Source organism: Phragmites australis, chromosome 23 (assembly GCF_958298935.1).
Source record: "Phragmites australis chromosome 23, lpPhrAust1.1, whole genome shotgun sequence".
Lineage (NCBI taxonomy): Eukaryota > Viridiplantae > Streptophyta > Magnoliopsida > Poales > Poaceae > Phragmites > Phragmites australis.
Window position 1 is genome coordinate 19287188 of NC_084943.1, and position 144179 is coordinate 19431366.

At 42.2% G+C, this 144179-nt stretch overlaps 8 protein-coding genes and 1 long non-coding RNA gene across 11 annotated transcripts; 6 read left to right on the forward strand and 3 right to left on the reverse strand.

The window, feature by feature from the left end:
• Positions 1 to 14253: 14253 nt before the first annotated feature.
• On the reverse strand, positions 14254 to 15585 carry LOC133906040 (uncharacterized). Its single transcript, XM_062347833.1, has one exon. The coding sequence runs from the start codon at positions 15583 to 15585 to the stop codon at positions 14254 to 14256; it is 1332 nt and encodes a 443-aa protein (XP_062203817.1).
• A 10862-nt stretch (positions 15586 to 26447) lies between these two features.
• LOC133906752 (probable polygalacturonase) lies at positions 26448 to 31292 on the forward strand. Its single transcript, XM_062348741.1, has 6 exons — positions 26448 to 26627; positions 26985 to 27299; positions 29343 to 29463; positions 29541 to 29715; positions 29829 to 29899; positions 30271 to 31292. Exons 1-6 carry the CDS (start codon positions 26616 to 26618, stop codon positions 30939 to 30941), a joined length of 1365 nt encoding a protein of 454 aa, XP_062204725.1. The 5' UTR covers positions 26448 to 26615; the 3' UTR covers positions 30942 to 31292.
• A 13536-nt stretch (positions 31293 to 44828) lies between these two features.
• LOC133906384 (major pollen allergen Aln g 1-like) lies at positions 44829 to 45953 on the forward strand. Its single transcript, XM_062348268.1, has 2 exons — positions 44829 to 45116; positions 45400 to 45953. Exons 1-2 carry the CDS (start codon positions 44933 to 44935, stop codon positions 45699 to 45701), a joined length of 486 nt encoding a protein of 161 aa, XP_062204252.1. The 5' UTR covers positions 44829 to 44932; the 3' UTR covers positions 45702 to 45953.
• Positions 45954 to 47165: 1212 nt separating this feature from the next.
• LOC133906725 (cellulose synthase-like protein D4) lies at positions 47166 to 51447 on the reverse strand. The gene is made up of 3 exons (XM_062348703.1): positions 50180 to 51447; positions 49270 to 50095; positions 47166 to 49197 (listed from the first exon to the last, which is right to left on the reverse strand). The coding sequence occupies exons 1-3, from the start codon at positions 51163 to 51165 to the stop codon at positions 47389 to 47391; spliced, it is 3621 nt and encodes a 1206-aa protein (XP_062204687.1). The 5' UTR covers positions 51166 to 51447; the 3' UTR covers positions 47166 to 47388.
• A 12710-nt stretch (positions 51448 to 64157) lies between these two features.
• Positions 64158 to 65387, forward strand: LOC133905771 (uncharacterized). The gene is made up of 3 exons (XR_009907690.1): positions 64158 to 64530; positions 64615 to 65018; positions 65119 to 65387. It is a non-coding gene; the product is annotated as an uncharacterized LOC133905771 (long non-coding RNA).
• A 2361-nt stretch (positions 65388 to 67748) lies between these two features.
• LOC133905770 (uncharacterized) lies at positions 67749 to 69390 on the forward strand. Its single transcript, XM_062347532.1, has 3 exons — positions 67749 to 68020; positions 68104 to 69050; positions 69131 to 69390. The coding sequence occupies exons 1-2, from the start codon at positions 67886 to 67888 to the stop codon at positions 68584 to 68586; spliced, it is 618 nt and encodes a 205-aa protein (XP_062203516.1). The 5' UTR covers positions 67749 to 67885; the 3' UTR covers positions 68587 to 69050; positions 69131 to 69390.
• A 34908-nt stretch (positions 69391 to 104298) lies between these two features.
• Positions 104299 to 110527, forward strand: LOC133906181 (protein DEHYDRATION-INDUCED 19 homolog 2-like). The gene is made up of 4 exons (XM_062347987.1): positions 104299 to 104633; positions 104745 to 104902; positions 109538 to 109800; positions 110099 to 110527. Exons 1-4 carry the CDS (start codon positions 104573 to 104575, stop codon positions 110199 to 110201), a joined length of 585 nt encoding a protein of 194 aa, XP_062203971.1. The 5' UTR covers positions 104299 to 104572; the 3' UTR covers positions 110202 to 110527.
• Positions 110528 to 114730: 4203 nt separating this feature from the next.
• LOC133906501 (uncharacterized) lies at positions 114731 to 117527 on the reverse strand. The gene is made up of 4 exons (XM_062348424.1): positions 117191 to 117527; positions 115880 to 115907; positions 115723 to 115772; positions 114731 to 115466 (listed from the first exon to the last, which is right to left on the reverse strand). Exons 1-4 carry the CDS (start codon positions 117280 to 117282, stop codon positions 115214 to 115216), a joined length of 423 nt encoding a protein of 140 aa, XP_062204408.1. The 5' UTR covers positions 117283 to 117527; the 3' UTR covers positions 114731 to 115213.
• An 18719-nt stretch (positions 117528 to 136246) lies between these two features.
• On the forward strand, positions 136247 to 140942 carry LOC133906729 (calmodulin-binding protein 60 C-like). Of its 3 annotated transcripts, none has more exons than XM_062348706.1 (10): positions 136247 to 136564; positions 136876 to 136948; positions 137575 to 137627; positions 137722 to 138197; positions 138299 to 138459; positions 138543 to 138737; positions 139219 to 139369; positions 139441 to 139592; positions 140086 to 140287; positions 140374 to 140942. In XM_062348706.1, exons 1-10 carry the CDS (start codon positions 136437 to 136439, stop codon positions 140700 to 140702), a joined length of 1920 nt encoding a protein of 639 aa, XP_062204690.1. In that variant the 5' UTR covers positions 136247 to 136436; the 3' UTR covers positions 140703 to 140942. The 3 variants fall into 3 exon arrangements, with proteins under 3 accessions (XP_062204690.1, XP_062204691.1, XP_062204692.1); XM_062348707.1 differs by having other exon boundaries at positions 136248 to 136564; positions 139450 to 139592; XM_062348708.1 differs by lacking the exon at positions 137575 to 137627 and having other exon boundaries at positions 136501 to 136564.
• Positions 140943 to 144179: the final 3237 nt, after the last annotated feature.

Below are 144179 nucleotides of genomic sequence, written 5' to 3' on the forward strand. Positions count from 1 at the left end.
TTTTGTGACCAACCAGTGACTGAGGCCCAAGCTACCCACATGCACACGTTGTCGTCACATTTTTTCGCGCATGTGCGGTCTGTTGGATTCAAAGCCGTGACATCCTTCCTCGCGTGTACATTCCTTACCATCTCACCTATCTCTCATTGCTGATAGCACTACGAGATATTTTCCTTTTGATCCTTCCGCTGAAAGTTTGTCATGATTATTTTGGCACCTAAATTACTCTAAATAAAAAAGTTATCAACTACAAAGCTATAGATTTCATCGAAAGCTATAATTTTTATATAAAGTTTATCTAAATCCGACACCGTATGAAAAAGTTATGAATTTTAGAAAATCAGTTGTCATGAACTATCAGTGCTAGTTCGTGATACAAACCGGCACTAAGAAGTCACTATTAGTGCCGGTTTGTGGCAGGAACCGTGCCGGTTGTGGTACGAACTGGTATTGATAGTGACTTTTTAGTGCCGGTTCTTAGCGTCTCAGCCATTGTTCGTGTGCGAGAGTTAACAACCGGTACTGATACGACTTCAGTGTCGGTTTTTGCACAACCGATATTGATAAGATGTTATTTATAACATATTCTGTAGTAGTGACAATACTTTTAATGTACATACAGTGTGGAAGGCCTGTGAGGAAGGCGAGCACAAATTCTAACAGCGGACAAGCTGGCTGTCTGAAATTGGCCTTGTAACCTGACGTGCCGACCACTTATGCAATCAAGAGCAAGAGATGGCAAATCGCATGTGCCTATGCTGCATTTTTGCGAAGGAAGTGGTCTGGGACCTTGTACATGACTGGGCGCAACGGACAAGCCTCCTCCCTAGACCAGGATTTCAATGGTGGAAGACTATGGCCCCGATCATGGAAAAGCAGTGTCGAATCACGGCGGCAGTCATCATGTACACGGCGTGCGTGGAACGTTTAGAATGAGCGTGTCGAGGATTAATAAAAACGACAATGCAATATTATAAGATCGAAAAGAGAGACACACGATACATATATGTGTAGGCCTTGAGGATAATAGCTTTACGTTATGTATTGTTGTTTGGAGACTTGTATTAACTCGAGAAGTAGATTATAATGTAAGGTGTCTAGATCTAAATCATAAACTATTCGGTGAGTTCTTCGAGCTAGTTTTGAGGGCTTAATCTCCACTAGATGTGCAGGATTTGATTGAGTTGAGTTGCGAGAATTGACCCCTACCTTGGTTTATATAGTCAGGTGAAGAGGAGTCGTGCCATATATACTAAAAGTCCTGAGCATAACAGATCCGTACGTGGAGATTTTATTTCTAGAAGATAATCTAATTCATGGCACACTACCCAAAAAAAAGTATCACGGTTCTTGAGATTATGCTGCCAATTTGTATACTTATCACTGCCGGTTCTAGTTATGAACCGACAGTGATACTCAATTCAGAAAATAAATAAAATTTAAGAAGTTAGATAATAATTTAATCAAGTTTTATATTACTAATCTGTATAATTAGAGCTTTATATCACACTAATCTATAGTTAGTCACTAAATCCATCACTGTACACCAAAATCAAATTTGAAACACATGGACAGTCATATGCAAAAAACCCTAAACGATCGACGAGGTCTACCTGCGACCGTCGGCCATGACGACGAAGAAGTAGTCGCTGTTATCCTCCTCCTCTTCCTCCTCGTCGCCATCGTTGTCCTCGCCAGCCTCCTCTTCCCCCTCTTCCTCTTCATCTGAGCTCAGTCGGGGCTTCTTTGCCTTCGGCTCGTCAAGGAAGAAGTCCTACACGTCATCCTCGGAGGGGACTCCGCCGAGTTGGTGGAGTCCGAGGTCTCCGCCTCGTTTGATGACCTAGCCGGTGGGGCCTCTGCCTCATCACCGGATGATGGCGCGGGCGTGAGAGGTGTGACCGGAGAAGGTGGCAGCGGAGACGACAGTGGAGTGGTCGGAGAGGGTGAGAGTGGGAGAAAGAGAGATCGAGTGTTGAATTTAAAGGAGCAGGCGCAGATGCAGAAAGTTGTACGGATTTTGAGTATCACTGCCGATTTGTAAATACAATTAACAGTGATAGTTATTATCACTGTTGTTTATTAAAATGACATCTTTTGATGAACTACTATTACTACCGGTTCGTATCACGAATTGACCGTGATAATTACTATCGGTTTTTGATGGCTTAGCTTTTTATGTACGTCTAGAGATTACGAAACGGTAGTAAAAGACTGACAGTAATGACTCTTTCTATAGTAGTGACAATTTAATTAACTTACCAAAGAATCATATGACATATGTAGAGAATACATATAATGCTTAAATTTATAACATATTTCTAGTAGTATCAGTATACATTACTTGTCAGAGCGCAACCGAAGAATTTTCCAAAATCAGTCGCTCACGCCACCAGAAGTATTCATTAGAATAAAAACAGACATCAGGCAACACGGGATAGCGAGCGGGCAGGCCACTACAGTTCTTCTAGTTTTCTATGTAATCAAACCTATGTAAACCCGGCTAATTCTCTTCTTAAATGAAAGAGCAATGCTCATGTTTATCGTTAAAAAAGTATATTTTTTTATATAATAGAATATAAATCATATCTCAGTCTCTACATCCTAAGATGTATACAGTCGATAAATTTCAGTTTAGCCGCACATAGGAACACACGAGTCTACATTATTATATTGGAGACTTCGGTCTCCCACGTTTATCTACTCAAGCCTCACCCAGTGACAACGACGTAGGTAAGTGATGAGTATATGCGAAATCTATCTCTTCATGCTGTTGTTTTCCTATGGCTTCGTCAGGGTTAATAGAAAAAATGGCGTTGAGTAGTTGAATATTCTAGCTAGATATGTTCAACCAGAGTGCGCGTTAAGGGTTGATATGATTGCCGATTTCTTCAGCCCAAAGGGAGCAAAGGCTTGCTGCTGCTGTATCTTCCTCGTCCCTTCCTCGCAGCAGGACAGCATTGACTGTCAGTCTGCAAAGAACGCTGGAGCTGATAAAAAGTCTCGCTCCATCGACGGCATGCACTCACGCGCACAGAGAAGCTGATATCAACCGACGAGAAATAGATGTGGTTTCACTTCACCAACTCCGGTTATTACTGTATTTTAGATGTAGCATTCAGCTAGCTAGTACGTTGGAAGCAACTTTTAGAATCTGTAGCAGCAAAGTACGACCTTGCAAAGGTTTCATCGATTTTTTAAACTTCAAATAACCAACCAAGGCGACCCTAAATTCTCTATGTTCCAAACCGGGTCGAAAGCTTTAAAATAAACCGCAAGCGAAGTCAAATATGTACTGAATGTCGCAGGCTCGATTATATATCAAAGCACCTGATAACTGTGGTGGAGACCCTGGATTACAGTACGGATGACGATAGTAGAGACAGACATGGATAACGCGCGCGGATAATTCTTCCACGCGAAGGATTAGAAGCCCATAGTTTACCTTGAGTCAGTGAGGAGGATACATAGGAACCAGGTAGGAGAGTTTATCCGCCTCTCTTGTTCTTCTCCTCTCACTTCTATTATCCCACTTTCTTTTCTTCTTCCTCTCTCGTTCACGACAAAAAAAATTGTTAAGGGATCAGGGAAGTTTCCATTAGCTGCAAAGCAGTAGAGAGAGCTGGAACCCCTGGATTCGCCCCTGTCTGAGATCCACATCTTCTATGCTTCGTGGAGCCCTCGAACGAAACCCGAGTTCTCTTGAAGCGCTAGCTAGCCGTTTGGTTAAGTGATCACTCAATCTCACCTGGCCTGGTCTGATTGTAGCAAACATGTCTTTAGAGAGATTGTAGCGGTTATTTTAGAGTATATATATGATTTTGATGATTAGTGATAATATAATTAATGAGACTAATATATTTATCAAGTATATGCTTTAGTATATCTTATAGATATAATACATAAAAAAGTTACCACAACCGGGATAAAAATTAATTGAATTAGAGAAATACTAGGAAAAATGATTATACCAGATGGCCTGGTGCTCTGTTTGTTATACACATCAGAGTGTTCTTGATTCAGAAGAAGCTTTTCAGAAATAACACACCGGATGGTCCGGTGTTGGAGTGGTATGAACACCGGAGTGTTTTACAGGAGGAGTGTAGTTTTCGAAAGAAGAAGGATGAACTTACCGGATAATCCGGTGCTCGGGAAAATATACACACTGGAATGTTTTGTCACATAAGAGGAGAGAAAGCTAAACACTACACCGGATGGTCCGGTGTTAGGTTCTGAGCGCACATCGGAGTATTTTCTAGGACTTGTGCATTTATCAAAAGATGAGCTTATATACATTGGATGGTTCAGTGCTCAGAAGAGTGCATACCGGAGGCTTCACCGGAGCATTTTTTTCATAAGGTTTTCAGACGTATGAGAAGTTATGCACATGGATGTTCCGGTGATTACAGAGTTATTCACACTGGACAAATGAACAATGAGAAGTGGCTCGGTCATTCTCAATTATACACACTGGATGGTTCAATGATAGAATTGAAGGTTATACTGAATATCCAGTGTTCATAATGAGTTTGAGTGGGTTTTAATAGCTAGTTTCTACTGCTGTACACACAGAATGGTTCGGTATTTGTACTGTTATTGACGCCGGATCATCCGATGTTCACAGTCTTTTGTGACTGTTGGAGCAATGGTTAGGGCGAGGGTTTGAGGCTATAAATACCTCCACTCGGTCATTTCAGTGTGCTGGAGTCCAGGGAAGCTCGTATACACTTGAGAAGACATTCGAGCCACCAAAGTGCTAAAAGTGATCATTCAAGGCATTTAAGCACAATATTAGGGAGTGATGAATGCTAATAGGTCTAGAGCGAGTTGTTGCTAGGTGTTGCTGCTTAGAGAGAGGATCAAGGAGTGATTCTAACTTGTATCGAGAGATACACCGACGCCTTGGAGTCAATGAGTCGTTTGCACCGTGAGCCTTGGTGGCTCATGCTTGTTGACCCTCTGAATAAGTGTGGAGTGACAACAAGACGCTTGTACGGGGACGCGGAGACCCTTGTTTTGGTTTCTCAAGCTCCTAAGTGAAGACGACGGTAAGTGACGAGAAGAGAGTTTTGTGGTGATATATTGCCTTGGTGGCTCAACCTACTTGAGGCCTAAGTGGCTCAAGGACCATGACTGGGTACAGTTAGGGAGCTATAGCCTAGGTGGCTTCTCCAACGTGGACTAGGGGTGACGTTTTTGCTATCGATACCACGAAATAAAATCCCTTGTGTCAAGGTTGTTCTCTCTACCATCTTTACGTTTTCGCATTTACATACTTGCAATCTATTCTTGCATGTTTACCTTCATAGAGTAGTTTGTTGGGAGTTTCTATAGGTTGCAGACATTTTGAACGGTCGAGTAAACACACTAGATGAACCTAGAGCACATCTAGATAGAAATCGATATAGGTTTATTTTATGAAGTTTTTGGAGCTGAGGAGTTTTAAGTGTCATAATTTACCCCACTCTTAGGATGTCATCGATCCCTACAATTGATATCAGAGCCGGGGCTCACACCTTTCACAAGGATACGTCAATTCAAGTGGTATTTGAGCTATTGTTTCAATTGGATCGGTTAGGCTTCATCACCTAGTGAGTTGTGACATCCGAGGTAGAGATGGATATCAGTAGTGCTCCACACTCAGACGGCACTTATTTCCTCTGTTGGAAAATGTTTAGATGTTTGCAGAGTCACCGAGGAGGGGATGAAGCAATATCCCACAAACAAGGAGAGGCAATTCGATGTGATGGCGAAGAGTATACTTTTATCATCTCTATGTGTTGATGCATTTAATCGAGTATATTCTCTCACCAATGCTCATGATATTTAGACTAACCTCGTTAAAATATATGAAGGCACAAAAAACATACGCAATGAAAAATATCATGTATTAGTCACTAAGTTCAATAGTATCAAACAACTTGCCCATAAAAATGCTAATGATATGTACTCATATTTGAATATTCTTGTCAATGAGATAAATAGACTAGGTTTGATCTCAATGAGAGACAATCAAGTGGTGAGAAGAATACTTCAAACTATACTTTCAAAGTACAAGTTGATAGTCTCCATCATCTACGACAATAACGAAATTAACAAAATGACTCCAAGTCAAGTTCATGTAAATATCACCAAGATGACTATGAACACGGAGATTGAAGTTCCCTCCCCATTGGGCACTAAGAACCTTGCCCTCCAAGTAAGAAAGCTACTTGCCCACACATGAAAGAGAATATGAGAAGGCAAGAGCAAGAGTCAAACTCAAGCGAAAATGATGGTGATGATGATGAAGAGAGCAATGAAAAAGATGAGTAAATCACCACAAGTGATGAAGAAATAGATCCCATGATCACCAAACTCATCTCAAGATTGGATAAGGACCTCAAGAGGATCAACAGCAAGATTCTTTATCCAATCTTCATGAAAGACTTAGTCAACATAATTGATCATATCAAGAAGGAGAAGAAGACCGAGAACAAGAGGGAGACAAGGGGAAGAGACAAATTATTTGTAAGTATATGAAGATGGGTGAATAAAGATGAAGATTCAAGCTCAAGTGATGAGAGCTTCACAATCCACTCCTCCAAGAGAAGCTCTTCCTTAAGGTCGTCATCACATAATTGCATTATGATTAAAGGTATAGAAAATAATGTAAGTGATGATTTATCCGATGAGGACTCACTCTCTCTCGAGAAGAACTTCTTGAATCAATCACTGAGCAACAAATGGCCGTAAAGAAATAAGCTAAAAAACTTAAGAAATTCAATACACTTAATGACATTCATGCTTCTTTTATTTCCAATTATAAACAATTATTAAGCAAATTCGAATTACTAAACAAGGAGAATGAAGAGCTGAAGACGAAATCTGAATGCATTGAATTTCAACCTAAGGCTCCTCTAAAGCAATCTATCTCTCTTTGATTTTAATCCTAAAGTAGATACTTTCACTTCTTATGATGATTTGATTGATCTGTCTAGCTCACCTTTTTGCAATGAGATATATATTGAGAATGTTGTTATAGAATCATGTAATGATCTCATTGAAAAAGAGAATGATGAGCTCAAGTAAGAGGTGGAGAATCTTAAGAAGGACTTAGCAATATTAAAAGGCAAGAATCATATCCAACCTCATCAATATTACCATGACAACATGATGAACAAACTTACGGAGGGATCCACCGTGACATATTTCAAGTATCAACAAGAAGATCACTAGTCCTTCCAATGCAAACAAGTCAGGAATGAGATCAAGGAGGAGGAGAAGAAGACGAAAAACTTCTCAAATAAAACTTTCAACTTCTACTCCAAACCCAACTACAAGATCAAGACCAAAAGCTATCACTACAAGCTTAAGAAAAAGGACAATAGCAAAGTGGTTGCACACATGGTTGGAAGAAAAGATCGAGGATAGAACCAACCCATTTGGGTGGCTAAGGAAGTCATCACCAATATAAAGTGGTCCCAATCGGTTTGGGTTCCAAAAAAGACTTGAAGTCCATGGGATGACTCGGGGGATTTAGAGACTTGACTTACAAAATAAAGTGAAGTTTCGAGTGAAGAAGTCAAATGTACAAGATTGGGCGCGTTGATAAAATCCTTGATCATCATATACCCAAAATCCCCCTTCCAAAGGTAAAATATGTAATGATAGCTAGAATTTTTGTTTCTGCACTTTGTTTTGCATCTAGTACCTTTACCTTGTTTAGGATTGCATATACATATTTCAATTCCTTGCAATATCTAATATAGGTTTTCATATGGTAGATTGCTTGTGTTTCTCTCTAACCCATGGACAATTTATATGGTTGATTAGTTGTAGGTTATTTACATGACATATTTCTAGAATTGATATAATTTATGTGTCATGAGTTCAATCTATAGGAAATTAACAAGTGCATATCTCTTACAAGTATTCTACATTTGTATGCACACATTTAGGGAGAGAATATCCTATGGGTTGTGATTTTGAGACTAACATGTGTTTCAAGTGGTATCTTTTATATTCTTATGGACTAATCTACAAATCCCCAGAGGTATGCAATAATTATTCGTCAATTGGTATTATTGTCAATTCATTTGATCATTTAAGATACCTTCATACATAATATGGGTTAAACTTCCTATCTCTTCATATTGTCTAGTTGTGCATATGTTTCACTCTCATCATATGTATGCACACATATAGGGGAAATCTAAACTATATTATGTGATTTTCTTGAATTGTGTTCTATGTATTTTCATTTCAAATGATGTCCACATTGCTCATTTCAATTCCTTCCCTATAGTTGGTATGCATACCCTCGATTAGTATCATTTACCCTAAAGTTGGTATCATTTATCCTTCAACTGATATCATTTATTCTTCAATTGGTATCAATCATTTCAATTGAATTTCTACAAGTAATACCATCTTATTAGATCATGGTTCATAAAGATCTCTTCCGTGTGCTCTAAATTTTTTCCTTGAGTTCAACATGTGTTTATAGCCTTTTTGAGATTGTTGACAAATGGGGAGAATTTTGATGACCAAAGCAAGCTCAAGTTGCATGATGCAAGATTATTAAATATTGTTGACAAAGGGAGAGCATGCTGCAAGAAGCGAGCATGAAAAGATTACAAGTGATATCAGGACAAGAAGCACACAAAGAAGAGACTTCTTACATATGTAGATCAAGGGAGATAGTGACGATAAAGAAATGAGGAGAATTGTCTCAATGACAATCACAATAAAAGGGGAAGTGAAGGTAAGAACAAGGTATGATAAAGATGAGATTTTCCCCTTACAATTGATCTATCTTCAGTTGTCTATCTTCAGCTGATATCAACGGTTGATTTTCAATTGGTATTATTGATGTTCTTAAAATTGGTACCATTAGTTGCTCTTACCATGCATCTAAGCGAAGTGGTAAAGCCTTGTGCACTTTATAATTATTGCCATTTATTACTTGTGCACTCTATATTTGGTATCATTTATGTTTTGCTACTTGTTTTGGTTGGGTTGTCATCAATCACCAAAAATGAAGAGATTGTAGCAAACATGCCCTTTGGGAGATTATAGTGGTCATTTTAGGGCATGTATATAATTTTGGTGATTAATGATAACATAGTCAATATGACTAACATGTTTGTTAAGTATATGCTTTAGTAGATCTCATGGATGCAATACATGAAGAAGCCATTGCAGCCGAGACAAAGATTGATTAAATTGGAGAAGTACTAGGAAAAATGATTATGCCGGATGGTCTGTTGCTCTGTTTGTTGTACACACCGGAGTGTTCTTGGCTCAGAAGAAGCTTTTCAGAAACAACACACCGGATGGTCCGGTGTTAGAGTGATATGAACACCATAGTGTTTTACAGGAGGAGAGCAGTTTTTGGAAGAAGAAGGATGAACTCACTGGATGGTCCGATGCTCAAAAAAATATACACACTGGAGTATTTTGTCATAGAAGAGGAGAGAAAGCTGAACACTATACCGGATGGTCTTATGTTGGGTTCTGAGTGCACACCAGAGTATTTTCTAGGACTTGTGAATTTCTCAGAAGATGAATTTATACACACCAGATGGTCTGGTGCTCAGAAGAGTACACACCGGAGGTTTCACCAGAGCATTTTTCTATAAGGTTTTCAGAGGTGTGAGAAGTTGTACACACCGGGTGTTCCGGTGATCAGAGGGTTATTCACACATGACAAATGAACAGTGAGAAATGGCTCGGTCAGGCTCAAGTATACACATCGGATGGTTCAGTGATGGAATTGAAGGTTACACTGGAATATTCAGTGTTCACAATGAGTTTGAGTGGGGTTCCAACATCTAGTTTCTACTGTTGTACACAACGGATGGTCCGGTGTTTGTACTATTGTTGATGCCGAATCATTCAGTGTTCATAGACTTCTATGACCGTTAGAGCAACAGCTAGTGCGCAGGTTTGAGGCTATAAATACATCTCACTCGGCTATTTCAGTGTGCTGGAGTCCTGGGAAGCTCTAAAAGTGCTAAAAGTGATCATCTAAGGTATTTAGCACAAGATTAGGGAATGATTAGTGCTAATAGCCTAGAGAGAGGTTTTGCTAGGTGTTACTGTGTAGAGAGAGGATTGAGGAGTGATCCTACCTTGTATCGAGAGGTACGCCAGTGCCTAGAGTTTTGGTGATTTGCCGGCACCGTGAGCCTTGGTGGTTCATACTTATTGACCCTCCGACTTAGTATGGAGCGACGGTAAGACCCTTGTATGGGAACACGGAGACCCTTGCCTTGGTAGCTCAAGCTTCAAAGTGAAGACGACGGCAAGTGACAAGAAGAGAGGTTTGCAGTGAGACCTTACCTTGGTGGTTTGGTGGCTCAACTTACTTGAGGTCTAAATAGCTCAAGGGCTGTTACCGGATGCTGTCAGGTAGCTATAACCTAGATGGCTGCTTCAACCTGGAATAGGGGTGATGTTTATACCACCGACACCACGAGATAAAAATTCATTGTACCGAGTTTGCTCTCTCTACTATTTTTACCTTTTCAGCATTTACATACTTACAATATATTCTTGTATGTTTATCTTTATAGAGTGGTTTATTAGGATTGACTATATATTGCGAACCTTTTGAATAGTAGAGTAGACATACTAGATGAATTTAGAGCACATTTATATAGAAATCGATATAGGTTTATCTTGTGATGGTTTTAAAACTGAATAGTTTTAAGTGTACTAATTCAACTTCTTTTAAAAAGTCACCGATCCCTACACTAGCTTCTTATGCAAACGTGACGCCATCTCCTCTTGAACGCACATAGCAATCGAACGCATGGCAGCTAGGGTTAAGGGCTGGGAAAAAGTTCCCGGGGTGTCAAGTCATGGAGTTGGAGTGCCTCTCCGCTGAGGGAGTCAGGGGAGACGTACGCCTTCATCCATTAGTGGTTCAACGACGACGATGACGATTGAGCCTGTGACCCGCTGGATGGAGTGAGAGAGTTTGATCCTCTCCTAAGAACATCTCTAAGAGACTTTTTAAAACTCGCCTCCTATATCCTCGTATAGAGAACCATATCTAAAAGATTCCCTCCCTAAATTTAATGGTTCTCAACAGACTCTATATCTTGCGCCAACACACTAATGAGCTGACATTTGCTTTTGCACCTAGCTTGCTACCAGTGCAAGACAACCCATTGGCCCATGTGCTGCCCTCCAAAATCCACAGCACCTCCCAACTCCATCACCAGTGAAGACAGCAGCTCGTCCTAAGCTCGATGCCAATGGTGACGAACCTACCAGCGATGGAGATCAATTCTCTGATCCCAAAAATTCAATCTTTTTCACCCAAGAAAGCTCCACGAGCTCGAATTAAGCACCACGATAATCGAAGGAAAGCAAAATTCACACCACAGCCCACCTCCCGGTTCCTAGAATCAATTGAGACACCAAATCCATTATTCCAATCAAACAAAACATAGGCTTCGGCACAAAACTTCCAAACTCCAACCGGCAAGAATGGCGTAGAACCACCTTTGGCTCGGCTCAACCACCAAACCATCCAAAAGCGAACTTCGACACCTCATGGTCTGCCACGCCATGTCGCTTGACCCCACGGGCTTCTTCTTCTCGCTCCATCGCCTCTTGCTTGAGTCCATGGATGCCGCCACCGTGCCGGAGACCACACGCGACGCCACCTTGGGGATGGGGAACCCGCTCGAAGACTAAGTGTTCGGCCCTCCGTTCGGCTCGAGGCCGTCAACCCCTCCCGCCGGCGCTGAAGAATGTGATGGAGAAGGATGAGGGGTGGGCCCAGGGTAGTCGGGTATTTTTAGGAGCGAGGGGGTGCTCTCCACTTTTAGGTAGCGAGAGAGACGATTTTGGGTGGATAAATATTGGAGGTGAAACTGGTAGATGTTTGAGCTAAGATTTAAAGTGAATTTTTCTAAATTTAATTACTAGAAATGAGATTAAAAAGCTCTTGAAAATGTTCTAACCAGCTAGGTTCAATATAATCATTAGGATCGATAGGTATGATGCGCCTTATTTAATCAACTTAATCGGTGGACATGCACGCAGGTAGTTTCTCCCAAGTCCGTATAGTAGCATGTCAGCACCGAAAGCCCGAAATAGACGATTCTGGGCTTGTGCACGATAGGACAACCAAACTACGAACCTAGTCCACAGCACAAGTTAACTTAGTTCTTCTTCTTCTCTCGGCCCGACGTACTTTCTTGCCATGACAAACGAGATGGTAATTCTCAGGCATTTCAAAACAGCAAAACTCTAGGGCGACGAAAATTGACCGTGGGATCATGATCCAACCGTCCAGAAGCTATCTTCAAGCTCTCGACGCTGGCTTGCTCACTCCTCTCCCGCCCACCTACGGCTGTCTCCGGTGGTAGAGACGCCCCTAGATTTACACCCGTCACCTCCATCGCACTAATATATCCGTTTTAGAGCTTCTTGTCCCGGTCCACAGTTTGTCCATCGTCTTGTCCGTGGCCGGTGACATCCTCGCCAACCTCCCTCTAATGTCGCAAGGCACAAATCCTTATCAAAAAACTCGTCGGTGGAAGTTATGAACCCTAACCTCTTCTTGCTGATGGAATTTGAACGCCGTCTGAAATCTCGCACAATTTTAAACATTTGAAGAATAGGAAACATGGACAAATAGAGCCCGTACTCCCGTTTTGGTCCACCAATCAACCCGGATGAGATGCTGCGATGAAGCAAGCGACAAACAACGTGGCCTTTGCTGTTCCCGGCTCCTGCAAACATGACAATATATGGCTCATGCTAACGGGTCACAGAAGGCGGTGGAGAAGACTAGCGCTAGTCGACCGGAGCGCGGATCTCCAACCAGATTAGACGTCACGAAATCAGACTGATATCACAAAAAAAGAAGTTTGTTTTGCAACTGTTCAACATTTCCCAAAAACAAGATCACACGACGACACAGACAGAAAAAATGGAGGATAACATAAAAGTACCAAACTTAGACAACAATCATGTTTACAGTGGAGAATCCTTAAACTACAATATTTAGAGTGGCGAATCAAATGTTTGCAGTGCTAAACCACGAAATGAACGTATATTATCTGGCCATTTTGAAGTGCACGGTCAGCCCACCCAAACGGGAAGCTTCAAAACCATCTAAGCTAAGGCCTATTATGTCCCAGTTTAGCCTTATAAAAGACGTGAAAAATTAATGAATAAATAGACAAACCAATTAATTAATGTGATCTTATTTCTTTTTTTAGCTGAAACTAGCAACTGCACACGTGTTTTAGATATTTGGAATCAATGATAATGAATAGAAGATAAATATTATACGTCTAGATATAGAAGGTAAATAATGAGATATTGAATGTATTTTTAGTATGTATGAAAGATAAATATTGAACGTCTAGATATGAAAAGCAAATTAATGCGAGATTAAATATATTTTTTAAAGGAAGAACAGAAAGAATCTTTATACAGTGGATATTTAATTAACTCGGTTGAACGGTAGAGATCTTTTAATTCTATCTGCATTTTATTGGAAGTATAAATAAGGGCCATTTTTGCTCTTGAACAAACTGGACTTCCATTCAAGCTGTAACAAGGCGATGGTGCTGTCTCCACAGAAAAATAAAGTGAAGAGGGAATGTATGGGAGAGTCTACTTGCCAATGACTTAAAATATAGCCAACGTGGTCTTCTACTTCCTCCCATCAGCAACATTATGTTCCAACGTGGTCTTCTACTTCCTCCCATCAGCAACATTATGTTGTGCTTCTTCCTCTACCTGTCCTACTTTTTTCTCCGTGGAGCTCGCCCCCACCTTGTCCTTCTCCTTTCGTCTCTAGCAATGCTTCTGCCACCGAACCCGTGGCTACCACTCGCGGCCTCGCTAACCCAGTGGAGTCAAGCCGTCGCTTTGCCTCCCTTGCCTGCACCGGCCAGCATCCTCTTGCCGCCCGTAGTTCTGGTGATGCCCACCACCTCGCCACACCACCATGTGACACCCACCATTTGGTAGAACTGCCAACCCCAATCCACCGGTGACGTGTACATTTTATTGAATTTGGTATACTTATCAATAGGAAATGCGAAAAGTAAATTTACCCCTTTTTTTTTTCGTAAATGCACCATAAACAATGATGTGGTTGCGAATGATATAACAATTGCAATAAACTGGACTCACCAAACCTCCTCCAATCGTCAGTTCGTCGCCATTGATCAATTAATTTCGGTCGAGTAAGTTTATCTGGCCCATTGCTCCTATCATAACGTGCTCGATCCATATTCAGGATGACGATGGCACAGACACAGCCGGCCACGCGCGCCGTTCATGCAACGTGATCGCCGGCCTTGTGCCGCTGGCGCTCCTCGTCCAGGCGTCCAGCATGTCCGTGACGAGCTCGTTGAGCCTCTCGGCTGCGCGGGCGCGATCCCGCCTCTTCCTCGCGTCCTCGATGGTGTTATCATCCATCTGCCTCAGCCGGCGCAGTAGCACCTCTAGCGCCGGGCCGGTCCTCTCGGCGTCCTCGAGCGCCTCCCGCATCGCCCTCCATGTCTCCCCGCCGTAGAACCTCTTGAGGAACTCCCGGCACTCGCGGCTAGGGAAGAGCTCCTCCAGGGAAGCCATGTGGACGTAGGAGCCGTCTTTTAGCAGCTCCACCATGCGCGCCATCGTGGCCACCATCTTCGAGTAGCCGGTCTCGAACTCCCACGCCTGCCGGAACCGCATGACCTCGTCGTCTCGACGCGACCCTGGAGCACGTGCCGCAACCTCGGCACTGGAACCTTCGCCGTTGGTGGCACGGCGGCAAGGCTTCCTGGGCTTGTACCGTGGGATATCGTCGTCGTCTTGGATCCGGGCAATGGACCCAATGCCGGAACCTTCGCCGACCCAGTGTGCGTGGCGGCGGTTGTAGTCGACGGCACAGAGCTTCCTGTCCATCCTGTACGGCGGGACGTCGTAATTGTCATGGCCCCGCGACGCGCCCCCGCCGCCCGAGCATTGGCCGACGCGGTGGGCGTGCCGGCGGGGCTTCTTGGACCTTTGCAGCGGGACGTCGTCATCTTCATGGCCCCGCGCCGCGGCCCTGCAGTCGGTGGAGCCTTCATCGATGCGGAGTGCACGCAACTCAAGGGCCTTGCGGAACTGAGGGTCCTCGTTCGCGTCCCCGCCGGCGCCGGCCGCTGCGCGGTTGCCGCTTTCCCTCTTGCGCAGCAACTTATAGCCTTGTGCATCGTCGGCACCGGCCGCCACGTCCACGTTCCGCTCCGCCTTTGGCACCGGCCGGCACCGGCTCTCCCTTTTCCTCTTGCGGCTGCTTCGCCGTGGCCTCGTCGCAGCAAGATCTTCCTTTGGCACCTCGGCACCGGGGAGGAAGGTGCGGAACTCCGCGAGGAGGTCCGGGTGCCCTCCTAGGAGCTCGCTCGCGCGGTCCACCACGTACCGGGCGTCGACGCCGCCGTCTCCGAGTCCCGTGACGACGGCGAAGAACTCGTCACGGACGCCCGGATTCGACTCAAAGCTGGCTACGATATTGTCCAGGAAGGCGACGGCCTCCGTGATCTCCTTCACCGGGTACGTCGTCGTCATCTCGGCCGGCGGCGGTGGATGCGCCATGGCAGCCTCGGCAGAGCACGCTGATCCTTCCAAGAACGGCATAAAATACCAATCGAAACTTGCGATGTGATTATGGCAGGCGAATACCAGAGAATCAACACCAATACCAGAGAATCAACACCAATCGTTCGTCGTCTTAATCTATCCCCTTGCACGAACGTACTCCGGAGCAGAACATCAGAAAAATGAGACGTAGATCTCCATTTATAAAATGCTACGTACCTAAAAGGCTTAGGTTTAACATCGTGCTTGCACAAGCAGTAAGCATGCATCTTGTCGGACTCGGCCTGGACTCTGCTTAGGCCGTCGCGAAGAATCTTGTTCGGCCTACGCCACAAGAGTCCAACTAACATACTACGTAAACACAGAAAACTCAACAAATAAATGAAGGAATACTGCAGTTAAGTTACGCAAAAATAAACCCTCTTTTTCTTTCAGATCACGCAACGGCCTGCTCGCCTGAGGTTTTTTTGGCGGTCTATGTGACACCCCGAGTGCTTTTTAGGGTGTCACAAGTCACCACATGATTTTTCTTAGCCTTCCAATTTGATATGTACAGTTCAGATTAAATTTAGCTTTATACAAGCCAAAAAATTAACCATGTGTTATTGAGGACTCTAACAAAAAATGGGTGTAAATACAGTATAAACTAACTATCTCACAATAAACTAACCGTAATTGTAGTTTGATCATAATTTGTTCTGTTGGATGCCGTAATAACACTCGGGTTTTTTTTTCTAATCTAAAAGTTCAGGTGCCGAGGGCTCTAAAAACATAATAACATTTGTTACCTCAAACACTCAACACAGATCTCCATCCAGACCTGGTGGACAGAAAATTCTCATGCTAGGAGGCAAAGAACACCTCAGCGTTGTTCTAGCAAACACGTTTTTTCCAAGTATAAGTGGACGCTCACACACACCACAATCACAGCCAAACACACCTGCGTATCTAAACTAGATTTTAGGTCTAACTTACCACTAAATGCACCTACGTTCATGTATTATATTTCTTTTCATATTTAATCCAGAGGAAATATGAGTACCGTACTGAGTCTAGATTCGAGTTGGACAGATAGGTTCCACCACAAATACTCTAACAGTTGTGCTATACCCAACTATCATCGGCACGGGTTTCTTGGCGGCTTTGTGCGGCGTGTCAGTGTCAGCCTCAACCTCGTGCTTGCACTACCCGGTGGCAGGGAAAACTTTTTAACCTAAAAATCGGTCGTTAACCTGGTTTACCAGATCTACCATAGATCATAATAAAAAAACTTATCGATAGTATTTTGTTTATCGGTGACCTCCGATAAATTTTATTTACCGGTAATATTTCCATTGGCCGTCAGCAACGGCAACCACGTTTGGTTTCGACGCCTTTGGCCGACCGGCGTCGGCTCTCATCCCTTTCCCTAGTGCGGTTGCTGCGTGACTGCGTCATGGCCTCATCACGACATCATCCTCGTCTGGCACCCCGACACCGCAAACGAAGGCGCGAAACCTAGCGAGGAGGTCCGGGTGGCCCTCAAGGAGCTCGTTGGCATAGGACAGAGCAAGCATCGCCGTAGCCCTATCTAAGTCCCGTGACGAGGGCGAAAAACTTGTTGCGGACATTCTTAATTGACTTTATAGGATCGAGAATGGTGACTCGAGGGAGTTGAATAGACGTCTTAACAAATTTCTTTTGAAACAAATGGGTTTTTTCTATTTTATCACCCAACGCACCTCACAAGATAATCATAACAAGGCGCAACAAAAATGTAGCAAAAATTTGACAAAAAAGGCGCACTCAAAAGACACCGAAAGATCCAACGTGAAGAGGTAATTCAATGCTGAAACACTATTTATTGCTGAAAACATTGTTCACCGGAACTTTCGGTGGAATTCGGAATATCTGGGTTCCGGGAGTTCCGGATGAACTTCTGGGTCGGGGTTCTTTGTCATGAAGTGACACTTCAATCCAGAAGTTCCGGGTTTGTATCGGAAGTTCCGGGTTGGACAGAACAGCGTATCAAAATTCAAAATTCACACTTGCAAATCCAAGAAAAGGTGGGTCTCACGGTTAGAATCGAACACTAAGTTTGATAGTAAACCAATTTATGACTCATTCCCACACAAATCTTGAAACTTGAGAATAATCACCCAAAGATCAAAAGATGAACACCGGGTGAAGACAGTCTCCAAGAGAGGCAAGAGAATTCAATACCCAATTGTGTACGTTTTGTATGCGAATTTTATGCCTCTAACAATAAGAAGCTCAACTCCAACAAGATAAAAACTTTCAGCTCAAGCACGAAAATGAAAATCGCAACCGGGAATGAAAAACTTGCAAAAATGCAAGGGAACCAACCAAGAGAAACTAGAAGGAGGGAAATTCAAAGCGCATGCAAAAACTTTAATTTCATTTCTTGCAGAGGTTAGTTCTATTTTAGACGGATTACATAGTTTTTCCATATAAAAGCTTACATCTAATACATAGACTAAGTACTATTCTCCCTTTCCTCTAAAACCCTAGCACAAGGCTCTCATATGTGTGGTACAAGAGGCTCAAGTGGTGTTTCCAAAGGCTTAACTAGCTCTCGCCCTCTATTTATAGCCTAGGTTTTTTGACCTCTAAGTTTTCTAGTTTGTTCCCAAAATACCCTCTATTACAGTACACTCATACCTAGTATTAAGAGTATTTTGGTCTATTTCTCCTCTATCCATCGAACGATCGTAACACCTTCATGACTTAGCTTCGTTTCAACAAGCTTCGCGATGATATCACATGTACTTTCATACTTCCCACGATTTTGAGGCTAAACCACAAAACCCCTTTCATGTTTCTCAAGGTATGACTTGCTGTCACTTGCTTGACCTCAAGCAAGCATCCTGATATCGACACGTGTATTCTATCTTGCAATCTTGATCGCCGATAAGTCTCTCCTGCTTCTGATCCCTTAGGTCGCCTTATCACTTGCACCAATATCTCATTCACTTGACTTTCTCAATACACCATCTTCATCCATCTTCCATGTTTTGCTTGACCTCCACGTATACATCTAGGATCAACCTTAACTCTACTTGACCTTCTTGATCCTTCGACACTAAGCATCCCACTTGGCCCCGATCATCCCGCCATATGCTGTCAAGTTAAATCCATCACCTGCACACCATGAGACAAGTAAACATATATCTTCAACTCCAACTCCAGTTAGACCATAATCAAAATGCTCAATTGAAACCTCAAATCAATTCAAAGCACTTCCCAAAAAGTTTCAATGCATAAAAGAAATTGAAAGCTAAAAACACTATTCATCAGAGCTGAAAATATTTTTCATATGGAAGTTCTGTATTGAACACCTATGGATCCTTCTCTATCTCAGCTTTCGCATCAATCTGGAAGTTCCGGATTAAACCCAGAAGTTTCAGATTCTGGTTCACCCAGAAGTTCCATATTGGAACCAGAAGTTCCAGATTCTGATTGGACCGAATGTTTCAAATTCTGGACTGAACTTCCAGATTCTAGACAAAACCGAATTTCAAGTGATCCAAGCTCAAGCAATATTTCAAAACACGACAAACCAAATCAACAACCTTGTTAATCGCTCATCACACATAAATCAAAATATATTTCAACTTAATTTCTCACACTCAAAACTATCTTTGGTCTTATTTATGAAGGCAACATCGACTTAATGTTATCTTTGATCTTCTTTAGGAAGGCAATGATCTCGGTGGTCTCCCTCACCGAGTGCGTCACCCCAGCCGCCGCTTGCGCCATCGGCAAAGCATATTGCAGCGGTCTTGCCGAGAAGTGCAGAAAATGCTAATCAAAATCCGTGACGTGATGCGCAGGATCCCACTACACTACTATAGCCCCTTCACAAACTCAACTCGATCGCACGATGAACCAAGGCGGTTGGTGGTTGTTCAATTGACAATTGGCTTCTTCATGCAGCAGAATAGCAGGAACGATGCTGTGGTGGCCTGGTGAGAGAAAGACGAACCGTAGAGCTCCGTTTAAAATGCTCTGGAAACACTAGGGTTTTGCATCGATCGAGCGCTAATCATCCGGTGGAAGCGTCACAGGTGGGTGGGTGGGGGATTCGTATCCTCTGACTTTTTTGAAGCAATATCGGAGAATGAACAGTGCCATGACATTAGTCCTCCTGAACCGTTAGATCGGGAACGGGTGTACCAGATTGTCTACTACAGTAGCTCCATGAACAGTAGAATCACTACAGTAAATAGTGGTAGGGTATTGTTCACACAGACTCATATTATTGTACATTCCGGTGACTTTGCTTCACAACATTAGAGGATACGAATCCGGTGGGGGGGGGGGCTCGCAACTAATGGAGCCCTCTAGCCTCCTCTAACATTTGTTACTGTAGATGAGCCCCTTACATGGATGCATCCAGCACAATCTCCAGGTGCAGATTAACATTGGCCTAGACTCTCCGTCTATCGGACAAGACCTAAGCCGAGTAGCCGACACAACTCTGTCGTCGACTAGCGAAACAAACCTATACTCTAATCGATTACTTCTTCCTGCCTCTTCTAATTCTTGCTAGATCAGACTATGGCACCAGAGTGAGCCTAACATACATAGATGGGAGTGGAACAAACCCAAAGATAATGAGAGTTTATTTGTTTGTGTTCGTATTAATAAATAAGTATAATCTATAAATTAAGTTCGACTCTGAGCATGCTAACATCTCCTGTTATCATGCTTAGACATGGTCTCCACCGTGTATCTGCCCTCGAGGGCAATGTCTACTAGTTTCCGTGGAACCATTGATCTCTCGTTAAGATCCGTGTAGTGGGAGAGATGACCAATATTAAGCATGGGGGACAAAAGTTCCAAGTGTAAAGTGGATGATGGATGTGGTAAGTGTATACATGTCCCTGAGGCTCCTATCTCTTGGCTCCTTTCTCTGGTTGCCGCCACCTCAAATACGAGCCTGATGAAAGGATAGTAGCGTTATAAGAGAGGAGCGAATTAGAACATTTAGAATTATTTCGGCTCTAAAGACAACATAAGATAAATCTATATCAAATTATCTAGTATATCTACTCTAACTATCAAAGTATTTACAACCTATGTAAGAAGTTAAATTGCAAAAATATAAATACGAAAATATAAATAAGGTAGAGATAACAAACTCGGTATAAGGATTTTTCCCGTGGTATCAATGGCATGAAAAGGATATGCTCACAGTCGTCACCCGATCACAGCTCTTGAGGCATCAAGTCACAAAGACAAGGTCTCCACCCGGATGAGCCACCAAGGCCACCAAGGCAAAGTCTCACCACTAGCCTCTCTTTCGGTTTCTTGCCACCGTGATCACTTCAAAGCTTGATCCACCAAGTCAAGGGTCTCGCGTCCCCACATAATCGCCTTGCCGTCGCTCCACACTAAGTCGAAGGGTCAATAAGCTTGCCGATGAGTCACCAAGACTCTAAGGTGCCGACGTACCACTTGGTATAAGGTTGGATCACTCCTTGATCCACTCTCTTGGCAACAATCACCTAGCAATACTCTCTCTAGGCCTATAAGCACTAATCACTTACTAATATTGTACTTAATTGCCTTAGATAATCACTTTAAGAACTTTGGTAGCTTGAATATCTTCTCAGGTGTACATAAACTTCTCTTGACTCCAGCACCTTGAAATGACCAAGTGGAGGATATTTATAGCCTCAAATCCGCGTACTAGTTGTTAACCCAACAGCTCAGAAAAGTTGTTAACACTGGATGATCCGGTGAGAATAATAGTATTAACACCGGATCATCCGGTGAGTACACTCTCACAAACTAGCTGTTGGAACCCCACTCAAGCCTATGTGAACACCGGACACAACAATATATACTTCATCTCCATTATCAGACTATCTGGTGAGTTATCATAAGTCATCCGAGTCTTTCCTTTTTCTCTGTGTAAATTGCTCTGGTGTAAGCATCCGGTGCACATTAGTTCATCATCAAACTATCCGGTGAGTTGACTTCAGTCATCCGAGCCAATGCAACCCTCTCTGAAAATAATGATCTGATGTGCACACCCTTTATCATCGGACCATCTGATACGTTGATCTTTGTTCTTCCTCTTTGCACTGTTTATTGTCCGGTGTGTACAACATATTGATCACCGGAACATCCGATGTTTTGATCTTCAACTTCAATGGCTGCAACATTCTCTGGACAAAATGCTCCGGTGTGTATCTTCTCTGATCACTAGACCTTTAGGTGAGATCTTCAGACCTCTCTCCCCTTTGTCAAATATGATCCGGTGAGTTCAACACACAGAGCACCGGACCATCCGGTGAGGCAAATCTTCTTGAGACTTCTCTAATTCAGTCTAACTTTGTCTCGGCTGCGATGACTTCTTCATGTATTGCATCCATAAGACCTACTAACATATATTCTTGACAAATATGTTACTCCCATTGACTATGTTGTCAGTAATCACGAAAATCACAATCATAGTCTAATAGGGTCATTTTTGCTACACTTGACCTTGTTCTCATTAGTGCCATGAGCGGCTGAGCTGCGATTACACTTGTGGCACTGCATTTCCCCTTCATGATCCATAAAAGGGCAAAATTTGCACAATAGAACAACTAGGTTCTAAAGCATGATGGATGGCGGGCGCCGTAGAAGGCTTGGGCCTGTGCTCATGTACCTTGTGACAACTCGGACCGATTGCTTTTTGTAGTGGTCACTTCCATTACCATTAGGAGTGGCGAGAAATTATCCTTTTTGGTACTCCTCTTGGGCTCGAGGGCCAAGGCCAAAGGACCATGCGTCGTTGCTCTTTGCGATTTCAGGAGTCAAGCAGTGCTCTCTTTAGGAGGCCATGGCCCAAAGGCCATGGACCGCTGACATGGCCTCCTTCCATCATGTCTCAAGAGATCACATCACTCAATTCATATAGCTTTAGAGTGTTACTCGAGGAGTAAACCTTCAGTCTGGTATCCTTGATTCTATAGTTTGGAAGTATTTTGGCCAAGACACCTACTCTGCTAGGTCCGTATACGCCATGATGTTCAAGGGATCTATTCGCACAAAATTCACTCAGCTAATCTGGAAGGTGTGGGCACCGTCAAAGTGTAAATTCTTTGCCTGGCTAGCCATCCAGAACAAGCTCTAGACCGCGGATTGCCTTGCACACATAGAATGGCCTTGCAACCCTATTTGCACCCTATGCAAGCACTCTCATGAGATTTACCTCCACTTGGTTGTGGAATGCTCCTTTACCAAGAGGGTTTGGCGAAATCTTGGCATGAAGCTGAGGCAGCCGGCCATCCATCGTGAAGCGTGGCCACATATCTTCTTGGTTATTAGCTAGTGGACTTTCATAACACACTGCATTCCTTCATCACGGAAAGCCTTGAAGTCACTTACAATGCTAGTATCTTGGAAAGAAAGAAATTGGCGCACCTTCAAGAATAAGGAGAAGCCAGCTACCGAGGTCTTGAACATTATCTTCGACGAGGCTGACATTTAGGGGTTTGTGGAGGTACAACATTTAGGATGCTTTCTCTCACGAGAATAGTCCTTTTTCTTTGAGTTTTCCTCTGCCTTATGGCCTCACCTTTTTGGGCCGCAGAGGTTGCCCCTGTCTTCTCCCTACACTTTTAGCCCGTCGGCTTCTTCATCTTTTTAATACAAATTGGCAGCTCTCGTTACGTTAAGAAAAACATGATAGATCTCATTTGTGACCATTATAATTTGTCATGGTCGTTTTCCACAATCCACACACACGTCCATTTCCATTTGACTGTGACTCTTCGTAGTAAACGTACCGCAGCAACTAATTTGGGCCCTTGCATCTGAAAATGTATGGCTCAGATCGATCGCGTGCAGATGCTTATCGTGCAATTGTAATGCCAACCGGACTAAGAAATATTTGGGCCCGTCTGAGAAATATAATGGTGTCCTACTGGCTTCTTCAACGGAACGTGGTAGGTCAACCGGCCGCTCGTCACCACCCTTGCAGTGACGTAGCACAATGATTGAGCTAGCTAATTCTAATTATGCACTAACCTTTGTAGACAAGACACAGCACATGGTATTATTTCTAAGACTGATCAACATGCTGTGTACTCCCACATATATATGAAGCATACTCTGGGAATATGTACTCTACATATATCTTATAATATATAGAGGATCTTATGTGATAAATAATAGGTATATAGAGTATGTAAGTATATAAAATTATTCAAGTGGTACCTATATTTTTTAGATGGTTTGCACTTTTTATATATATTACATTTTATGTATAAATATAAAGGTATTATTAAAATCTATTAAAATTGATGGATTTTTTTTCATTTTTTTTATGTATTTCACATTAGAGTATCTTAGAATGAGTATAGTGATAAATGAGTATATCCAGTTGATTTATATGGTATATCATAATAGGGAGTATGTACTCTCGAAAGTACAGACTAATTTTCATATATATATATATATATATATATATATATATATATATATATATATATATATATATACACACACACACGAGTTTGTACTCTCATAGTACATACTTTTAGCTTGATCTATAGTTTATCTCATTATAACTAAAATATATACTACTTTGTAAGATGTATATACTTCTTTATAAATGATAAATGAAATATATATTTTTTCTGAGATGTATATATTTCTTTTTAAGATGAACATACTCATTTTTGAACACTTATTAGAGGAAGAGTATATACACCATCTCTCTGGAGTACAGAAATGCTATATGTGTGTATATATATAAACACCCATCACGTTAAATATATATAACTTCGATTTAACACTAGCACATTAAATAGAGATTTTCCATTTTTTGGTTTCCGAACGAGTGTTGTTTTTCAGTTTTATAATAGATATCTTATGATTGTTAATTTTCCTATTTTATAATGTGTGATTTTCTATTTTGTATTAAGAACTTTACTGTTGTTAAGTTTCCTATTTTATAATGTGTGATTACCAGTTTTGTAGAAGAGATTTTCCGATTGTGGTTTGATTCGATGAGATTGTGTTGGCCAATGTGTTAAATACTTATTTAAGCCGGAACCCATTAGAGTGTGTGTGTGTCTATATAAAAGAATTGCTGCACAATTTCATACCCAAGGATCCAGTTTGTGTCTCACATGCATGTTCCAACTCACCTAATAATGAAGGGCACCTTGAGAATGATCCGGCGTGTGATCATTTGGTAAACCATAGTTAGCATGCGAAAATCAATGAGCATTGGTTCACATGCCAAGATACACATTTATAAAGTTTCCTGAGTTGTTCGTTCTATTGGCCTTCGTTTTAAGAGCTCCATTGCCTCCTCACATTCCGTTGGTTTGGCGCATTCTCCAAAACTGTCATAGTTATATTTTTCACTACTAATTTATCATACAATATATTTTCGCAATTACAAATCCAGAGGCACTGTTCATGCGTTAAAAATCGAAATGTTATATTGTTGTAAAAAGTTACAAGGATATATTTAATCTTGAATCACGTAGACACTTCATGAAAAAGTAGGCTTATGGGTTTATCCATTCTCTTTGCCCCGATTCCATTTTGTTTCCCAAATTTGATTATAATTACTGATTTCCTCTCCTTGAAGATTATAAATTGCCAATCTTCAAGGTAAATCGGTCAGACCCCTAACACTGAGTGAATATAAGAGTTGGGAAAACATCATAATGAAAAAAAAAACAATATGATTCTTGAATTCATCTTCATTGAGTTATATTATCACCATTCTCTTTTATTATTATTTAAAACATCGACATGGTCTCCAATAAGTACATTTGACCATTACTTTTGATAACTATCTTTTAGTAAAAGTTGATAAAAATTAAATGATATCAAAATATTTTTCATGACAAATCCATTACTATCATTTTAATATACCAAATCCTTATAGTTTTGTATATATTAATGATTAAAAATTTTAAAGTTTAATTATACAAATTTTAAGATGACATCTAGTTGAGATCAGAGATAGTAGTTGAAGTTATTTTGACCCAGATTCAACCTATGCTAGTGGTAGCACTTCAGCGCCCACAAGTTCCACTAGCCTTGGTCTAATTGTGTCTATGCCATCGGAACTCATAAAGATAGAAGGTAGTGCCTCTTTCTCTTGACCAATATTGGGTGGCGTAGACACGAACGGCCCGCTAAAAAGGGACACAATACTCCCCATTTCAAAATATAGGACACGATTTAACTTGGCATAATATTCAAAACTGAACTTTAACTGTTTATTTATCTTATTGTATAGTGATGATAACAACAAAATCATACTCACAAGAATGTACATTAAAATACGAATCCATCAGTACCCTATTTGTATCACAAGTCCGCATATCTAGATTAATTATTATTCAAAAATTACAAAGTTTAAATGTTAAAATACGTGTGCACCTTCACCATAACGAAGTTGAAGGTGGTCGCAGCCGGGGAAGAACCGCATCGTTTATAGAAGAACAGAGACAACAACTTCCACATGTAAACACTGCGCCTTTTTTTCCTGTTTCCATTTACATTTTATATACCATTTTCCCCCTCCAATAGACCAATTTTCTCCATTTATTTATTTGTTTATGGATAGAAGACTAAATAAATACAAGCAAGCTGCTCCATAAGAAACAAAGCAAAACTAAACATGTGTTTAGAGCGCGCATGTGTGTACATATATCGTGTGTGAGTATGTTACATATTGTGTGCATCCTATAAATATTAAAAAAGTAAATTCTATAAGATTTTATTAAAAAGATTCACGTGAAATCTCATCTATATTATATATTTTGAAATCTCATCATTAAAAAAATATAAATATATATCATAATAGAGGAGAAAAAGAATATGGACTCATGGTAGTACCTAGTCGAATTTGCTTCCCTTCTCTCTTTCTCCTGCGCCACCTCCTGTATCTTCCAGTCAGAATTACTCGTCACCTGCGCGTGTTCGGAGCTTAGTCTTCTCCGATTCTCCCGCCCTGATTCGCCGCTCCGCTCTCCCCCCTTCCGCCGCAAAGGGGGGAACTCATGCCGAGGCTAGTAAGTATGTCTGATCACCACCTTGGTTGAATCCTCCGTGGGTTTCCTCCACGGAGGAGCCACTTTTCTTGCTCGCCGCGGTGTCCTGCCAAATGGGTTTCCTCGGGTTGTTGTTTGGTGCTGTGCGGAGCTGGGGGCTGCCCGGTTCTTGATTTGCTCTGCTTCGCCTCACCCCAAATCGAGATCTTACTGTAGAGGGCGTCTTCCCTTGAGATCTTGCGATTAAGTGCTCTGTTCTTGCGTCTTTGCTTCTCTGATTGATCCGGGAGTGTGGAGCTTTCGTGCTGGACTCATGGGAGTAGCGTTAGTGCTGAGCACTGAGTGATTGCTGTGCTTTTGCTGCTGTGGTGGTTGCAGGTGGCTCTGGCATTGGCATTGGCGGTGGCGGTGGCGGTCCTCGGCCTCGCCGGGGCGGAGGCGGAGCCACGGTGCGGGCGGCGCGCGCCGCCGCGGCCGCACAGCGTGACGATCACCGAGTTCGGGGCCGTCGGCGACGGCGTCACCCTGAACACGGTGCCCTTCCAGAACGCCGTCTTCTACCTGCGGTCCTTCGCCGACAAGGGCGGCGCAGAGCTGTACGTGCCCAAGGGGCGGTGGCTCACCGGAAGCTTCAGCCTGACCAGCCATCTCACCCTCTTCCTGGAGAGGGACGCTGTCATCGTCGGCACCCAGGTTGCCCACCGCATTGTTGTCCAAATTCCTTTTTTCGTTTGATTTTTTTTTTTGAAACCAAGCTTTTTTCGTCTGATCAGCATGGGCATTTTGCAATGCTATTGGTTGGATGGATTGGGCTCCTATTTCATAGATTAGAATGAGTCAACTTCTATTTCCGTTTCACATCAGCAGGTTTTTATCATCTTGGTTTGACCATCAATTCACCTACTTGATGGAGAATTGGATATGCAGGCTGAATAGATGGGGTATTGTTGCATGAATGCTGGTTTACCTATCGCTTTCGGTTGCATTTGTATTGAGGAGTTGTTAGTGACTCGGCATAGTTTAGTGGCCAGCTCATGTGTTTGTTTGGATATGGTTGGTGGATGATGTCCAATTGGAGTGATTTTAACATGTTTCTAGCCTTCTAGGTAAGTGCCGTATGATGTGGTTTTACCTGGAAAACATTTTACTTGAGAGCATGCTTTTTTAGTCGTCGCCTAGGCGTCCGGGCAAGCTCAAGCTTTGGGCGTCGCCGTGGCCTTGCCATCCATGTGTATGGCGTCCGCCTTGCGAGCTGTGGCATCGCCTAGGCGTGATAAGGCGTCGGTTTGGCGCCCAACGACTTGAGGCGGACGCCATTCGACAAAAAGAAACTAGCGGGACAAACAGGCGCGCGGGGGAAAACACAGGTGCGTTCGCACGCGGGGAAATATGGATTAAGGAGGGAAATAGAGGGAAGGGGGGAAACAAAGAGCGGATGGCTACAGGCAGCACCTGAAACCGGCGGCGGCGGCACCTGACTCCGTTATGCCCTACGGCGCTCGGCGGATCTGTTCCCTCCCTGCTCTACTCGGTGGCACCCAGCGGATCCGCTTCCTCCCTGCTCTACTTGGCGGTGGCCGGCGGGTCCCCCTCCATCCCTGCTTTTCTCGACGATGCTCGGTGGGATCCCCTCCCTCCCTGCTCTGCTCGGTTGCATCCGACAAAATCCCCTCCCTCGTTGCTCTACTCGGCGGGCCCCTGCGAGTTGCCTTCCCTCCCTAGCCCTTGCTCTGCTCTGCGGTTACCTCCCTCCCTGCTCTGCTCGGCGGCAGGATCACCTGTCTCCTCCTGTTCAGCTCTTCTCGGTAGCGGCTAAACAAGAGAGGAGGTAGGTAGTAGTGTATATACTAGCTCTTCTGCTCTCTTGCTGTTTACATATGGATGAGCATAACATTGAACAGTTGCACTACGAAGAAGTAGTACTATACTAGGATATTAGCTCTTCTGCTCTCCTGGATCACATATGAACGAGCATAGAACAACATGATTGAAATATATAACTATATAAGCAAGTCTCGAACCAGAGAGGAGAGGTTAGATCATTAGCAGCAACAAGTTAAGTACATGTGCTATACTGCTACTAAAATCTAGAGTCAATGTAGGTTAGGATGTGTATATGGTGTCACCTCTCCACGCGCCTAGGCGGTTGGAAAGGGGTGGGTCACCGCGCCTCGCCTTAAAAACCATGATTGAGAGTAAGATGTTTTACTCTTGCACATATTCAGGAAGTACTACGTAATTCCTATTCTTTGGGGACTTTGCTCGTGCATTAAGCACTGGAGTAGTAATATGTGACTTTCCAGTTATTCCTTTTGTCTTTTGTAATAGACATGAGTATTGGATGGTGACACGTAGCTATCGAGATGAGGGTAGTAACTAAGGAAAGACAAATCACATTTACATTGTTTTGAAGTCAAGCTGCTTTCTGTAATCTTACCTCAATTGGTTGTAGTTCTACTAGGCTGATTGGGATTGTTTGTCTGTAATATATAGTAGTTTCTTTATGCATGGTGAGACATGTTTGGTTTGTACGTTGCATTCTCACGAAGTTTACAATATTGGGTATGAGAGATAGTACCCTGTGATCTTAACAGGCGATGCAAGTAGCTAGATAGTTAAACATGAACACATCTTTATATGTACTTCATTTCTTCCTTTTAGTTATGCGAAATGATCCCCTACTTATCGTAAATGAAATATCTAAATGAACTATACACATTTGCATTTTTACTACAGGAGGTATCACAATGGCCAATTGTGGAACCTTTGCCATCGTATGGCCGAGGAATGGACCTTCCTGGTTCGAGGCATCGCAGCTTAATAAATGGGCAGAATCTAACTGATGTTGTAATTACTGGTAATACTATCTTCTGAGACACATCCGAGTTTTATTTGGTTGTTTTTTTTTGCATACTTAAAATGCACCTGTTCCAGGAAACAATGGGATCATAGATGGCCAGGGTTCGACATGGTGGAACTGGTTTCGCTCAAATAAGTTGAACTATAGCCGCCCTCATCTTATTGAGTTTGTGGATTCTGCAGAAATTATGATTTCAAACTTGACATTCTTAAATTCCCCTGCATGGAGTATACATCCGGTGTATTGCAGGTACACTAACATCTTTTGTGAAGATATAATTTGCTCTGTTCTGTTCTGCTTAATGTTTGAGACACGGATTGCCAGATTATTTACAGACATGTTTTTGTTGTTTTTTCCACCAGCAATGTAATGGTCCATAATATCACAATACAGACTTCATTGGATGCTCCATTGAATCATGGAATTGTTCCAGGTACTGCTGCATTTGATCGTCATCTATTCCTTACTTGGTGAAATCCATGTATCTTATATCATCTGTTAGTTTTTGGTTGGATGCGTATCCTAGTTTTCATGTAGTTAAAGATTATGTAGAAATTAAGACATGTTTTACTAGCCAGTTTCAGTTGTGATTATGTGTATTTGGATATGCTTGGGAAGCTAGTAAAATCACCGATTTGTCTGGAAGGAAGATTGATGCTATCCTTGATGGAGGCAGCAAGAGAAATCTCTTGTGATTATTGCTTATATGCTCTATTTTTTACACTTTACTCATTACCTAGCGTGATTTGCTGCAGAACCATGGCTTAAATTTTTTGACTCATTTCTGCATTGTTCTTGCTGTAGATTCATGCTCAAATGTGTGCATTGAAGACAGCAGGATTACTGTCAGCCATGATGCCATCTCATTGAAAAGTGGGTGGGACAACTATGGCATTACTTTTGGAAGGCCAACATCCGACATTCACATTAGAAGAATGGATCTGCAATCTTCAATGGGAGCTGCTCTTGCATTTGGGAGTGAGATGTCTGGCGGGATCTCGGATGTGCATGTCGATCACCTCCGTATCCATGGTTCCTCCAAAGGCATCTTCTTCAAGACCACACAAGGCCGCGGAGGTTATATAAGGGATGCGGTAATCTCAGATGTCCAAATGCAAGATGTTAATGTTGCCATTGCGTTCACCGGTGATTGGCCAAGCCACCCAGATGGCCATTTTGATCCAACTGCACTCCCAGTGATTAGTCGAATCACCCTGAAGAACATGGTTGGAACAAACATCTTTGTCGCTGGTGTTTTGTCAGGAATTACTGGCGATCCATTCACCAATATCTGCCTCTCCAAGATCAATTTCTCCTTACCTGATTCGGCCAATTCCACCTCTTGGTCTTGCTCCAACATTTCTGGATACTCCGAGTTGGTCTTTCCTGAGCCTTGTTTAGACCTCCATAATCCATTCTCGAATTCTTCCATCTGCTTCTCCCTCCCTAGCTACCATGCCCTTGCTGTAGCGTAAATGCAGAGAGTACAGAGTGTTAATCCTTTCCTTGTTTCACTCCTTGTACAATTCAGAGAATCTAGCTTTTTCCTCCCCAAAATCTTTCAAGATAGGCGCGATGTCAATAAATCGTTCACTTTCCTACAGTCAGCTTTGAGGCTCAAGATACAATCTGCATCGCGTTCTTGATGAGCAAGCCTGAGGGGTTATCGACAGCGAGTTGTTTGCTTCCTTGTACAGTTAAAATTTCTTCATTCAATCTGTAAGAAAAATTTTGTGGTAGGGGGTTGAGTCCAGAGAGTTGCTTCGTACAATTGTCAATTTGGTGATAAAATAAACACATCATGATTAAGTCACCCTGCACATCCATCTTATCATCTTGTGGGCATCCATCCAATACTGCAACATCACATGTTATCCTGGAATTCACAGGCTGGCCAGCCTCTGTAGGCCATGGCAGCTCCTTGCTGCCAATAAATTGGTGCCAATGGAGTTGTTGAACTGATGTTGATGGCCTCCATTGTGTCCTCCTGGAGGCTTTATTAGCTTCGCTTTGTCGTCATGCAGCGAGCCGATGAGATGGCTTAGTTCCTGGGTTGCCATTTATGCAAACTTCCGCTGCATCGGCTATCTTGTAGCCAACCACAAGATGAACAAAGCCATGGAGGGAGCTGGCACTGATGGTTAGTTGGTGATGATGGTGTTTCTTGTACTCATCTGGCTTCAGTTGAGCAGCATGGCATGTGCAGCCTGCTGTGCTTGTCAATGACTGCACACTGACTGCAGAGTAATCTCCTGATGCCAAAATGCCATTAAAAAACTCTGTACTGCAGTAAGTCTTGAAACACTTCAATACTACTGAAGCTACACTGTTTTCATCTATGTCTCATCAGTTCCTGAGAGGTAATCAGGATACAGAATGTCGTGTGAAAAGAAAGAATGCCATTGGATTCTAGTTGGTCAAGAACTGAACATATTAATGGTTAGAGAATTAGTCATCAGCAGAAGTAACTGATTGATCTATTAAGATGATGTACATTATCACAGACGATACCAGAGACATGATGTTTGTTAATGAGGTTCAGTTGAAGCCTACATCTTCGAAGCATGACTACGGACGCTCCTCCTCAACTAGCAATATCAGCAAGACAACACCAGAGATACGATGTTTGTTAATGAGGTTAAGTTGAAATCTACATCTTCGGAGCATGACTACAGACGCTCCTCCTCAACTAGCAATACCGGCAAGCTTCCTGGGGTTCTCGGTAGACTCGCTGCCCCCTGCGAATCTGTCGCTATGTCGTTATAGTTACAAACAGCAACCCTCATCTCATATTTATAAAGAGATCCGGTTACAACAATCCTATTAGGATTCAATTAGAGCTCTACTAGAATTTTGCCATATACCGCTAATACAACACCTAGTCCTATACGTAACCAACTCTGTACAATTATTCAATACATATCCAACAAACTCCAGCTTGGCGAATAATTTGCCACCTTGAAGTCGTCATGCGCAAACCTTCATGTACACCGGACTTGAGTTGTCGCCTTTGCCACTTAACAAGAGCTGTCCGATGAGTTTTACTCAGACTCAGGCATTCCAGAGACACTGCTATCCTGCAATTTCAGACTCCATGACTCCACCTTCAATAGAGCACCTTTCTCTTCTATCAACAGAGTCTCTTCTAGCGAAATCAAATTCCTCTTTAACTTTGACATATGCCTAACTCCCCAAAGCACACAACTCCATCATAGATCTTGATTTTGATAGTACCTTACTGCAATAGCATGGTAGCCTGCGTCATCACATAAGTAGATACAATCATAATCACTAGACTTCATGAAGAAAAAAATGCTCCTTATTGGGCGTCACATGAACAATCCAATTGAATTCGACATCCACGCTTCCAATTGACTGCTTCTTGATACTGAGAACTTCACTGTTGCTTTTCGAATCACACATAGAAATTGTTACACTAGCATTGCTCCACCGCCTGACTATTTAGGTTATGATTTTCCGACATCTAACACCATAGCCTTCTGCAGTCCCAGACCAACTAGATTACTGGAGTTACAAGTAGAGAACATCTCTACTTCTTTCCAATTCAACCCTTGATGCATTTTCATCCCCATCGATCCACACTTCAGAAATCCTATGGCCACAATTTGAATCTATCCGTGACCTTGTTGATTTGAAAGCATGCAAGCCCTCTCCAATGCAAACCTGCATCCTGAGCTCGCGCCACTTGTTGCCACGCCACATAGAATAACAACCACTAGCCCTCACGCTCTTATGTCATTGTTGCAAGTCTCTTCATCTGCCATCCGCAGTATGACTGGCATGTGGCCGCCAGCCTGTCCACCCTACACCATGGTATGTTCACCCTCCAAGTGACACTACTACAGAACCGGCCATATATATTGGTCCATCACTACCGGTACCTAATAGACTGGTAGTGATGGGGCATCACTGTTGGTTCAAAAGCCGCACGGGAAGAATCAGCCAATATAGCTTATGAACCGACAGTGATGAAGAGCATCACTGTCGGCTGAAGACTTGAGCCAGCAGTGATTCTTCGCTGCCGGGTGAGGGCACCGACCGAAAGTGATACCTGAACTATTACTACCAGTTCTAGCCATAAACCAGCAGTGATAGTTCATCAAGTATCATTACCGGCTCGTGTGACAAGCCGACAGTGATAATGGATGACAATATATCTTAAAAAATTCATAACTTTTTCATACGAAGTCGGATGGGGAAAATATTTTTTGCTTTTTTTAACCACAAACATGTCGGTCGCGAAAATCACTACCGGTTGAAGCCTTCAGCTAGTAGTAATAACCCCTTGCACTCAAGCAAGGTCAACTTTATATGTACTCTTGGGTGTGGCACTTGGGATTGAGTTTGGACATCTTTAACTTCATCATTATCAAGAAGATTATTGGAGTCACTATGAGTTTGATCTTGACCTTTGTCTTGATCTTGAGTTGATGTATGTGGCTCTACTTGAGTTGAGGAACTAGGTTTATCCTGACCAATACTGGACTCTAGTTGATCTTGTGGTTCTTGAGGTTTTATCTCACCAATTGTCATCTTCTTAATTGCTTCACTTAAATTTTTTTTTACCACCTAACACATTAGGATCAATTTGCTCCACTTGGGAGTCGTTAGATTCATCAAATGTCACGTCACGTACGATTTTAACATAACCGGTGGTTTTGTTGAAAACATGGTATGCATAGACTTTTGATCCATATCCAAGCAAAACTCCTTCATCAACCTTAGATGTAAATTTAGAATTTTTGGCCTTCTTATTATTAATGAAGCACTTACTATAAAAAACTCTGAAGTATGACACATTTGGTTTGTTACCGGTTAGAAGCTCGTAAGCGATCTTCTTCAAGATTTTGTGAAGATACAACCGGTTTATAGCATGGCATGCGATATTGACGATCTTCACCCAAAATTGATCTGATATCTTGTACTCATCAAGCTTTGTCCTTCAGAGTCTCATTTTTCCTCTCGACAACCTCATTTTGTTGAGGAGAGTAGGATGCCGAGAACTCATATTTGATCCCTTCTTTATCAAAAAAGTCTTTGATTTGAGTGTTCTTGAATTCGGTTTTGTTGTCATTTCTCACTTTCTTGATCTTCATATCAAACTTATTTTGGGCTCTTCTTGCAAATTTCTTGATGATAGCTTGAACTTTATTTTTATCATACAAAAAGAATACTCAAGTGAAACGAGAATAATCATCAACAATAACTAAACCATATTTGTTATCGCCAATGCTTATACATGTAATTGGTCTAAATAGATCCATGTGTAGAAGCTCCAATGGTCTTGAAGTCGTTATCATGTTCTTGACGTGATGTGGAGCTCCAACTTGCTTTCCCGCTTGACATATACTACAAATCCTATCTTTCTCAAAAGAAACATTCATAAGTCCTAGGATGTGCTTTAGATAAATTCTTCATTTCAACATTCGATGAAGACAAACTTTATATGAAAATTATAGCTCTTGACGAGATCTACAACTTTCTAGTTGATCATTTTTTATTTGACGCCTTATAGATGCATAAATAAATGTCTAAAACTGATACAGAGTGAGCCACATACTTGACTACAAACTTTTAGCTTAGATCTAGTGTAAAACTAGTATGAATCATTGAAAAAACCACACACAAGGTCACAAAGTTGAAAACTACAAATTCATATATTTTTATCGCAAGTTTGGTAACTCGGATTTATGAAACGTCTGTACAATACTAACTTCCAGATGTAGCACTATATCTCCAAAAATCATCAGGCAAATTGGAGAATGTTAGTTTTTGCCTAAAAACTTCAAAGGTCCTGTCAAGGATCTTCCGAGTCTTTTTTGAGGGTAAGGAAGGTACAAGTCTAAAGATGTGTATTTTATTGGATGCGGCTCGTCATTAGCTTCGAAAGTCGAGGTCGAACGTCAAAATCAGACTTTGTATGCAAAAGTTATGATTGTTTTACTGAACATTGTACGGATTGGACACAAACTTTTTCATACAGAGTCGAATGGAGACTAACTTTATATTAATATTATAGAACTCGATGAGATGTACAACTTTGTAGTTGATAACTTTTTCATTTAGGATCATTTTGATGTGCAAATAGCCATTCAAACGTTCGATGAGAAGATGTCAAAAAGATTGATTTTGCTATTGTACTCAAGAACGAATGAGAGGTGAGATGGGTAACATCTTGAGTTTTAAAACATGTTAATTAATTGTAAATTTTACTCTCAATTAAAACTTTTTATGGTTAATTAGGCTAACTAAAATCAAGAAAATATATATATATATATGAATGTATATATATATACTAGTATGTATATATTTATATATATTAAATGTATTAAATTGACTAAGTATTTCAAAATGCACTAAAGTTGTTTCCAAAATAATCCCTGCATTAAATTGGTTTATATGTGTTGATTTATGGTTCTTTGTATGGAGATTTAAATTGAATGTCTCTCAATTTCAAATCTATTCTTAGTTTCTATTCAGCCCAAATCCAAATTGAATTCGAATCCTCCCTAAAGAATAAAGATCCAAATCCAAATCACAATTCAAATATGTTTAATTGAATTGATATTAATCCAAAGTCAAATCTAAATTCAAATAGCTCAATTTAAATTTAAACCTAATTCCTTTTTCTCTCTTCCCGGACCGAACATCTTTCCCTTTTCTCTCGCGCGGCCCATGGCAACCGGCCTGGCTTTCCTTTCCTTCCCTCCCTCCTTGGCCGCGACCGCGCCGCTCAGCCCACTCGGCCTGCTCGCCCGCGCACATGCCCACACAAGGATGGTCGTCCATGCGTCGCACATCGGTCGGCCACCCGCCCAGTCTCCTTCTCCTCCTTCCTCCAGCGCGACACCACGCCGGCCACTGTTTTCCCCTTCGGGAAAATATCCCCACCCAGCCTCCACGCCCTCGCTCTCTCCCTTCTCTCTCCACCCATGCTCGTGCGCCCATGCCTCTGCACCGCGCGACTTTCGTGCCCACGCATGCACATGGTTAGCGCAGAGTGCCCGTACCGCGGAAAAACGGTGGGCGCCGTCCCGCCACCTCGCTGCTACACTGCCCGTCGATGTTCGCCCGACGTCATGCGTGCACCACCTCTTTGTGCGCTCCCTCCCCTCTATAAATAGGGCCCTCGGTCTCTCTCTCTCTCTCTCTCTCTCTCTCTCTCTCTCTCACCATGCCACCTCACCGTCGTCGCTATTCACGTCACCGCACCTCTGTCGTCACCAATCCGCCGTTCACGTGCTACCCAGGAGCTCAAGGTGGATGCCACCATCCCTGTGTCACTCTCCATCAGCTAGAAGCCCGACGGGAGCCCGCCCACGCTCGTAGCCGAGCCACCTCCGCCTTCACCTCTCCATCGCATCGTCAGCCACCGGCTAGCTTCTCGCCGGCCTTGAGCTCGGTAAGTATCCCCATCCCCTCGCTTATCCTGTTAGCTACTGTGTAGCAATCCCCGTGCCTTCTTTTCGCATAGTCGCATGCGGCTGTGAGTTTTCCCCGCCGCCGCCAAAATTCCTCGCCGTCAGTGACCCTTAGCCCTCTCCTGAGCTTACCTTCACATCGTGTTAGTCACGTGGACCTAGCCATAGGATTGCAGGCATCCCAGAGCATTCTAGGGTGGGGGAGGTGCTGCCCCAGATTTCTTGCACCTCCGCCGCCAACTCCGGCCGCTATCCAGCGCTGTCCCGGTCTCGCCCCATCGTCGATGAACCCCCACCCGTGTTGTGTAGAAGCCTGGCGACCACTCCTCTTAGAGAACCCCCGGCCAGAGCATGGATTCGGTGAGTTCGCCGGCGTGGCTCCACCATGATTCCTCATCGCCAGTCGATCCTTTTCACCGCTCAGCCGCGTCGCGCGTCGTGCATCGCGTGCCCTCACGCCCATTCGTGTGTGCGTGTGGCCGGGCCACCATCCGTATATCGCTTGGCCTGGCCAAGCAGGCCGTGGCCCAGGCCTAGTAGTGGCTGGCCTGCTAGGCCAGCCCAGCCGCCCGCTAGCCGCACCCCAATGGGCTAGCCTAGCTCCGTAGCCCGCTAGGCACCAGCCCAAACCCGAGCAGGTCTGCATTGTATATCCCAGCACTGTGTAGCCCAAGCTCAACCCAGCCCAATCCAGGTCCATCTCAGCCTAGCTGGTACTTCTCATGTAGGTCCCACCGAGTCAATGTTCATGTGGGAACAGACTACTGTTCAGTGGGTCCCACCCGTGGGCCCCACTCATGAATACTACAATTTCATAATTTCTCGACTTAATTTAGATTAAATCTTTCAGGAGTCATAACTTCTCCGCTCTGGCTCCAATTCAGGCAATTCTTTCACCAAACTTCATCTAAATTTGAAATCTATCTATCAATCACAATGTGATATCTATTTGGGCTCGTTTTGCTTTCCATTTGATGTTATTTAATTCTTCCCTAGTATAGCCCGTTAATGATCATAGTCACAATTGCAGAATCGCTAGAATTCTGTGAGTGCTGCGCGGGAAGTGTCAAGAGCGACGAAGATCCTGACTACAACCAAGACTTTGAAGAAAACTTCAGAGAAAAAAAGTCCTATCTCCTTGATCATATTGAACCTATGTTTTCAACTAATCTACATGATCAACTAAAACTAGAATTATATCACATGTGCTATGTATTACGCTTTTACAAACTGCTTGTAGTAGTTAATCCTATTAAATACTTGTCATGCCATAAAGGTTATCATCCGAAGTACATATCACTATACCCATTGTTATCTATATTAATGACAGATGACGTCTTGATATCTAGCATGCTTAGGATTGAATACGTCTCCTCGGAGACATCGCCTTTTAAACACCTCTCCTCGGAGTAAGAATTATTGTTGTCAATTTTAAACTCATATACCATGGATCCTTGATGGTTATGAATTCCATGATGGTTGTGAAATCCTTGATGTCATGTGGGATATGGTGGGAGGTGTGTAAAAATAGGTGAAAACTGTTTGGCAGGGGCAGATGGAGTAGTACTCTGGATGAGGATGCTCCTGAGGGCTTGGGTCACCTATGTGGTGTTCATGGCCAGGAGATACGTACCTTGGCTTCTTAAGGACTGAGTCTTGCGCTGTCATGCTTAGCCACCCCCATACAACCATACGTCCTAAAAGGGCATGACTTGATTTTTCTTCATTGGGCTAAGTTGAGTATCATACTAGGAGGCTGAGAACAGTGAGCAGTCAAATGACTATGTGGCCCTCTATTTGAACCTGTAGAGATTGGCAAATGCTTAAAAAGGGAACCTGACGTTTAGTACAGGACTACTAGTACTTTGGGGTAAATCTCATAGAAAAGCTCGGCAGGAAAGGTGAATGGAGTGTCTCGGTATGATTCTCTCCTCAGCTTGCAACGGTTGGAGGCTGAGCATATTGCATGGATAAAGCTATATAACATATATAGAGTGTAAACCTATTCGAATAGGCGTGTCTGTGGTCATGGACATGCGAAGTTATGGTCACGCTTGAATAGACTCTAGGTGCGTGTGCCTTGATGAATGAGTGTGTGGACTAGATGTCCGTGTGATGAGATTCCTGACTCGATCCGCTAGAAGCTGTGTGGTACTAGAGGTACACCAGATGTGATAATAGGGACTGCGGAGTGAGGTGTAGCCCTTCACAAGACTGAAAACCCCAAATATAACTTGTTATCTAGTTTTGAACTACTTAAATTGTTTTAAAGCCAATCATATATGATATAATTGAATATCTGCATAAACTGCTTTACACTTAAAACTAAACAGTAAAGCCTCATTATTCAATTACTCATTTATGCATCTATCAACATCTTGAAGTAGTATAGGGCTTACTGAGTACCTTCTATACTCACTCTTGATGTCATTCATATGAGGAAGTTGATGCCGACTTCACCGGAGGTAAAGGCGGGGATAAAGAGTAGTCTTAGAAGTCACGTTCGCAACCTAAGCTGCTTGTGACTTGTGCTTTTGCTTTCTGCTGTGTTTTGTTGGCCTCTCGGCTAGGTTTGTAATATACAATATGGGTTGTAACCTTTTTGTACTCTGAACCTTAGTAATTATGTATGAAGTTTGTCTGTGATACTACAATAGTTGTATTATGTGTATTAGTTACTTGATCTAGGGACTGATACGGGTGGCACAGGAGATTCCGGGTTGAGGTCTTACAAGATGGTTAGAGAGGTCACGTGCGCGGAGCTTCTGATCGAGGTCATGAGTTCGAGTCCTGGAACTCGCGTGAAAAAATAGCAAGTAAGCAGTGATCATTACTCGAGCTTTTAGTTGAGGGTGGGTGAGCAGTAGTCGATCGGGTGCCTCTGGTAAAAAAAATTGCTTTCTTTGACCCCAAACATATTGAATCGGGGACAAAAATCATTGCTGCCTGAAGCCTTTAGCCGGCAGTGATAACTACTTTCGCTGCCGGATGAAGGCTTCAGCCGCCAGTGATAACCCCTTCCATTGTTAGCTGAAGGCTTTAGCCGACATTGATAACCCCTTCATTGCCGGTCCCAGAGTCGGCAGTGATAGTCGAGGACTATCATTGCTCGTTGCCCAGTGCTGGCTCCAAAACCGGAAGTGAAGGGAGTTTTGGAGCCGACAGTGTTAAGGGTTTCTGCAGTAGTGTGAACTGCCCATTAGTCTTTCTTGGACTGTTTGCCATGTGTTCACAAACTATCTGGTCACCACTGTCGAACTCTTATCAATCTTCATACGCATCACAACCAAACACCATCGAGAACCCATGCTCATTACTGAGCATCGCAACATCAGCCTAAGGTCTAGCCAACCGATCGAGTACCTCTCCTCCTTCGCCTGTTGCAAAAAATATCAACGTCTGTGACCTCCTGTCACGCTCCAGCACATACGCACCTCGAGTTTACGACCTCCTATCTTACTCCAATACATATGCACCTCATGCACATCCGCATGACAGACCTTGCCACTATATGCCAGTTCATTCGTTGTCGGACCGAAACCTCGATCTTATCTATTGAATACCAGACTATTCACGCTCACCACAAATTGTCTGCCCGGTCCATCACTGCACCCGCGTGTTGTCATCAAATAACTGAACCCGCATGTCATCATAGAATAACCTTGCTGAACCCTGGACCGTGAGACCATCCGCGGTACACTTCCCTATCCTGACCAACTCTCCAGAAGTTGACAGGACTACCACAACGTCCGACACCATGATCTCCACATCCTCCTCAGCCAGCCTATGCCGCATCACCACACCATCCTGTTTTGACCCCCGACCGATGCCAGACCGAGCCGCCTCCTGGAGTCCGACGTACGCCACCACGCCCGAAATTCATCAAATTCTCTGCTAACGTATTGAACAAGAGCCGCGCACGTCCTTGAGTCCCGATCAGACTCCACTCACGCGCGTCCACTTTCCTGATCGCCGGCGCCAGTGCACGCATGGAACCTAGTCTGACTCCAGCGTACGCACCCAACAAGTGTATAGGTCCGACTCCCTGCCGTATGTATCTCCTCCCAGCACGAGCATGCATGCAGAACGCATTTAGCAACATGAACTCCCTTCCGTGACCCAAGGCCAAGCGCACCAGAAAAACCAATCGCGTACGCAATCGACCTGTACCGCACCAGCCGATCAGCACATGCCATTCACCGCTCGGCGCCACACGCGTGGAGTCCGTCAGCTCGCCTCATGCTGCCCTCGAGCGAGCTCCCTGTCCCTCATCGTCGCCCCCAACCAGACTGACGGGACAACCACGCCTCTGAACAGCCCCATGAATCACGACAGCCCAAACTGCCCCAATGACCATCTCACATCGCGTCCGCCACTCCTTAACGACTTCTGCTTCGCCCACAACGATGACCGGCTAGCAATCCTAGCCGCCGCCGATGCTCTCACCGATCCACCACGACCGTATGCGCACGATACCGGCCACCTCCATGCTTCACTTGCGTCGTGTCCGCCCGCACAACTCATACATTACACGATATTTTATAGATGTATAACTCTCACGTCTTCATGCAATCTTTCACACATCGTCGTTAGATTCAATCTGTGAATCTAAACTATGATTCTAATACCACTAATTAGAAAATTAGTCATCAGTTGAAACAATTGATTGATCTATTAAGATTATGCACATGATCACAGACAATACCAGGTGCACGATGTTTGTTAACGAGGTTTAGTCGAAGCCTACATCCCTAGGGCATGACTATGGATGCTCATCTCTAACTAGCAACATCGGTCGCTTTTCGATGTTTCCGGTAGACTCACTGCCCCCTGAACCTGTCGCTATGTCATCATAATTATAAACAACAACTCTTATGTAATGCAATAAATCATATTTATGAGAAGGTCTAATTACAATAATCCTATTAGGATTTAACTAGTATCATACCAGAATTTTGCTATATACCACTAATACAACACCTAGTTCTATATATAATCAATCCAATATAATTATTAGACATATACCATTATTCGACACATATCTCACACTAATCATGTCATGTGATGCAACGAATCATTGTACAAGATGCATCCAAAAGATGTTCAGAATTTCATATGGCTCTCCAGGCAGTCAAAGAAAGGAGTGGATTACCTAATGGATCATGGAACGCAGCTGCTGCAGATTCTGTTACTGGCAACTGCTGATTTCAGTGTTTTTTAACGACCGAGTAAAACTACTGCTGCTCAATTTTTTTGGCTCCCATTCTGAATCAGGAAAATTTAAAATTAGGTTCAATCAACCAAAAGTAATAATGATTTTGTGGGGTGACCTTATAATGATGCGTCCGACCAACTTGATGACAAATATGGGACCAATAGGACGTCCGGCAGCAGGACATGGATTCTCTGCATCAATAACTATTAATGCAGAGGATTACTGTTTGTACAGTAATATGAGTCTGCTGCTACAGTTTTGATTCTACTGTATCGTGAATCTGTACCATAGCATCAGGTACTGTAGCGTACTGTAGCAGTTGATCTAATTCATCCACCTCCAAATCAACGGCTGTGAAGTGTTCCTAATACTCCACTATAGCTCTATGTGGCAACTGCAGAGAATCCGTGTCCCCGGCAGCACCTACTTTACTCTGTTGTGAGCCGTTATATAAGAATGGACGGACGAGATTTATTGATAGAAATCGGTATTGTCCTGTAGCGCCCTCACGTTTTTATTGTGCGCCCTGACTTCACTCTTAGAAGTCATGGATCCGGATCCCTCCAAGATATTGGTGACGCATAAATGCTCTGCTAAGATATTTCAATCGCTGCCAATATGTTATGTGCAGAAATGGACTATCAAAATCCTGTGTTGGCTCTTTTATTTTTCTTGGAAAAATGGAAACCAAAACTAAAAGGAAATGGAAGAAAAAAATGCGCCTCACCGGTTGGGCAAAATTTTAAGTGAGTACTGGTTGGATTCTCTTGCAACACTGTTCCTCTTTTTTTTTTTCTCAATTCATTCATTTTATTTATTTATTTTTGCCGTTGAAAGAATGATTTCTTTTTTTAACCATCTATAGTCTTTACAAGTTTTTTTAAGATACAAAAACGATGTATATTATCCACACATTTCACACTTACATCATACACACATGTGTTCACGTTTATACATATGCTAAAAAGAAATTGAGAGGTGTGAGCTCTCTAATACGTAGAAATATGCAATACTACTGAACACGTAATCTTGTATACTATCAAGAGAATAAATTCTCGTGAGACACGAGCCGGAACAGTTGGGGCGAGCAACATCCCACCCAACCACCCAACCACCAGCTACGCACGGTTGTCATCCATAGCCTCTACAAGTGGCAATTGTTTCGTGTGTGACAAAAATAAAAATCGGCCCAGTCATCTGAGCCCAAGATGGGCCTGGTGTAGCCTATCAAATAAAGATATTTTCCGGACCAGTTAACATGTAAGATTGGCCCAAGTAGGACGTTTGAGTGCGTTAGCACAGGTTTTTTCCTCTTTCTATTTTGTTAGTGTATTTTCTTCTTATTTACTCATTTTCTTTCAAGTAATTTTCTTATTTGACTATAATTAGTTCATTGAATTTCTTGTTTACAAAATATATTCAGTTTTCAGTTTTGTTGTTTCTTTCATTTTTTCAGTTGTTCTCCAATGGACTAGTAGAACAACATAAATAGTCTACAATATTGTATGTGACATTGCAAATGGAACATGAGATATATACTAGTGGAACAAAATTAAAATACTAGTGGAACAACATTAATATACTAGTGGAACATTGCAAATGAAATAGTAGAACATCATCTGTTATAATGAGACACCACAATTTAACACATGGAACCGAAACCTAAATAGGTGGAACAATGCCCGTGAGCTAGAAGAACAAATGTATTTGATTTTTTTGGGAGGAATATATTTTATTTTTGGAATTAAGAAAAGTTTATTTCGTTTTCAAAAGAAAAGAAAAGTACATCTAGAAGATAGGAAGGAGGCGCCCAGCCAACTGGGCCAAATCTCAAAATGATAGTGGGTCGTGGGGTGTAGGTTAATTGGTTTCGGCCCGCGTAGTGGAGAGGCCCCCCCTTTTTTTTTTTTTCTTATCTGTCTCAGCCGTTTTGATCTACACCTCTATTCCTCATTGTTTTTCATGCCGGTCTGACACGTGGTCCCATGCCCACGGCCTAGCTGAAATTCAGCCTGCTCTGACATATGGGCCGATGCAGTATCTACTTGGAGTTCTATTTGTTCAGTATTTACCTATTAGGGTTTGTTTGGTTGAATCGGAAATAGTCGGGATTGTGATCCAAACCACATTTGAAATCTCACCCCATGAGTAATTTCACGGCCAAACCCAATCCGATATTTGGATGGGACGTGGGTATATAGATCTCTCTCTAGAAGGTACTCACACGACTCAAGAGTATCCGATTTTAAGTCTGGGTGAGCAGTCTCTGAACTTGAGGCTCTATCGGTTGATCTATTGCTCAAATTTTAACAAAAATCAATTAAACTATGCATCAAAAGCCGAATGAAATTTGTTGACAGATACTAATATATTTTCAATGATACTCGTATGCTTAGCCTTATCGAATCCAAAGTACGATCACGACCCGGACGGACACTGTACATGCAAGCAGTACTATTGTTCCTTGTCAACCCTTCTAGATCGTGCCCAGCTTCTGAATTTTTGCCACGGTCGTTGGCACCTGAAAACTCCGGATTTTCAATGTGCAGCCCATGTGATCTCGGAAGTCCAATCTTGTGCCCCAGATTTCCAAATGGGACAACACAAACGGAGTGACACGAACGTCGGAGCAGCTCAGCTCAGGTCAGTTCAGCAGAAATCCCCACGTGCCTGCTCGCCACATCATCTATAAGTAGCCTTTCGATTGCTCTCACTTGAGACGCGCGCGCACACACACTTCTGATCAGTCAGCAGGCTCCGGTCAGTGAGAGCTTGTGTGTAACGAGCTAGTGACTGACTGACTGCCAAGATGGTCGCCGGCAGCTTTACCGAGGAGTGCGCGGTGGCAGTGTCGGCAGAGCTGCTCTGGAAGGTGGCCTTCGCCAGCACCAAGGCCGTCTTCCTGCCCAAGGCCTGCGCTGGCTTCATCGATTCCGTCGACATCGAGGGCGGCGGCGGGCCCGGCAGCATCACCACCATGAAGCTTAACCCAGGTAGGCGTGGACACTTTGCGATTGTTGTGCTGTGAACTAGAATCTAGTTCACTTAATTGTAGGAGTTTTATCTTACATTAGTGTTAAAATTCGACTTAAATTTGGATGTGTAATTTTGTAAAAAAAAATTAAATATATAAAATATAACTCGAAATGCGATACGGATATTGAAATAGGCTTTCGACCATATTTAAGAAGATAGAAAAATATTACTCTCAAAATTAAAAGACTATGCAACGATGATTTTTTTTTTTTGCTGAAATTAACCGGAACGTCGGTGCAGCCGTGGGTGAGGCGAAGGTGCTCAAGACCCGGCTGCTGGCGAAAGACGGCGCGGCGCGCACGCTGCGAACGGAGGTGCTGGAGGGCGGCAAGGTGAGCGCACAGCTCAAGTCGCAGGTGGCGGAGGTGCGGGTGGAGCCCGCTGGCGAGGACGCCTGCGTGGCCAAGTTCACGATCGAGTACGAGCGGCTGGACGGCGCGCCGCTGTCGCCGGAGGACCAGGCGACGGTCGCGCAGGGCTACCTCGGCATCGTCAAGAAGGTGGAGGCGTACCTCCTCGCGCACCCGGAGGAGTTCGTCTGATCGAGCCCGATCGACGCGCCGCAAGAGAATTGCCGTCAGTGGTTACAAGAAATCCGTATTGCTCTTGTGATCATGGTGCCATGCGTGTTTGGTGTGTAATAATAATAGTAATAATCAGAGGAGTTGATCCTTTGTGTGAGTTTGTGAGAAGAGTTTATGCTGTATGCTTGTGCTGTATGATCTTGTACAAGTGTTCAGTCCTCACGAGGGCATCTTGCTTCATTAATAAAGATCCATAATGTGTGGTCTGCAGATTAATGTGTGACAGTATGAGAAGACTGCTAAATTCCGATGTCATGTCCGATTTGTTAGCTGAATATCACAATCTGATCAATTCTGTTGGCTACATCTTGGTCCAATCTACTGCTCCCAGTATTGAAATTTCACACATGTTATTGACATTTCAGACCGGTTTCAGGTCGTTGTCATCTTTGAATCATTACCACTGAACCTGAAACATTCAGGATTGTCAGAAGTCACAACTAGCAAGCTTCCAATATATGAGTAACAATATTATGACGTCACATAGTCACAATATTCAGTATTTTTACAAACAGCACAATACCAAAACAAGTCTTACAATCTTGATACAGCAGCTCATAAGCTACTTAAGAATGCATCGTCACATCTAATTACTTATCGGACTCATATCAGTCTCTGGATCAGTAGCTGATACTCACATATTTTCAATAGAAGTAGATATCACGGGCATACATCGATTAAAGTGCGATATTAGAGTACAACACAGAGTGAGTATATAAGGTACTCAGCAAGTCCTACCTCAAGAAGATACATTAAGTGTATAAATATAGATCGAGGATAAAGTTGTAGAGTCTTTAGGTTTTGCAGAAAGCTAGTTTTTTTATGCAAGGTTCAATTTACAAAGACTATATATCTTGAAATATTTTTGTGAGAACACATAAGTTGAGTTTATCGGAAGCGCCGCGAGAGAATTGCCGTAAGTGGTTACAAGAAATCCGTATTGCTCTTGTGATCATGGTGCCATGCGTGTTTGGTGTGTAATAATAATAATAATAATCAGAGGGGTTGATCCTTTGTGTGAGTTTGTGAGAAGAGTTTATGTTGTATACACGTGCTGTATGATCTTGCACATGTGTTCAGTCCTCACGAGGGCATCTTGCTTCATGAATAAAGATTCATAATGTGTGGTATGCAGATTAATGTGTGACGGTGTCAGAAGACTGCAGGTCAATGGCAACTCTGCTAAATTCCGATGTCATGTCCGATTTGTTAGCTGAATATCACAATCTGATCAATTCTGCTGGCTACATCTTGGTCCAATCTACTGCTCCCAGTATTGAAATTTCACACATGGTATTGACATTTCAGACTGGTTTCAGGTCGTTGTCATCTTTGAATCATTACCACTGAACCTGAAACATTCAGGATTGTTAGAAGTCACAACTAGCAAGCTTCCAAGATATGAGTAACAGTATTATGATGTAGTCATAAAAAACTGTATATTATGACGAGTATACAGTTTTTTACAAACAGCACAATACCAAAACAAGTCTTACGATCTTGATACAGCAGCTCATAAGCTACTTTAGAATGCATCGTCACATCTAATTACTAGTACTAACAAGCTACAACACCCCATGAAGCAAGCACTCCTTCATGTGGCCTTCTCTCACTCAGAGTTCGGACATTGCACTTGCTACTGGTACTACGGGAAGCTGAAGCCGCCGCCGATGCGCTCCCTGGCGCCGGCGGGCGGGCTGATGTAGACCCAGAGCAGCGACACGGTCATGGAGATGAGCCCCGACCAGACGAACACGATGGTCGGCACGCGGCCGCGGCGCCCCAGGAGCCCCTTGGCGAACGGGTAGAGGTGGCAGAGCACCCAGAGGCTGAAGAAGGCGCCGCCCAGCAGCTTGCTCCACTGCGGGAACTCGCTGTACAGCGTGCGCGCCGACGCCACCGCCAGCGCCACCGCGTTCACCATCATGATCGTCACGGGCGGCACCATCAGGAAGCTCCACCGCACCTCGTACAGCTCGGCGAACGCATCCTCGTCGCTGTCGTTGTCGCCGGTGCCCGGCTTGGACGTCAGCGTGAAGGAGATGTCCACGCCGGCGACCACCTTCAGCAGGCCCTGCAGCACCGCCGCTGGGTGTGCGCTCGTGCCGCCGATCACCCAGAACTGCTCGTTGCGCCACCACTCGTGCAGCGTGATCCCGGACCACTTGATCTCCAGCAGCGCCAGCAGGCAGAGCGTGATGGTGATGATGAGCAGGAACGCCAGGAAGGTGACGTTGAGTGACTGAACGATGAACTTGCCGGAGAAGAGGGAGACGGCCGGGAGCACGCAGTAGACGAGCAGGAAGACCGAGGTGAACGGGTACATGCCGACGTTGAAGTAGGCGACGCGCTGGAGGAGCTTCATTCGCCGGGACGCGAACAAGGCGTTGTTGCGGGAGAAGAAGATCTCCACGGAGCCCGTCGCCCACCGGAGCACCTGGTGAAGCCTGTCGGTGAGATTGATGGGCGCCGTGCCGCGGAACGCGTCGCGCCGCGTCACGCAGTACACGGACCGCCACCCGCGGTTGTGCATCCGGTACCCGGTCACCACGTCCTCCGTCACCGACCCGTAGATCCACCCGATGCGCTGCCCCCACTCCGTCTTGTCCTCGTAGAAGCACGAGATCACGCTGATGGCCTCGGCGACGGTGGCCGCGTCTAGCGGCTCGCGGGGCACTGCCAGCGCGCCGGCAGGGCGACCCTGGTGCGCGCCCGGCGTGTCCTGCAGGAGCCGCCCCTGGTACTCGGCCACCGGGATCGACGCCACGAACGTCGCCGAGCTGCCGAACCGCCGAGGGAGCAGCGCCGACGACTCGATGTCGTCGAGCTGCTGGAAGCCGTCATCCTCGATCGGTGGCAGCATCATCTCCTTGTCGTTGTTGTTCTCCCTGTCCGTCTTCTTTCCCATGGTGGGCTTCCTCAGGAACAGCTTGATCTTTTTCCTCCCGAGCCAGCCGTGGTGCTCGGTGGCGCGCGGCGGGCTGAACCCGTACAGCGCGGTGCGGCGGAAGACGCACCCAGTGCCGACGTACATGGGGCCCTGCAGCCCGTCCATGGCGCGCATGGCAACGTCGAAGAAGACGAGGTTGTGGTTGGCGTAGCGGTCGTTGGGATCAATGCCCTCGAACCGCTGCGGGAACTGGACGTAGCAGATGCGGTCGCCGCCGCGGTCGAGCATGAAGCACATCCCCTCCCGGAGCGCTGCCGAGTTGTGCACGTAGTGGTCGCAGTCGAGATTGACGATGAAGGGCCCGTTGGACATGATGGCGCTGGTGCGGACCAGCGCGTTCATGGCGCCGGCCTTCTTGTTGTGGTCGTACCCCGGCCGCTTCTCGCGGGACACGTACACCAGCATCGGCAGCCGGATGTCCACTCCCGTCGTGTCGATCAGCCCGCCGGACTCCACCGGCTCCCCTCCCATTACCTGCTCCGACGTCGGAGGCGCCAGCATTGCCTGCAATTTGGGACACGTCAGTATTTCAAATCACGAACTGAAATTGCGATATGTATCAATTTAATCAATCACCTGAATGATGCCAGCGTGGTCGCCGCGGGAGTGGTCCGGCGCGGCGGTGTGCCATGTGCCAGGCCAGTGCGAGCCGTCAGACATCCATGTCGCCTTCACAGCTGTCGCGGCCTCGGGCAACGCTCCTGGAAGGGCGCCGGCCGCCATGGCCTCCTCCTGCTGCCGCCTCCTGGCACGCAGCTCCTCACCGGCGTTGTATGCGTCGGAGCGCCGGCGTATCGCTTCCGGCAGATAGTTCACCCTCACTTTGAACTCGTCGTACTCCCGCTTCACCTTCCTCCGCTCCCGGACGAAGTCAACTCGCACCTTGTTCTTGAGGAAGTCCCTCTTCTGTCCAAAGTACGCCTCGGGGCTGCGTGGCTCGACGCCGTGCTTCCGGCAGAAGGGCACCCAGGTGCGCGCGAAGCTGGCGGTCTCAGCGAGCGCCTCGAAAGTGAGGAGCGCGCCACCGTCGTCGGAGAGGTAGCAGGCCAGCTTATCGACCGGGTAGTCGGCGGCGAGGATGGAGAGGATGGTGTTGGCGGTGACGAGCGGCGGCTCCTTCTCCGGGTCGGCGGTGGAGACGAAGACGTCGATGCCGGGGAGGTCGGAGCGGCCCTTGGGGTTGCGTGCGGTGGGCATTTCGAAGCGTTCGGCCAGGACATCGAGGTCGGCGGCGCGTTGGACAGGACAGAGCTTGGGGAGGCTGTCGAGCAGCCATGAGAAGGCGAACCACACCTCGCACATCACCGAGAGCGCCCACAGCCACACCGCCTCTGGGTTCGGGTGCCGGATGCGCCATGTTAGGAAGAACCCCAGAGCCACCAGACGGATGGCGATCAACAGCCTGCACCGGAGCAGAGGAAAAATAACAGTGAGACAAATCACACAAAAAAGTCAATTTTTTCACCGAGATGGCAAGATTTGTTACCTGTAAGGGCTGAGGATGGCCTGCGAGACGCTGGTCTTCCTCGTCAGCGGTCGGCGGCACCGGGCGCTGAAGTTGGGCAGATCCTCGAACCCAGCGAAGCCAGTGCCGCCGCCGCCGCCACCATGACCGTCCTTGGGCCACAGCGCGTTGCCGTAGCCGTAGGTCCCCTTGGTCTCGAAGAGCCACCGGGCGTGGTCGAACTCGGCCGGCTTGCCGCCGCCGCCGGCGCAGCCGTTGCTGCTGGGCACCTTCATGGAGTGCACCAAGGAGAACCGCTTCGCCATCGATGTCAGCGGCAGCTGGTCCCGCTCCTCCGACGAGGAGACGGCCTCGTCGTCGTCGCAGCCGTCGTCGTCGGTGTCACCACCAGCGGAGTACGGCTCCTTGCAGCCGGGGCAGTTCTCGGCGCCGGCGACACAGTCCATGTAGCACTCCTGGCAGATCATGAACCCGCAGTCGCAGGGCGGCTGCCCGCCGCCGCCGGAGGTCAGGAACGCCGGCATGTCGCAGCCGCGCATCTTGCACGTCATGTTCCCGGAGGCGGCGACCGCCGCGCCGGAGCCGGAGGTGTTGAGCACGTGGCCGCGCGTGGCCTGGTTGAGCCCGCCGGTGAAGATGGTCCCCGAGATGTAGCTCCTCTGAGGCCGCACCTCCGCCTCCTCCTCCACCGCCGCGGAGGTCGTCCTCTCCGGCGTTGGCGGGATGTGCACGGTGTAGTGCACGAACTCGGCGCTGTTATCCACAGCGCCGTCCCGCGACGCGCCAAGGTACCGGCTCCCCCCGCTCCGGCGCACGGGCGAGACCTGCAGCGTCGCGGTGGACGACGAGCCCCCGAGCGAGTGCCTCGGCGCTGGGCTCGTGAGCCCGCCGCCGCCGCCCCTCTTCAGCACCGCCTCCCCAGGACTGCTCCCACTCTTCCCTCCCGCCACCGGCGACACCGTCACCGTGACCGGCGACCCCGCCGGCAGCGACAGCCGCCGCGACATCCCACCACCTCCAAATCAACTCCGAGCGAACAACCAACCCACCAAATCAAACAGCTCGATCCCTCCAAACCCCCGCCCAGCTCAGCTCAAATCCGCCCCAAAAAAAGCTCAGATTTTGCGCCAATCCTCGCGCTCCCATCAATCCTCGAAAGCTCAGAGAAGAGTTCCCCGAACGGATCGGGTCGGAAGTTAACTGAGACAGAGGGATGGAAGGATTAGGCAATCGATAGGCTCGCGGAACGAGGAGAGGATCAGGTGGGGCGCAGAGGGTGGCAGTACCTGTATTTATCCCACGCTTTCCTTTGGATGCTTCGCCGCTTTTTGAAACGGCGAGCCCCCAACGGTCGGGTCGGGCTGACGCGGCGGCGCAACGGTCGGGGGCGGGCTGCGGATCCGGCCGTCGCGTGGGCTATCGGACGGTCGAGGTTTGGTTGGGGTGAGCGGGGAGAAGCAGAGAGCCCCAGGCGCGGATTTTAACTTCGTTTTACATTTTTTGTTCACCGTTGAAAAAAAACCGAATTTTACTGAATTTTTGATATTTTTTGTCGTCTGTTCCCATATGCTAGTGAAATAAAACTATAAAATTAGTTCCCATATGCTAGTGAATTTTACTGAATTTTTGAAATTTTTTGTTGGAGGTCGTCTGTTCCCATATGCTAGTGAATTTTACTGAATTTTTAATATTTTTGTCGTCTGTTCCCATAAAATAAAACTATAAAATTAGAAATTTCGTTTCTCTCTAAAATTCTCAAAATTTATAAACGAAATTTTCTAGGAGGCTGACGGATGGGCCGGGCCATCAGAAAGGGTCTTGGAGCTCGTGATGGAATGACTTGTTTTTGTCTCACTTAGCTTAAGCTCTGTGTGGTGATTAACTGCAGAATTACGTAGAAAAGTCTTTCACTTTCAGGCAACCTCGTACTATTGGTAGTGTGCTAGGGAAAAAAAGAAAAAAAAATCCGTGGTTAACTGAGACCACCATGCGGGCCCGGCTGAAACAGAGAATGCCTACTTTTTTCAGATGTTAGATTGTAAGCGTACACTGTTTAAGTAGCAGACCTAGCATTTAATCTCTGTTAGGTAGGAGGTACAACACCTCTACTAACCGTCTAATTTAGGGTCTATTTGTTTCAGCTAGAGATTCTGAAAAGCAGTTTATAAAAGCTGGATTGTGAAAACTTGGATTGTAAAAAGCTGGATTATGAAAAGCTTTTATACTGTAGATTCTTAAAAAATTTAATGGACAGTTTAGTAAAATAGACTTTCACAATCTATCAAAAGCTGAGGAAAACCAGTTTCTCAGATTCTCACAATCCAACCAACAGATTTTAAAAAGCTATAACCAAAAGCTGCCTGTTTGTTTCAGCTTCGGATTATAAAAGCTGAAAGCCAGAATCCGAAGCTGAAACAAACAGGGCCTTAAGATCGTAGATTTCTTTCGCTATTCAGAATCTTTTTTAAGTGATTTTTTTTAATGTTCTAATGATTTTTTTCACGATTCTTTTTACGAAGAGATTTCTAAGATTATTTTCTCTATGATAAGATTCTCTATTTTTTTCTTTACAAATTCTTTCGAAAAGAAACGGTTGAAGATAACAGAAAATAAAAAAATATAAATAAGAAAGAGAATAAAAAAACGAAATGAAAGGAAAATGATTAGGATGGTCTAACGCTAGGTTCTCAAGGAAGCATGCTTTTTGTAGCAGTGTATTATTTCTTGACGAAATGACTTGTAGAAAACCAGCGGCAAAAAGATCTCTTGCACATTTTTGCTAAGTAAAAGTTAGTTGGATATTCTACTCGAAGAGACGAAGAGTTCATCGAATAACTTCCCCGCCTACCTGGTTTGCAGGTGCTCAATCATTTGAACTTGGCGATTGGGGAATCATCGATCCCAGCCGTTGGTACCACAATTCAGATCGCTTTATTCATCATGGATCCGGGTCCCACTGTCGGTGATCTTGGGATAATATACTGGAAATTTAACTCCTTTTGCCGATCGATTTGACCGTCCTCTGATACTGGCCGTTGGAGCGAATGCCGACTTGTGTTTAGCATCTGAAAAATCGAACCATTTTAGGCGCCACCGTTTGAATTCTCATGCTTAGGATCCATTTTTGTCTGGCCTGATCAAGATTCCACAGCTCAACGAGTTAGCAACTTTACTAGCACCGGTATTTTTAAGTGTACGTTGAGAAAGGAAAAGCTATAAAAGGTAAACTACAAATCGAACCGGCAGGTGAGCTATCTATTATATTAATGAGAAGTAAATTCTGATAAGTAGATATGTTCGGTTAATTAAGAGAAAATCGAGTAAAAATTACGAAACACAGCGGGCTAATAATCTAGCTAAAACCTAGATCTAGAGCACTGTAAAGACAAATACAACAAACTATAGCCAAAGCGACTAAAAACATAAAATAGACAACCTAGAAAGAAATAGGGTAGATAGCACTATGATCTAAATGGTTGTATGATGGCAGAGTAGCCTAAAATAATACACACGTCTTCAGTCTGCTTGTTTTTTCAATCGAACAAATGTTGTGAGCTGTTCACTCTTGTTATTGAATTGACTTCGTAAACTACACCACCAAGCGCAATAACTACCACTAAAACTATACTTTAAGCATTCTATTTCTAATAATCACTTGCTTGTGCATAAAGTTATACGAAGTCGCACTGAGGTAAGAAAAAAAGTCTTGCAATCCATATCACCATGACTTTGGTATAATTCTTCACTTTTTTGGTGACCTTTCTAACTCAACGTGCCACGGGCAAAGGTCAAGACCTCGCAAATGGCTTATTTGCAATCACAAAATCTTACGAAGCAACACAAAAGCATAGCACTATGCCACCAATCTTCGATCAACCATGGATTAAATGGCACAAAGGGATTCAAAAAACATCTCCAACGGCACCCTTGCTTGGGGGAAGAACTTCTTGATTGGCAGATGTCTAATAAAAATATTAAAATATATGGAGGAAATTTATTGTGAAGCCTACGCTCTAGAAAAGAAGAAATATAAAAAAATTCTGGGTTTTTAGTGAAAGCCAATACCGGAATAACTCTGTAAAGTGGGTGCTGTGCACACTTTTGCTCTCTTGCACCTTTGCCTCCTCGAGCAATGTAAGGTCCTCTACATGACATCCATAATCCTCCTTTCAGATGGTATAACTGATTCTAGGTTTGGTTCCCTGCTGGATCACTAACTCATTGTAGTGACTGTTATCTGAGTTTCATCAGAGCCTCTAGCAACGATGACCTGGCAACCATCACCTCCGACATCCTCTCCTCGTGCTTCGAGCTGGTGACGCTGGAGACTGGATCGGATCCCCTGACGTCGATGTCACGGTGACTTCGTCGCTGACGCGTGGGTCCGACACCACGCGTCAGCGACGGCACGCGACATTAGGGGATCCTCATCCCTGGAGACTAGGGGTCGATTAGATGGGGTAACTCAGGAGAAAGAGTGGGGCGGGAAGGACGAAGAAGTACAAGGCTGAGCTAACGGGGATGGAGCATAGGATGAGGGACCTGTCACCCTTGGTGATGACGATGGTGCGGAGTCGGTCATCAGCCTCGCCGACGTCGTTCATCCTGTACCACTTTGGCATTTGATCCAGAAGATTGCACTTTTAGATCACACTGCTATAGGTAAAGTGTCGTGCCCTGTGGAACATATTCACCATGGCGTCAACCATGTGTAGCTCATCGTTTGATTCCAGGTAGCTACGATGGCTGAGGTACGCAGGTGGCGATAGTGATGGCATCAATTTTGCGGTTAGGGTTGCACCGACGACAATGTTACTCCAGATGGAGATATCTCTGGTGTAGTCGATTACCAAAAATCTCTCTTTGCAGTGTACGACAGAGTCCACATAGCATTCTAGATATGTATCGAGTAGCGTCCACGCATTGTCGACCCCGACCTGGCAGAATGCCACCTCCTTGGACCTCCTGAGCATGGCCATGGCTCACACACTCTCGACCATCGATGTCAAGTAGCATAGAGAGCATGATTTCATTGAAGAGCATGTGTCTCATCTTGCGTAGTGTGATGGGACTTGTTTCAACCCTGTTACCTTAGTTATCGTCGTGATGGAGCACCTACCATCCATCCACTTTAGACATGTTGTCAAAGAGGACACTGCTGCAGCGTGCTCATTGATCGACGGGAACTCAATGCAGGCACCAATGAAGGGGTTCAGTAGTATCACAAACACAGACTCGTTCATCAGGGTCAACCATCTGCACGACACCTTGTTGTGCATGTCTGGGAGCGACAAGTAGAACGCCATGTTCTCTGAGACTTTGTAGAAGGTGACGTTGTCTGAGTTAGGGCCAAATAGGAGCAACAGGAGTGGCGCGAAGATCACAAATGGCATAGCATTGTGCCAAAGAGTGCAGATGGATCGAAAGGAGACCGCATTATGGTCGGATGCAAGACACTTCTTGATGGACTCGAGGAGCTCCGATGGGAGGCTAGAGCTCCAATCCAGCCTCGATCTTCTTAGAGGAGGCTGCTCAGTCCTCATGAATTTCCAATCAAGCTAATGATTGATTCCTACAAATTAGGAGCTCTGAATGTGTGGGAAAAGTGCATATAAGAGGAAATAACACTAGCAATATCAAACATAATTATATAGTAAGAATACACCTCACTCAAAATTTATGTTTCAAGAAATATCAGTTAAGCTGCCAAATAATCTCATGACTTTCCATATATCGAACTATAGCAGGTTTAGATGATTTCTTTAGTAGCCCTATGAACAACATAGAAATGGTAAAATAATCACTTGTGTGTTATTTACAAGTCATGCATAAGATGAGACCATAGATTAAAATAGTTGATTGCTAGTGAATGATGCACCCGAGCAACCATTAATTGATGGTCGATACATCTGCACATCTAGATAGAAATACAATTTCTAATGTTCTCCCACGTAATCCACTATTAAAGTTCACATAAATATATTTAACCAAACTAAAATTATTTGATTATAACATTCGTATTTCGCTCCCCAGATCTCAAGATGGGCTCCCCAGATCGAAATGAAGAAACATCTTACTTATGCACCATATGTGAGTAATACACTAATCATTAGAAAATACAGGTAAATTGGGTTACCTTCTCACTAAGAACTGTTATGTGAATTTTAGTTTACATGGGCAATAAAAAAGTTCAGGAAAAGCACTGACAAGCAAAAAGTTTGCGGTAGTATTATCTTTAAACTAATGAACCATATTCTTTAAAACAAATAGTGAACCATATTGCTCCCCTAAATGGCATCATCAACCAACAATTGATGTGCATGATGAGGATGTTGTATACCTTGCTTATTTGGAGAGCAGGTCGTTGCCGCCAGTCGATCATGGCCCAAGGGATGGGGACGATTGCCGTGGTATTGACTCATATGATATATCAACATGTAAGTTGTTCCTTTCGCGACGATACAATTAGCATCCAGGAACTGACCACTATCGAATAGCATCCCTTTTTTCAGCAATAAGAAATAAGAATTCCTCAATTTCGGATGCACCGGTTAATGTGTCATTAACAATTGCCAATGTATCAATACTTCTATGCCACCTAGAATCTTTCTGGTAAATGAATATATATGTGCAAGCGTTACTAAAAGAAATTGGTGATTTTTTCATAGTGTTTGGTTCTATTCACAAAATTAAATAAACAATATTCAAGCATTCTACCCAACGCATTTTGACTAAAATATTGGCAAAGTGTCTATTTGCATCTAGAGCCAATCGATAGATCATACAAATTAATTAGCTAAACATAAATCATGAATTCAAGTATCCATGAACCAAAGAGTGCTAAATTAGAAATACACATACTATAGCCATTCAACCGTTTTGTCAAACACGTTCTAGTCAATAAAACACATATACCTGTATAGCTAGAGATGAGAATTAATTCTAGGGTCATTGAGGCGAGTGTGATGTGGAACTTTGCCGCATCGACCCATCTAGATGAACATAGGGCATGAGGGGAAAAGTGACCACGAACGACTGCAATCTCACTACTGGCGCAGACAAACGAATGCCCCTTTGAGTTGTGTTGTTCACTAGCTATCGGCCAATAGTGGTAGGAACAGGAGGACAATGTGGCGCGTAGGGACACTGCTCCAAGAGGGGGAGGCTGCGCAGGGAGGTGATGGGTTGGCGTAGCCATGAGGAATAGTGCTCTAGGCCCTGAAGTGCGACAGAGCACATGTGAAGATGCGGAGAAGGTCGCTCATCGCTGGTTTGGATTGGAGGGGAGGAGGTAGGCGTAGAGGGCGTAAAAAAGCATCTGTATTGATACATGGATGGTATGATACAGATCTGCGAGAACTAATTGATTGATTGACTAAAGTTTCCAAATTGATAGTGCGTGTGGGAAGAAATCCTGGAGGCTATGGTTTCTAAATTGATGGACTAATTGATTAGGTGGGGAGATGATTGCGTGTGATTACAAATTAATTAATAGGAAACTGACCACATCTAAGGGAATTAGGGGCCAAATCTATTCTCCAGTTGATTGCATGGTCTTTTTTTGGAAGGAAATTAACAATTGGGATCAATGTGAGGAAATTTTAGGGACCAAATCAATGAAAATAAATGATTTCTCAACTGAGTGAGGGAATAATAGAGGGACAACACAATCTCGGCCATTGGATTTAGATCCAAAGATTCATATAGTTTTATGGATGCTTGTTGGCATGCACATAGGATTTTCAACGGTTGATGACAACTCATTCTCGGGCATTGGATTGAATGAAATACCGTCAAATGAACCTTGGTTGTTAGATTTGTTGGATGTTGACAGATCTAACTGTACTGGTTGTTTCGTGGATATTTTTTGAGGTGTGTATAGGGTTGTTTCAACTCGTGCTTTTATAGTTTTGATTTCCTCTTTAATTTTAGTCAGCTTATATATGTTCCAGTCAAACTTGTTTTTTGTTGCTGTTACATGTAGCCCTTGTTTGTAGGAATTCATATCATATCATACATGTAAAACTTACTCTTGTGTGAAAGTGATGAGCAAATGAGTCTGGAAAATTCTTGATTATTTTTTTGTTGAAAAACAAACTCATAGATGAGCAAAGCACTTGTGTCTCAAGGCAACATCCGAAGAGCTTCACAACATTTCTTGTGAGAGGAGAAACAACCTCATTTATGAACTACAATATTGAGCTACCAATTTCTGCAACAGTTGTCCACCATCTTATACCTGCTTCAATGTGTTTCCTTTTTCAGAGTCATGTGGTTTGTCCTGATTTCTGTTTTCCCCTTTTGACTGTGGCATCTTAGTTATGAAGAGGCCGATAGCACTCTCTTTCGTTGTATCATCTTTGTTGAATAATTCAGTTGTTCGGTCAGTAATTTAGGTAGCTGTTAGCTGGTTTAGTAGATATTTAGCAGTCCACCTGTGTCTGTTGTTGAGTCGCTGCATGTGTGCAAGTTGTGCGTGCATGCAGCAAATGTAATCAGCTTGATTTGAGTCCGTGAGATGGTGCGGGTAAACCGGATCATGGCGAGTGCAAAAGTCTGGTCTTTCACGATCGGAGCAAGCACATCAAGACACATTTTCATTTCATTTGAGAATCTGTTGAGGCTGGAAAGATAGCATTGAAGACAACGAAACCGAGGATCAACTCGCAGATATTCCGATGAAGCTGCTTAGAAGGGTAAAATTTCAGAACCTGCGAGCAAGAATCGGAGTCGTAGATGTTCAGAAGAATTGAACTTAGGGGGGGGGGGGGTATGTTGAATAATTCAGTTGTTCGGTCAGTAATTTAGGTAGCTGTTAGCTAGTTCAGTAGATATTTAGCAGCGCGTCAGAGTCTGTTGTTGAGTCGCTGCATGTGTGTGAGTTGTGCGTGCGTGCAGCAAATGTAATCCGCCTGATTGAAGTCCGTGGGATGACGTGGGTAAACTGGATCATGGTGAGTTGTTTCCAATAGCTGATCGAGTATGAATAAAGAGATAAGCACAAGAAAACGCTGCAAGCTTAGGCATCACAAATATTCAGTTTCGTTAGACTTTGTAGTTTATTCAGACTACTACTGTTCATCATCTTGGCGTTGCCTGATTTTCTTTAGCAAACCAGCAGAGCGATTCCACAAGCGAGTGTGAGAGATCGAGGGCATCTAATCCAATAATCTTGATGTGACGATAAAAGATAATAAAGCTTCCATTATCGAAATGCTTTCGGGTACTGAAGATTGCAACGAGAACCAGGTGGATAATGCCTGCGCCACTACTAACTCCTACGCCGATGCAGGTTGTTATTTCCTCAATCTGAAACAAAAAAAATCTTGTCCTTTCCTCAAGTTGGTTGCAGCTGTGCTTGTGCATTCAAAGTTTACTTGCAGTCGCACGAAAAAGATAAAGAAGAAGAAAGTTGCAGTTGTGATGGTTGACCTGGAGAAGAAGATCTGACGCATCCCTTGCGTTCCCGCCATGTTGGTGCACTCACCGAAGCACCCGTACTCCGCTGGTTGCTCGCACTTGTTGATATCTTTGAGCATAAATCAATCAAAAATCAGGGGCGGCGGCCTGTTGGAGCCACCCCTGCTCCGTGATGAGCACCAGGGGCGGCCAGTTGGTGTCCAGTGGCAGCGGTCGACGCTGATGGGCATCTTGTAGCGACCATCGCTTGTGCACCGCTTGTTGCTCATGGAAAACATGGTGCATCGGCAAGCAGCAGCAGTAGCATGACGGCCTGCAGGACCACAACGGCGAGCCATCGATCACCTGGAGATATCGATCCTAAGCTAGATTTATTTGCTTGCAGACTGCACCGCGAGCTTGCACCATTATAAGAAAGCACTGAGAATCTGTGTTAAAAAAAGTGCATCATCGTGGGCGGCGCGTAGCTGATTACAAACTGCATGCAGCAACCCCGATTATAAACACGAATCGACAGAAGGGCTGCCAAATGCCAATTATATTAAAAGAGAGGAACCCGATGGGTTACAAAGAATGAAATAAAGAAATAAAGAAAAATGAGAAGTAAGAGTACAAAACCCAAAGAGGTCTATTCTCTCGAGATTAGACGCCCTAAACGGCGTGCTCCAACGAAAACCCAAATTTGAGCTTCCTCTTCAATCTTGTTCAGAATGGTGAAGGCCGGTTGCTCAGTATGGCTAAAGATCCTGGCGTTAAGCTCTTTTCAAACTTCCCAGCAAACCAACATGATCAGCGATCTGAGCCCCTTTGTTGGCCTAGTGAGGACGCTAGCCAGGTAGGACCACCACTGGTGGACTGTATGAGTTCGCGGCCAAGAGGACGGGGTTATGTGTGTCTATGCTATCTATAGTCGCTAAGGAACCCCAGATGTGTCTGGTGAATCTGCATTCTGCGAAAGATGGTGGCACGTCTCGGTTTTCTTTCTGCAGAGGACACAGAGCGCGGCATGCGGCCAATTCCTCTTAGCCAACCTGTCAGCAGTCCAGATTATGTTCTGAATTTCCAAGCGATTTGGTCTTGTACGTTAGTCCGCAGGTGGATATCACGTGTTGCATTCTAGATTTTAATAAACTCTGCTATGAACTGCACCAATAGAACTATTCCTCCCGACAGGTTGTGCAACGAAAGAGTCACTAGCGAGAGCCTTCCATAAGTAGGGATGGCAATTTTCTCCATGAAGACGGGGATCCGCCCTGAACGGAGCAGGGATGGGGCGAGTTTCCCCCTGCAGGGCTCACGGGGTAGGGCCCCGAATCCAGGTTAGGACAAGGGCGGGGATAGAGTTTTCCCCGCGGGGCTCCATGGGGCCCCGAGTCCGCAGCTCATTGCGCCCACTGAGTCAGCTCGCCACGCGCCTTGTTCTGCTCGCCGCTGCGCCTACTTGCCGCTCGCTGCGCTGCTGCCAGAGTTCATGGATCCGACGGGGCTAGGGACGAGGCAAGTTTTTGCCCCGATACGACTTTCGGGGTCAAGGCGGGGCTCCATGTTCGGGGGTCGGGGTGGGGATAGGGATGGGGGCACCCCACCGACCCCGCCTCACCCCGTTGCCATCCTTATCCATAAGGACTGGGTTTTTTTCTCTAGAAATGGAATAGACAATAGGCGCTCTGTCCTTGGGCCTGCATTCTTGAAGCCAGGCTGAATGCCAGAATTGAACTTTAGCCCCATAACTGACTTGGATTGTGGTAGAGACTGCAAAGAGTAGCACCAGGACTAGCAAACATATTGTTCTCTGCCTTCGACTCCTTCCAAAGCCCAACCGTAGGGCTGATGCGAAGTTGTAGAGATTTAGGATACCTGGGCCACCAGAGTCTGTCGGACAGCATGTTGCAGCCCAATTTACCTTGTATTTGCCCCATGTGAGCTCTTTGTTTCTGGCCCAAAGGAATTGTCTCCTCTTGCAGTCAATTGCTTTGATAATGTGCTTGGTAGCATTTAGTACTAACATAAATAAATAGGTTGTGTCGTATTTACTGATTTCACCAGCACCACATGACCTGCCTAGGTTAACATTATACCTTGGAAAAAATCTACATAACCCCTTGAACCATCAACTGGTAGATACTTAAAAACCTGAACTACAAAATCAGGTATTGTGGACCTTAAACTTTGCAAAACCATTTACATAACCCCCTTACCTGGTTTCATAGGTGGTTTTTGCCTCGTTAGCCCTGGTTTTACCACGCTAGCGGGGATGGCCATTGGGACCGCATGTCAGTGCTCCAACCCCCTCCTCTCCTGCGCTGCTCCACCCCCTTGCACTCTCCTCCAGTGCTCTCTCTCTCTCTCTCTCTCTCTCTCTCTCTCTCTCTCTTCAATGATCATGTGGAAGTCCGACTGATCGGATTGGTGCAGGAGGTCGAGGTGAGTCTCCGCTATTGGATAACCTTGTCTTTTACCCAATTTGTGTGCAATCTGATGGTGGGTTAATGTTTATGTAGTTGGGGTTTTCTTGATGGTTTCTTGGTGAATGTAATCGGGCATGTATAGGGCTTGAATATATGAATGTAGGGTAAATATTTGGTTTTTTTGGTTCATTTCATCTGGATGCGTACGTATAGGGCTAGAATCTAGGGCAAAGATTTGTTTTTTTTATGAGAGATGGATTCCGGTGAACAATTAGTCTTACATGTTCATATCCTTTGCTTGGAATGGATCCGCTGGAATTTCTTGCCATCAGATTTCACTATGGGGGTATTTCATCACTTCTGAGGGCAGCTGCGCTCTGTTGGAGGACATTGCGCAACCTCACTCATTGAGCTGGACAAACTTTCATATCCTGAGATCATAGGCCATATGGGTGAACATATGACAACAACTGAGCTCCTGCAATTGCACTGGCTGTGTCCTGGTAGAGGCTTGTTAGATGGGCTTAGGTTGCTGGTGGATGATAATTCCTGCAAAGTAATGGCTGGTCACGCTACCGATTGTGGAGTAGTTGACATATATGTGAAACATGTTTCTGTGGGAGAGGATGCAGAGGAAGAAGAGAATGCAGCAGAAGAAATGCATGTTCTTAAGCCTGCTCCTCAAACTATAGACAAGGACTTGGAATCTTTTAGGGAATTCTACAAGTCTTCTTCAAAGTCACAACCTAGAGAACAAGACAGCTCTGCAGAGGGTGTACCTGATGACAATCAAGAAGCTAAAGATAGTTCTATAGAGGTTGAAGAAGCTAAAGTTAGTTCAGATGATGACTACCAACCTAGAGAATTGGATAGCTCTGCAGAGGATGAAGAAGCTGAAGAATTAAGGAAATTTGCTAAGCAAATAAAGAGACACATCAGGGAAAAGAAGCTAGGAGAGCCTACCTGCCAAGCTGCAGCAATTTAAATAGATGGTTTGTTCCTAAAGTTGATATTGCAGATGAGGTTAGTCCATATTGTGATTCCAGTGATGACTACTCTTATGAAGAGACAAGTGAAGGTGAAACAATCAGCTGGATGAGCACTCAGAATAGATTTGACAGTAAAGCACCAGTTCTTGTTTTGCACTTGAAATGGCTTTCAGGTGTAGCAGGTAGTTCAAGAAAGTTGTTGTGAAGTATGGGTTGGCAACACACAAACACATACACTTTGTAAAGGATGAGAAGAATAGGGTCAGAGCAACATGTGGATGGGATGGGTGTCCATGGCTGATATATGTCTCCAAGACAAGTAGGATAGTGTGGTTCCAAGTTGTGATATTTGTGGATCAGCACTGTTGCATACCCAGGAGAGATAACAAGTTGGTGACCTCAAGAATTATTGCTGATAAGTACTTTGACATGATCAGGGACAATCCTACATGGAAAGTGGAATGGATGAAGAAGATAGTTTTGAGGGATATGCTTGCTGATGTGTCACTGTCAAAGTGCAAGAGAGCTAAATCTCTAGTGATTAAGCATGTTCTATGTAACATCCCAAAATCATAAGCTGTAGTTTTGAGATAATTAATTGTTGTTAATGCGAAACTACGGGTTTAATTTCCAAGAGATCGAGTTTCTTTAAAATTTTAGAGTATAAATTTGATTCTTTTAGAATTTGTCTAGTGTGTTCAATCTGTGATGGTTGATTTGTTTGGTGTTAATGTATTTATGAGATTTTCTTTCTTTTATTTTCCTTGAGTTTTTCTGTGTATCACAAATCATGTTTTATATGCATAGCATCTTATTTTGAATTTTGAGAAAAATCGGCTTAGCCAGAAGTTATAAAAATTTAACCAGACACATCTTATGGTCTGCAGTATTTTGGTAAATTTTGGTAGATTTTTTTTAGAGCGCATCTGGATAGGTTTCAAAAATTAAAATTTTATTAGCTAAAAATAGATGCGTACTTTGCAGGCCACGTTCACTCTTCATTGGCCCATTTCCTCTCCTTAGGCCCAGCTCAATTAAACCAACTGCCACAGCACGGCACGGGAAGCTTCGGCTGTGTTCTCCTCACCATACCGCTCCTGAGCTCGCCGTCAGCTAAGGACGAGCGCCACGCCTTGCTCTCTTCCCCTCCTGTGCTCGTCTCAGTCAAGGACCGTGACCATACCGTCTCCCATGCGCCTGTCCTCCTCATCCTTATCTCCTCTGTGTCTTGGCTCATCCCCTCACGCACGTGCACCGCGGCCTCATCCTCTCGCTGTTAACCCGGTCGCAAGTAGCTAGCAGCACACGCTTCTCCTCTGTCTCGCTCTCTCTTCCACTCACGCACATGAGCAGCAGCCGCAGCAAGTCAAGCTCGCCATTGCCATGCTCAGCCGCTGCCGCCGAGCTACTGTAGTGAGCACCCCCTGGAGCCCCTCCGTCGACCCAGGAGCTCCTCGTCAACTCCCTCGTCTGCGATCTCACACGCACTCGCATGGCATGTTTCAGTTCCGGCCAAAGGATGATGCACACCGCCGCCATGATTCTTTCTCCTTCGGTGAGTCCACATCGATTCCTCCTGGTCATGACTTCTTCAATGCCCTGTGCCCCTCCTTGACTGATCCTCGCCCCGAATTCGCAGCTGCACGCACCGCCGTGGCCGTTTTTGCCTCCCCCGGTCACCATTGCCGCCACCGAAGCACCTCACCGGTGATCCACCACTCCACAGCTTTTCCAAGCCAATTTGCACCATGGAGAGCTCCACCGTGACCGCCTGGACGTAGAGCGCGCACCCCCTTGGCCCCGGCCCGTCGCCGGCGCGATGCTCAGCGAGAACCACACGTCGTCGTGCCGCCTTCCCCGCCACCGGCTGTGCCCCGGTCGAGCCCGTCGGTCAGTACCTACCTGTGGTTGTTCCTCATCGTGAGGCGTAGCTGAGGGTGCTCTCAGTTGGCCGAGCCGCTGTCTTTTTCCACCGTCGCCGGTGTGCAACCACTGCCGCCTGCAGCTAAACTTCGAAACCTCGGCGCCGCAACCAGTCGCATGGTGAGCTTCCTTCGTATCCCAGAACCTTTCTCACACACTAGCTAGCAAGTTTGAGCACCACAACCCTACACGAGTGCACTGACTTGCATGCTTCTTGCAGACTTCACGCCGCGTGCTGCCGTCGCCATTGCCGCCGTCGAGCTTGCTCTGGCCACCTCTGAGCCGTGCGTGTCACTTCATGAGGATCCCCATGGCACACTAAACATCTTGGTACCCTCCGCTGGCCGAGCTGTCGCCGAAACCGCCGCCGGCGTTGCCTCCGGCAAGCCCCACGGTCTAACCGCTGCCCCCAGTTTATCTAGCTTCTGTGTACTGTTCATCGTTTGATCAAAATAACTAGAAATTGGTATAATTCGTAGTAAAATAAATACGACCCCGAAAAATATGAAACTAAGTTTGTTAGTTTCATTTTGCCGTTCTCTGCATGTTAAAAATGATAGAACTCATGCAATACTTTCTGAAAATTAATTAATAAATTAAATGTGTTTTAGCTTATTTAAATTATAGTTAATTAATACAATATTCTAAAAAATGTGAAACCATTTTTATTAGCTTTATCTTGACAAGAACTAAAGTATAAAAATGCTAGTTTTCATGAAAATTTCAGATTAAGTTTTGTGATGATTTAAATGTGATCAATCTTGTTTAATTCGCCATTTAATCATGGAATTTCTAAAGTCTGTGAATCCATTTCTAATGATATGTATAAATAGGGTACTTTATAAGAAAAATATTGTCCAGCATGTTAGATGAGTTTGGCCATTATTTTAGCACATGTTTTGATCTCACATTGTTAACTTCTAAAAATCTTTGTTAGGGTAACTTTACACAAGAAAAATACATTTCACTCATACTCCGATTAACACGATTCTTATTGCAAAATTCATCTAAAATCATGTTCTTTATTTTCATGCAGAAATATTTTATGTCTATTGCTGTGGATTTTCTTGGATGGATTTATTTGCATCTTTCGGTGTTTATCGATCGAGTATTTGTCGTGTACGTAAGTGCGATCAACGATGAAGGATAGAGATCAGAAATATCACAAAGGTGAGAGGCAAGCAATCCCTTTTGACCATTTTGGACCCAGTGTTTAAATTTACTTTATGCATTGATTATGAAAATTTATTACGCATACATAGATTTTTTATAAAATTGCTATTTGGGACGGTAGTCATTACCTAATTGAATCAATATGTCAACTCTCCTTGAACTTGTTAACCTTATCATTGTTAACCTAGGCTTTGGGTTAACATGATAATATCACTTGGGTAGAACCGGACTAAGATGTGATAGAAATGCTCAGCTTTGCTATCTATGGTAATTTATTTGGTTGTCGTACTATCACTTGGGACATGAAAAGATTTGTTAAAATAGTTAAGTCTTTGTTTTGAGAAACTTGAGTTGTTGTTCAGATTCGGGCAGGTTTATGTCAATGTATGTCAGAAGGTGAGCGTCGTCTCACAGAAGAGTGTATAGGTGGAGATCTGCTCGTGTTGTATGAGGACCGGTACCTTGTACCCGGAACTAAGGGAAACAGTACAACCACATGTGCCGGTATGGATGACAGTCCTAGCTTATTAACCCGGATAATTCTACCTTTGCTTCTTGGAGTTTGGTGTGTATGTGCGGGTAATCCACGAGGTGGGTGTATCCGAAGGGACTCCCATTGCTATACGAGTGGGATCAAAGTTTGCCGACATAACGATTAATACCCTCTGGACTAGTGGGACCGCCTCTGGTGTATTTAGTTGGAGGGAATAATATTAATCGGGAGGAGCAATGGTTAGGATTAATCGGTGTAACGGCTTTGTCATGACGCCCTATGTACACCCAACGTGCAGAGTGTACGGTATCGACGGATACCACCAAAGGGAAGTTCATGTCGTGTGGGTAAAGTGTACAAACTCGGCAGAGTAATAAATCTATTTGAATAGCCGAGCTCGCGGTCAAGAGCCCCTTAGGAAAGGCTGCATGGTTTAGATTATTTGTTTTGGGATGTCGGGTTTTACTTGTAGGCATTAGTGTAAGTATTGTGTATGTCTAGATGGAGAATCGATCTTTATGGTCTGTGGTAGACATGAAGCTGTTGTTATTTATTTATTTGCACTATCATTTACTTTTTGCTTTCTTTAAATTACGTTGTGAATCTATTATATTGTGTATTTTTCAAATTGTCAAGGCATTTATGCAAAACTAGATATGTTGGCCATCCTTCAATTCAACCTGCATTATTGTATCATTGGAATATATATAGCTTGCCTCCTGAAGTCGTTTATTCAGAAATAATGCCAGGAAATCATAGAAGCGATGATATCGGGTCTTTCTAGGATTCAACTCCCAGTCGGTTGCTTGTGGGTGGGTTTGAGGCACACCCGCTAGATATTTGAATCTATTTCATTGTATTTTTCCGCTGCATATCTTTTATATTGTAGACCAGTTGGTCATAATATTATAAATTTAATCCAATTAAACATTTTCACTTTGTAAAATGTATGGATGTGATATCACTGTTGTAACCGTGTGTACTTGCTACTGATCATGGGACAAGTACAGTGGAAACACGGAGTTTCGGGTAATCTAATTACCCGGGGCGTCACATTCTAGATGCAACCAAGGGAGAATACTCCAAGGTGTATGATTACCAGCTGGAGTTACTGAGGAGCAACCCTGGGAGCATTGTAATTGTGGCACTGAATCCGATTGAGGACAAGTAGGCATTTGAGAGGATATACCTATGCTTTGATGCTTCCAGGAAAGGGTTCCTTGATGGATGTAGAAGAGTCATTGGACTTGATGGGTGTTTGTTTAAGGGTGCTTGCAATGGTGAGCTGTTATGTGCCATAGGGAGGGATGCCAACAACCAGATGTATCCTATTGCATGGGTAACCGTGGAGAATGAAACATATGACTCTTGGTATTGGTTTGTTAGCTTGCTGCAGAAAAACCTAAACATCAGTGCTGGAGGTGAAGGATGGGTTCTCATTTTTGACCAGCAGAAGGTATGGTTTCTGTCCTGTGTTTCTTTCTTGGGTTCTCATTTCTGACTTGTGTAACCTAAATTTCATATGTCTATGTCTTATAGGGCCTTCTCAAGGTAGTAGCTAAGCTGATTCCAAATGCAGAGCATGGGATGTGTGCAAGGCACATATATGAAAATTGGAGGAAGAAGTACACTGACCACAAGCTGGCCCAAGACACTCCTCAAGGAGCCAATGGTATGATGAACACTGCAGTTGAGCACTGGTGCAGGGCACACTTCAAGTTAGGGTCATATAGTGACTCTATTGATAACAATATTTGTGAGAGTTTTAACAACTCTATCATGGACTCTAGGTTCCTTCCAGTGATTTCCATGCATGAATCTATCAGATGCAAGGTCATGGTCAGAATTCAAGAAAATAGAAGCAAGGCACACAAGTGGCTAGGGACAATTTGCCCCAACATGTTCAAGAAGCTGAAGCTGAACATTGAGAGATCTGCCAAGTGCAGTGTGCTATGGAATGGTCAAGATGGCTTTGAGGTGAAAGAGAAGGAGATGAGGAGGTACACTGTGAATTTGGTGTAGAAGACATGCAACTGTAGGTATTGGCAACTCTCAGGTCTTCCCTGTTGCCATGCTATTAGTGCAATCTACAAGGCCTCAATGAAACTAGATGACTGCATATCACCAAGTTATGCAATCACACAGTACATGAAGACATATAGCCATTGCTTGCAGCCAGTTAAAGGTCATAAGAGATGGCCTATTTCTGATATGCCAAGGCCACTCCCACCTGCTTATGTCAGGATGTCTGGGAGGCCTAAGATAGTGAGAAGAAGGGAGCCAACTGAAGCACATAAAGGAACTAAGATAAGTAAGGTTGGAGTTAAGATGAGGTGCTTAATGTGCCAGAAAACAACTCATAATGTCAGAACATGCACTATGAACCAGTAGGCAAGAAAAATAATTCATACATCAAAAGAGATGCTGCTAGGAAGAGGAAGCAAAGTGAGGCCTCAATATCTACTATTGCCATAGCAAACACAATGGTAAGTTACACCATCTTGAGTGTTTGCTGCTTCTTCTGATCATTGACTAACAAAAATATCATTTCTTATTTCTCTTATAGCCTGAGGTTGGGACACAGCAGAGTGCAACCACACAGGTTCAACAACCCAGGAAGAGGACTTCATGGCGCAACACAAATAGGCTAGCCCACCTGCTATTTGGTTCAAACACCTAAATCCATGTAGACCTATAGATGTTTCATTTTGTTACAGGGCCTTATGTAAAGGATGTTTCATTTTGGTGTACATAGTCCTACAGCTTTTGTATGAATGTTGGCTTTTGTTCTTAGGGATGCATGAATGTTGGCTATGAATATATGGTTGCTACTGCTACCTAAGTGTTGGCTTGTTCATCTGTTCTGTCATTTAGTGCAAAGTGTATGCTTGTTCATCTATTCTATCACTCAGCACAAAATATAGGAACTTGGATATCATTTTCATTCAGTGCTCCATCGCTCATATTACATTGAAGGAAGCCACCTACATCTCAAATCACAGCACATCACAGTGCCTCTCTCACTTTGCTCCTAGCATTAGTGCAAAGAAGGTGCCAACAACAAGCAGTACAACAAGAAATGACACATACCTACATCTATTACCTTGACTGAACTTGTTAGCCATGGCTTCAATTGCCTCATCCTTCTCATCTAGCTCCTTCTTGTACTTTGCCTTCATAACAACAACCTACTCCTCGTTCTCCCTCTGCATCAGCCCAAGCATCAGCTGCAGCTCTGTTTTCTCCCTTCTTAGGCTCCAAACAGAATCACGAAGATCCACTAGGAGGCTCTTCACAAATGGGGTATTCTCAGCATCTTTCCATTGAAAGAAACCACAATCCCCTCTCGTCTACAACAAACAGTGGATCAAGAGAACATCAACCAATCAACAATGGAAAACCAACCAACCAAAACAACTAAAAAAGAAAGCTTCTTACACGAGAAGCTGAACACCTGTAATACCTACGGCCTGGATTATCATCACATCAAAGCAGGCTCATAATCTAGTGGTCCTATTCTGTATGGCAGTGGCGAGCCCAATCCCCGCATCGAATGCCCTCTACGTGCATTTGACACCGTCGATTGCAACCTTGTAACACCCAAAAAAATATATACCATTTTGATTTCAATTGTGTTCTTTCGAGTCACCGTTGCGGAGAGGAAAGGAATAAGGAAAATAAATAAAGGATTAAATGAGTGGAATGAATAAATAATTTTATTAAAGAAAAAACTCAGGTTGGGGAGGTCAACTGGGCCGGCCCATCCAAGGCCCAGCCACCCCCCAATTTACCCTAACCCTAGCCCCACCTCCCTAACCCTAAGGGCCCCCTGTAGCCACCCCTCATGCTGGCAAGCTACAGTAACGGTACTACTGTAGCCATGTTACATTGTCGAATAGGGATTGAAGAGGAGGAAGAGAAGGAGAAGGAAGAGATGAGGAATCGTCCCGGGGATCGTCGTCGAGGTTGTTGCCCTTGCCGTTGTTGAAGGGAAACCCTAGGTAAGGCTTGCCTATGCTGTAGAATGAGTTTCTACCATGTTTTAGGTGCTGTAGCACGTGGTGATTGTCGAGTAGAGGTGAGGTTTCGGTGGAATTCGTTGAATCAATCGTTTTCTGCACGTTATGAAATTGCAGATTATGCTATCTCTACTCGTCGCGCAATTAGAGTGCCTTAGTAGCTGAATTAAATTTTTTCAATAGATTATAAAGTCGTAGAGGATTATTATACCTTTCTTTTGGCACCAAGATTACCCTCATAGCCCCTGTGGTTTGGTAGATATCGTTGTTACAACTTGGCTATTTTTCTCTGACGAGACTATGAACAGTATAGATCGAACCAGTTTTCGGCCATCATAATGGGATAATTTTTGGGTACGATCTGCAGCAAAGTTGTATATATTTTCATAATATTTCCAATGGCGTAAAGTACATTATCAGAGGATGATTAGAACTACAGTTATGGCCTCTTAAAAGTTGCTGTTGTTATTTTATCGTCAGAAAAGTTCAGTCATGTTCAGAGCATGATTTGGCCACCTTAGAAGCTTCAAATCGAAAAATCTATAGCAATAAAGTGGTAGATAATGGAGTTTTATAGCTTCTGTAAAAGTTTTAGAATTTATGGATTCGTGGATTAATTACGGAAAAAATGTGAACGGTTCTGTCAGGCTTTTCGGTACAGTTTTCAGCGTTGTTTTCAACAGCAGATTAGAGGCCCTTATTGACCTGATAAAAATATGGTTTCTCCACGAAAGTTTTAGCCATTGTTCTGTAGTTTTCAAAAATGTATTTTGTTTCCTATCATTCCTGTTGTAAATAAAAAGATACGAAAAGGTGAAGCAGCATTCCTGAAGTTAAACGAATGTGATGAGTATCGGTTTGTTCGTTGGATGGGTTGTGGGGTGTAGGACCATATTCCTTGCTATTTGTATTTCATGTGGTATGTTGTGGTGCTGATATATGGACGCTTGAGCATGTGGTGTTGCGCCGAGGAATGTATGTCTTGTCTTCATTGTCGGTAAAGACAAGTGAGCGTGACGGTTGTTGTCACAACTTTAACTTGTTATTTTTGCTACCTCCACTTATAATAATAAAGCACATACGATTATACTGATTAATTTGGGAGATTATACCTACTTACTTTGGATCTGTGAATTTGGCTTAATCTTTTGGTTATAGTTGATAGAGTCTTATGCAATAGTGATGATGCCTTGTCGGTTTAGTCTTTTCTAGCACAACCTCATATTCTGTCTAATGGTTAGTTTACTTGAGGATAATGATATCGGTTATGTAGAAGCTTAAAGAAGAGGATATGCTTTGACTTGTAGGTGGGCATTTAATTATTTTTGAAGGGCTATTTCATATGTCTATAACTAGTTGGAATATAACATTTTGAAACTTTATGCATGTTAAATGTTAAACTCATAATATGTGGTTATGAAATGGTGTAGGTCTTGCTCTTTCAAAGCAAGTTTATTGTTCCTATATGTGTATGTTCATGTCATCTGCACTTTTAACATGAAGAAGGAATGATAGATATATGTGGATGAAAGTGGCTTATATTAATTATCTAAAAAATGCTTTTATGTTGATGTATGTTCACGGTTGTGGACTATGCGGTTTATATTTTGGCATTTGAAGTATATCGTGTGCATTGCACTGCATTGTATTTCGTATGCATTGGAAGTTATGTCGTAAAGATCACGACCGTATCGGTATGCATCGTACGTTGCCCGAGGAGGGGTGCGATGTAAAAAAAGGCATGTCATTGCATTCATATGCATTGTTGTATGGGATTGATTGTTGGATATATTAAAGTTGCATTGAAGGTCATTATGAGAAGTGACGTTTCTCCGTGGATATGTTAATTATGGTATGACTTATGAATTTATGAAGGTATTGAAGTCCTACGTGGATTTGCATTGCAGAGTATCCATATGCATCATATTGTGTTACAGTAATCTTCCATATTCAATTTGGTTGTGATGAATGGTATGCAGATGTTTGAGTAATTTTACTAATTATAGAAGGTATGTGGTTGCGAGTGGGTTATTCTTAAAACTGTTATTTATTATTAATATGGCTTGAACTCTATTCATGATGTTTTGGATGATGATATTTTCTTCCAAGTCATATTTAACTCTTAGAAGTTGAAGTCAATTATTGATGTTGATATCATGTCATACGGGATAGATAGTTTTTTTATCTTGCTTATGTTATAGTTATGTTTGCTATGAACATGATGAATAGTGTAATATATTTTATATTTGTTTAAGTTTTAAATTGATGCTTTAAATACTGTGATTGTATAACTTATTGGTTGATATCCTAATGCAGTATGCTATTATTTTTTATGTATGCCATTGAAGTTACTCATTTGTTATTTTACATGGCCATGTCTTATGTATGATATTGCACTTGTTATCTAATATTGGAGATAATTGGTTGTTCTCTTGTACGCCTATGCTTTTGGTATGATATTATTGTTGTTATTTTTCCTTAAATTACCTGTTACTTTGATATATATATATATATACATGCTAGTTTAGCTTTACTCCATAGTGTGTTTGGTGTTTGGTACACCGTCAAAGTGTTGTAGTGGTCTATGCTAGAGTGGTGTGGTGGTTTAGAGGTTTTGTAGTCCTTATGGTCTATAGGACCCTAGAAGTTTTGGAAGTCTGTAGAGAAAAGGTAGTTTTGGGCAGTTCAGATGGGTGAGTGGAGGGCCCTCACAATGCCTGCTCTGCATTGCTGAGTGAGGATTGCCTGAGTGTTAGGGTTACGGCTCAACTATCCATATTCGAAGTAAGTAATTGAATGAGGGATGGATTGGCCCTCATGCCCTGCATTCTAACTATTCGCTCTTGATATATCGTAGGGGTGGATCTTTGTGTGCCTTGCCCTATAGACTGGAGTGGAGACGTTTCAACCTGACCTTAGCTTGGTGTAGGGTGAACCCTGTGATGCAGAGGCAATTTTATGCCGATCGTGGTGATGTGAAGATAGTGGGAACCGAGTGGAGTCCCGAGAGGTTATGAGCAGTGTTTGCAGCCATGTTGCGTAGGGGTGAGAGCTAGTTGTTTTGAGGCCTAGTGTCTAAGCCTGAGAGCTTGCGCTTTGGGTTGGTTTGGGTGAAGTGTTTTGCATGAAGCCATAGAGATTTTGTAGTGTTATTTGTATGCCCGTTTGTTTGCAGTAGCCTTAACGTCTACGTCTTGTTTTTGAGTGGTTTTGGGGTTAGCTTGGTAGAGCGGTCCACAAGCTCTAAAAATAGCAGTTGTGTTGCAGGAGTTGGCTGCGTTAGTGCGATGCAAGTAGAGTGCTACCTTTCCTAAGCCACGCTGCTCTCCGGCCGAGCCGTGTTCTCGTTGCCACATCGAGGGGCACCAGCGAGCCTTGCTGGTTGCAGATGAAGGGCGCTACCCTGATGCCCCATGGCCACGCTGACGCTTGTGGCTGTTTCGTCCACAGTGGGCTGCCGCTCGTGGCCACGCCGTCCATGCCGCTCGCTGAATTCTGCAGGCTGCGCCACTTCACCACCGGGCCAGAGCCCTGTTGGCCGCATGCCACCGAGACCGTTGCGTCCAAGAAAGAGGAGGCCAAGGCTCTGTTGCATCACTAAGCCACCGTTCGCGCACCAGGAGGACCGGATGGAGGCCAACCCGCGTCGAGGCCCTGCCGTACAGGGCCGCAGCGCCCTGACTTCGCCATCAGCAAGGTATGACATCACGCCGTCAAGCTTATCCTGGTCGTGCCGCGTGCTCTCTCCTTTTGATCTCTATGATGTCCGACCATCGCGCCGAGGAGCTTGTGCTTGTCCCCAGCCATTGCGCGGTGGTGCTACCGCCCGTCGCTGGCCGATTTTTGCACCATGCTCAGCCTAACCCCTTGTTTTTCCTTGGGCAGTAAAGCAAAGTCAGGGAGCCTCTGACAGTGCTTCTATCATTTTGTGAAGCTTGCGTGTGTGCTTGCCGTTGTGCCTTGCCAGCCCGACCGTCGTGCTGTCTCTCTATCTGTGCGTGCCATTGTGCCGCCTATGCTTGCTGTTGTGCCTAATTGGTGGCCCGGTTGTCGCATGCTCTGTCTATGTGGTGTTCTGGGTGCCGTTGTGCTTGATCCTGAAGCCCGACTACTATCACATTGGTCTTTTTTCTCTCATTGTTGCAGACTAGCAGGTTGTGGAATCCATGCTTCAGCCTCACGCCATCGATGCCCGTGCTCCGGATGTCACCGTTGAAGCCTTCGTGCTCCAGTCTGCCGTCGTAGCCTGTGTCGTGGCTACGCCGTTGAAGACACACATCCCAGCTGCTACATCTTGGTCGCTGTCCTGGTCATGGCTAGTATATGTGTGTGTCTGTTTGCTATTGGGATGATCATTCTCTCTGTGTTGATGCCATGAGATATGTGCTTAATGTACCCATTGTCAGTTCAGCTGGTGGTGACCACAGGTTGTGGTGGTTCTGTCACTCTGATGATCTTTGGCTATAATTGACTACCGGCTGTTTATGCTAATGATAAGCATGTGGCCATTGCCAGTCTTATATTTGGTGAAGACCCTCTTTTGTACATCACCTGTTACTATTGTTAAGCTGGGCTTCTTCCTATGAGCTTTCTCTGTTGGCCCTTAATGATGAATGCCCTATTACATGTCACTTGTTGCTGAAAGCTTGTCTGTCCAGAACTATACGTGGGAGATGATTTATATCTTCCATGGTATTTGTCGCTCATTAGTGATTACACTGCCTATGTGGCTGTCCGATGACGCTTATTTTATAAAACAGAGTACCCTTGTGGCGAGAGCCTGTGTGGCCCATTGTGATCATCACCCACTTGTGTGGCTTTGCCTTTGTGGCTCAATGCCTATGTGGTTGTCCGATCATGCTGATCGCAGAAAATATATGTGCCACTGCTGGATTGAAAAACCAGAGTCAGATAGCAAATGCATATGGTAAAATCTTCCCATATCTTTCTCTGTAGAAATTTCACTACTGCAATTCACGTTCCGGCTCTGTTGCTAACATGAGTGTTGTGTAAACAGGTACTGCTGTGATAATGGTTATGCTTGTGACAACATTTCTTATGATCCCCATAATGCTGCTGGTGTGGCGCAGCCACTGGACCTTGGTCATTCTTTTCACTGCGCTGTCATTGGTCATTGAAATTCCGTACTTCTCTGCTATCGTGCGGAAGATCGATCGGGGTGCCTGGGTTCCTCTTGTGTTTGCTACCGCCTTCCTCATCATCATGTATGTATGGCACTATGGTACACTAAACTAAAGCGCTATGAATTTGAGATGCACAACAAGGTGTCCATGGCATGGATCCTAGGCCATGGTCCAAGCCTTGGTCTGGTCAGGGTCCCCGGTGTAGGCCTGGTGTACACAGAGATGGCAACTGGTGTTCCTCACCAACCTTTCAGCGATCCACTCCACTCTGGTATTCGTACGTGTTAAAGTACCTTCCTGTGGCACCTAATGAAAAGTTCCTTGTGAAGCGAATCGGTCCAAGAATTTCCACATGTTCTGATGCGTGGCGCCGTATGGCTACAAGGAGTACATCCACAAAAGATGACGACGTTGAGCAGATGCTCTTCAACAACCTGCTGCTCTTCGTCCGGCTGGAGAGTATGATGGAAGAGTAGACGGACTCTGATGAGTACAGCACCTGTGGGCTGAACCAGGCAAGCAACGCGAATCCAAGAAGCAACGGCATCAGAACCGGTTCTAACATGGAGCTCAGCTACACATCCGATGACTCCATTATACAGGTCCAATCCCGAAATCAAGCCGGGAACAAACAGGTAATGTCGTCGGGCCGATCACCATAAAAAAACTCAAGCTGGAGAATGGTGCAGTATGCACCCATGCATCCCAAATTGGTCCTCAACAGAGTTTACTCCCATTAATAATACTCCCACTAACTTACATTTAAAATTTAAACATCTGATCCCACGTATGTTATTTTAGACTTTTGATTATGAATTAAGGTAGTTGCCAGACCCTGTCAACCGTTCCCCAAAGACCAAGCTTTACAGAGTAAAGAACATTAGAGCAGCCAAAAATAAGCAAGAAATGGTTGCCATTGCTCCAGATAGCACAACAAAATTGAGGGGCGAAGATGATGGAAATAGAAGAGGAAGGAAGGGTAAATTGGACAAGTTCTCATCTTCTCTCCTATTAGGTAGGACAATGTTATTTTAAATTTTAAACACTTTAAACAACTTCTTCCAAAGTGTGGCACGCATTCATTTTTTAGTGGAAAATGTCTGAGCTACAAGTGCGGGAAGATATGAATTTAGGGAAAAAAGATGGAAGGTACATTAATTTTATTCCGAAGATTGGATCAATTGGGTTGAACCTACTGTTGCCCCTGAAGGAAATAGCTTCTGCTCATGGACCAAAAGCACCTTCATGAGATCTATAGTTGATGGTGGATCAAGGAGAGAGAAGGCATTGCTGTGTCAGGTGAGGATGGTGTTGAGAAGGAGAGGAGAAGGAGAAAGAGAATGATGACAATGAGGAGGAAGTGGTCGATGGTGAATGCTTTCGAGTTGGAGTGACCTGCACAAAAGGTAACATCATGTCATTTCCAAGATGTATATGTAGCACTGGACTATGAGGGTTGCTAGCAGTTGACAATGCCAATAAAGAGATGGATGGATCAGGATATCAAAGAACAAATCTAGAAATCAAATTAACCAATGAGTGGGATTATATGTGTAAGCATACTTGTTCTGATCTCACAAGGTTCATGTGTATCATAAAAATCCAAGTTCGGAAACTAGAGTAAGACAATATTAATGTTCGTAAATGTGTGCAGCAATGTTCTCTTAGATTTTCTAATATTCCAATCCTAGGGTTGGTAGTGCTCATGTGTATTGCTAGGGTTGACACCACAACAATGAGCTACAACGCTATTTGGTTGGTTTAAGCCCTTTTAAGGGCGACCATGTGTAAATGTGGCTATCAATAGTGAATATGAGGATAATGATAACGCTCTAGCTTTTCTAACATTCCAATCCTAGAGTTGGTAGTGCTCTTGTGTATTGCGAGGTTTCACATCACACATATGAGCTACAACACCTTGGTTTCAACTTTTTTAAGGGCGACCATGCATGGGTAAATGTTCTAAGTAAATTTGTCTACCAATTAAATATAAGAATAATGAAATATATGGTGGAAATATGTTGCACCATAGTTGTGTTTATGTGATAAACACTAGCAGCAAAAGATCAAAATTTCTTATGTGTGGATTTCCCGTGCACACACTGTAACACCTAGTTTTTCCCTGTTTAGATAGATTATGAAATTTTCACTAAAAAATTGAATTTTTTATTAAATAAAGCCAAACTCAAATGGAAGTAGTTATATTGAGCTATGTATATCAAATTCACTCCAATTCAAAATTTTCTAAAAGCAAACCATGCATTAAATTGAGAATGAGGCATTTTAGGTTTTATTGTATTTTTGTGTGGATAGTTCATAATTTGAACTGAGGTTCAAATCCCTCTTTAAATCAATTCCCAAATCAATCTCGAATCTAGAATTTCTCGGGCTTAATCTCTCTCTTTAAATCTCATGGCCCAGCCCACAAAACCATTTCTTTTTTCCTTCTTTTATTATTATTTTTTTCCTCTCCACGCTGACTTGTAGACCTGATGCTACTTTAGCACATCCTCCCACATCCCGATTCTCTCATCTGAATCGTGCCGCACCCTGTTCTGACCTACACTGCGTAGCGCTGTGCAAAGGTTGAGGTGTTATGATCAAAGTGTGCAAAGATTGATTAAGTTAAGATGTTTGAAATCTTGAAGTGGTTTTTTAATTATTGTTATTCACTTATTTATTATTTATTTTTTAAATGTTTTTACTTAAATATTGTTTTATACAAAAGAAATATATTGTAATATTATTGTTAAATCTTCATATACATATTATTTCTTCACAACTTGCTAAATACGATATGTGTTCACTTATGCTATCACTAAACACACAGTTGAAAAAACTGTTGAAGAGTTCGCTGAGGATGGATCATTCTAACATGCTTTCTACGTCGGTTTCATCTGTGGAGTCGTCCTGAAGGATTAGAGTCTATATAGATCCACTGCAGTTTCATTTGAATCTTGACCCTTGAATGTCACTTTTGTAAGATGTTTAATGATGATTAAGTGTGATATTGTAATAATATTCATCTATGAAGTCACTATACGTTGGGGTTGGACTCAGCACATAGATGAGATTGGTCTTTTCCTTGGACCGATCTTGACAACCAAATAGTTGTGCCGTTGTGCTAAGCCAACCTTGTGCAACTATATATTCCTTGTTATGGGCAAGGACTTGACCCTCATCTATCCTTGATGTCACTTGATGATCTCCCAGAGGGCAGAGGGTAGCCGGAACCAGGAGAAGACCAAGGAATCTGGGTGATGCTTGTGATCCGGCTGTAGGCTATAATCTATGTGGAAGATCAGGAGCCCCTATTGTATTCTTGTGGTGAAAGTCTTGTGAAGAAGGAAGGGATAAGGAGTCTTGTTATGATTCGCTTCACCAAACCAGATGATTGGAGGCTGAGTATATCATGTGGGTATGTTGTACAACATATCTTTAGAGTATAAATCTATTCAAATATTCATGTACATGGTCATGAACATGTGAAGTTCCGGCCACAGAATGGTTGGACTCATGGCGTGTGTATCCTTGATGTGTGAGTGGGTTGGGTGCCCGTGTTTTGGAGAATTCTGGCTTGGTGCCATGGTTTGGTGGACTAGGTGTCCATCAACTTAAAAGATAGGGGCTGTAGGGATGGATATGCCTTCCCTAGAACCACAACCCCTTAATTTTAACATAAAACTTGGACTTATTTGGTCAAATGCTTTGAATTGCGTGTTACACCTAATCAACCGTATAAACTTGCTTTGTGCTCAAACTACGTCTTATGGTTTATCCCTGGATTAAATCCCTTAAGCATCTATCAACTCTTGTTAGGATTTACTAAGTACCTTCCGTACTCATTCTTTCTTGTTGTTCAGATGAGGAGCTGGACTACAACTTCACCCAAGAGGATGACGATGAGTAGAAAACTAAGGCAATGTCCTCACTCAGGTTACATGTGGCATTGGACTTATCCATCCTTATGTTACTATCTCTTCAATTTGACCGGTTGGCCATGGATGTGATGAATCATATGCTCTAAGACCTTTGTAAGTCTTATCTCCACGGAGATATTGTAATAATCGTGGTATGACTATGTTGCTATTCTATTGTTATCTATGCATATCAGCTACTATTCGAGGGACTGATACAGGAGGCATAGGGAAACCTAAAAACAGGGTCCTACACACTCACCATAAACATAATGATCGTAAATGCAGAGAATGACAATATTTTTGAAACAAAAAATTGTGTTTTCAGGTCTTCTAGACCATTATAGTTCTTGGTCCTTTGGAGTTTGGATCTTTGTGTGGGCGCTGACACACACATTTCAATAGGGCTCTCCCCAACTATTCTCATATAGGGATGATGATCTAGCAATCAGTGCCTCTAATGTCTTCTCCCTATGCTCCAGGAAGGCAGTGGCAAACCCCGGATTTGGAACTTGGGTATTCCAAATTAAAAAATGTTCAATTGAAAATATGAAAAGTCCATGATAGCAAGATTTGGACCAAGGGACCAGAAGTGGCATCTCTAGAGCATGAGGGGTGTGAGCTCTCCCTAGGTGAAGACTGAGATCGAGAGGATAGAGAAGGATCAGGGTGAAGTACAGGTTGAGGGACCTGTATGGTGGCAAGAGTGTGGATCTAGCCATCGACCTTGCCGAAGAACTCATTTTCAATCTAGAGCTTGATCTTGTGGAAATATGTGGTCTAGCATATGAGGACACCATCCACGACAGCGGAATGTTATCAAAGAAGTTGAATTGGAGGCTAAGGAAGTTATTCTAGCAGTAGCGTTATTGCTTGGCAAGGGCTGAGGTGCATATAATGTCAAGGATCGGGAGGCGAATGAGGTGCATATTTCTTTCCAACTTGGAACTAGAAGTACCAAAATGTATGTAAGACATCACCCATCTCTATTATAGGGCAATCAATAGTATGCTTTGATTAATTGAGCAAAAGAAACACTGTTGATCTAGATATTTCAAAGTGTGGCATACTCATTTCCTGGAAGTAATTGTGTTTTAAAAAAGTGTGGTAAAATATTTTTTTTTGATGGCTCCCACACAACATGCACATAAGAGCTACCCATGGTGGGTTAACTGGGGAGTCAGTCTAGAAGTGAGATTCCTAGGTTGAGGGTGGTTGTCATCATCATCGGAGCGGGATAGGGTAGCAACTAAGCAGTGGGACACCGTCGTTCTGGTTCTTGCTAGCAGAGGTGGTAGAAATGGAGGCACACATGCAGCACTTTAACAAAGACATCCCTATCCTAACATTCCCCAGGCACTCGCCAAGAAGCTTACGGCCACCCCAACCATGTTGGTGAGATTGCCATCTAGCCTAAGGTGTCGAACTAGTTCCAAAATTGGCATCAGTACTTGTGTCATGATAAGATGAATAGAGAAAGGTAGGCACTAGGGAAGGTGACGCTGTTGGAGGCCGACTGGCAGCATCTAGACTCATTTAGGGCTCAACTGTTTGCCACTGTGCATGCAACATCCTCCTCAAGTAAGAACCCATGGTGGATGGCCAGGTCAAGTTTGAAGCTAAGTCAACTAGAGATGGCACATGATAAATTGTTGCCTCTTTTCTATCTCACATGACATTTGAAAGAAGTAATGTGCATGTGTAATACCATGTTCACAAATGAGCTACAACACTATTGGTTTTGTTGCAGCCTTTTTAAGAGTGACCATGGATACATCTGCTGAGTAAATGTGTCTACCATTATTGAATAAGCACACCTGTGTTGCACCACATTTGTATTTGTGTGATGAACACAAGCATCAAAAGATTAAAACTTCTTGTGTGAACATTTCATTTGTGCACTCTCCATTAACATATGACCACAAAAGCATAGAACATCTTTTTTATGTACAAAAAAATGATTAATATCTATTAAGGTTTAAGACTTGCTCAACAATAATCTTGAAAAGCAAAAGTGGGCTACATCATAACCAGCATCGAACACAGAAGCAAAGATGGGCACACCACCATATCGCCCTATATGTGCATTAGATAACCCAATGTATACAATCTAGTAGGTGATATATTATTGTCTAATCAAATCACCTCTGACCTGCACAAAAGCCAAATCCTAGAGACACTAGAAATAAATAGTAGCTTCAATGCAATTGCATGGTAGCTTCTCTGGCCAAATGTCATCCCACATGCCAAACATGATTTCGAAAGGTTGATGAGGACTATCATGTATGCCTCTAGTCCCATCACACGGTACCACACTTTCATACACATGTAGCACCTTGCTTGCACTTCTGGTTGCAATACTCTGATCCAATAAGAAATGTTTTTTGAGGGGAAAACTGTGGGGGAAACCTCTATTGTGGTATATTAATATTATTAATTAAAAAAGGTTAGAAAGATGTACAAAGCCTAAAAATAGGCACCAACTGAAGAAAGAAAAGGAGAAGAAATCCAATGTTAGTTAGCATCCTTACTCACTTGAATGGACATCTAAGAATATACTGAGCATGCCACAAAATGAACCCTAACACCAACAAATTTGCTACATACATGAAGCTTTCCTTAAACTAACCATGCCCTTTCTATATGAAGGATATTTCCACAATAATGAAATAAAGTTGTTGTATTCATCTAAGGAAGGACCTTAAGCAACCTAATGAATGCGGGTTTTAACATGCCTTTGCATAGACCTATTACACCCTCTGCAAATACAGAAGATGCCAAAAGAGTTTCCTAGACAATCAAATTGAAATATTAAGTGAAGACAATGAGAATTTGTTATTAATGTGAATGCCATATGAATGAAATTTCTTGTGCAAATGATCATATATGTGAAGATATTTTCTATGTGTTCATGCGACTAATAACTGGAATGAGCACCATTGAATTAATTAATATGCATAACTCACTACGACGAGTACTATTTTTTCTTTTAGAAAACAACGTGATAATTAAATGATCAATTACTAGTGAGCTTAAAGTCGAGCGTGTCTCTAACAAATGTGCTATTATGGGTCAAATGAGCTTTTTGATTATTAGAAGAATGAAGCTAGAAAATCTCACCAAATTCATTATGATGTTTTTGCAACAAGCCGGTCATTGGATCATAACCAAGTTGATGGGGAAGAATCTTTGGAAGATGAAGAAGAGGATGACTTCCTGAAAGAATTTAAGGTTGCAAACTTTGAATACATAGATGAAGCAAAGGCTTTAGCACCAACTAAAGCTGCAAAATCTGACATGGCAAACTATTGGGATGAATAATTAAGGGATAGATACGATGGACTTGAAGCTAATGTGGGTAAATATACAGGTGGGTTTTCACATCTTTGCATTTTTCATGCATGTGGAGGAACCACATTACAATTGCAGATCAATTTGTGTAATACACACTAGCAACAAAAGGTCAAACTAGCCCATGTGCAATTTATGTGTGCACGCTCGTCACGTAAACTAGAAACTAGCTCGCTAGAACATATATGTAAAAATATATTGAGCATGCCACAAAAGAATTAACCCTCAGGGTTTATGGTTCATATGCGAATGCCACATGAATAAAATTACTTGTGCAATTGATCTTATATGTGGAAATATTTACTATGTGTTCATGAAACTAATATATGGGATGAAAATCATAGATTTAACTAATATGCATAACTCACTGCTACGAGTATGAACTTTTCTTAGAAAACAACACGACAACAAAAATTATCTATTACAGTAAGCTTGAAGTCAATTGTGCCTCTAAAAATTATATAAATGAAATTATGAGTCAAAGAAGCTTTTTGATGATGAGAATGCTGAAGCTAGAAAATCTCACCAAATTCATTATGATGATACTGCAACAGGAAGGTCATTGGATCCTAACCAAGTTGATTGGGAAGAATCATTGGAAGATGAAGAAGACGATGAATTCCTAAAAGGATTCAAGACTGCATACTTCTAGTACATAGATGAAGCAAAGGCTTTAGCAACAACTGAAGCTACAAACTCTGACTGAGCAAACTACTGAGATGAATAATTGAGGGATAGATACGATGGATTTGAATCTAATGTGTGTAAATATTTGGGTGGATTTTCACATCTTTGAATTTTTCATATGTGGAGGAACCACAATACAGTTACATATCAATTTGTGTGATAAACATTTGCATCAAAAGGTCAAACTAGCCCATATGAAATTTCTGTATGCACACTCGCCAAGTAAACAAGAAACTAGCTAACTAGAACATACATGTAAAAATATATTGAGCATGCCACAAAATAATTAATCCTCAGCCCAAAAAATTCCAACATCTATGCATCTATCTTTAAATTGAATTTGTAATTTAACTAACCATGTCCTTTCCAGAGGCATCAGCATTGTTCTTTAGCATTTAAAGTATCTCTCCAATAATGCAACGACATTAGTGTACACATCTAATGGAGTGCCTTTAAGTAACTCAATAAATTTAGGTTTTAATGTGTCTTTACATACACCTATTACCCTCTCTAGAAGAGTCTCTGGAAAGTCATGTTGAAAATGTTAGGAGAACTTTGTTGTTAATGGGGAAACATATGGATGAATTTACCTATGCTTCTTTCTAAAGCATGCACAATGCCGGTTCTATGTGGATACCATAAATCTCCAGATTACAACATTATTATGGTTTCCATACAATAAATGATGTGTTCTGGATGACTCAGGCTGAAATAAAATTAAAAATAACGAACAGGATGAGAGTCTTATTGTGCAATTCAAAGAGCTGCTTTGCCCTCATAACTACAATGATGAAGTCCAATTCTATTTGGTTTCTTTTGACATATTTTGACTGAGGGAAATTGTGACAAATTTAGCAGGTAAAATAATTGTGTTTACTACACAAGACTATGAGGACAAGGAAATGCATTGACAAGGAAATGCATTGGACTAAGATCATCGCTTCAACCATTTTAAGGAAATTGTAACTGAACATACAAAGTAAATGTGTTTACTAGAAAACTACAAGAGAGTAAAGAAATGTATCACGCGATAATAGTGTTTATGCATTGAACACCGATAACAAAGGCCCAAAACTGTTTGTATGTGCGATTCTTAGTGTGCACTATGACCAATAAAGCATAGATCCAGACTAGGACATAATATTTCCTCAAACTAAGATCAAGGTTAAGATCCAAGATTGAGAAAATTCATAAAATCTCACTTCAAATACTATATGTTCAAGAAATACCACTCCAAAGGATCCTCTCCATGAAATCTTATCGCCAAGTTTATGGTACAGCAAAAGTGTAGCTAAACACTAATTAAGATTATGCAACGTGTGCACTAAAGATGGGTGAAAAACAATCTATCTTATCAATCAAACACACAATTAAAACAAAGCCCAAGATAGGAAGTGCACGTGCTAAAAAGTATCGCATTTCTCCTAGTGACAAATTCAATGAAGTCTGTGATTATAAGTGCTATGAAATAAGAACTGAACGCAGTTCAAGCCTTTCGTTGTTGCGCACTTTACAGCGCAAGCTCATGATGCGGTGTTTAGTGCTTAAAACCAATTGAGCAAGGAAGAATGTCTTAACCTAGATAAATAACAAAATATCTGATGACAACGAATATGACCTATTTTTAAGGTCAAAATGAACAAGTCCCAATAATACATGCACATGAAATTCTAGTTATTGTTTCTCCTCAACACTTGGCTATACAGATATACTTCTGGAGAACTGGAATTACATTTACCCAGTCTCATCCCATAGCACATAAATAATGGAGTGGATAAAAATACAGAGACCGGTTCTCACAACAGGGAAAATGACACCAAATTCTGTTGTACAATTAGTTCTACCAAAGCTAAAATTAAAGCAAGAAAATTTCTCCCAAATTTCGATGCACAATCAGTTCTCCCAAAAACCAAAAGCATGTAAATTTCTCATAATGAATTGGTTAGAATCAAAAGTTCCATCTTTCTGCAGCCAAAACCACGAACAGGGAGGCAAACCACAAAATAGACGAGCCAAGAACGTACCTTTGAGGAGCAATTGTGGATCAAACAGGTAAGGATGGACAGAGGCATAACAGTCGGGTTCGCACTGGCTTCCCTGCGACTATGATAGTTGATGCCTTTGACCTATTTTACTGGTGCAAAAATATATCACAATATTGTGGCTTATCCAGATTGTGCATTGAGTCTAATGTGTAACATTGCGCTGATCTAACACATAAATTATGACCAATAAGCTACATGGTGTATAAGTCTTCTGGAAATAGTAATGTAGTAAACTTGTTTAAGTCATATCTTCATTTTTATGATATTACTGCTTTCAGTGAATGCCTTTGCATCCAAGATATTACTCTGCTATGATGTATCTTGATCAAGTTGGTGGACAAAGATCACTTTATACAATGTTGTGATCATGACCAAATTGTATGATCTTACGGTATTACAGTACTAATTAGTAACTAGTGTATGCGTGCTTGCATCCATTTAAACAATTTGCACACCTGAAAAACAATCAGAAGGTGTTCCACAATGATTTTTGATGTTTTATATTGTTGTCTTGACATTGGAATTGCATGTAAGAACATTTTGTGCATGGCCAAAATGTATGCAAGATATCTTTGCATTTCCATTACGGGGTAATAAAAAATATTCTTTGATTAATGGAGCAAAAGAAATATTGCTAAGGTATTGCAAAGTGTGGCATACATTCCTTTCCTGGCAAAAAAAAAGTGGTTGGCAAAAGTGTAGTAAAATTTTATTTAGATGGCACCTACACCACACACAAACAAGTGTTTCCCAAGATGCTTATATGGTTGTGATCTTTTTAGGACTATTCGTTGTGCATTGGAGAGAGCTTCTTGTCTTAAACCCCGCATTGACCCTAAATATTTAAGGGCCATCAAGTCCAATATGTGCTTCCTCAAGCAATGGAAGGTCCTCTATCTTGCATCCACAGTCCTCCTCCTAAATAATATATTACTTGTAAGTTTAGGTGTCTTGATCACCCACTCATCATAGAGACCTTCGTCGACACTATCAATTATCAAGGCCAACAAGAGCCTCTAGCGAACACTGCAAGCATGAAATCAAAGAAGTTATGAGAGACAGTCGGTTGCCCACCTGAGGCATTGTGCCCTGAGCAGTTGAGATTGGCCACTGTCATCATTGAAACTGGATGGCACAGGCACCAAAAACAGAGTCACCGGCATTTAGTTATTACAAGATTTATGTGTAGCATACACATCCAGGTATAGTCTATTGTGTGTAGTTAGCTTGCTAGCCGTTCACCATGCCAATATAGAGGTGGATTGATTAGGAGATTAAAGAAGGAAGGTCATAATCAAATTAACCAAGGAGTGGGTGTACATATGTATGCTTGTTCAATCATTGCAAGATCTTTGTGTAGCATACACATCCAAGTATGGACTATTGTGGGTAGCTAGTTTCATCAGACCAATATAGAGATGGATGTCAATATGGTAATCAGGCTATGATGATGTTGCAATAGGGAGGTTATTGGATCCTGACCAAGCTGATCGGGAACAATCTCTAGAAAATGAAGAAAAGGATGAATTCCCAAAAGAATTCAAGGTAGCAAACTTTGAGTACATAGATGAGGCAAAGGCTTTGGCAGCAAAAGAGGAGGCACATACAAAAGCTGCAGTTGAAGCTGCAAACTTTGACAAAGCAAACTACTAGGATGAATTGTTGAGGTATAGATACAATGGACTTCAAGCTAACAAGAGTAAATATTTGGGTATTTTTTCACATCTTTACATTTTTCATGCATAGGGAAAAAATACAATACAATTACAAATCAATTTATGGAGTGGCCACATTGAAGTTTACATCTATGTCCACGACGCGTTCAAGCTCTTTAGCTATAAGACCTACAAATTTGGATTTTTCATTATTTCCCACAAAGACTTTTGCTCAAACAGATTATTGATAGAAGTCTCTAGAAATTCTAATGTCATAAACCTAAGAGTTGGGACTACATAGGTCTACTATGAGGTTTCTCACCATGCCAATAAGCTACAAAAATATTTGGTTTGTTTTAGCCTCTTCCAAGGTCATCGTGGCAAAATGTGCTAACTAAATGTGTCTTCCAAAAGTGAATATAATAATAAGGAAATGTGTTACGCCACAATTGTGTTTGTGTGATAAACATTTGCACCACAATCGTGTTTGTGTGATAAACACGACCAACAAAAGGTCAAACTAGCCCATGCGCAATTTCCATTGAAGGTTTGTGTGATAAACATGTGACCATGAAAGCAGAGATCTAGAACTTGTAACACTTGTGTTCAGCTACCATGTGAGGACATGAGAACCCAATTGTAAGAATATGGCAAAGCGAGACAATATGTTAAATAGAAGAGAACATGTACTCAAGAGGGCATCGATGGTAGAGATTGAAACATAGTCTTCCCTATTTTTATTCTTGTTGTCCATCCCACATGCCAAACCTGGTTTCAAAATTTGATGAGAACATTCATGTATGTATCTAGCCCCATCACACGGTACCAGACTTTAAGTAATGTGACTAACCTTGTGCTTTCCAAAAGCATCAACATTGCTCTCTGCCTCAGCATCTGAAACATCTTGCCACAATAATGTAACAATGCTATTGTATTCATCTAATGGGGTGCCCTCAAGTAACTCATTAGAAGCAGGTTTTAACTTGTGTTTACACAGATGTATTACCCTGTCTGCAAGTTCAAAAGATGTTAGGGAGTTTCCATGAAACTCAAGCTGCAAAATTTGGGAGAACTATGTTTTCAATGGGAAAACCATATGGATGAAAATTACATGCACTTCCTTTTAAACATTATGAAGCAGTGTGTGGAAACCGTCTCCTTATTACAAACATCATTATGGTTTCCATACAGTAGATAATGTGTATGTTATGGATGACTCAGACTGAAATAAATTAAAATAAAGTGAACGAGAAGATAATGTTAGTGTGTGGTGCAAATGGTAATCATGCCCTCATAACCACAATGATGAGTAATAATAGTTTGGTTTATTTCCACATATTTTGAGGAAAGAAATTGCGAGAAATTTAGCAGGTAAATGTGTCTGCTACAAATATCTATGAGAACCAGGAAATGCATTGGACAAAGATCATCCCTTCAACCTTTTTAGGGAAATTGTGATTGACTATACAAAGTAAATGTGTCTAACTAAAAACAACAAGAGAACAAGAAAATGTATTGTGCCATAATAGTATTTGTGCATTAAACACCGGCAAGAAAGGTCCAAAACTTGTGAATGTGCGATTCAGTGTGCATTATGTCATTATATTAAAGCATAGATCCAAACTATGATGTAGGATTTCCTCAAACTAACATCAAGGTTAAGAACTTAAGATTTAAGATTGAGAAAAATCATAGAATGCTACTTCGAATATTGCATGTTCAAGAAATATGACTCCAAAGGATGCAATCTTTTCCCAAAGTGTAAATACCATTTTGGCCTGCTAATCATTTTTCATCAAACATAGGCACTTTATCACTTCCAAAATGACCGCACTGCCCCTTGGTGCACCAGGGACCTTGATGAACAATGTGGCATGGTGGCAACCAAAAGACCATCGACAGACGAAGTTGTGCCACTTTTCCCTTTTGCAAGTGTGGAGGAGGTTGTGCCTCTAGCACAGGTGTCACCGGCAAATTGTCCTGGATCTTCCTAGGACCATGAGGATTAAAGAGATCTTACGGTATGAGTTGTTGTGTTGGTTGCAGGACATATTGTAATGGTGAACAGAGCACTAAAGACAATGTCGCTTATCGCATCCCCTCAATGGTGACCCCATGTGACATGTGGCATTCGCCTTCTCCTAAGGTGCTCACGCATCACGTGGTCTTAAAAGGCTTGTCATGAGAAATTGACATGCTTAATGGGCATTCCTCATTCAAGGACCACATAATTTTTAGAAGAATCAATTTTACACCCTCGAACTCTCAAGGAATTCAAAATTTCACCACAAGCTAACAAACTATCTGCTTTCCATTGTGGTTGTGGTACTCTAATAGAGGGCTCATAAACAAGCCCTCCCCCCCCCCCCCCTGGCGTGAGGATGATAAATTTGGCCAAGATACAATTCAAGATTGAGAAACAAAAGAATTTGAGGGATTGAAGTTTTAAAAAATGAGCACAAGAATAGAAACTGAAGGGTAGTTTGGGAGAAAATCTTGTGGAAGAAGGTCTAGGGTTTAGGGTTTGTTGATATTTTACTCTCTCTAACCTCTTATTGATCTATCTCCATTTTTATGCTTATGTCTTTGGCATCTTTTTGCTTTAGGTATATGATGATAGAATGCAAGTATGCAACAAGCGAAGAATAGGGCCTACTCCTTCTATTTATTTCTGGAGACCAATCATATGTCTCTTCAATATGCAGCGAGCTAAAGTCTTGTGGACGCAAGGGCCAGACCACTGCCACACAACACGATTATGTTGCTTCCCTAACATCATGGGTAATGGCGAACCCCTGCTCATGCATTTGCAAGGGGCTCGCCGTTGGTGAACAACAAGTAAGCTACCCATAATAGCCCAGACATGGATGTGTATGCTACACATAAACCTTGTGATATCTGAACAAGGATACACATATAGTCTAACTCGTCGATAAATCTGATTTCTACCTTTGTTCTTGTATTTCTTGATCCATTCATCTCCATATTATCATTGTCAATAGCTACATATAAGTCATGTAGAATTTTTTTACTCTGGATTCAAAATGGAAATGGCATGATGTTACCTTTCGCATAGATCCTCAAACTCAAAAACATTCACCATGGACCAATCCAATCCAACCCCAACCTCCTCCTCATTCTCATCATTCTCTTTCTCCTCTAATATTTTAGTGTTGCTCATCTCTTATTGATCTAGGTATATGACGCTGGAATGCCAGTTTGCAACAAGTAAAGAATAGGGTCCACTCCTTCCACTTATTTTTGTAATGCCAGTCATCCACCTCTTCATCATGCAACAAGTTGAACTCATGTGGACACAAAGAGCTAGACCCACTGCCACACAGCTCGATTGCTTTGCTACTCCAAAGCTGTGTGCCTCCACAAGGGCTTGCCGTTGGTGAACAACTAGCATGATACCCACAATATCCTAGACCTAGATGTGTATGATACACATAAACTTTGTGACATTTGCACATATAGTCCCACTTATTGGTTAATTTGACTTCTACCTCTGTTCTTTGATCTCTTGATCCATCCATCTCCATATTGGCATGGTCAATAAGAACATTCATCATGCAACAAGTTGAACTCATGTGGACGCAAAGAGCCAGACCCACTGCCACACATCATGCAACGCCAGTCATCTGCCTCTTCATCATGCAACAAGAATATCCATTTTGGATGTTTCAGAGCAACATTTATTTGCAAGATGTGTATGTTGAACTCATGTTGCTCCGAAGCATCCAAAATGGAAATGGCATGATCCAAAAGGGATCGATGATGTCCTAAGAGGAGAGTGAATTAGGACACCTAAAACTAATCAGCTCCAAAAAAAACTTCACAAGATAAACCTAAATCAATTTCTATCTAAAAGTCCTATATATTTATCTAGTGTGTCTATTCTACCGCTCAAAAGGGTTTACAACCTATAGCCAATCCTAGCACACTACTCTAGGAAGGTAAATACGCAAAGGTAATTTGCAATAATGTAAATGCGGAAAGATAAAGAAGGTAGAGAGAACAAACTCGGCATAAATGACTTTTATCCTGTGGTGATGATGGAATACCACCCTTAGTCCACATTGGTGTAGCCACTAGGCTATTGCTCCAGGTTGGCCCCCGGTCATGACCCTTGAGCCACCTAGGACACAAGTAGGTTGAGCCACTAAGCCACAAAGGCAAGGCTCACCACATGCCACTCTTCCGGTCACTTTCCACTATCTTCACTTCAGAGCTTGACCCAGCAAGGAAAGGTTCTCCGTGTCCCCATACAAGCTTCTTGCCACAGCTTCACACGAAGCCGAAGGGTCGACAAGCTTGAGCCACAAAGGCTCACGGTGCCGGCGAGTCACCAAGACTCCAAGGCACTGGCGTACCACTTTGTACAAGGTAGGATCACTATTAGATCCCTTCTCTAGTAAGCAATACATAACAACAACTCTCTCTAGGACTAATAGTACTATTCACTTTCTAATCTTGTGCTAATTGCCTTGGATGATCACTTTTTAGCATTTTGATGGTTTGGATGTCTCCTCAAGTGTATGTGAGTTTCTCCAGACTCCAGCACACTCAAATGACCGAATGGTGGGGTATATATACCCTCAAGGCCGCTAACTAGCCGTTGCTCCAACGATCACATTTTTTGTGAACGTCGGATGATCCGGTGTGCACCTGCTCCAAACATCGGACCATCCGGTGTGGATCATCCATAGAAACTAGCCGTTAGAGCCACAATTACTCCGGTGACGCCTTCCAGATCTGCGCTGGACCATCCAACATGTATAAATCCTTTTTTCCAATGAGCACAAGAATTCCCTCTGGACTTTGCTCCGGTGAATTCTCCAACATGCACAATTTGAAGTGCCGGATCATCCAACGTGTGGAACACTTGAACTTCAACTTCTGGAATGCTCTGGCATACACAACTTCTTCAATCACCATATTATCCGATGTGTACAAATGCTCAGAGATAAAAAAAAAACTCTTACATGTACAATTCCTCCATTGCCAGATCATCCGGAGTGTATATATTTCTTGGGATTTGTCCAATTCAATTCAATCTTTGTCCTAGCTTTGGTGGCTTCTTCATGTGTTGCATCCATGAGATATACTAAAGTATATACTTGATAAATATATCAGTCACATTGATTATATTGTCATTAATTACCAAAATCACATACATACTCTAAAAGGGTCATGTTTGCTACAATATCCCCTTTTTGGTGATTGATGACAACACAACCAAAGAAAATGCCCAATAATAAATGATACCAATCGTAAAGCGCACAATGCATTACCTCTTTGTTTGGATGCATGGTAAGAACAACTAATGATACCAATTGTAAGGGAAAGATCCCATATTTGTCATATCTTATTCGAACCTTCACTTTGTCCCCTTTTGTTGTGACTGTTATGGAGACAATTCTCCCTCTTTCTCTATCTCCACGATCTCCCTTGATCGACCCATGCAAGCTCTCCTAGCATTGCATGCTTCTTGCCTTGATATCACTTGTAATCGTTCCATACACGCTTCTTGCATCATGCTTCTCCCTTTGTCAATAATTTTGCATCTTGCTTTGATCGCCAAAATTCTCTCTTTTTGTCAATAATCGTGTCCCAGAAAGACTACAAACATTTGTTGAACTCAAGGGAAAATGTTAGAGCACTAGGGAGAGAATTTCATAAATTATGATCCATTTGCATAGTACCACTTGTGATGTGAAAGGGTTATGTGGATAACATTTGAAATAAAAAGATGGATCACAATTCATGAAACTCGCATGATATGATCTAAACTCCCCATATATGTGCATATACATATGATGAGACCTACTTGAGACTACCACTTGTAGGTGTGTAACATATGCACAACTAGACAATATGTCAAGATAGAAAGTTTAAGCCATATTATGTATGGAGATAGCTTAGAAGATTAAATGAATTGATAAAGATATCACTTGAAAAATATATTAGTCTTAAAATCATAATCCATAGGATATGCTCCCTCTAAATCATAACCCATAGGATATACTCCCTCAAATCTCACTCTTGTTTCCTTCCAGGTGCACCATGAGGTGATAGCGAGAATGTGGGATGGGTAGCAGCACGTTTTCTGCACGTTCACCTTCACCCTTTGTTTATTTGTTGTAATGCCTACTTGGTGTTCTTCGGATGCTATATGTTGTATGGCATCTCGTTGTGGAGAACTTGGTTGTATGGTCGAGGCATGTTCCTCGTTTGCTAGTATTATTATTGTTGTTAGTGTGATGTTATTAATATATATCTCTCTCTGTTTTGAGGTGATCAGTTAAACCTCTAGTTATATGGGAGGTGCTGCTGAAATTTTCTTGTTTGGCAGGCCTATAGGTAGTTTAGTAGCGCTCCGGGCTTGTGGCAGTCCCCGGGGTGTTATAAGGTACCTGCAAGAGTTGAGCATGCACTTGTCCTCGGTCTACCATCAAGGGGAGGAAGGCACCATGATGATGGAATCCATCACACGGTCACAATGGCAAGATCGACGACGGGACAGTGGCTACTGGAGCTGAGGAAGAAACTCAGCATGGGCTTGATTGAAGCAGGGAAGCGGCAGGGTTGAGAGGGAAATCATCTCAGAAGCTCCATGCAGTGTCAATCTGAGCTTCTAAACGGCTCAGGGACAGTGGATTCATCTGAGCTAGCCATGGTAGTTGAAGCAGAGGCCGCGCCGGTGTTGGCAGTTGAGGGGAAGAGGAGCTGACAAGGAGCTCTACAATCGTTCAAAAAATGAAAATGATTAAAAGAGACCAAAATGGCCAAAAAAAATCCATGTGGCAACAAAGAGAGTGGAATTTTGGCGAATCCCAAGTCGAGGGTGGCAATTTGGTGAAGTCCATTGTAGAGAATTGCAAAAAATAAAAATAAAAACTCAGCTCATGGTATCATGTCCAGTGCTTAAAACAAATTGTGCATGAAAGGATGTTTTAACCTAGATCACAAAATCACCAATGGTAATGAATATGTCCCCGTTCTTTTAAGATCAAAATGAGCATGTCCTATTAGGATAGGCAAAGTTCCAGTTTCTATTTCTTCTCAATAGTCAACAGTAATAAACTAAAGATTGTATCCTGGGTTATACAGATATACTTCTGGACAATTGGACATACATCTAAACTAAAGAATGGAGTGGACAGAAAGGCAGAGACTGGTTCTTCCAATAGGGAAAATAGCACCAAATTCCGTTGCACAATCAGTTCTACAAAAACCAAAAGCACACAAATTTCTTATGATGAATTGTATGAGACAAGAACATGATTTAGCAAACCTAATCACGCATTAAGAGTTCATCTTTGGTGGAAACCACAAAATTGTAGCGCCAAGATCGTACCTTTGATTGGGGGGAAGAGGCCGATCTATCAGGCAACGATAGCGGCTGCTGGTCCAGGCATGGTGGCCGGTAGGGGGCATCTGGAGTGAGCATAGTGTCTAAGTGAGTGCAGAGGGCATCGATGCTAGGTGCTTACCCCCACACCTTCCAAGGCAAAATGCTCCGCGACAGACAGATCAATCATGGGGAGTCCCTGGCACCATCCACCTCCGTTGGCTGCATCTTCAATCGCGGGAGCACGCAGATGCCAACAGCGAGGGTGGAAGCAGCAATGGCTGGGGGCGGCGAGGTGGTCAACGGAATGGCTTGATCATAGGAGGGAAAGAGGCGGCAGTGACAATGGACGGTGCGGGGCCGAGAGGATCCGAGAGAGAAGGGATCTATTTGGGACTTGGGAGACACAGCATGGGGCACTAACACATAGGCCCATGAGGGGAAGAATGTGTTTCTCTAGATTTTGCATAATTGCATTCATTCATTGGATAGCTAAGCACTGAATACTTGCCAAATTAATTAAGAAATGGCAGAGTTATATTGAGGATTAGGGTTTAATAATTACTTAGGGATACGGTTGGGAGGTGGTCAGGAGGATCGCTGGAGCCCGATCTCCGAGGGATGGAAGGACGTGGGCAGACGAGGTAGACGATGAGGAGAACAAGGTTGGAGCGACAAACCAGCTACCAAAGCAGATGGTAGGATAAAGAGAAATTCTACTATATGCCATCGAATAAGGACCGGTTCTAAGATTCACCATCGAATAACTCTTGTTTACTTATATGCCATTGAAAAACATGTTTTCTTCCTCATATGCCATCCCCACCGTTAGACTAGCTGTTTTTCTCCATTAGACGAGGTAAAAAGACCATTATGTCCTTTTCACTTATGCCATCCATTGCAGCCATAGCCAATCTAAGCATCATGGAGGCGGGTAACAATAGGGGAACAATGGGCTCGGGGCACACAGCATCAAGGGCGACGATGAGCTCCGCGTCTAGTGCCTCACAAAAATCCACATCCAGGATGTAGGGGAGCAGCTCGGCCACCGCATCCAAGGCGTCAGTGCAGACGAGCAGGGTGTCGGAGGCAGTGCGGCAGCATCAGGTGACGGAGGTAGTGCGGTTGCATCGAGCGGCAGAGGCATTGGCGGCAACGCGGGGATTCATCAATCAAGGGTTCACGGGTTTGGGAGGCCATGTAGATGAGTTCTGTGGGAACGAAGCGAATAGGAGTCGTCCAGCTTGAATCAATTTCTCGTCCTTGGTTATACGTGTAGTCAAGGGTAGTCTCAATTTTTTTTGAAAATTTGATGGTGTGAGGATCGGTGACGTCCTAACAGGGGAGTGAATTAGGACACTTAAAAACTAAACCGACTTCAAAAACTTCACAAGATAAACTTATCTGAATTTATATCTAAATGTACTCTAGGTTTATCTAGTGTGTCTACTCTACCGCTCAAGAGGATTTCAACCTACTCTAGCAAGGTAAATTGCAAGTATGTAAATGCGAAAACATAAATAAGGTAGAGAGACAAACTTGACACAAGGGATTTTTATCCCGTGGTATCGGTGGCACACAAGCCACCCCTAGTCCATGTTGGAGCTCTACAAAGGATATGCTCCCGATCACCAAGTCTCTTTTGGTTATGGCTCTTAAGCCACTAAGTCACCAAGACAAGACCCCAAGCACGATGAGCCACCAAGGTGAGGTCTCACCACTAACCTCTCTTCTAGTCACGTGTACGTCTTCTTCACTTGGGAGCTTTAGTCACAAAGACAAGAGCATCCGCGTCCCCGCACAATCTTCTTGCCGCCACTCCACACCAAGTCGAAGGGTCAACAAGTTACCGATGAGTCACCAAGACTCCAAGGCACCGGCGTACCTCTCAATACACAGTTAGATCACTCCTTGATCCACTCTCTAGGTTGCAGCATCTAGCAACTCTTCTCTCTAGGCCTATAAACACTAATCACTCTCTAATGGTGTGCTTAATCACCTTGGATGAACACTTCAAGCAATTTGATGGCTTGGATGTCTTCTCAAGTGTATATGGACTTCTCTGGACTCCAGCACCTTCAAATGACCGAGTGGAGGGGTATAAATAGCCTCAAACCTGCCAACTAGTTGTTGCTCTAATGGCTCATAGAAACTATTAACACCGGATGATCTGGTGACAATAGTGGTACAAGCACCAAACCATCTGGTGTGTACACTAATAGAAACTAGCCATTGGACTCCCACTCAAAGTCACTGTGAACACCGGACACTCTGGTGTATACTTCATCTCAATCACCGGACTATTTGGTGAGTTAACCTGAGCCAAATCACGCCTTTGCAGCATTTTTGTGTAAAATACTCCGATGTAAGCCTCCGGTGTACACATCATACATCACCGGACTATCTGGTGAGTTGTCTTGAGCTAACCGAGTCACTTGAACTCTCTCTACACAAAATGCTCCAGTGTATATTACATATTGAGCACTGGACCATCCGGTGAGGTGATCCTCACCCACTGTCGGAAATGCTCCGGTGAGCACACTTTGTAAGCATTGGACCATCCGGTGGGGTCTTCTGCTTTTTCTTTGCCCTGTTTATTTTTCGGTGTGTTGAACTTACTTAACATTGGACTATCCGATGAGGTCAATTGCATCTAGACACAAAGCTCCGATGAGTACTACCTTTAGTACAATGGACCATCCGGTGAGAACAAATCTCCTGGGACTTCTCCAATCCAACCAAATTTTATCTCGGCTACGGTGACTTCTTTATGTATTGCATCCATGAGAATTACTAAAGTATATACTTGATAAATATATTAGTCACATTGACTATATTATCATTAATCATCAAAATCACAATCATAGCCTAATAGTGTTATTTTCTCTACAATCTTCCCTTTTTGATGATTGATGACAACACAACCAATGCAAATGGTAAATAATAAATGATGCAAATTGTAAAGAGCACAAAGTCTTACCACATTTTTTGGAAGTATACTCTTACCACTTAATCCCCCTTTGTTGTGGCTCCTCATTTCTCTATTGCCACTATCTCCCTTGATCGACCCATGCAAGAACTTCTCCATTGCATACTCTTGATATCAAATGTAGATGATCCCCCCTTTGTCAACCTTGGCATCTTTCTTCCTTGCTTGTTCTCTACTAGGCATGCCTCTTACTTTAGTCATCAAACTTCTCCCTCTTTGTCAACAATCTTAAAAAGGGCTATAAACACATGTTGAACTCAAGGAACAGTGTTAGAGCACATAGGAGAGAGCTTAATAAATCATGATCCAATGAAATGATACTTGAAGGGATACCACTTGTGAGGATATAATTTCAAGAATATGATACCAATTAAAATGAAAACACACGGATCACAATTCATGAAACTCACACAATATGATTTAAACTCCACCTGTATGTGTGCATACATATGATATGAGATATGTGCACAAATAGACACTATATCAAGATGAAAGTTTAAGTCATATTATGCATGGAGGTAGCTTAAATGAACAAATGAATTGGCAAAGATACCAATTGAAGCCTTTAAGCATTGCATACCTCTGGAGACTTGTAGATTGCTCCATGAGACTACAAAAGATATCACTATGATATATTCCCCTTAATGTGTGTTTACAAGTGTTGAATACTTGTAAAAGATATGCACTTGTTATTGATAACAAAGGGGAATTTATCCTATAGATTGATTCATGGCACATAAAGGATACCAATTGAAAACTAATACCATATAAGGAACCTACAACTAATAAGCCACATAGGTTGCTCATAATAGAGAGAGAAACACAAGCAACCTACCATATGAAAACCTACACTAGGCATTGCAATAAATAGAAATAAACATATGCAATCCAAAACAAGGCAAATGTATAAATTGAAAGGATTTTGCATTTAGTATCTTTCACCTTCGATGGAGATTTAGGTATATGATGATCATGATCTTCATCAATACACTCAATCTTGTACATTTGGCTTCTTTGCTTGAACCTTTACTTTATTTTGTGAGTCAAGTCTCCAAATCTCTAAGCCACGTGGACTTCAAGTCTTCTTTGGAACCCAAACCGATTAGGGCTCCTTCATGTTGGTGATGACTTCACTGGGCACCCAAATGGGTTGATTCCACCCCTGGTCTTTTCTCCCACCCATATGTGCAACCACCTTGCCAGTGTCCTTCTTCTTAAGCATGTAGTGGTTGCTCTTGGTCTTGGTCTTGTAGCTGGACTTGGTGTAGATGTTAGAGGTCTTGTTGGAGAGGTTCATGATCTTCTTCTTCTCCTTGATCTCCTTTTTGACTTACTTGCATTGAAAGAACTTTGTGACCTTCTCAAAAGCACTTGAAGAATATCACGATGGACCCCTCCGCAAGCTTTTTTTACTATAGTAGCATGGTTATCTTAAGGAGGTTGGACATGATTCTTACCCTTTAATCTTTCCAAGTCCTTCTTTAACTTCTCTACTTCTTGCTTGAGCTCATTATTCTCTTATGCAATGAGTTTATTATATGGTTCTACAATAACATTCCCAATGCATATCTCATTACAAAGAAATGAGCTAGATAAATCAATAAAATCATCACAAGAAGTGGAAACATCTACTTTAAATTTGAAATTAAAAAGAGAGGTAGATTGCTCCAAAGGGTCCTTAGATTGAGATTCAATGCACTCAAATTTTATCTTAAACTCTTCATGCTCTTGTTTAGCAAATTGAATTTGCTCAATAATTATTCATAATTAGAAACAAAGGTAGCATGAATGTCATTGAGGGTATTGAATTTCTTAAGTTCTTTAGATTATTTTTTATGGACCCTTTGTTGCTCATTAATCAAATAAAGGAGTTCTTCTTGAAAGGGGGAATCCTCATCAGATTCATCATCACTTACATCGCTATTTATACCTTTGGTTATAAGGCACTTGTGAGATGGCTTGTGAGATGACTTGTGTGATGATGCCCTTGAAGAAAAGCTTTGGCTTTAGCTTACGAATGCTTTAGCTCTTTCCCTTGTCTCCCGTTTGTTCTTGGTCTTCTTCTCCTTCTTGATATGATCAATTGTGTTGACTAAGTCTTCAATGGAGATTGGATAATCAATCTTGTCATTTATCCTCTTCATATTCTTCTCTAATTTTAAGAAGGGCTTGGCGATCTTAGAATCAATTTCTTTATCACTTGATATGCTTGGATCATCCTCTTCACTGCTCTCTTTATCTTGATCACCATCATCTTCGCTTGAGCTTGACTCTTGCTCTTGCCTCCTTATCCTTACCTTCATGTGTTAACATTGAGCTTGTTTGCTTATAAGAGCAAGGTTCTTGGTGTCAGATGAGGAAGAAGCTTCCACTCCCATATTCATGATCATCTCATAGGTGGTGGTCTGCCGAGCACTTGACTTGAAGTCATCTTCTTGATGTCATTGTTGTCATAGATGATGGAGACTATCAATTTGCACTTTAGAAGAAAAGCTTGAATTATTCTTCTCACCACTTGATCATCGTCAATTGGCGTCAAACCTAGCCTATTGATCTTATTGACAAGAATGTTCAAATATGAGTATATGTCATTAGTATTTTCATGGGGTAATTGTTTGATGTCATTGAGCTTAGTTACTAGTGTATGATATTTTTCATTGCCCGCATCATTTGTGCATTCATGTATTTTAATGAGATTAGACCAAATATCATATGTATTAGTGAGAGAATAAACACGATTAAATGCATTAACACATATAGACGATAAAAGGATACTATTTGCTAATGCATCTAATTGCCTCTCCTTGTTGGTGACACATGGTCTCATCCCTTCTTCGGTGACTCTCTAAACATCTTAATCTTTAACTTAAAAATAACAAGTCATTAGAATTTTTCAACAGGGGTAATTAGTGTCGTCGAAATGTGGAGCGCTATGAGTATCCATCACAACCCCAGACATCACAACTCTAGGCAGTTAAACATATCAAGAGCACAAGGCTATAATACCAATTGTGATGATCGGTGACGTCCTAAAAGAGGGGCGTGAATTAGGACACTTAGAAACTAAATCGGCTTCAAAAACTTTACAAGATAAACCTATTTTAATTTCTATATAAATGTGTTCTTAGTTTATCTAGTGTGTCTACTCTACAGCTTAAGAGGATTACAACCTACTCTAGCAAGGTAAATTGTAAGTATATAAATACGAAAACATAAATAAGGTAGAGAGACAAACTTGATACAAGGGATTTTTATCCCGTGGTATCGATGGCACACAAGTCACCCCTAGTTCACGTTGAAGCTCCACAAAGGATATACTCTCGATCGTCAAGTCTCTTCTAGTCATGGCACTTGAGCTACTAAGTGACCAAGACAAGACCTTAAGCACAATAAGCTACCAAGCCACCAAAGAGATGTCTCACCACTAACCTCTCATTCGGTCACTTGTGCATCGTCTTCACTTCAGAGTTTTAGTCACAAAGATAAGGACCTCCACGTCTCCGAACAATCTTCTTGCCGCCACTCCACACCAAGTTAGAGGGTCAACAAGTTATCGACGAGTCACCAAGACTCCAAAATGCCGGCGTGCCTCTCGATACATGGTTGGATCACTCATTAATCCTCTCTTTAGGTTGCAACACCTAGCATCACTTCTCTCTAAGCCTATAAGCACTAATCACTCTCTAATGGTGTGCTTAATCGCCTTGGATGAACACTTTAAGCAATTTGATGGCTTGACTGTCTTCTCAAGTGTATATGGATTTCTCTAGACTCCAGCACCTTCAAATGACCAAGTGTAGGGGTATAAATAGCATCAAACCCGTCAACTAGCTGTTACCCCAATGGCTCACAAAAACTGTTAACACCGGATAAGGTGACAACAGTGGTATAAGCACCACACCATCTAGTATGTACACTAGTAGAAACTAGCCGTTGGACTCCCACTCAAAGTCACTGTGAACACCGGACACTCTGGTATATATTTCATCTCAATCACCGGACTATCCGGCGAGTTAACCTGAGCCAAACCACGCATTTGCAGCCTTTCTATGTAAAATACATCGGTGTAAGCCTCCGATGTACACAACATACATCATCGAAGTATCCGATGAGTTATCTTGAGCCAATCGAGCCACTTGAACTCTCTCTGCACAAAATACTCCGGTGTATACTACACATTGAGCACCGGACCATCTGGTGAGGTAATTCTCACTCACTACCAGAAATGCTCCGGTGAGCACACTTATAAGCACCAGACCATCAGGTGGGGTGTTTTGCTTTCTCTTTGCACTGTTCATTGTTCAGTGTGTTGAACTTGCTGAACATCGAACTATCCAGTGAGGCCAATTGCATCTGGACACAAAAGCTCCGGTGAGTACTACATTCAGTACACCGGACCATCCGGTGAGAACAAATCTCCTGAGACTTCTCCAATTCAACCAAACTTTATTTCGTCTATGGTAGTTTTTTTATGTATTGCATCTATGAGACCTACTAAAGCATATACTTGATAAACATATTAATCCCATTGACTATATTGTCATTAATCACCAAAATTATAATAATGACCTAATAGGGTCATTTTCGCTACAGATGGCAACTAACGGTAGGGATGGCATATGAGAAAAAAAAATGCTATTCAATGGTATATAAGTAAACCAGAGTTATTTGATGATTAATCTTAGAACCAGTTTTTATTCGATGGCATATAGTAGAATTTTTTTAGGAGAAAGGCAAAAATCCAAAATTAGACAACATATATGAGCATATTTGCTGAAATAGACAACATGTTGTCGTATTTACAATTTTAGCATTCGTATTCGACACATCATTTACCGAAAATGGAATTTCGGTATACCATACGCCAAAAAACCACGGGTCCGGTCATATTCGGCATGGTCTTTGGCCGCCGTGCGGTCACTAATTCGGCACCCCATATTTGGCACACCATGTGCCGAATACGGCACTGTAGCCCATATTCGACATACCATGTGCTGAATACGGTTGATATTCGGCACATGATGTGTCGAATATGGGTTTTTCAGCGTACGGTGTACTGAAAATCTATTTTCGGTAAATGATACGTCAAATACAGACGCTAAATTTGTAAATACGATAATATATTATCTATTCCGACAAATACGTTTATGTATATTGTCTAATTTTGGATTTTTTCCTAGGAAAAACCAACGGATAACGACCTTAGAACCTGAACCTTGCCGATGTTAGAAAACAAAGGGATCGAGGAGTACCGACAACAAGCAATATATGATCAACGAGAGGATGTAGCTAGTGATGTAGCAGGAAGAGGCAGAGGTCACCGACAACCATTTTCTCACGACCTTTGCGTTTGCTGCCCTACATGGTTCATCGCGTGAATGAGAGAACACCTTCCAAGTATGCATGGAAACAAGACATGTGTTAGGGCTAGCTAGGGCTTATTAACCTTGCATATATCTCATAACAAATTAATCTAGTATTCCAGCTAAAATGAGACAAGCACGCCATGGAACAAATTCTGTTAGAACCACTCCCGAAGAATTTCAATTGCTACTCCATGACTAAGTGCCGGTGACCAACGTTGCAGGAACAGCGGCCAGGTTAGTGGTTATCCTGTGGCTCATTCAGCATAGGAATTTCAGTGTCTGTAAAAAGGTTATATGTTTGATAGTATGCCACAGTGTCTGTGTGGGATCAATATGCTGCTGGCCATGGGAATAGAGGAGAGAGATCGGTGGCGGCGACAGACATGGGAATCACATGTGATGGGTTATACAGGGTGTTTGATTGTTTGTACGAGGTTTGATTAGGTTTGTGAGATGTAAGTTTTTGGTGTTTAGTTGTCTGGATGGGTACTTAAACATGGCTTATCAGGTGTAAAAACACTGTTTCAACTTGGCTCCACAGAAATAAAAATGATTTACGTTTTTCCAGAGTCAGGCTTGTGGGATGCAGACATGCACATAATTAATGATGGTAATAATGCATAATTAGTAAGTATTAATTTATATTAGTATATTTCAAATTGGATTAAGGCTTAATATGATAAATTAAGTACTATATAGTGTATTTATGCAAAATAAACACCATGCTAACACTTGTTTTTTTTATTTTAATCTCATGCAATATATACTCATGCAGACAACTAAACATAATATCTTCTTGTCAGACTAAACATATACAAAGAATCAAAAATAACACTATATGCATATACTCTAGCTTAAATAAGTCTGACTTACTAGATACGAGCCATGCTAGATCATAAGGACAACCAAATGGCCTATAAGATTTGGATAGAGTGACAGTGTTGGGAAAGATACGATTACAGGTGGTGAAAGTAATTGACGGCAACATTAGAGCAAATTGCTATGTCGATGACATTTGACAGAGAAGACGGCTATGCATTTAGCCATGAGATTAACAATGAAAGCACACTGAGTTGATAAAAGGGGCGTTGCCTTGCCGAAGAAGAAGATGAGGTAGACAACTTGTACTTTGTTAGCATTGGATTCAACACATCACCACATGAAAACAATTCCAACCAACTCGAGGGTGGTATCCACAAAAGCGCCGCCTTCCTCCCTGAGCAAGAGCTCCCCTTGTTCACCCGATACCCAGCCTCCCTCGTAGCCACCCACATATTCTCTCCTCTCTCCTGCCTCGGTGCCCTCCCTCGTGTCGGTGGCTCCCTCTGTTTCCCCTCCTCCCACCCGCCGCAAAACCCTAGCCCTAGGCGGCTAACCCTGCCGATCACCACCTCCGCCAGCGCCCTCCCGCTCTCGCGAGCTCCGGTTGGACCCCCGGCTCGGCCAAGAACCCCCCGGCCCCCGAGCGCCTCGCCGTCATGAACATGGAAGCGTACGAGCGCCTCACCGCCGAGACCAGGCGCCGCGGCTCGTGCTTCGGTGAACCAAAGATCCGATCTTGCCGCTGGATTTTCTTCTTTTGTGATGGTCACGGTTTGGAATTTGGAGGATTGTGTGTGGAGGTTTTGATGGGGTTTTTGCGGCCTGCAGATGCGCTGATCGGGCTCGAGGAGGTGGAGGGGAGCGACGAGGAGGAGGAGGCGGGGGCGGTGGACGACATGCCGTGCCCGTTGTGCGGCGAGGAGTTCGACAGCGTCGAGCTGTTCTGCCACATGGACGACGAGCACCCGGAGGAGACTAAGGCCGGGGTAATTTCTTGATCTCAGCTCTGTGATCTTTGGTGGCTTTAGGAGCTTCTAGCTGCAAACATTAGGGTTCTTACTTATACGACATACTGGAACTATTATTTCTACTTTTAGGGGAATGCCTGCGTCTGTGTGTTGATTTTAGTCATGGACCTTAGATTTTGCTTGCAAAGATAGGGTTTTTCGGGTGCTTATTGTCCTGCTGCTACCATACAAAGTGTTTTTGAGCTGCTATTAGTTATTGAGCTAGATTTTATCTGCAAAGATGGGATTTTTTGGGCGTGTAAGCTGCATCTGCTCCCGTACCAAGTGTCTTTTCTGCTTTAGTCTCACAGCCAAGATTTTATTTGCGCAGATAGGATTTTTCAGGTGCACAGGGTGATTATGCTTATATGCCAAGTGTGTTTAGGCTGCTTCTAGTTGCGAGTCAGGATTTTAGTTGCAAAGATTGAATTTTTCAGTTGCATAAGGCGTTTCTGTGTTTCTGCTCATATACTATGTGTGCTTGAGCTTCTTTTTGTTACTAAGTTATGATTTTTAGTTGCAAAGTTTTTTTTTTTTTGGGGGGCGGGGGGGATTTAAGTTGCTTGTGCTCATACATATGACGTGTTTGAGCTGCCTTTTGTTCTTAACTAGGATTTTAGTTGCAAATATAGGATTATTTGGGGCATGTAAGGCGCTTCAGCTCATATGATGGCAGGTTTGAGCTGCTTTTAGTTGTCAAGTTATGAGTTCAGTTGCAAATATCAGATTTTTTGGGCTGTCTAAGGTGCTTCTGCTCATTAGGATGGCATATTGGCTTGTTTCCTTTGCTTTCAGCTGTAAAGATTGCCCCCTCCCCCCCCCTCATTTGATTGTACCGTGAATGTGAAGTTATGCTTTGTTATAGTTTTTAACTCAACTCTCCTTCATTGTGATATTTCAGATGTTGTGAGTGGTCATGATGTAGTGTTTGTGTGGTTGCACTAATATTACATCCAAGGTGGTTGTTTTGTTTCAAAATTCATGCTTTTAGTAGTAGGATCAATTTAAGTGTATTTATTAGTCTATACTTGGACGCTTTTATTGCTTTTGGTACGATTTTTATCCGAAATATTTGTTCATTGCATTACAGGCTTGTTGAATGCTCGACTTTCTTGCTGTAGCCTTTTAGTCCTTAGTAGGATTATTTTCCCTTGCCTTTATGAGGACAGGTGGTCTTTTTATGTGTTTCCCATGCAATGTTTCCATTAATTTATAGCAGGCGCCAATATTTCTTTTTTAGTTGATAAGAATTGTCTAAAATATTGATTGTTCCAACAGAATTAGGTATTCTAGGGCATGTTCATTTCCTTTCCCACTAGCCTTGCTTGGTAAGGTTTGGCAAGGCAAACCTTGCCAGGGGAGGAGAGCTAATTTGGCTCTCCCTCAAAAGCAAGGAAATCCTGGCCCACCTTACTCAAATTCAAACCAAACAAAGGAAACAAACATGCTGCTTGTCCTCTAACCTTGCTAGGGAAGGCTAGGTGGGGGGGGCAAGAAAACCAAACATACCCTTAGCTTCTCAATGTTTAGAGGCGAAATATTTATCCATATTCTTAAGGAAAGAAGTAAACTTGAGCGGTTTTATAAGGTGTTTTAGTCAAAAGCTTTGAGGCCTTCCCCCATAGTGCAACAGGATGGGAATATTTTATGTAATTTTCATGGACTGCAGATGCGTCTGAGATCTTTTTAGTTGCGGATTCAGGATTTTAGTTGTAGTCAGAAATTTGGTGGCAATTGAGTGCTTCTACTATATTGTCATTGCCATTTAGCGGTTTTCCCTTGTTGACATTGGAATATTCCTAGTTTGATTGGGTTATGCATGTGCAGATTGTCTAGTTAATGCCTCTGTTCATCTCTCCATTGTGACGATAGATTTGATGCCTTAAGAAATGCTTGGTGCAATGCTCATGTGGTTGACTGAGGTTATAGAATATACAAAAGGTGTAGTTTCGTGTCACAATTTTAGTTGGGCAGATGAATTATATGTTCTAATTCGTGACAAGTCAGAAATTTTAGCTACTTTTGGTAAATCTTTGTGCATTTCTTCATTGGGTTGTTAGCAAGTACATTGTGTTAATGTCCTAACAATCTAGCTCACAATTATGGTAGTATGGTATTGACGCCCCCACAAAACCATCATCGCAGCAGCTATTGTACTCCATGGTTTAATTAAAAAATTGCTGTTCAATTGTTTTAATTTTGTCTTGAAATACTATGAACATAACATAAAGTTAGTAAATAAAAAAACAGCGCCACATTCAACTTAGAATCGTAGGTTAAAGTACATTATTAGATCATTAATTGAAAATCCAATGACATAAAATGGTGCTCTCAACATAAGTTGCATTTAGGACAATGTTGCTTGATAATGGGCAATATCAACATTCAAGAGTCAAAACTAGAGTTTACAATCCTATCGTGTCCAAATTATTGAAGGTTATTGTACATAGTTCACATGGTTGCATCCTTGAGTTTTTTGACAGTGGTGTAAATAGGAGAATTTTAAGCCTTGATGAGTAAAGTATTTTACATCTTTTTTGTCTGATTATAATAGTTTTGGAATTTTTGGTTGACCATTGTTGGGCTAGAAGCCCATTTATGGCTTGCGCATTACTAGCTCAAAATAGGACATGATGTGTAGTGGCTGTTTGCCTGTTCTTTGCCTACTTCTTCCATGTGTTATAAAACATGCATTACTAGCTCAAAATAGGACATGATGTGTAGTGGCTGTTATTTGCCTATTTCGCCATGTGTTATAAAACAGTGGATGATTAGCGCTACTGCTATATTGGTTGTAGCTGTGATAGTGTGTATTTGGTTACAGTTTATACTTTAGCGTGTTGCTGTGATAGTGTGTATTTTGCTATAGTTTTTTTTCGCTTTGGAGGACAAGTGTTGTTTCAGCAAATACCAAGATTTATTCTGTGATTCATAGGTAATTGATCTCAGTGCAGATAAGATTTATGTTTTTTATTGCTTTGCTCTCTAGTTGTTATGTAAGAAAAATATGAAATGTTTAATTGACTGTCGCCCTTCTCTTCTGTCGGTTCTTCCACCTGTTTTCACTGACGTGATGGTATACTACTTAATCTGAGCGGCTGAGCTAGAATCCTTCTCTTGTTTTTTTAATCAATTTCTGTTGTTTGTGAACGATACCTAGTACTAGGAAATTTGCTCCATTTATTCTCTGTGGATGTGTATGGAAGTTTTTCATGAGTTCTCCCATTACCATTCATTCATTTTGAGGTGATATAATACTTGCTAATTATTGGGGTACCCAGTGGTCTGAAGACTGTTCATGACTGTGCATGTTTCATTTTGAATGGAAATGTTTTAACTTTTTAATCGTCTCATGGTGCTTTGTTAGATGCAATCTTCTAGTTGTTGTCTTGTTTATTTATGTGCTACTACAGGTCCTCACTTGTTTTCTTTGTTGTTAACTGCACAAGTATTATTTCTGTTTGAAGGACTAAGGCTATGCAAGGTGCTATTTATATTATATTGCAATTCCCATTTTGTGGTGGTTAAGCTTAATCCACTTACAGCCCTACAGCTGTTCATTTCGCTCCCCTTGTGCCTGCTTTAATCCAACCCAGGTGCTAGCCCATCTTTTTGGCAGTAGGAAAGGTATTAAAATCAGAACCTAAACCTAGTCTTGTCCGGTTTGCTTATAGGATTATTTGTAGGGGAAAGAAAAAGGTCAAGTTTGTTTTTCATTTGAATGCAGAGTTTCTGAATCATTGTTTTTTGGCTTCACATGCAAGGGATTTACTGGCTTTTCTATCATTGTTTCTTTGCAAGGGTAGGTAGTATGGTATTGACCTACACTTCAGTGCACATGTATTACAACAACTGAACTACAACAAAAAAGCCTTTTGTCCGAAGCAAGTTGGGGTAGGTTTCAGTGCATATTTATTAATGTAGAATACATTTTACTCGGAACATATTCAAAATTCTGGTCCAATTGATGAACCATTGGTTGGATCACTGAATTACTGAGACAGCTACCTGACTGGTTCACTCACCAATCCGGTTACAGTAACTATAATACTATAGTAGTAATGCAGTGTGTAACTGTGTATGAATGGCTCATCTCATGGAACCAGAATAACTCTGACAAGGAGACCCCACTGACTGGTTGCATACAAACTGGGCACACCTGAAAGAACAAAAAAAAGGGTACCCAAAAAAACTGTAACAACTTGTGATATATTTCAAAAAGAAAAGGTACCCCTATTTCCTGGATGTAGACAACACTATAGCGAGCAAGAAACAGGAAACATTATTTTTGCCACATCCAGAAATTTAAGTACTGGATCACCTATGTTCTGTGTAGTAAAACATATGCAGAACCTTAACATAAGCTCCAACTACAAATAACCTGTTGATATGGTAGGGTCCACAAGCTTAGCATTAGATGATATCATGGGTAAAGAATTTCAACATCCCAATTTAAAGATAGCAAACGGAATATCAGGTTCAGACATTTTCTCTCCATATTATTCTCGTGCCAACAACCCCTCTTTAACTGTATTCATTAGGTTGTCATTTATGACTGATATCAGATCATGTTTTTTTTTTAATTTGACTCCCTTCACTGAATTTTATATGCAGGACAAATGGAGGAACCGGCGAAGTTCATACAGGTCGCATTCTTCAACGCTTGCCTTATTGAAAAAAGATCTACGTGAGAAGAACCTGCAGCCCCTTTATGGTGGATCTTCACGTGCTGCCCCAATGAGCACAGTGCCTGATCCTCTACTATCCTCTTTTGTTGGTCATTTCGTTGAAGTAGATTTGCCAAAGGATGCACCGCAAGAGCCCTTGGATGAAACGAATGTGGGAAGTGATTCCATGGAGCAGAAAGCAGCAGAAAGGTAATGGAAATTTGTTCACATTCTACATTGTTCATTCACCTTTTGCCTTTATTTGTTGAGGGGAAAGGAGTCCAATCTGAAGGTTTTGGTCAGTTCCCGTTACACCATTGTTTCATAGTTCGTAGTTAGTAATAAATTTATGAGTGAGTTCACATAATCTTTAACTTTCAAAAGTCTATTGCCCTTCTACATGGTGGAATGTATCTGATAAATAGTGAGATTTATGAACATTTTCTTTTACAATAACAGAATCTGTGTTCGACATGGTGATGCACTGACATTGGATTTTATTTTCCAGCGCTGAGGAGCCTTTGCTCCCTGAGGTTAAGGAGGAGCGTACTAGGAGGAGCCAGTTTGTGCAGGGGCTCGTCTTGTCCCTGATGTTTGATGACATCTTGTGAAGAGTGGCTCGTCCAAAGAATCAACGACTGAGAAAGCAGCTCTTGCTACCACCAGACAGATGTGTCATACCAAGCTCAAGCTGCTGCTGTGAAGAGTGAAGACTCTGGTTTGGCATTGCTCTTAGGATGAAGGAAAGAAAAAAAAATTGTGAATATCAGTGCTCGTATTATGTAATGTACATCGGTGCTGCGTGAGCAATAACAGCTAGTATTTGTATAGTTTGGTAATTTCCTGCTACATTAGATGCGATGGGGAAGCTCCTGTGGACGTGATTTATGTATATTGGGAGGCTGAGATACCGCAAAAGTCAACCCTGTTTCTCGCAGACCTTATGTTCCACCATCTTTGTTTTTTAATTGTGCATGTGCTGTTGGTAATGCTTAATTCGATCTCTCCATTTACATCTGGTTGCTTGTCGCGCCCGTTTTCCCTCTCTCTTTGATTTCTCTCTCTCACTCTCTGTCACTGCTCTGTGGGTCTCATTGTCATCTTTCTTTTCCCCGAATCTCCTGTCCTTTCCTATGTATATCCCGCCTGTTTCAAACCCTGTCGATTCCACCCTCAAGTAAAGTAAGGACGCCCGAAGCCCTGTATTGAAGACGCCATCACACCGCGAGCAATTGCGAAGGAAAGTGACGAGGAAGAAGGAAATCGCGCCGTAATTTTTTGCCACTGCTTTAAGATCTCACTGGCCGATTCAATCCCGCCTCCTCCCTCTATAAAACTCACGATTGACCCTCGGCCGAGCCTCCCTTTGACACACTGCGCTCACGCCCTCCATTCCCGTCAGGTTCACGCCACCAGAGAGCTCACGTGACGCTACCGAAGCTTCGCTGCACCCCATCATCGTCGGACCTCTCCATGCCCCCTCCTCAACGCCATTCAAGCTCGCGCCCGTGCTCTCCGTCCTCATCTCATCGTTCACCATTGCTCACCTTCGAGTTTCAGCAGCTGCATCGAGCTCTCTTCGTCGCCGAAGCTCGCCGATGAAGTGTCGCCGACGCGGAGCCTCCCCGGTCTTCCCCGACGCCCGCAACCCCGTCAAACGAGCTCTCCATCATCGTATGGTCACACTCTGCCGTTCTCCGTTGACATCTTCCCACGTCGGAGCCGAGGTAGGCCACGCTCTCCATCGTCCGATCTAGATTAGGCGGCTAGGATTAGAAGTTTAGATATCAGTTCGCCTCGTCGATCTCGGCCGTCTGATAAAAAACGTGCGGTGTAGATTTAAATAGTCGTCGGCTTAGTCAGCGTGCCATGTCAGCAAGCCACGAGGCGTTTTTGTCCTACGTGGTGATCCTAGTCAGCAAACCGAGCCCAGTCAGCATCTGTGTAGGCTAGTGACATCAAAATTACGTAATAATCCGATTTTCTCGGTTTTCGATTTAGAAAATATTCCAAAAATTGGGAAATAGTTTAGATAAATGTTTTAATACGTTTTTAAATCTGTTTTTATTTCTGTAAATGCTATTTAATGTTTTCTAGAGTAAAAATTATTGCAAATATATTAGAATAAATGTTTTGGTTTGAAAAATGATTTGGAAAATCTATATTAATTCTGATAATATATAAAAATATTTTCTTTGATAAATCAAACACTTTTAATATGTTTTTTTGCATATAAAATTAGTTTTATTTCCAGAAAAGTGTAAATAAAATCATTAAAATTGTTTTAATTAGCTTTATGCTATAAAATAATTATGGAAAAATTTAAATAAATGTTTTATTTATTTTAAAAATTAGGTTTAATTTTTTTTAAATAGTTTTGTCATTATTAGCCGTCTAACAATTCGTTTAGTCATAGTTCTAGTTGCTCCGATTTAGGTGGTTCTTGCACCAAATCTTCCTAAACCACCCAAATCTTTTTAAAATTGTGCTCTAGTGTGTTCTAGTTTTTGTTTAATGTATTTGCTTTGTCTAGTGTTTATTCTTAGTGTTGTTTGTTTTATTCACGTGTCGAGGAGTTTGCTCTGGAGTCGTTCGACAACCTCCAAGATCAAGACTTCAGGGATTTCGAGCAATCCTTCAGAGAAAATAAGTGTCTTTGAACATCTTGCGTCTATTTTTACAAAGTTTTATTTTACAAATTGCATACTCATCAAATATGATATCCATGGTTAGGGTTTACTAGTTTTCTCCTATTTTCCTTGTAACCGTAGAATAGTTATAATGTTTAGCTAGATTATGCTTAGTGTTGCTTACTCATGTATAGAATAGGAAAATGATGTTTGGTTTAATAATGCATGATGATAATGTTGGTAAAATGCTTAGACTTGGAAAGTAAGGTTTGGGCAAGTTGGCTTGATGGTTGGCCTGTGGATGTGTTCCAGGCAAGAATGTTGGCTTTGTTGAATACTGGTTATCTCCCTGTGTTGGTTGATGGCGGTCTTGCTCAGATCATGTTAAGGACCGGTTCGTGTAGCGACTACCCATAAAAATAGTATAACCATAAGCCTGATATGGGATAGGCCTAGCTGAGTAATTCGCTATTCTCTCAACATGGTGAAGATCATTTTATAGTACGGAGATGGAAGGGTGTACTTCTTGGAACCGCAAGGCGCAAGAGGGGGCTTCTGGGGTGTAGGGTGTACTCCACTTATATATGGTGGTGAAATCTCAGCGGATAGACACGTGTTGAAAGAGGCGTTGGAAAGGCTTTGAAGTGGATTCCTAGCACACACATCAGAAGTGTGTAAGAGTCATCCGTCGGTCAACGGGTACTTGGCAAAACAGGAAGACAGATTTTGTGGGTAAAGTGTATGACCTCCACAAAGTGAAAACTGATATATCAGTCATACTCATAGTCATGAGTGGTATGGACTCCTCACATGATTAGTCAGTGTTCCTGGGTTAGTTTTGTGTTGGATTTGGTGGATCACAATGGTGAGAACTATGATTCGAGTTAGCTTCATTTATAGGTGGTTGGAATCTCAATTGTGAAGCAAGGTGGTTGTAACCTTGGCTAAGGTTTTGAGAATATATCATCTAGTAAATAGGTTACCTATATAACTGTTTTACTAATAAAATATTATTTATGTAAATAAACTTCTGAGTTAAGCCTATCTTGACTTTTGGCGCTCATGTCATACTTTCTCACACTTGCGGAGTATTTCATATACTCACGCTTGCTCTCTCCTGTAACCTTGTTGCTGCTCAGAAGACGAAGACTACGAGAATTTTCCAGAAGATGGAGCTGAGTTTTAGGCGATGAATTTTTTGTCAATTGCCTGTGGAGTTGAGCATTGTGCTGAGTTTATTTTTCGCTGCTTTGTAAATTTTCTTTTAGACCAGTGGGTCGTTGATGTAATAAAGTAATATTGTAATAAAGGATATTATGTCTGCTACTTACTTATGATATCACTACGTGTATGTAACTTCATCCTAGTATACATATAGTCTACGTTCGATTTGATCTTAAAATCGGGTGTGACATTGCTTAGCCTGGTTTATCAAATATTCTCGTTCATGCTTGTCATCCTTTACACAGTTATTTTGTACCTTTTTAGTGTAAATACTTATGAATTCTCATGTTGTTTAGTGGTAGAAGTTGCGATGGTTGATAACTTGAGATCATATATATCCCATGAATGTATGCTCGCTATTGCGAATGCGTGAAAGAGGGGTTCAATTGTTTTCAAAAAAATGTTGGAAAATTTACTAGAGCTAGGGAATGACGTGTTACATCCATGCAAATTTCAAGAGAAAACTCGATTACGTACTAGTTTTTTCCCTTTTGGCAGGGAGTGGGTGTGAATAAAAAAGAGAATTACTTAGTGTGCACATTCACTATTCAATAAATATTCTTGTCCTTTTCATATATAACTCAAATCAAATTGAGTTTGCTCTTGAACAGAAATGTCTAATTAAGTACACCACTCCTTCAATATGTACTATTTTTTCCTCATAACAAATGAATAAATGGTAACGCCGACCAATGTCATGAGCCGGAACTGTAAGACTAACTACATATTACATAGAACCAAATCGCATAGGTACATCATGAAACATATTAGTTTTTTTCCCCTTAAAGAATAATGCATGTTCATCTATCACCGCAATCTGTCATGAACGTATTTTAGTTAAACCATGCAAATGATGGCTTCCAAAGTTTCAAAGTTCCTTGTTTTGCTACAATATTAATAGTCAATGTGGATTTTCCAATAGTTGGTCCCTACAGATGTGTCATTTTGTTTGTGTCAAAAAATTGATAAGATTATCCTTTTATTGCCATTTTTTCATTTTGTTCAAAACTTGGCAATTTCTTATTGGCACGACTTGGCGGAGAAAATTTGGACTCGGAGACCAAAAGAAGGGTGTTTTCTCGCAAAAATATCTTCAACTTGAAATGCCAACTAAAAGAGTTTTATGACGTAGTTTTCTTGGTAATCTAGATTTTTTTTGTGTAGATTCTCAATGGACATGAAAATTCAATCAAGTACAAATTATATTTCTGAGATAATACACTTCTTCAAAACAAAATATTACAACACACAGAATTCTGTTTCTACGTACTAGCAAACATGTCACCTGTACATTTGCAAACACACGGAAACAAACAACAGAAAGGTAGCATTTACATCATGCTAGTACAATGGCTAGTAATGCCCATGTTACAGAAGCATCACACGATAAACACCCTACATTACCTACTAGAGAACATAGCTTTGTACAGCTTAAAACTGCATTATGCAGGGCCTGTGTGCTTACTAACAATTGTTGCCGTGACCTGATCCTGGGAAACCTGACAAGAATAGGAAACCTGACAAGAAAAGTCCGGACTCTTACATTCGTTTCTGCAATCCTTAACCTTCTCTGGCTTCATGATAGCTTCTCGAACCCGACCAGCAGTATTTTGGTTCTTGCAAACTCTTGCAGCCATGCTGAACTTCTTCTTGCATGACCCTTCCTTGAATCGGATCTGGCTGAGTTCTACCTCTCCGTTGGCCAACCACGCAGTCCCCAGCACAAGCCCTTGCTCATCTCGACCTATCCCTATATGCTTGTCAAACTCCTATTCAGTCCAGTTCTCCCGGCATTTGTTGTAGAAGCCACCATGGAGAACCAAGATCTCAATTTTTGCTTTGGAAAGCGGACCAGTTTTGATTATCTTGTCACCTCCAAACACTGCAACTTTGATAGCCGCATTGTTCTCATCTGTTATCTCCTTATCCGTGTAAATAGGTGGCTTCCAATCATTCAGGAAACGCAGCTGAATGTTTGTGTCTGATCCATTGGCAGCAACATGCTCCTGGCTTGGCTCTAATCTGAAACACCGACATGAATGACATTGTGACAAAGGACCCAGCACAGAGATATATTTGGTTAGCATTTTATGAATTTAACACAGATACTTCTTTGTTCCGTACATAGCAACATGAAATGGATGTTGTAAACTACTTATCTGGGGAAGCTCATAAGCTGAATGGCTACAAGGCAAGTTATAGAAATGTAGACTAGACAACAGGCAAAATGAAGCACACATCCTACATTCAGTCTGAGACAAATTTGTCGGTTTCGAACCTGGTGTGTTCACCAGAATGGCAATTGGAACACGTATGCGCCAATCGTCCCTGCAATTTTCATGCCAGAGTGTTATTACGAGTTCATAAGAACATCAACTGGATTCCTCAGAAAGGAATAACATGTATGGAAGCTATTTTGGAGAAGATAATCTAACCACTTGATGACGGAGGCCCTCAATCTGCCTGTGATCAAATAAAAAAAAAAGAGATAGAGCGAACACAGTTGAGTTTCGGAAATACTGCAACAAATGTGCTCTGATGAAAGACAAAATCTATGCCTAGACATTAATGACAGCGGTAAGAATGTATGCTCTGAACCTGGCAATAATTGCAGGAAAGATTTCCAGTAAAACAATTAAAAAACTTAGCAAATCATTTTTAAGAGAGAGAAAGAGTTGCAAGTTCATCTAAAGAGGACTGAGATTTCACAAGGAAACAGAAGTACAAATAAAGCATAGGAAATGTTTAACGTTGAAAATACACATACTACTATTTGATACCGAACCTGGTTGATTATATCACAATGCAAAATAGGATTTTTTTTTTCAAAGAATTATGCCAGAAAATCAAAAACCAAACTTTGGGAAGAAAATACAGGAGTGCTCCTACAAATCAATCCAAGATGTGCTTCTCGAGCAGGGCCCATAACAACCTACATAAAAAATTTGCGCTCTCACAAAAATTCCTCAAGACAATATTTTGAGCTAACCGTAGTGCTACTAACCCATGAGGTAAAATCCTATTTTTTCTTGTTTCTGGAAAAAAAAAATCCATATCCTTATAAGAGAGGGTGACACTTAGGTAGTGTTTGTTTGTTTGAACGAAGTTAAATGGGATGGGATTGTCCTGGATGGACAGGATAGTCCTAGATAAGGTGGTATAAGTAGGTTGTTTGGTTAGATATAAAATGGTATGAGAATGTGTTTGGTTAGATATATTGGATGATACGAGAATATGTTTAGTTGCTTAAAAGTCATATATTATATCCATGTATAACTTAATTATTTTACAATAATAATAATTTTTATATTTGTTATTATCAACTAACTATGCTAATTAGTACTAATCATTATAAACTGTGCTAATTATATACTATGTCAATAATCATCACTAAATACCCATAATAATAATTATTTATAGTCAATAATATCTAATTGGAACTAATGTTTAACTAAATATTCTTAATAACTACTGATAGTCACTAATCATCACTAACTATAAGCGATTAGAGGATAACAGAACTTGTACAGAGTTGTTCGACCAATTTTCCTGAATGAGGTAGAACAAGATATTAAGGAAATATTCTCATAATCTGTATCACTCTATCCTAGATAAGATGACATGGTTCAAACAACCAAACACATGGACATGACACATATCCAGGATCATTCCATACATATACCATCTTATTTAATAAACCAAACACTACCTTAAATGCTTACAGAAGAGAGGAAAAAATATCCTACCTAGAAATCGTTACATGATACTTGTGAAGGGCACGGTCGACATGTCTTTGAATCTGTGAAAGCGCAGTACCAACCAGATCAGGTTGGCGCATGCCAACAAAATGTTAGAAAGAGAAGCTGGCAGAGGAAAAAACATGATATAAAATCATCTTTACACGAGTAAACAATCATAATCAACTATTATATCTACTCATACAATCTCAAATTCAGTTAACCAAACAAAAACTCAGCTCATTCTGTTCAGACAAATACAACCAATCAAATACTTCTCTTTCAACAAATATAACTATGATTAACCTACTTTTCCTCATCCTACTTATATAATGTAGCTTTATAAAATCTCATTCGGGAAACCAAACACACTTACTGATACTCGTTAAGATAGGAACACTTACCTGAACTCAGTAAATTTACTGAAGGTGGCGCAGCCAAATTGATTGACAAGCTAGCCGCACTCTCTCCAAACATGTTTACCGCATAAGTGAATCAGCTAAAGGTCCTGAGAGGAGAGAGAGGTCTTGCATGTGCAAAGTATACATAGGGTATATTTATTTGGGCTATGGTTTTTGAGCTTTTGTTAAAACTAGTTTTTAGTTATTGGTTTTTACAAAAAAATTTAATTTCTAAGCACACCAAAAGTCACAAAAGTCGCTCTCAGCTAGTTTCTTAATTTTAGTTTATTTTATACGAAGCCAGCTTTCTAACTTTTTAAAAACTAGCTTTTTAAAACCCTGGGACTCGCGTATCTCGAGCAACCGCGTTAAAAGATTCAGATGCTTGTTTGTTTGTTAGACTCTTGGATCCGAAAATGTATTGTTTAGACAACGACAAGTTGTGGAATATTATCATTGACCATGAGTACAGGACATGTGAACCTAATCCGGATGGTTCAAATTTAAGATGTACTTTCAGAGATATGTAGGGCCTAGAATGATGCAACTGTGGCTAGAATTATGCCAAGTAGCTCATACAATCTGCTTTACATCTTATTAATATGCCAAGGAGCAGGTAAGTATACAGGCATGATACACCTATAGTTGACAATATTGTATAATGACTGTGCCCTATACATACCAGAAGAAGAACATTGCCAAATGAGACAATCGTCCAGAGATGTAAAGCAGACAATCGTCCAAAGGATACATAATTTTCAATGGTTGTTATCTAAATATAAAGCACTAACTAGGGACAATTCGTAGAAGAGACAACATGTTAAAGGTAAAAACCTGTCCTTTCTGCAGGGATTTTGAATCAATTCAGCATCTGTTTTTCAAATGTGTGGTAGCAAAGCAAATGTGGGTTGTTATGTATAAACTCATCAATAGGCAAGTAGGAATCAATTATTAACAAGTGGCATGCTAGCTGTTGGCTAAGACAAAAGATTTTCTGTTGTTAATCTGGAAACTTATAAATTCTTTATGTTTTAAGAAATTCCTTTGGTCAGCTACATGCACCAAGTTCGGCGCCGAGTTCTGTCCCTGCTCAAAAAAAAATTGAGGATTCTGTGCCTGGAGATCAAGCGTGGAGAACTGGACATCTTCCTTGGGAAGCTTATGAAGCTCTTGAAGCAACTGATCAGTCTACAATGCCAATTGTGATAACAATTGGTTAGGAAGGACACTGGGGGACTGAAGACGACTGCGCATAGTGAAATAATGATAAATCAGATGCAGGGACAGGAGAAGTGATAGAGAAATTACAAGGAAAACATAGCCTTCTACCTGAGCTCAAATGTAATACGATAGTGTACCATGGATCACTACAAGCTCGGAGCGCTACTAACCTACCTATGAGCCTACCAAATAATAAAAATTTCAGTAGCACCTTTCCTATAACTAGATATATAACTGACCCATCACTACACAGAGAGATAAATATATCATCACAGTAACAGTAGTAAGCATTCTAGCAAGAGAAACCTATCTCAAACATACAACTATACCACGACGAGATAAAGAGATGCCGAGCTGATATTACAACCAAAAACCAAAAAGGTGAAGGTGATTATACATAAGTCGTGCTGCTACCCCTCCCGAATGCTCGTCATCACCTCCAGACGCACCTAGAAAGATAACAAAGCTAAGATTCAAAAATCTCAGCAACTGAATTACTTTAATAAGCTATTTAGCTGCAGTTATTAAATATTCATCTTTAACAAAGATAATAAGTTGAACAAGGTAACAATAACTGAAAAATATGATTAAGCTTGACAAATTTTGCTTACTTCACTTCTTAATTCAAGAATTCAAGTAAACTTTAGAAAGTAAATATTAAGATATTAAGCATAATTAAAAGACATAATTTCTAACATAGATATATACGACATACTTCGCATTCGATGAATATAAACAATTATAAGAGAGAAGACATATCTCACTTACTTTACCTCATAATCTATGGAAAACATCAATTCTTCATAAGACAGACAGTAAGTCTCATAATCATATTTAATTTAATAAATTATTAGTACGTGCGATAATTAAAAGATGGATGTAACCAAATAACAAATTAAAGCGTAGCTATTCGTTACATTTACTTTCCTTCACCGGCGCGAAGATGGGAACTAGCTGCATCTCGAAGTGGCACCACCTGAACAGGTGCATGAATTAGCACCAAAATACCGCAATAAGAAAAGCAAAAAGGAAATACGCTCTTATGCCCGAAAAACCCGCAAACACAACAATCGAGGGTTACGGAAAAATATCTACCACTCAGCTCGCACGACACCAAGCAAAAACTTCCTCTAACAAGGTCAAAGTCCAAAGAGCAAAACACCACGCGAACTAACTTTCGATGGATGATATCATTCTATCAATTACTCCTAAACCACTCATCCAAACACAAGCGAGACTAGCACCAACGGGAAGGTAGCGACTAGACCTACAACTTTCATTATTAGCTCATGGTTGTAATCAACAACGATTAAACCTTATTTTCTAATTTAAGTCGTTGCTCGCAACAGATTGACCAACACACTAACCTGATGATAGAAAATGACCAATCCCCACTAATTCATAAGCATCTAACGACTATGAAAAGATCACCTTTCAAACGAGAAGGTCAAACCGACGATGGAATCGGCAAAACTCCCAAAACTTCTTTCTCCATTTCTTCTTCCTCCCCCTCCTTTTTTTTCCTTTTCTCTTCTTCTCCTTCTTCCTTTTCTTTTATTTCTTTCTTCTTTCCTTCCTTTCTTCTTTCTTTCTTATTTCCTTCCTTTCTTCTTTTCCTGGCCATCGACAGCAGTGGCTGGAAGGCTCTCTGGCCGCCCTGCTCCCCCATGCAACCACCGGCCGACGACAGCGGTGGCTGGAAGGCGCTCTAGCCGGGCGTCGGTGGGAGCGAGCGCAAGCAGTATGGCAGGGTGACAGCGAACACGGGTGCAAGCAGTGTGATTGGGCGATGGTGGGCGCGACGGCGAGGCGATAGCTACCAGGGCGATCGGCGAATGGTGGTCGGTCATGCGACGATGGTCGGGATGGCAGCGGCTCGACGCGGCAGGGGAGCTAGCGGACGCAGCGGGGCGGTGGTGAGCTACGGCCAGTCGGGAGGCGCCAACGGCGGTGGCTCCCAGGGTTTGGTTGGGAGCCGGGTGAGGTGGGGATGTTGAGTGGAGGGTGGTCGGGTGCCACGGGGCTCGTCTGACATAATGTTATAGGGCAGTTGTCATTGACATGTGGGCCCCTCACATCTGGATCCACATGTCAGCGACAATTGCCCTCTGACGTTCATGTCAAAGGAACCGGTTCCGGTCGGATGGGATGGTGTTGGGCTCAGCTTGACTTATTTGCTTGTTTTTTTTTTCCTCTTTTTGTTAGGTATTACAGATAGTCTGGGTCTCTGATAAGGGAGGTTTGTGTGGTTATGGTTAGATAGAGTTTCTGAAGAAAAAAAAGGTCACGATGTCCATGAAATGTGAGCGACCTTGCATATGCATATATAATGGATGCAGAGATAAACGGCGGCCAAGATGCGCGAGGAGTTGCACGGATTATGGGAGGAAATGCAGCACGAACTTCTCTTGTTTTTTTTTTCCAAAAAAATACATGTTGCAGAGACACGAGAGGTCCTAGAAGTTCTGATCTGCTTCAGACGAGATGCAGGGATAACAGACTGAAAATACAGCGAAAAACCTGCGGTGTTTCCTGCCATTGTCACTACATCTTCTCAGACTTTTCCTGCTTCCGTGACGAGGAAGTGAACAAGTTGGCAAAATTTATACCGTTTGCGGATGTTTGGAACTACGGAATTAACGCGGTGTATGACATCCGATCCAGCGGAGCCCAGGTCACGGTGTCGAGCTCCTCTTGACCCGTCCAAATCGCAGGGCAGCAGCGTTACTTAATACCCGTGTCTAAATTTTTTTTTTATCAAAATCAGATCTAAATCTAAATCGGATTTCGACACCTGTATCAAATTTTGAGTCTTATTTTGGCGTGTCCAAATTTCTTTACCAAACACTAGAATTTGTATCAAATTCCGACACTCATATCCGTATCCAGTAACACTGCATTACAGGGGCAGGGCAGGGCAGATAAATTCCCTTCGCCTGACACTAGCCCTTCAATCGACCAAGCTGGTGCCGCCGAATTCTGGGATGGAAACTGTCAGAAACGCTTGACGCACGTACGTAGGAACCGATCGAATTTCATCCTTGAATGATGATGGTACACTAGACAATTTCTTTTTCTCGTTAAGGAACGCAGGTTGGGTTGATCCACCGGTGACCGGTGTGAACTCTCTCATGGACGTCGAGCACTCCACTCGTCTCTTCCTTGCATGGCGCTCTCGCTTTCGGCGGAACCGCGTCGCGTGAAGTCAGTCTACGGGACGCGGCCAGCGGCGACGGGGCGACGACGGGCCTCTGGCTGCCGGGCCTCTTCAGCTTTCGGCCGGCGCACGAGTCCAGATTCACCGCGGTGCGGAGAAGAGAATCTGTCAAACGGTGTGGTTTGATGCTGCATGCGCTTCCTAACTTTAAACTTTTGTTTCGGTGTCGATCGACGACTTGACGCTCGCAGAGCCACGGTCGTGTCAATCGGCTTCACAGTCCCATACGTGCACAAGTTCAAGCGAATTTTGCTAAAGCGAACGCAACCTGCACGGATTGGATAATTGCACAGAGTATTATAGATAGTTAAATAGGTCACTCGGATCGGTCCGGTACGGATCCAGCTCGGTACGGATCGGCTACAGTACAGTCCGAATAGCCCAGCTACTACAACGGATCGTGCCATACCGGCCCGCGTATCTCCCTCTCGATCCACAATATGACTCGTCAGTCACCGTATCGTGCCGAATCGGCTCAGACATGATTATAGTCTAACAGTAGAGTCGACTCGATAGGCACGACAGTTGGTTTGATGCTACATGCGTTTCCTAACTTTAAACTTTTGTTTGTTGTCGATCGACGACTTGAAGCTCGCAGAGTCACGGTCGTGTCAATAGGCTTGAACGTCCCATACGTGCACAAGTTCAAGCGAATTTTGCTAAAGCTAACGCAACCTGCACGGATTGGATAATTGAACCGAGTATTTACCAAAGAAAAAAAATGGCTTTCTAATGCTTATAAGCACGGATTCGAGATGCTTACTAATGGTTATTACTCTTCGCAGTTGCCGTCCCAAAATGTTAAGAGTATACGGAAGCATCATCAAGATCGTAAAACTAAATGCAAGATCAATAGCATTAAGATCTATATTTTTTAACGAGGTTAAATCATTTTGCCTATATCACCGTGACACGATTAGAGACACTTATTCTCATATTCATTTATTTGTTGTACTTACGGTCACAGGATAGTATCTAATATTTATAGGGCCATGAATATAAGTATATAGGACCGAGAACGGTAACTCTAGGGGTGAATAGATGTCTTATAAATTTTTTGCGAAATAGATGATTTACTTCTTATTCACTCAATACCTCTCAAAAACGCACAAATAGAAGCATAAACTCTAGAGAGACAAAGTGAGAAAGAAAGTTCCAAGGCAATATGACTCTACAGATGAAATATGAATCATAAGCTCTATTCAAGACTATTCTATTTATCTTTGAGCATAAAATATTAAAACTTAAATAAAAAATAAAGCAAAAAGACAATTATCGAAAGAAGCAACTCTCCAAATTTGATAGTCTAGAGATAAGAGGATTCAAGACTCTATATGAATGTTATGCCTCTAGCAATAAGAAGTACAACTTCTCAAAGTTAAAAAATCATAGCTTAAAGGTAAAAACAAAAATCAACAAGAAGATCATAACCGAAAAAACTTACAAACTTACAAAGGAACTAATAAAAAAAGATTAGAAGAAGAGGAATTTAAATATATTAAAAAACATAAACTTCATCACTCAAAGAGCTCAGTCCTATTTTAGATGGATTACAAGAAATTTTCTCTCAAAAACTCTTACCTATTACATAAGCTAATCACTCATCTTTCTCTACACTAAAACCCTAACACTATGCTCTCAAATGGGTGGTATAAGTTTTTCATGCAAGGATTGATTTTTTCATGCGCACGTGGATCAAAACTCGAACTCACGATCTCAGCAGCTCGGCATGACCAATCTAACCATCTCACCTCTCATTTGTTCTTGAGTATAGAAGCAAAATCAATCCTTTTGATATCTTCTCATCGAATATTTGAATTACTTTTTGGATATCTAAATGATCTTAAATGAAAAGGTTATCAATTACAAAGTTATACATCTCATTGAGTTCTACAATGTTCGTATAAGGTTTGTCTCCATCTAACCCCGTATGTAAGAGTTTGTATCCAATCCGTATAGTGTTCAGTAAAACAACCATAACTTCTGTATACGGAGTCCGATTTAGATGTTTGACCTCTACTTTCGAAACTAACGACGAGGTACATCCAAAAAAATACACTTCTTTAGACATGTAACTTCATTGACCCTCAAAAAAAGCTCAGAAGACCCTCGACAAGACCTCTAACCTTCTTCAATTTGCCTGATAGTTTTTACAGACATAGTGTTACATCTGAAAATCAGTGTTATGTAGATGTTTTATCAATCTAAATTACCCAACTCGTGATAAAAATATTTGAATTTGTAGTTTTCAAATTTGTGGTCTTGTGTGTAGCTTTTTCAATGATTCCTATTAATTTTACACTAGATCTAAACTAAAAGTTTATGGTCAAGTATTTGGCTCCCTCTGTACCAGTTGTAGACATTTATTTGTATATATATATGGCTTCAAATAAAAAAAAGTAAAAATTGGAGTCTGTATGTAAAAGTTATGCTTATTTTACCGAATATCACTTTAAGTCACCTATCAAATTACTATTCAGAAAAAATATTAAAAGGATAAAATATCCTTTGGTTTCCTTCAGAACGCACACAATAGTGTGGTGGTAAGGGGCAACGCACGTGAGGAGGTCGTGAGTTCGATTCCTACGGAACGCTGAGTTTAAAAACAATGTGAAAAATAGTATGTGACATGTGGTTAGTGGTGATGGTCCCTGTGTTGGGATGACTCGGGTGAAAAAAAAATATTTTTTTACCTTTTGTGTTAAAAAAATATAAAACGTTCATCAGTCATAAGTGTGTGACCCGTCACTTATGACTTTTTATAAATGACAGGTCACAATTATGACTCGTCACTTATAGTTTTTATTAGTGACGGGTCAAATTGTGATATACTACCTATGATATTATTGGTGATGGATCCTTATCGATCACTTATTGCTGATCATCAGTGACACATTCGGGATGACGGGTGTATTACCTGTCACCCATGATCTTTTTTCATGTAGTGAATGTTCCCAGAAGCAAAAAAAATAAACGAGCCGGCTCGGCTGCCGCTCCTATTGCCGCTCAACGCAGTGCTCCCACTGTCACATGCTCAAATCGACTTATCATACAAACACATCTCACAATAAAATTGACTCATCTCATCCATATACTGCTTGAACACAAGAAAGAATCAACCCACACACGCCATGCGCCCGCGCCGCTCAGAGGCCACGCCGCTCGAAGACCATCGTGCCCTGTGCCCACACCACGCGTCGCTCGAAGGCCGTCGTGCCCCGTGCTCGCACCACGCGCCGCTTGAAGGCCGGCCCACGCCCTGCGCATGTTGCTTCTTCTTCGTCCTCCTCTTGATGCTATTCATCTGTGTGCTGAGGTAGGTGGGCATGGCGTCGAGGCTCTGCTAGACGACGTCCATGGGTGGGCACATGAGCTTGGTGAGGCAGCCCGCCATGGAGTTCGCTTGTGGAGGAAAACGATAATGGGGAGAGAGGTGCAAAAGAGATAAGAGAGAGAAACATTTGTGGAGGAAATGGATAAGGGGGAGAGAGCACCTGGAAGAGATAAGGCAGAGATAGCGCATTTGTGAGCCGAGCTAGACGTAAGGACCGAGAGCCAAAGTTGCATTAGAAATAAAATTTAGTTCTGGTATTGTAGCAACCATCAGTGACGGTTTATAGTTAGAACAGATATTGATACCGACTATCAGTGTTCAATTTGTAACACGAATGTGTACTGATAGTCGATATCAATATCAGTTCTTAGCAGCTCTATCATAGTTCAGATACAGATGATTAAGAACCGACAATGATATATTTATACTTGTCGGTTCTTATACAACCAGTAGTGATGAGCCACAAATGTATTATCGATTCTTATACAATTAACAATTAGTTCTGTAGTAGTGCATAGTATTTGTTTACGGAGTACCAACGTCCATCCATCACCGTGATCCTATGGACCCCATCCACAAGACGACGACGACGACGACCTCGCTCCAAGGCTCCAAGTCGTCGCCCTGCTTTTCCAGCGTGCAACGCGTAAAGCAAGCGTAGATCTGAACGGCCTTATCGCGAGTTCCCTACACGTGCGAACGGTAAACAATGCCAATTACATTGTTCGCAACCTTCCCAATACGCGATCGAATGACTCTTATATAGTGGCACACAACACAATAATATTATCACTTGTTGGAAGCATTCCTGCATCTATCTAAAGTACAAGTGCCCTCCTGTACTTTAATATCTTGCTCTTGTCCATGGAGGTTCTTGGTTCTTCCCCATGTAGACAAACGACACCGCAGAACCGTTTTCCGTGCGATTCGGCCAACATTTCCTGGTTATGCGCTTGGCGGCGGCTTGACGAATCTTTCTTGCACGACATATATATATATACGCTGCTCTTCGAAGAAACAAGATAGATAAACGCACCCAAATCTGCTCATCATCTCATTCCCATTTCCCAGTATGCACATGCACAATTCTTCTTCTTCGTCGTCTTCTTGCATGTTCTTGCTCCATCGGAAAAGAAAAGGAGCGAGAGCAACAAACAAGAATAGACGTCTTGGTACAGTGAAGTTCAGATAATAGGTCCAGGAAGAATTGGCACAGCTCTCAGATTCTTAGTTCTTTTTCTCCGCCTAAAATCAGAAGAGAATTCAGGCATAGGCTTTTTGGCCTGCAATAAGGCGATATATTGATGCGCATGCAATGGCCATGAGTGCAGCTTTTTTGCAGGCGTTGCCAGATCGACTATGCTAAGCTGCTAATCAATCAGCTCATGCATGTCAAACTTGGTTTTTAGTACTGATGTTTCGAGACATTGTGCTACGAAATGGTATAGTACTGGGAACCCGGAAAATCCGAGAGTACAAGCGGCCGGCCTGAGAGCTACACGGCTACACCTTATAAAGAGACTAAGCATAAATAGGCTAAACAAAATCATATTTATTAAAAATATATTTGATGGATTGTATTTGTCTGGACAGATTGATCTAAGTTTCTGTTTAGTTGATCGAATATGAAACTGTATAAACGGATATCAGAGTTGAGATATGATTGATTATTCATATAAAGATATTTATGGCATTAATAACCGTTAGGTCAAACTGTAACCGTGAATGCATACAATAATTTTTTTTTTTTTTTTAAGATTCTACACATATGTTGAATCAGGGTGAAGAAGATACGGAGAACAACACATCCAAGGTTGATTATCAGATATGCACCTCTAACCCACCAACGTTCGATCGCTGAGCAGTAGGAGCAGTAGTTTGGTTGAGGGGCTTCTTTTAAGAGTTTATATGATTTAGTTCAAATCTCGGGCTTCTATGGATTTCGAACGAAACATCTTATATCCAGACAAGTATTTTCCAGGCCAACAACAGTGCAGCCAGACCGATCGAGTTCGCTGCACCACAAAACAAAGGCAAGCACTAGCTCCTGCCCTTGGCGTTCGCGACTTCAACGGAACCAAGTCGTCGCGTCAAGTCGCTCCGCCGACCGCGGCCGCGTCTACCAATTGGCATCCGCCGGCGGTGACCCCAGCAAGCGATCAAAGCCAGCCCCGGACCGCGGCGGCCGATGCGCCACTGCTTTCGGCATCGGCCGCCGCATGCGGAGGATCAATCACATGGCCACAGTATCCTCACAGTCAAGTCACCCAGCTCAGCTCCACGGTCCCATGCTCAAGTTCTGTAGAAAATCTGCTAAGCAGACACAACTTTTGGCAATTACGATAAGCTAGGGAATAATAGAACTTTTGGCAACTCTTGGACAATTATTTATTACTTAATTTCGAGCTAACAATTTGATTGCAGAAGCATATAAGCAACGTCAAAAAAACTACTCCCATTCCTTTTTACCGGTCGTCATTTCGGACATCAACATATTGTTCATTATCGGGCCCGTTGGTTAGGAGAAAAAATGAATTGTTGTGCTGGTTATGCAAGTACAGGCTCGCCAGGGCGAGGTGATCCTGCAGGTTGCAAGTTGCGACTCAATCCATACTAACTCTTAGGTTTGGATTTCTTGGGATCAGTGCGAGGGTCATCCGACGACGTACCATCGTAAGATCATCTTCAATTGATTCTTGTTAGGATTCAGAATCTTTTTAAGAAGAAATTTTTTTCTCTTCAGCGTTTCAACGGTTTCTCTTCACAGTTCTCGTCACGAAGAGATTCCTAAGATCATTTACTTTATGACGAGATTCTCTCTACTTTTTCTTCACGAATCCTTTCGAAGGAAAACTGTTGGAGATGAGAGAAAATAAAAGAAAATGAGAACGGAAAAAAGAATCGAAAAGAGAACAAAATGAAGAAAATATGATTAGAGATGGTCTAAAAAAAATAGTGTTACCCATATGGCTAATAGAAGTTAGACGCTTGTGGCTAGGCCACCAAGAGAAAGAACAAAAGAAAAGAAAATTACAGTTTAGCATTAGGTAGCTTATTGCCGGTTCGTTAAAAAAAAACCGGACTATTCAATTCAATTTTGCTGTTTTTTTCACCTAGCATGAACTAAATGGATTTGCATGTTAAAGAAGAAATAAGACCCGGGTGTGTGGGGGCAATGTACACCTGCGCCTCATCCTTGTCCCTTGATTTTCGCGGCGAATTATCTATTAATTAAAGAGGCATTATATCCTTATTATTTCGCATTCTCATAATGTCTGTCATGTTTTATAGATGAGTTTAGATCGGTCGAATATGGTTGTGTATGCTTTCTTCACGCATTAGCTTTAATTTGTGCAAGAAGTATATATCTCCTACTTTTATGTCATGGATACGGCACTAGCAATGATCGGGCTAAATATTTTGGAGTTCTACTGTAAAATGAATGTTCCCCATACTTAGGGCTCCTTGGATCGTAAGACTTTCATTTGAACTTTGGAGGATTCCAAGCCTTAAGGATTTTTCCTACAACATCCTTCGGAACAAAGGAATATGTTGAATATGATCTCGGCTCTTAATGTGCACCCTAACAGAACTAAGAGATAAGGGGTGACCAATCCATCCACACGCTTTGATTGGGAGCGCAACCAACTCTTTAGTTGTGGTCTCATCCCGTACTGTGCAACATAAATAGAGGGTGGGGTTGATGATGCCTGTGCAACATGGGTGTTCGTACTAGGTTTAACCCCCCCCCCCTCCTAATCGCATCCATACCAATCTTAACATGTGTGGCAGCGGGGTGAAGACCACCACCGCATCAGCGTCATCTTCATCAAGGTCTCCCTCATGCTGGCTACCTCTACACCGAGCTTCTGCTTTCACTGCCACTATTGCACCACCGGCGCGCAGTACATCGATCTCGGGCTCCACTGATAAGTACGCCTACGCCGATACTCTACATCACTTCATCGTCAATGGCATTATCTGGTTCCAGTGAGTTTATCAGGCTTCCGCAATTATGGGGTGCTTGATCCTAGAGCTAGCAAACATGATATTTATGTCTAGCCAATTTATAAATAATTAAGCTTAATTATGGTAATTAGTGATCAATTAGCTCTAATTATTCTCGATTTAAGTAAATTAGATTCAGCTTAGATGGATTAGTTGCACTTATGATCAATTAGGCCTGGATTGATGTGAATTAGGCTCAAATTAATACACATGATCATGTTTTTTGGATATTTATGCATCGAACTAATGCAATTCACGCACACATGTTCATAAATTAAGACAGTTTAGGCTCGGATTAGACTTTTCACACATGCATGTGTGCTTGTGTGTTCATTTGAGCTCGGTTTAGGCAAATCCAACTCGGGTTTTGGCTAAATCGGTCTGGCTTTAGTGTGATTAGGCTTCGAGTAGCACATAGAAGGAGATGAATTGGGGAAAATTGCAAACCCTAATGATATTCCCTAAATCCCAAAATCCTAATCTTTGTTTTTGCCCCTAATCCAAAAGCCTAATCCCTCGAATCCTACCCAAATCAAGAACCCTAGAGTTACAGAGGGGGGGCAGTCACGTGTTTATGTGATTGTGGAAGACCCTTGGCATAGACTGCAAGCGGATCCTCCTTTTGACTGCTCACCACCGTGCCTCCGTCGCTCGCTCTCCCGTGCATTGATTCACAGTTGTGCTTCTTTGCCGACACACGTGTGTCGTCTTTGCGGGCGCCACTACAGCTCTAACCGACAGAGCCACATGTGACCGTGGTCGCACGTGTGCTCCAGCATGTAGGCTCGTGACAGTGTCGCCTCCCTCATGGCAGTGCTGCTCCCTCTCTCTCCCCTCTCTCCCCCTCTCATCTTCGTCGGTGGCTTGCCACCGCCGGATGTCTTACGCCTGCTCTCTCTTACACTTCTCTCTGTCGCGGCGAGCTCAGTTGGGAGGGAAAAATGGAATTAGGTTTAGGGATCAGGGCTGGCCATGGGTTTTGATTCAGCAATAAGGACGGGGTCCATCAGATCTCAATCGACGACCAGGGATGTGTCTTGGCTGACAGCGCTCGCGGGTTGATAGCTGGGCTGCTTACAAAGATGGGCCAGAGCGAGAGGATAGCTGGGCCACTCCCTCTTAGTCGGGCCAGCGCACAAGCGTGCAAGAAGATGGGTCAATGCGCATTTTTGGGCTGCAAGGCCGGTTTCTAGCCTTTTTTATTTAAATGGAATTTTCAGTGATTTCTTAATGTTTTTTCAATTCATGTATTGGAATTCTTTATGTCAATAGCCCAAACAAATAATGTTTAATGTACTAAAAATTACAGTTAATTCTCTGGATGAATTGGAACCAACAGGAAGATTTCTCCAGAGAATTTACAGTCAATTTATGTAGGTTCATAATTACTTTTTGACCAATGTTAACCGTAAGTATGAACTATTTACCCATATTTAAATTTTTTCCTTTTTTTTATCAGTAGTGATATGGATTGGAGTTTAATTTTGCATGATTTTAATCAGACTAACGTAGGGTTATTCTCATGCAAAATTTTCCTTCATGATAAATTTCTAATTTGGCCCAAATTTTTCTCCATCTCTTAACGCTTCCACTGTTGCTGCCACAATTGATGGCATAGAGCAGCTCATGGGGAACAGTTTTCCCACTTGGAAAGGAAAAGTAATGATTGTCTTTGGCGTTCTGGACCTTGATTATGCACTTAGGGTTGACACTCCCATAGCTCCCGCTGTTGGCGTGGAGAATTATGATGAACTTAAGAAAAACTATGATGCACTTGCTAAAAAGTGGGAGCGGTCGAACCGTTGGTCTCTGATGATTATGAAGAACTCCATCTTTGTTGGGATAAGGGGAGCAATCTCAGACTTAGATACAGCTAAGACGTACTTGTCATTCGTGGAGGAGCAATTCAAAGGCACATCTAAGGTTTATAGTAGTACGCTTATTCATAGACTTTTAAGCATTAAGTATGATGGGTCTAGTAGCATAATAGAGCACATTATGATTACGACTAACATGGTTGGTAAGCTCAAGAGCATGGATATGGAGGTCTTTAAGGGTTTTCTTATCCATTTTATTATGACATCTTGCTCTCTTGAGTTTAGATCTTTTAAGATCAACTAAAACACTCAGAAAGACCATGAGTGACTTAATCCCGATGTGTGCCCAAGAGGAGCAGAGGTTGAGGATTGAAAAGAAAGATTTTATGCATAATGTTAGTAGCCCCAATAACAAAAAGAAATTCCAAAAGGATTTTAAATCTAAGAAAAAGTTGAATTTCACCTCTAAGCCTAACAGGGCAGCGTAGAGGGTGCTCAAGGCATCTGCTCCTGCCACTCAAGAACCTGAGGATGGTGGATGCCACTTTTACCACAAGAAGGGACACTACCAAGATACTGCGTTGGTTTCCTAAAGTGACTCACAAGAAAAGATAATGATTTAATAACGTTCATTAATGAATCTCTTTATACTAATTTTTTCTTAATTCTTAGTGGATTGACTCATATGTCACTATGCATATTGCCATCTCCTTATAGGAATTCCTTACAGTGAGAACATTAAGAAGGGGGGAGCGAAGTCTTAGAGTGGCCAATGGAAAGAAAGCTGAAGTTGAAGCTGTTGGATCACTTCCCTTAATTCTTGATAGTGCCTTCACTCTTAGGCTGAATAATATAGTTTATGTTCCTTCCATAAGGAGAAATCTCATTTCAATTTCTATATTGAATGATGATGGTTTTTATTGTAATTTTGGAGACAATAAGTGCATTCTTAAGTTTAATTCAGATATTATTTGTCTTGCCATCTAATAATACAAACGTTATATGCTTCCTCTAAATTAATCATTTGTATCTTTGAATGTTTGTGATGTAAAGCCATAAGAGAAAGAGAAGTGCAAATAATGAGACTTCTTTGAAACCGTGGCATTATCGTTTAGGGCATATTTCGAAGGGGGATAAAGCGTCTCATTAATGAAGAGGTCTCCAACACTTAGACTTCTTTGACCCTAACTACTACATAGATTGTATTAAAGGAAAATACGTTAAGAAAATAAAGAAGAGGACCACTCGAAGCACAAGACTATTAGAATTAATTCATACGAACATATGTGATCCTTTTCCTATGACATCGGTGGATGGTTTTGATTTTTTTCATTACCTTCACTAATGATTTCTCCCGTTAAGCTGCATCTATTCCATTAAGGATCGATCTGAGTTTCTTGATAAATTTAAAATATTTAAGACTGTGGTAGAAAATCAGCACAACAAAAAAATTAAAGTAGTGAGATCAAATTGAGGGGGAGAGTATTATGTGAGACATGCCCCTTACAGGAAAATCCCTGATTCCTTTGCTTGATTCCTTTAGGAAAATGGCATAGTAGACCAATATTTTACATCTGGTAAACCTCAGCAAAATGAGGTAACTAAGCGACATAACCACACGCATATGGACATGGTGTGAAGTATGCTCAGTTATTTTAGTTTACTAGATGGACTGTGGATGAAGGCACTTAAGACGGACACAAACATTCTTAATCAGGTTCCTAGTAAATCAGTTCTCAAAACTCCTTATGAATTATGGACTAAGAGGAAAGTGAGCTTAAAGTATTTACATGTGTGGGGCTATGTAGCTGAAGCAAAAGTATTTAATCCGAATATTGAGAAATTAGATTCTAAGACAATTTGTTATCACTTTATCGGGTATCTCGAAATCGAAGGGTTATCACTTTTACTGTCCAGATAGGATCACTAAGTTCGTAGAAACAAGACACACTGTATTTCCTGAGAACAGGGATCTAGAGCCTATGAAAGTTGATCTTGAGGAGAAGCAAGTTTATGTTCCTACAACGCTGATCCAAGAGCCCTACGTTCCTGTGTCCTAGGTGGTTGCACATTCAGTAGAAAATAACATCAGTGCACCCCTGTTGAGGTGTCTAAAATTTCTAACAATGTATCTAATGATGAGCCTCAACAGTCCCCTGCAGTATCCAGTTATGGTCCTACAGTGCCTAATGAACCAATCAGGAGATCACAACGTAATAGGAGACATGTCATTTTGAACAATTATGTTGTCTATATGAATGAGGATGTTAATGACATATGGAAGGTAGAAAATCCCAACTCATATAAAGAGGCTAAGTTGCTTAATGCCATGAAGGATGAATTAAAATTTATGAGCAATAATGATGTATGAGACCTAGTATAAATCCCTGACGGAGCCAAAACAATATGTTGTAAATAGGCATATAAAACAAAACATGAATCTAAGGGAAACATCAAAAGTTTCCAAGCGAGACTCGTAGCAAAAGACTTCTCGCAAAGAGAAGGGAATGGCTATAATGAAACTTTCTCTCCTGCATCAAGTAAAGATTCTTAAAGAATAATTATGGTATTTGTGGCTCATTATGATTTAGAGCTGCATGAGATGGACGTGAAGATGGCATTCCTTAATGGTGACTTGGAAAAAAATATTTACATGGTTCAACCGGAAGGTTTTGTCATGGAAGGAAAGGAACATATGGGATGTCGCCTTAAGAAATCAATTTATTGTCTAAAGCAAGCATCTCGACAGTGGTATTTCAAGTTTGATAAAGTCATAAGAAATTTTGGCTTTAAGGAAAATAAAGTTTATAACTGCATTATGTTAAAGGGAAAATTTTACCATTTTAGTTCTTTAGGTGGATGATATCATATTGGCTAGCAGCGATAAGGATATGCTGCTTGAGACAAGAGATTTTTTTTTCCTCTACTTTTGATATGGAGGATCTCGGTAAAGCTTTTTACGTCCTTGGCATTAAGATTTACCGAGATGACTTAGCTTTTGTGACCTAGATGTTTGATAGATATCAGTCAAATCCAGGACCGAATCACTAAAAAACCGCTAAGAATGTTCTTCGCTATTAGCAAGTCACAAAGCACTATATGCTCATATTCAAAAAATCCGATAACCTTGAAGTTGTTAGTTATTTGGATGCAGACTTTACGGGGTGTGTGGATACTAAAAAATCCATATCAAGTTATATCTTTACCCTCACTAGAGGACCTATCTTGTAAAAAAGCTCCAAACAAACCCTTACAGCATCATCAATGATGCAAGCTGAGTTTGTAGTATATTATGAGGTTACCGGGTAGGCTGTATGGCTAAAGAACTTTATTCCGGGATTAAGAGTGGTAGATAGCATTTTAAAACCACTTACATTATACTACGATAATCAATCCACAATTTATATATGAGTAACAACAAATCGAGTGATGCTACCAAACACATCGACATTAAAAATCATGTTGTGAAAGATATAATCCAAAATCAAACAATCAATGTCAAGCATATAAGACTAAAGGTTTACCACCCCATATTTTCCATGATCATGTTGTCGGCATGGAGTTATTGGAAAACATATGATTCTGGATAAGAGTACCATTAAGCAAACCAACTAACATTAAGCATAACGACTGACACATTTCGAGATGGAGTGGTATACTATAGATATTTGAGTTTCAGTGGTATTTAATTAGCTGTTGCAACGCTTTGCCTTGGTGTGGTGTTTCATTGAGTGGGCTTATGATCAAGGAGGAGAATTTTAGATATGATCTAGGCTCCTAACGTGCACCCTAACAGAACTGAGAGATAAAGGGGAGACCGATCCACCCACACATTCTGATCGAGAGCGCAACCAACTCTTGGTTGCGGTCCCATCCCATGTTGTGCAACATAAATAGAGAGGGGGTTGATGGCGCATGTGCAACATGTGTGCTCATGCTAGGTTTGACCCCCCCCCCCTACTCGCATTCATACCGACATAAATAGCAGCAAGGTGAAGGCCGCCGCTACATCAGTGTCATCTTCGTCAAGATCTCCCTCACACCGGCTACCTCTACACCGAGCTTTTGCTTTCACCGCCTCTACTGCACTGGCGTCCACTACATCAATCTCGGGCTCCACCAACATCACTTCAGACACTTTACATCACTTCATCGTCAATGGCGTCATCCGGTTCCGGTGAGTTCATCATGCTTCTGTGATTATGGGTGCTTGATCCTAGAGCTAGCAAACATGATGTTTAGGTGAGGTTTCTGTTTAACAGAACGAACTTATCAGATTCCTATGAAATTCCTCTCATTAGTAACAAGTATGTGGGCGAAAAATTTGAATGGTGATCGCATTACACATTTTAGTTAACATTTGACAACTCATTAACCATACACTACCAAAGGATTAAGAAGATTAGGTGTACATGATCAATCTTACTATGTTAGCATACCTTTCGGTAATAAGCAAGGGATGAGGTAATTTGTTATCTTTCAATCACCTAAATTGCACGATAGCTAGCTTGCGTTAAAAAAAAAAAAGTATGTATGCAGTTTTAGCAAAGATTTACTGAAATTTAAATTTTATATAGAAACAACACATGCAAATTGCTGTGTATTGGTCTAGAAGTTGAGAAGTGACCAGATTTCAGGCACTTGAAGATTAGACACTCTCATAATATTATGTAATTTTTTGAATTGCCCGTTTAGACATGAACATGGCCTCTCACACACAGTCTCACCGTTGCTTAGAAAAATTGAAATATAACAATGAGAAACACTTTTAACTAACATAGCAATGCCATTTTGATCTAAAGAAAACATAGCAATGCCATTTTTCGTCTGACAAATCAATGCAATTTTCTAGGTGTTTTAATAGCCCAAAATGAGGCAGTAGAGGTTATTTTGGAATGCATGAACTTCACATCTATTTCACATGTCCATTCATTTTACTTTAATATTTATTCATCTATTGATTTTACTTACTCATAATTTTTTCATCTGATGAACAGTTGTCCGTGCGTGCGCATAGACGTGAAAATTTCACTTCGGGAAAGAGTTCTACTCCAGTCCAGTTCAGTTGTGAGCTCGGAAGGCCACCACCGGCACCGGGAGAGGAAAAGTACGGCAAGTTTCTCCTGCTCTCTTCCGCGCCCATATATAGCAGACGGAAACAACGAAGCAGCACACACACAAGCGCAGGCGAAAGCAAGCTGCAAACGAGTGCCGACGCGTCGAGTAGGAGGCGGCGCAGAGCTGCAGCTAGCGTCTGATGCCGCCGAAGCGGCGGCGGGTGGGTGGAGGCGGCGGCGGCGGCGGCGACAGGGTAGAAGGAGGAGGAGGAAGGTCAACGCCGCCGCCGCCGCCGGCGCTGAAGAGGCGGTGCCGCTCGTTCGACCTGTGAGTAACTAGCCGCTTCCTTCGTCCGCCTCGCCTGGGCTGGAAACTAAATGCGCCGGCCTTGGCGTTTCCTTCCCCCCCTGCTGCTCTGTTCGTAAACGTCAGCTCTTGTTGGTGTAAAGCATGCGATTGCCTGATTGAGCTCCGTGATTTGTTCAAGCTTCAATCTTGATATGAATACAAGCAATATTTTTTATTCTTTTTAATTCATGTTATTTGTAGGGCTATTTTTTATAAGGTGGAATCTTTTTCTTTTTTTCAGTTTGCAAGGTGAAATCTTGAGCCAGTATTTATGTGTGGTTATTTTGCAGTGAGATTAGGGGCTGCAGGCACCACCAGGAGCTTGCCACTAGGGTGGAGGCGATCGAGACCGCCGTTAGCCGGGTAATGATATTCATATGAACACTACCTAATAGCTAGATTATTGCTCTGTTATATATGCCATTGTTCATTGGAGTTTCTTGAAGAAAATGAAGACAGTATATTAGGAATGTTTATTCATGGTATTTCAGGCTGTTGGAGGTAACTAAATCCAATTCCCTTGTTAAGAAAAGGGCATCTGGTCAAATATTTTAACCTTGATTAACGACGTCTGCATTATCATCTATCAGGCATAGGAAATTTGTGTAAGTAGATTTGTCTCAAAAAATACTTTATAGTATTATAGTTTTATTTGATTTTACAAATAGTTTTTGAAGTGGTGTTTTAGAGACCCTTGTGAAATGTTTAAAACATTTTCCCTAGAAAATTTGTTTGAACCATCAATTTTTCTCTGGCTAGAGAAATCACATAAAGTTTTTGGCTGTATACTGATGATAATGATTTCCCCTCATTTATTCAATCACTATTATTTGATTTGATGTCATCCATCTTTCTCTTCTTATGGTAAAGTAGTACTTCCTTTTTTTGTAAATAGACAATTACCAGAATTACTGTTTATTTGCCTCAAGGTTGTAAACAAGAACCGTATTATGTAGCTTTCCACAAATTTTCTCTCTTCCATTTCATAGATACCGGAAGAGCTGAGAAAAGTACTCACAAGCTTCTTCAACCATGTTCCTGGGTAACTTTTGCATCATAAGCTTCTGCAACCTGTGTGCTTATATTGATGATCCTCTCCTGCAAATATCTGCATCTCATTTGCATTGTTTTTGCAGAGCGAGATTTGAACAGAACCTGCCTCCAACTTATGAACTCAGATTTGTGAATAGCTTGAGTGATGACATCTTTACAAAGAGGGAGGTCCGGGCAGGGGACGGGAGTCAAATCAAGATAAGAATGGTTGTAAGCAATCAGCAAGGCAGCAATTGTCCCCGCCTTCTTTCCGCCAATGTCAAGATTGTAGTTCTTGATGGTGACTTCAATGTGGATAATCGCGAGGTCTGGACATCCGAGGAGTTTGACAACCATATAGTACGCCCACGTGACAAAGTTGGGGCGGTGCTTACTGGAAAGCTGGATGTCAAACTGGAAAAAGGTGAGGCTTATCTTCCCAAAGTTACTTTCATCGATAACTCCAGCTTCACAAGGAGTCGAAAGTTCAGGCTTGGGGTAAAGCTTACTGATGATCTTGGTGAGCGAGTTCAAGAAGGTATAACTGAACCTTTCACTGTGAAGGACCGCCGTGGAGAAGGTAATCCTGAAATTGAGTTTGGACCTTTTTTACCTTCACTTTGTGCTATTAAAAGTCAAAGCATGGATCAATCTGCTTTTATATTTTCTTAAATTTTGTAGGATACAAAAAACGTGACATTCCAAGGTCAGACGATGAAGTGTGGCGCCTGAAAAAGATTGCAAAAGGTGGTGTCTTCCATGAGGCGTTGGAACAGAGTGGCATTCCTTCAGTGAAGCACTTATTGAGGTTGTATTATAAGGATGCAAAAGCTCTGAGCAATGTAAGACAAGAGTTTTGTTTGTACCTTTTTATCATGGCTGGATATTGATTGTTGTCACTAACTACTTTCCTTCCTGTATCTAGATTCTAAACGCCTCACAGTCGGTCTGGACAACTATTGTTGATCATGCTAAAAAGTGTGATCCTGGGAGATCCCTTTACTCTCACTTTCTGGAAGACAAGAAAATTAGGCTGTACTTCAGTTCTCTGGGTCAGATTGTTGGAGCAACAATAGCTGGTCAGTATAATGATTTTGGAGATCTTGATACGCCTTGGAAGGTATTTTTCTGACACTCACAGTGATATCTATTAGAGGTGCCTGTGTTGCGGGCTGTGCAGCTCAAATATTTGTTGTTCACATAACAAGAGCACAATTCATATTAAACTACATTGGTAAATAGGTGTTTGCTTTCGAGCATACAACTCTCTTCTGTTGTTTTATGAATTAAGGGAGCATGAAAATGAAAATAAAACCTTTATTTTTTATTTGCAAAGCATTTTGTTTGAACAAGTGAAGAAAAATTATACAACACATATTGAATGGCTGAAAAATAAAATATAAACTGTTATTCACAATGATGTATTGCATGACATTAGCAGACAAGAGGAGGACCTCAAGTTTCAGAATAGAGTATTGCTTCAAAAAAAAAAAAAGGGTTATCAGGATAAGAAATTCTTGGTTTTGCTTCTGCTATATGTGAAGAAAAAATCTTGTAAACTCTGAAAGCAACGTGTTCATAACATGTTTATACCATTGCAGGCCCAATTGGAAAAATGGGGTAAGGATGTATATGAATGTATAACCTACCATCAACCTGATTATGAAATGTATAATAGCCAACCAAGACCAATTAACTGCAGTACTCTTCAGTATTCAATCACGCCAGGGCCTAAATCTACTGAACCTACTGGTGAACACTTGTTATACTCAATATATCTTCCTTATTTCTGTCAAGATGGTTTATTGACATGAAAGCTTTAGTTTTTCCAGATCAAAATATTCGTGAACTTGGTGAGCAAGACACTTCAAAGGGCAACGGATTTTCTGGTACTCACTCCCAACAGTGTACATTTAGAAGGCTTGGATCCGTGCGAGTGAGGACCTTACCTTCTGCACAAGAAAACAATGAAACTGTAAGTAATGCCTATTATTTAGCAGCAGCCTGATATTATACAGCAGTTCAATCGCAGCAACTTTCTTATATTTGAACTGAATTAGATATAGTTCACAATTCAGAATAACAAAATTGTTGATAGTTTATTCTTTTAGTATTTTGTATGAATTTATTATAGTCTGCCCCACCTAAGACGTTAAAAGCAGAAAAATAAGCCCTTTTTTATCTGTTGCCACAGCTGAAATGGTCCTTCTAATATGTACTTTCATGTTTCCTAAAGGGAAAATTGCATAGATCCAAAAGCAGCTGCAGTGATAATGGATGACCTGCAAATTGCCCCCTCATTTGCTTTAGGATCATCCTGGTTTCCTTTTAAGATAGAATTGAAGCGTTTCTCCTATACCGTGATATGTGTATTCTTCTTCTTGAGGATCCAAATTTCTGATTGCTCCTCATGCATGCAACATTTGATCCATCTCTTTGATATTACTGACTGAATCACACTCTCTCAGGATGCGTATTTTGACATCGATGTCCAGCTGGGTTCTGGACCTGAAATCCATTATGGAACTCCGGATGCAAATTACAATACAGGTTCAGTGACACTCAATTGCCCAACTACTGCGACAGGCGAAATTATAGCATCAGTAGCACTGGATCAAGCAGCCTTGACAATGCATCAAGGGGATTATCAGATGCCTTTCACAAACGATGGTACGTACTGACACCGAATCGTGTGCTACTGTTCCAATCTGTGATTAAAGTCAAAAGCAGTAAGCTCAATAGTATTTTGTTTGCAGATCCTTTATATGGTCACTGGTATCCAGAGCAGCAAGTGACTTCTCAGTATGCATCTCCTTTCTCACTGAGTATGCAAGCTGACCTTCCTGTTTTATCAACACAAAATAACTTCAGCATGGATCAGTTGTTCGAAAATATGCCCGACGATAACCCTCAGTTCTGTGCACCCGTTGTGAGCGAGCTGCCAACTGATGTTCACAGTGACATGAAAAAGCTGCCCTCCTACCGGAGGTGGGTTAAATTGATCGCACCTGTGAAGTGGAAGGCTATGGTAAGGGCTTCCAAGAGAGCAAGGCTTATGCTTGAGCAAGAAGGTTGGAGTTCCTGAGCAAGTGAAACTAATAAAACTGTTGTTGATGTTTTGCTCTTGTAATAGTGTTCTGTATGGTGTCTGAATTGTATTCGTGTATTAATATTGTTTACTGTACGTATGACATTTGTTCATACATTTGATGTACATATGTACTATGTAGTGAGATTTGTGTAACTTACCATAAACCAGCTACTTGTCATGTTGGTAGCCCCATGTCTGTTGAAATAAGAAAGATGGAAGATCGTCACTCTTGCATTTCTGCTTCAAGCTGAACTTTTCTGAAATGACTTCATGTAGAATTCAGAACTAGATATTAAACAGAAAGTAGTAACATGGATTTGGAATAGGTGCAGAAAGACTATGCACATGCGAATGTAAATGTGACAGCTAATTTCTTGGTAACCTTTTTTGGTTGAGGATAATTTGATCTGTTAAAAATATTGGCAGAAAATCTAAATTCGCAGTTTACTGTTGCTTTTCATCAGACACTCTTCAAGTTCAAAACAGCCAACAAAATTATGAGGTTACACAGTATGATGATCAGCTAAGCCACCCAAGTGTACAGCAAAGAATTTCTGGAAGCGCAGTTTGATTTCCTGTGCTTATACAGCTTACCAGAAAATAGAATCATACTCTGTGATATTACTGGCCATATTCATTTAACATTTGATCCTTCTCTTATACCCATATCTGAACCAAACTCTCCTCCCAGGATGCACCATTTGGTGACAATGGAGCCTGCAAGTTACTGTACTAGAAGAGAAAGACGATGAATTTTTTTTGGATCCCACATCCCGTCAGGTAGAATTCTGCTCACTGATTCAGGCAAGTATTACTTCATGAAGAATTCTGCCACATTGAGGGAGGGTAACCAAATCTTTGAAGATCATAGGAGGGAGAAGAGTACGTGCATGAAGAATAACCAAGCATACTAGATCAGAATCCAGTGCTTTGGGAGAGGACAACCCAAAATATAAATCAATTATATTGCATTTTAACTTGTCTCAACTGGCACAAGAACAAATATGCGATTAACCAACCACTTGCACAAGGCTCCAGCTAAAATAGGGCGACGACGACGACTCAATACTAGTGGTAAGCCATGAACGCGTAGAGAACACGGTCGAGACCTGGAGACCTGGACCCCTGGATGCCATGCACCACGTAATCCACAGCGCAAACAACGCGTAAATGACACTATGATAGTATAAAGCTCGTTTAATTTGTCCTCATAGGAAGATGGAAAGGAAGAAAAACACGAGAAGATGTAGGGACAATGGCAGGAAACATCAGCAGTTCTTCGCTGCATTTTCAGCCTCTTGCCCTTGGCTTTGCTCGGACCTCTTTCTCTTTGTCTGCAGACACTGCATGCGAGATCGATTTCTGACAATGCTATAATATTTTGATTTTTTTCTCTCTGAAAAAAAGGAGGGAGTTGGTGCTGCATATCCTCCTATACCCCGTGCAACTTCATATATATCCTGCTTATTGCCGTCACTGATCGGTCGGTCTAAGAACTGTTATCTCTGCACTCGGTATATATTCACACGCATGAAGATGCTGCTCGATCACGTTTCGTGGACATGGAACACTACATGCGTGATCGTTGTCCCTCTAGGGCCGAGCCCCAACACCTGTACGTCCCCCACCCCAGCTGCCGCCGCCGCCGCCGCCACCATTGCCACCCTCGCGTTCTTCTGTGTCAGTGTGCGTTTTCGTTGCACGCCCCAATTTACCTTGCCAATTGTTGGCCAATGCGAAATGCTAGGTGTGACAAAAAACGTCGATCGCGGACTAAACAAGACCTTATATTCGGGCCGCATGACATCGACTGGTCTTTTAACCGTGTAGTGTGTTCAAATGCAGGCGATCGAGCTTGTGCCTGGTGTTTATCTACCTTAGTGTCGATGCTTGCAGTTTTATTGATCAAATTGCCCTCATCTCTAATGTATTGTTTGGTATGGAACTGATGAGTGATGATGTAGGATCGAGACAGGCAACTAGAGGTGAATAGATGTCTTATAGATTTCTTACGAAATATTATATGTCTTTATACATAAAAACTTAATCTTGAATGAAGAACAAAGCAAAAAAGATAGTCACCGAAAGAAGCAACTCTCCAAATTGATGATCTAGAGATAAGAGGATTCAACACCCTCTCAAATACATGAGCATATATAAACGTTTATGCCTCTAGCAATAAGAAGAATTACTTCATAAATATGAAAAAACTGCAACTCAAAAGAAAAACGAAAATCACAACTAAAAAAACTTGCAAAGGAATCAATAGAGAGACTAGAAGGAAGAAAATTCAAACATATGTAAAAATATAAACTTTACTACTCAAAGAGGTCAGCGCTATTTTAAACGGATTACAAAGTTGTTTCTTTCACAAAAGCTCTAGTCTATTACAAAGACTAAGTCTATTATTTCTTCTCCTTCAAAACTTATCACTAGGCTCTCAAATGGTTGACTCCACCCTCTCTACAGCCCTGCCCCTCTATTTATAGATTTAGGAATATGCCTTGGCTCTTAAGTTTTCTTATTCCCAAAATACTGACATGGTTTTTTCACGATTTAGCTTCGCCTCGACACAAACTTTGTGATGATGCCACGTGACACTCCAGTCCTCCCGTGATCTTGTGACCAAACGGTGAAACCCTAGTACGTTTTTCAAAGCATGATTAGCCGCCACTTGCTTTGCCTCAAGTAGGTGCTCCAATGTCGACGCGTGTACTCTATCTTGCGATCTTGACTGCCGGCAAGTCTCTTCCGCTTCCGATCCCTCGGGTCACCTTGTCACTTGCACCGGCATCCCCTTCGCTTGACTTTGTCAACACGTCATCTTTATCCTTCTCTATCCATGCTTTGCTTGACCTCCATGTGTACCGCTAGGATCACACTAGACTCTGCCTGACCTGCTTGATCGTCCGGCATCAAGCCTCCCGCTTGGCCCCGATCATCCCATCGTCGACTCCCAAGTTGCATCCATCACCTGCACACCATGAAACAAGCAAACATATTTCTCCCACTCCAAAACCATCTCTAGATTAGCTCAAAACAAAAATTCTCAAATGAAAGCACATCATGCAGAAATCGCAAACATCGGATGTTTCGTTATGTTCTGCTTCTAAGCACCGGACCATCCAGTGAGTTTAACTTCATTTGTGCACAGAAAATTTGTTCTCTGCGAGAAAAACTTATGTCAGATGCTCCAATGAATTCATATCCATCACCGGATCATCCGATCAGTTCACATACACCAGACTCTCATTTGCAACCTCTCTGCAAGAATTTATCCGTTGAATAATCCGGTGTGCACAAGGCATAAGCACCGAACCATCTGGTGCCTTCATCTCCACCTGACTCGCTTCTGCACCCTCTCTACAAGAATTAGTCTGGTGATATCGCTTGCCCTTACCAGACCATCCGGTGAGCTACTCCTATTTTTCTTTCTGCGCTGAAATGCTCTGGTGCTTCCTTCACCTTAAC

Bases quoted from the DNA above. Each gene is read 5' to 3' on its own strand.
- LOC133906040 (XM_062347833.1), bottom strand. From the start codon at position 15,585: ATGGCGCATCCACCGCCGCCGGCCGAGATGACGACGACGTACCCGGTG.
- LOC133906752 (XM_062348741.1), top strand. The intron at 27,300-29,342 runs GTTGCCCACCGC...TTTTTACTACAG, and splicing joins CTGTCATCGTCGGCACCCAG to GAGGTATCACAATGGCCAAT. The intron at 29,900-30,270 runs GTACTGCTGCAT...TTCTTGCTGTAG, and splicing joins GAATCATGGAATTGTTCCAG to ATTCATGCTCAAATGTGTGC.
- LOC133906384 (XM_062348268.1), top strand. From the start codon at position 44,933: ATGGTCGCCGGCAGCTTTACCGAGGAGTGCGCGGTGGCAGTGTCGGCA. The intron at 45,117-45,399 runs GTAGGCGTGGAC...ACGTCGGTGCAG, and splicing joins CACCATGAAGCTTAACCCAG to CCGTGGGTGAGGCGAAGGTG.
- LOC133906725 (XM_062348703.1), bottom strand. From the start codon at position 51,165: ATGTCGCGGCGGCTGTCGCTGCCGGCGGGGTCGCCGGTCACGGTGACG. The intron at 50,096-50,179 runs GTAACAAATCTT...GCTCCGGTGCAG, and splicing joins GCCATCCTCAGCCCTTACAG to GCTGTTGATCGCCATCCGTC. The intron at 49,198-49,269 runs GTGATTGATTAA...CCCAAATTGCAG, and splicing joins ACCACGCTGGCATCATTCAG to GCAATGCTGGCGCCTCCGAC.
- LOC133905770 (XM_062347532.1), top strand. From the start codon at position 67,886: ATGTATCCTATTGCATGGGTAACCGTGGAGAATGAAACATATGACTCT. The intron at 68,021-68,103 runs GTATGGTTTCTG...TATGTCTTATAG, and splicing joins TCATTTTTGACCAGCAGAAG to GGCCTTCTCAAGGTAGTAGC.
- LOC133906181 (XM_062347987.1), top strand. From the start codon at position 104,573: ATGAACATGGAAGCGTACGAGCGCCTCACCGCCGAGACCAGGCGCCGC. The intron at 104,903-109,537 runs GTAATTTCTTGA...TTTTATATGCAG, and splicing joins CGGAGGAGACTAAGGCCGGG to GACAAATGGAGGAACCGGCG. The intron at 109,801-110,098 runs GTAATGGAAATT...TTTATTTTCCAG, and splicing joins GAGCAGAAAGCAGCAGAAAG to CGCTGAGGAGCCTTTGCTCC.
- LOC133906501 (XM_062348424.1), bottom strand. From the start codon at position 117,282: ATGCGCCAACCTGATCTGGTTGGTACTGCGCTTTCACAGATTCAAAGA. The intron at 115,908-117,190 runs GTAGGATATTTT...ATTTGATCACAG, and splicing joins TATCATGTAACGATTTCTAG to GCAGATTGAGGGCCTCCGTC. The intron at 115,773-115,879 runs GTTAGATTATCT...TGAAAATTGCAG, and splicing joins AGGGCCTCCGTCATCAAGTG to GGACGATTGGCGCATACGTG.
- LOC133906729 (XM_062348706.1), top strand. From the start codon at position 136,437: ATGCCGCCGAAGCGGCGGCGGGTGGGTGGAGGCGGCGGCGGCGGCGGC. The intron at 138,198-138,298 runs GTAATCCTGAAA...TAAATTTTGTAG, and splicing joins GAAGGACCGCCGTGGAGAAG to GATACAAAAAACGTGACATT. The intron at 139,593-140,085 runs GTAAGTAATGCC...ACACTCTCTCAG, and splicing joins CACAAGAAAACAATGAAACT to GATGCGTATTTTGACATCGA.